General features: G+C 39.6%; 3 protein-coding genes, 1 long non-coding RNA gene and 1 pseudogene across 5 annotated transcripts; 4 read left to right on the top strand and 1 right to left on the bottom strand.

The window, feature by feature from the left end:
• Positions 1-2,451: 2,451 nt before the first annotated feature.
• Positions 2,452-15,068, top strand: LOC127969273 (uncharacterized; annotated as a pseudogene).
• A 6,294-nt stretch (positions 15,069-21,362) lies between these two features.
• On the top strand, positions 21,363-28,135 carry LOC127968831 (uncharacterized). The gene is made up of 15 exons (XM_052570193.1): positions 21,363-21,764; positions 22,047-22,436; positions 22,529-22,600; positions 22,808-23,200; positions 23,360-23,758; positions 23,850-23,939; positions 24,363-24,743; positions 24,813-24,893; positions 25,213-25,338; positions 25,419-25,603; positions 26,011-26,168; positions 26,726-26,971; positions 27,179-27,341; positions 27,504-27,606; positions 27,707-28,135. Exons 1-15 carry the CDS (start codon positions 21,368-21,370, stop codon positions 27,808-27,810), a joined length of 3,288 nt encoding a protein of 1,095 aa, XP_052426153.1. The 5' UTR covers positions 21,363-21,367; the 3' UTR covers positions 27,811-28,135.
• Positions 28,136-30,843: 2,708 nt separating this feature from the next.
• LOC127968834 (uncharacterized) lies at positions 30,844-32,486 on the bottom strand. 2 transcript variants are annotated; one of them, XR_008156142.1, is made up of 4 exons: positions 32,364-32,486; positions 31,960-32,072; positions 31,659-31,745; positions 30,844-31,538 (listed from the first exon to the last, which is right to left on the bottom strand). It is a non-coding gene; the product is annotated as an uncharacterized LOC127968834 (long non-coding RNA). The 2 variants fall into 2 exon arrangements; XR_008156141.1 differs by having other exon boundaries at positions 31,960-32,098; positions 32,364-32,439.
• A 10,840-nt stretch (positions 32,487-43,326) lies between these two features.
• LOC127969274 (alpha-tectorin-like) lies at positions 43,327-75,410 on the top strand. The gene is made up of 33 exons (XM_052571121.1): positions 43,327-43,375; positions 43,460-43,486; positions 50,720-51,133; positions 60,531-60,920; positions 61,012-61,083; positions 61,450-61,842; positions 61,979-62,371; positions 62,465-62,554; positions 64,824-65,208; positions 65,761-65,884; positions 66,044-66,322; positions 66,400-66,495; positions 66,574-66,727; positions 66,807-67,060; positions 67,152-67,298; positions 67,538-67,708; positions 67,817-67,958; positions 68,042-68,625; positions 68,733-69,297; positions 69,401-70,005; positions 70,115-70,679; positions 70,841-71,046; positions 71,165-71,374; positions 71,678-71,866; positions 71,954-72,243; positions 72,444-72,715; positions 73,222-73,341; positions 73,452-73,636; positions 73,733-73,890; positions 74,002-74,247; positions 74,450-74,612; positions 74,823-74,925; positions 75,026-75,410. The coding sequence occupies exons 1-33, from the start codon at positions 43,327-43,329 to the stop codon at positions 75,127-75,129; spliced, it is 8,145 nt and encodes a 2,714-aa protein (XP_052427081.1). The 3' UTR covers positions 75,130-75,410.
• A 12,088-nt stretch (positions 75,411-87,498) lies between these two features.
• Positions 87,499-120,096, top strand: LOC127968798 (alpha-tectorin-like). Its single transcript, XM_052570137.1, has 32 exons — positions 87,499-87,547; positions 87,632-87,658; positions 94,893-95,306; positions 105,025-105,414; positions 105,506-105,577; positions 105,944-106,336; positions 106,473-106,868; positions 106,962-107,051; positions 109,346-109,730; positions 110,274-110,397; positions 110,557-110,835; positions 110,930-111,025; positions 111,104-111,257; positions 111,337-111,590; positions 111,682-111,828; positions 111,908-112,487; positions 112,571-113,154; positions 113,261-113,825; positions 113,929-114,533; positions 114,643-115,207; positions 115,302-115,507; positions 115,620-115,829; positions 116,132-116,320; positions 116,408-116,697; positions 116,898-117,169; positions 117,621-117,740; positions 117,844-118,028; positions 118,115-118,272; positions 118,381-118,626; positions 118,904-119,066; positions 119,308-119,410; positions 119,514-120,096. The coding sequence occupies exons 1-32, from the start codon at positions 87,499-87,501 to the stop codon at positions 119,615-119,617; spliced, it is 8,415 nt and encodes a 2,804-aa protein (XP_052426097.1). The 3' UTR covers positions 119,618-120,096.
• The last annotated feature ends 24,083 nt before the right edge of the window (positions 120,097-144,179 follow it).

Below are 144,179 nucleotides of genomic sequence, written 5' to 3' on the forward strand. Positions count from 1 at the left end.
TCTTGATCAGCTTGTTCCAAACTGTTGACTATAAACTGGTTTCAGTTATTGACAATTGCACTTCTTTTGTAAAGCTGTTTTGCAACATCTTTGTCTGAAATATGATCTTATGGTTCTACAAATTACATATTTATAATTTTTCCTCTGTTGCTCTGCAGTTTTTAAAAACCTAAACGTAAACCTGACTATTGAGTTTGACTAAACATTACTTCTCATGAGATGGAGACATGCTATGCTTCAGAATACAGAGGTGCTTTATTGGTTTTCTTTATATGCTGCTTGCTGATGAGGAAAAACTTAGCTCTGTTTACTGCACACGCCGATAATAATTTAAATTCAGTTTACATAATTTAGGTTAATACTCTATTGTTTATTTTTATTTCATGGTTGTTCATAAGACACTGATTGACAAATGAATAAGCATATGCTAAAATTAATTGTAACCTGTAAATGTTTTAATATTGTTGATTGTTCGTTCATATTACTAAATGCTTCAACTCATTTACATTCTGTTTATTTATTTATTTTTGAATGCTGATGTATGCAAAGGAAACAATCTGTATCTTATGTAACATGAAAATTAAAAACTGCTAAAACTATTGTTAAGCAATTTCCTATTGTTTGAGTAAAAGTAAGCGTGTCACATTTTGTTTCATATTGCGTTTCTGAAAGAGCTTCATGGCACTCTGTAAGGTTGCTAATGTCTCTTTTCACTGATACTGCTTTCACATGCTACTAGAATGATAGTAAATAGGAATGTGGTTGTTAGTGATTTTACCTTTGTGAACGAATCGTTCTTTTTAAACAAATCTTTTAGGTGAACGAATCATTTTCGTCTCAATAAAGAATCAGTCTGTCTGCTCCACATTTGTTTTTTTAACCAACCAATCAACCGCCCTTTATTAACTTATGCTGGTTTCTCTTAGTTGTTATGTAGCCTCTAATGGCACAGTTGCTTAACAAGTGGAAGAGAGAATTGTCTTCACTCTATTCTCACTTAACCTACAAATTCAAGATCTGATCCATGTTATAATTATAATATTGTTGATGATAGCTGGAGAGACATACGGCGATATCAGTACTTTCTATGGACATGATGACACCCTTGTTGAACAACAAATCCTAAATCAAAAAAAAAAAAAAAAAAAAAAAAAAAATTCAATTGAGATCTCGAAATTTAAAAATGCATGATAATGGAGAATGAAATAAAAACATGTAATGCAGTGGTGACAGTCATGCACTCTGTAGTTCTTTGTGAATCTCAATCAACTGGAAAAATCCACTTTAGGTGATAGACAGCTGTAGAATGATAATTTAATTTAGAAACTTAGCAGCATTTGTCTGGAATCCAATCCGGTGGTTTTCTGATGTATAAAAATGACATGAAACCTGGTTGTCCACTTTGAAATATCACATTCAGTATTTATCAGTAAATGTCTTGCTATCATTCAATTCATGATACCTTATGTATTAACTAATTAACCTTTTGTTACAGTATTTGATTTATTTCTGTTAATGTATACAACTTGTTAAAAAGTAATAATATGTAGGATGAGCCATTTGGTCACAATGAGGTTTCCAATCTCTCTGTGTGTGTCACTTCTGCTGCTGATTCGTCGTGTGCATTAGAATGATATTGTAATGATAGTTTCTTCCATGTTAATTCATTATTTTATTATTGTGTATTTAACAAGTGAAAAAAATCAATGGGCAAACTTTTTTTTAATGATAATAATAATAATATTTTCTATTTATCTACATTTTGAGGAAAAAACAGTTTTCAATTTTTTTTCATTATCTTACTGGAAAAAGACAAACCTGTTTATATTTTTCTAAAAGTGTTTTAGATAAATATGACTTATGAAATATGATATGTTTTTTTCCACAAATTAAATATATATTGTGTAAATAATGGTATGGATACAGCTGCACAAATTACAGATTAACCCAGACATTCCCCAATGCTATCCTGTATACCTTAATATTTAAATATGTATAGCCTGTTGTGTCACATAGCTAAATAAGCATACACCATATGTCCAAAGTCCAAAGGAATTTACAATTATCCATTTGATAGTTCTGGGAAACTGCTTTGTTTATTCACAATACCTTCAGGATAGCTCTGCCTTTCCGCTATTCAGTTTAAGGCGGTATATAATTTTTTGTGATGATTGTGAAAAAAGTCACCATTTTCCTCTTATATAACGCACATGCTTAATGCATCGAAACAGTGATATTAAAATACCACATTCTGTACACATCTTACTGAAGCGTAATATGTGCAGAAAAACATGTGAACTTTAAATATCACTGTCTTAATCCATTAGCGCTTTCAAGTAATAAGTACTAGTACTCAGTGGCATAGATACTGGTAGCTAAAAAATACTAGCTGTGTAAAAATAGATACTAGTGCATTTAAGGATTGCATGTTAAACCAGCTTGCCATAGCATATGGACCCTTTTCTCAGTTGGTGATGCTTTTCAATGTTCATTAGCTTCGTAAATTCAGCAGTTGTTTTTTTTTAAGTACAATTATAACACTGTACTTTGTATTATATTACCTTTGCATCAGGTAAAAAAAAAAAAAAGGATGCCGCGAGGATGTTTTTAAAACAACTGTTCTTGGCAAATATGGAAAATTTGGAAAATGTACTTTTCTCACTGACATTACCATTCTCTTTTTGGAAGTTATGAAAAACACCTCCTGAAAACACATAGCGGGGTATTTATTTAGCTATCTGATCAAATGGGACACAGAAAGTATATTGATGTAGTCTCCTATTTACCACTATTTAATTTTATCTAATTATAAAGATTCTAGCTTCTGAGAAAATTTTAAATGTGAAAAGGAATCATTGGATGGTGTTTGGTTTCTGTGAAAGTTCCTGAGGCCATGTTTTTCAGGAAATCAAGCCAGTCTTACATTGCCATTGTCATTCAAACTTGAAATCTAATAGTGATATAATTGCTAGAAAATGGGATCTAGGTGGCATGTATTTTTTAAATACTATCCATCTTATTATCCAAATAATTATAAAGATGCAACTGTATCTCTAATGTACCAATTTTTGACATTAATCAGTGACTATGTGTCATCACAGGACTGTTTTTTTTTTTGTTCTCACAGAATCTACAACTTCCAGCTCTGATCCATGCTATGATTACACCACTCTTGATGAATACTGGAGAGACATGCATCAAAGCCCATATGAATATATAGAAAATGATGACACCCTTGTTGAATGGTGCACTGTTAAAAATCGCTGTAAAAAAACGGCCAAATTTCAACAGTAACATACTGTTTTTCATTAAAACAGTGCATTCTGGGTAATATTCATCATTTCGAGAAGGTAGCCTGCTGCTATATATCGTAAATTAACAACGTTCAAAGTCGACACTCAGCGGCTGTGTTTCAAATCACACCCTACACCCTCATTCACTATTCCACATGAGTTTACTAATATAGTCCACCTAACAGAGAGAATGAAAACTAATGAGTGAATTCAGACAATGATCAACAGCTGCTGTTAACGAGTAGAATCACTGAAGAAAAAAGAAACAAGACAAACACAAGAAATACAACTGACTTCAGCCACAGCTTTAGATGAAATCAACTGAAGATTTAAACAATCAACAAACAGCTTTATCAACTTCACTCATTACTAACCAGACTGACTTTATTTCTATCAGATCAGAGATCAGAGATCAAAAAATCTTATTGAGAATTACAGAGATTTAGATGATAATGTTACTGTTTCGTCTGACGTCACCATTGTGGAGATCAGTGTTTGCTTTAGTTGGGCTCCTGACCCTTGACTTTTGTACTTCAACTTTTGTTTCATTGTTATATTTGTATCTTTATGATACATCTGTTACAGCAATATTAGTCTTCATGGTCAAGTGACTATGTCGGTTTCTGTCAAGCATGATCTACTAGACTGACTTGTTGCTATAATAGTCAATTCATAATTTGGTGTTGAAATATATGAGTGAATAACACTTTTCTTTTGTTTGTTTCTTCAATTTTATAAGATTGAACGGTGATGTGATTATCTGGATATGGATTTAATGAAATTTTGAGCTTTAAATATTTTGGGCAGCAGTCCTCACAACACTGAAAGAGAGACATCAACAATCAGCATATTAATCTCAACAATGGTGACAATCAAAAGGTTTATGATGCAATGCATGCTGGGTACCAGCACAGGATAAAACTCATCCATGACTCCCAGCATGCATTGGGGCATGAATAAATTATGCCCCTGAATTGTTCACTTATTTTCTTGAATTCTTATGTGCTTATAATTTTGCATTTGTTTTAAGTTTTAGTAGCATGTGTTGTGATGTTCAGAGCTGATCTGTTCATTTATTTTGTGGATTGTCACCATTGTTGTGATTCATACGCTGATTCTTGATGTTTCTGTCTAAATTTCAGCAAAGGTTTTTTTTTTTTTATTATGAGTGAAATTTTCTTAACAGTCTTTTATAACTCAGAAGTGTTCATTCTTATGCTGTAATATCAATATTCAATAAGAGAAGAGACACGGGATTAGATCAGAAATAATAGTGTTTGTTCTTGTCAATATATAAACAACAATATCAGATTTTTTTTCTTCTGTGTACTTTTGTTTTGCTATAACAAGTTCCAAAGACGCATTGTTACAGCATGTTAAAAAAAACCTTAGTTGTTGAAAAGTCATGTTCAAGAGCCCAACTAAAGTAAACACTGATCTCCATCATGGTAGTGAAAAAAACACCTAAACCTATTTAACTCTCCATAAGTTCTTCTGTAGACATCTGACAGAAATAAAGTCAGTCTGGTTAGTAATGTGAATCTGGTGAAGCTGTTTTAATAGTTGTTTAATCAGATCTTGAGAGATTTGATGTATTCTTTTATTCAGTTGATTTCATCTAAGGCTGTGGCTGAAGTCATTTGTAGATCTTGTGTTTCTCTTTCCTTCAGTGATTCTGCAGGTGTTTATACTAATGCTCAATCATCAATTAATCACCGAATTATCTCATTAACTTCACTGATTCAGTGTTACTCTAACACTCTGTAGTGTGCACACATTATAAGTGTTCATTTAAAACTGAGGATTTTCTTGTGGGGTTTAAAGTGTTAAAGATTTAAGATGAAGAAAAAACAGCATGAAACATAATTTAACAGTAATAAACTGTAATTAATTTACAGGAAACAAACTGTAGAAAAACAGTTATTTACTGGCGCCCCTGCTGCCAGTAAAAAACTGTTTTTCAACTGTTTCTTGCCGTAAATTAATGGTTGCCAGCAAAAAAAGTGTTTTTCTACAGTTTGTTTCCGTTAAGTCAAGGAAAAACAGTAATATACTGTAAAATGTAAACGTCAGATTTACCAAATGAAAAAAAAGTTAATTTAACTAAAATATTTGTGAACATCCATAGAAAAAAAACTAGGCAAAGTCATACACTGATAATGAGAGTAAATACTGAACTTGACTGTATTAATGTGTGTTTGCACAAGAGAAATCGTTTAGTTTAATGTAGTTTTGTTGTTCACCATTGTTCTGGAGAGTAGAGCCGGTGCTTCAGTCAATGATGAGCCACAATTTCTGATTTTCTGCTGCTTTATATAAAGGCAGTAAATGTGGAGTCGCTGATACAGTGATGATCTCTGCGTTAAGTACTTCAGCATATACATGTGTGGTATAGCTGACAATGAGCTGCAGTGATTTGAGTAAAAGTCATGTATTTAGTTACTTTATTACTGCACATTAAGTGTTTGCATCGTTATATTAAGAAATATTCCTTCTCAGTGGACTCAAATGAAATAAGTTCATAGTGCTAACATCGTAGGAATGCTAGTTTTAAAAACTCGAACTGTTTGAAGCAGTGGGAGTGGAGTTAATTTCCATGGCAGAATTTACGGTAAAATACTGTTAAAAAATAAGAGTGGTAAATTAATGGTTAAGAGCTGTAAATTAACAGTACTTTACTGGCGCCCCTGCTGCCAGAAAATTACTGTTATTTAACGGCAATTTTTTTTACAGTGTGGTTACACTGGACTGCATCTCAACGGCTCTCATCCAACACTTGAGGATGGAGTGGTGACCCGTGAAGTCTTGGGAAGTAATTCATTGTGGTGGTGGGACTTTTCAAAGCTTGCCCAGGAGATTATTACTTCTATGAATATGTCAATCCCAACATATCAGCCCCTGGGCCGTCATATTGTGCAAGTGCATTTTTAATGGGGTTTTTTTCTGTGTAAAATGTTGCCAAAATTTGTTTAAAAGTCAATATCAAGAGTAAATGATCAAGGTTAATTATTAGTTAACTTATTTTAATGGATTGTTTAATGAAATTAATATGTTTTAATCCGTTAAAATCAATGGTGTGCCATCCTTTGATCTTTAAATCAATACAGTACACTGTGCCCTATTTTTTACAGATTTTTTTTAAGTGAATGGTGATAATACAGAATCAGTAAATTGTTTAGTTTATAATGTATTTGTTAACATATTTCATCTGGCTAAATATTTAATTTAAAATTTTAAGGCTGTTTTATGTGTTAGCCTAAACACCAGCTCACATTAGTTTCAACATCAAGTTAGCATACATAGTAAAATAATGAAGGCGTTGATCAATTGCCATGATTTCATTGTCAGCAAAACAGTTTCACAGTAGCCAGCAAAATTAAGAGTTTCTTGTCCTAAACTTTTCAGACATAAAGGTAACACACAATTAAATTTGAACGTCTTGTTTAAATGCTTGCCCAGTTTTCTAACATTTCATCAAAGGGTGTAGATCGTTGAACTGCGTGCTGTATTGATATGACTGCCAGATGCACTAAACGATCTTGGTCCATTGTAGATCGCAGATAATTTTAATTTACAGTTTACTGAATGATCTCTCTGCAGAGGCCACTGTGACAGGAATGGTAAGGAGCACCCTTAATGCAACCACAACATTCGGGAATAATTATTCAAGGTTTCTCTGAAGAATGAGTAAGTTTTTTAATTTTGGTTTTGCATGCATATAGAAAGCCACTTACATGACAGACTTCTTAAATTAGGTCTTTCGAGACATACTCAAGGTGCCATACATTGCTGCATGGAACCTTGTGGATCCTTCGAAATCCTCCTTTGACATTTTACTCATTTGCAGAGTGATATTAAATTTCTCTAAAATCTGCCCCAACTTCTTATGTTGTCAATGATTACATAAAACACAAAGTTGGGCGGCCTGGTGCCCTGGTATACCAGCGCTCACTTCATCCTAAAATGTTTTGCACTTTCTGTTGCACTTCTGTGCAAACTCTGTAGAGGCATTACAATAATTCGCTAAAAGACGAGCATCTGTCACAGCCTTTTCAAACTCATCCTCTCTGTACTGGGAAAATTACTTTTTCAGGTTGTCAATCAACAAAGATGCTGTATCCAGTGAAATGTCAGCAGATTGCATGGTTTTATTGGCACGTGTGATAGGGCATGTGCCTCTGAAGAAATTTTGCCATCTTTAGACGTTTTAGAAAATTAGTCTGATTCAAAGGGGAATCAGAAGTCTGAATCCTGACTGGACAATTCGGAGGACCATTCTCGGTCAGCATCATACGAAATGAATCAGTGACTTTATATAGGCAATGCCAGTTTGATTGGTCATGATCAAGCAGCACATTGACATTTACACTGTCTGTTTTACTCAGTTGGTCCACGCTATCATCAGTGACACTGGCTATGCTGGTGGACTGTCCTACTTCACTCACACTGACAGTTGCTTGATTATTAGCACCAACACTGGCAAAATCACGGCAACTGCATGTATAGTTAAATATAAGTACAATGTAAATATCATGTGTCTGCACACAGTAGGTTAAATTATAAATTTAAACTTAAGAATATTGTAATTGATGGCACTAAATAAAAAGTGGGTCCCAATATTTTAACATTACTTTTCCAACTCCATGACAGTTGCTTTCAGCAACATCAGCAGTGATCCCTGCTACAACTATGAGTCTCTGGATCGTCCCTGGAGAGCCAACAATGAAAGTGGAGATTACATTTGTGATGAATCTTTCTCCTGGAATGGCTGGTACCGGCTTTTCTACTATCGAATGAACATCCAGATGCCAGAGACCTGTGTTAGTTCTTACCGCTGTAACACATACTATAGTCTGTGGCTCAATGGTCCTCATCCTCAGATAGAGGATGGAGTGGTGACTAGAGAGGTCTGTGCAGGGTCTTATTGGGGCAGCTGCTGTTATTACAAGACAAACCCCATCAGAGTTAAAGCGTGTCCAGGCAATTACTATGTCTATGAACTTGAAAATCCACAATTCTGGTGTTCATGATACTGCATAGGTACAGTGTTTTTTCCCCATTTCATTTTTTAAACAAAGTGTTAATTTTTTTTAAATTACTTCAGATGTGTCTTGAATGTCCTTTGCAGATGTCGACACCATTTCATGGTCAGTTTCCACTGTAAGTCCAAGTATAATCACTGGATCCAGCATTACCTTGAGTAAGTTACATTTAAATTGATTCATATACACCCCACCCCTTAGTCTCTCTCTCTATATATTTTTTATTTATTATTTTATGAAGTGAAACTAAAATCTCATGTTTGTTAATGTTAATATGTTTAATTAGTTCAGATCTGCAATTGTAAAATTGCTCATTGAAATACTATATGACTGTTCTGTTTTGGTCTTCCACTAACTCAGATTATGACCCCTGCAATAATTACAACATACTTGACAACTACTGGAGAAGCACACTCAATTACTGGTATTGGTACGGCTATATAAATGGACTTGATGATGCTCGTGTTGAATGGGATGGCTGGTATCGGCTCTTCATTAATGGATCAAATGCTCAGATGCCTGAATGGTGTATATCCTCCATGTCATGTGGAGGTTTTAGTTCTCTGTGGCTTGGTGGCTCTCATCCTCAGCTAGAAGATGGAGTTGTTACTCGTGAAGTTTTTGGTTCTCACTATGATCAGTGCAGTTACTACAAATCTGAACCAATTAAAGTCAAAGCTTGTCCTGGAGATTATTATGTCTACAAATTTACCAGATCAGCAATTTCAATACCAGCTCCTGCGTATTGTGCAGGTACATTCATTCAGCTTTTCATTTGCCATGTTTAACACAAATTGGATTGGTTTGTATTCATATTATTATATGAATACATATAATATGAGTCTGTTCTCTTTTTACTTTTTTGTCCCATAGTACCTTTCAGTATTCCAAGCGTTGATCCCTGCTACAGTCACACCAGTCTGGACGAGCCTTGGAGAGCCACTGACAACTATTACGCCTATGGCATGTGTGATTTTAATGTGGAGTGGAATGGCTGGTACAGAATGTTCTACAATGGTTAAAACACTCAGATGCCAGAATCATGTGTTAATCAAGGCATGTGTGGCAGTTATGAGCCACTGTGGCTCAACGGCCCTCATCCACAGCTGGAAGATGGAGTGGTCACTCGTCATGTCTGTGCTTCCACATGGAGTGCCAACTGTGAATACACATCCCACGCTATAAGAGTCAAAGCCTGTCCTGGAAATTACTATGTTTATGGGTTTGTCAAGCCAATGTTTTGTGGAGATTACTGTGTAGGTGAGTATTTGCTCATATGTTATTAAGTCATTTAGTCTTTTCTGGTCTTTGCTTAATAATAACTGATGTTGATATATATATAAAAAAAAACGTTCTTAATACCAGAAGCCTCAAGGCAGGCCATTACATCAGTGTCAACAGCAACAGAGACAATTCTACCCACAGAATCCATTGCTCCACCAAGTACAACCACTGGTAAAGTATTATCTTGTTCCCTTTTAAACCCTGCACATGAGTGCAGTAAATACATAGCTAAATTAACTTAAGAAATGAGTAAATGATGTTCAGTGAATTAGATGTTCAAACTCTTTTCAGCTTTGAATAACTTAAAGCACAAGTGTAATAGGTAGCCTAAGTTATAGTGTTCTAGAGAATACTTACTAATTATTAATGTTACATTCATTCAGTAAGTGATTTTTCTAATGTGTCCACCACAACAGCTCCTGTTGACCCCTGCTACAACTACTATGTCCTGGACGATCCATGGAGAGCCACCAGCAATCAACATTCCTCTCAAATAATGTGTGATGTTTGGGTCAGCTGGAACGGCTGGTACCGTCTCTACATCCAGGGTCAGAGCGTTCAGATGCCAGACACATGTGTTGAGGAGTATAGTTGTGGCACTCATGCTCCACTCTGGCTGAACGGAGGTCACCCAACAGTTGAGGATGGAGTGGTCACTCGAGATGTCTGCGGTCACTGGAACAATGACTGCTGTGCTTTCCAATCCAATCCCATTAAAGTCAAAGCCTGTCCAGGAGATTATTATGTCTATGAGTTTGTGAGTCCAACAACCTGCCAGTTGGCATACTGTGCAGGTAAATATATTTACTTGTCTCTTTTGTTTATGTAAGAGATAATTGTTTTTTATGATTTTTTTTTTCAGATGCGTGGAACATAAGCAATACGTACATTATGACAGAGACAAACACAACCCCGAAAACTGTAGCCGAAACCACAATGACTGGTAATATAATGTACAGTCTGTAGAATTATTTGTTTATATTAATAAATCAGATCCATGTTATGCATTATGACACATGTGAGAAATTTAACACAATAAATAATATTTTAATTATTTTAATTTTAGCAGAACTAGTTCCTTCGCAGATAACTGTGTGTACTCAATTTTTGCTAATTCAAATGATGTGTTGAAGATTGTTACTAATTTGAAATCAAGGCAGCACTTTGTGTGTGTGTGTGTGTGTGTTTAATAAAACCCTTTAACATACAGTGGTGGCAAAAATTGTTACACCCAACAGATATGTCTCCCTCATTTAACACAACATTTAACTGATTCAACTCATCAGCTCATTAGTCTGCAAGATTGAGTTGGGTTTGACAGCAAGGGGGGACATATAAAACACTGTTTTTGCTAATCATTTCATATCCAAGGAGCTTAGAATGCTTTTATATAAAAGTAGCAAAGGTATCATTAAAAAAAGAATAATAATAATAATTTCTAATGGTCAGGTGCATGGAAGACTTCTCAGGAGTCCTCAGGAAGGAAATGATTATACTGTATATAAAAAAAAAAACATGGACATTTTCTTTATTTTTGTAGGGTAACATATAAAGCTGAGAATTGTATAATTATGACTGTGGGTAGCTAAGCAGTGCTGTAGATTTGTGTCTGGAAGAACAGAAGAGAAATATAGGAAATGCATTTATTTAGTGGTTTGTTAAATCATATGCACATAAACTGACAGTCACCACTATTAAGCTACTACTAAATATTATAGAAACGCAATTTTCTTCAAAGTTGCTAAGCAATGATTTATATCGTAAAAAGCGTTATAAAAATACATTTGAATTGAATAGAATTGAATTAAGTTTAGATTTTGGTATTAGCAGACACTGTTTTACAAAACAACTTCTCCTAGTTAATAGAAATCCCTGTTCTGAACTCAGCTGCTCTGAGGATGAAAGGTGCGGGATGAATAATGGTGTTTATGGCTGTTTATTTGAAAATCACAGACAACGACAGCATCATGACTCTTTCGGGTTGGTATCATTCCACAACCAAATTTGAAAAAAAAAAAAAAAATTATATTGGCTTTTTTCTCTCTCTCAGATTTCTCAGAAAGCTGTGAAAGCAGCTCTGGCTCCATGTCTGTGTCTCGCTGTCAGCTCTTTGAGGCTGGTTTCCCGGCTGATGTCTTGCACCTCAGTGATCCCAGCTGCAGAGGAACGGTCCGGAATGGCAGAGTGGAATTCCATTTTGATAACGATGAACACATCTGTGGCACAAATCATGTGGTAGGACTAACTATTGAATCTATTGAAATACACCATCCAAACATGTGTATTACCTGATAGAACCAGCAGAGGTTAATTTGGCCAAAAAGGGAATCTCTTTGAGACTTAGAGAAGTCTCTAGGGAGGATTGTTTGGGCCCATCGTTTTGATACAGATTGATTCTTTGGAGAGCCTAAACAGAGTACCCTAAAAACTACTTAAAGTCTCAAACAGATTCAGTGGAATTGTGCACAAGAGGTAAGGGTTACACTATCCATAAAAAAGACTGGGACTTTTGCCCGAGATCTCCACCATAAATATTTAACCCATTCGTTTTTCACTTGACATTTCTTATTAAATTTTTATACATGTTGTTCACAGGCCAATGGCACCCACTTTATCTACAGTAACTTTATTCTGGGGGCACCGAGGTCAGAGGGTCTCATCAGCAGAGAGAAAATCCTCAAGCTTTCTTTCAGCTGTGTTTCTCCTCAAACCCAAACACTTTCCATGAACGTGGAAATCAACCCACTGGAGAGGTGCGAGTCAAATGATTTCTGATTAGTTCACGAAATTAAAAAACCATCACCATCATATTGTTAAAATTCTCATGCCTTTATTTGTTCTGTGGATTTTTACTGGTTGTTTATTATTAATTCTCTTGAGGATTCCCAAGCTCCAAAAAAAAAAAAAAAAAAAAAAGAAATCCATGATGGCCTTTATGATCCATATAATTATTCAACAAGATGAGACTCAAACAAACAAATTGCTTAAAATTCAGACATCACTACTTCAGCAATGAGCACTCATGAACACACCACCAGAAACAGCTAAGACAACATTTTCTGTGAATAATGAAGAACAGGTTTTTCAATGAACTAATCTCTTAAGCAGAAAATTAAATGTCTTAAAAAGTAATTATATAATATAAAAATATATATTTTACTTTTAAAACTAAGTAATTGTAAAATGGATATGTCCATTATTTCAACAGTGTCCATATGAGGATGATGAGTTTACTCGGCCCTTCACTGGTAGAGTGGATGCAGAGCTGGACCAGAAGATGAATGTGGAAGTTCGTGTCGAGGGGGTGGACAGCCGTCAGTTTGCTCTGGTGATGGACACGTGTTGGGCTACACCTGTGAATGATCCTGATTACAGTCTCCGCTGGGATCTCATCGTTAGAGAGTAAAGCTGTTTAGAATCCTTACAGCACAGATTAAATTTTTTTGTGCATGAAATGAAAATATGATGATTTTCTTGAAATCCCTTTCGGGTTGAATGTCTCTATTGAAATAAAATTTTGGTTTGTTGATTTTCATTTTCATTTTGTCTGCTATTCTCAGGTGTCCCAATCCAAATGACGACACAGTGGAGCTGCTGCAGAACGGCGTCTCGACATACAGCCGTTTCTCCTTCAGGATGTTCATCTTCACTGCAAACTCCACTAAGCTTTACCTGCACTGTGCTGTTCACCTGTGCCTTATGTCGAGCAATCGCTGCTCAACGGTGAGTTTTGAATATGTGAAGGTTTACGAATCTGCCATTTATAAAATCTTTGATATTTGATCAAACACATAATATAAGCCCTTAATGTGTCCCTAGTGGTTAGGTTTGCTGTCCTCTGCTGGAGATTTTGTGCAATTCTTTATCATTCATTTTTTTTCAATGATTTTTACACAGATATATTTAGCCTTTTTCTCTTTTAGGATTGTTACTCTGGACACTAGTGGAGAGAGCGCAGGTCTCTGGACTTCCATTACAGTGCTTCCATATCCATGGGTCCTCTGACGATGTCTGAAGAGATTACAGGTGAACATTTCATTTATTTTAATCATTTGTAAATAAAGGTGTATAAAGATTTCCACTGTCAAAACATTACAGTTAACTTCATTGCATTATATTCTCTGTTCACAGATAAGTGGCTTCCAGATCAAGTGAAGGTGTCTGAGGCTTCTTCTCTGTGTGCTTCTCTGATGCTGTCACTCAAGTGGCCACCCCCTTAATTATGCAGAACTTTAAGGCTAAATATAATTGAAACGGAAGAGTAATACAAATATTTACCCCCCTCACAGTTGTCATGAAGGGCGAAATGAGCTATATGGTTACCAAAATGATTTGTTGAACCAGGCTGTAGACGTTTTTTTCTGCTGTAAAGTTGGACATTTTAACATGGGAAGTCTATGGGATTGACTCACTTTTGCAGACAGCCTCAAGCGGCCAGTTGACGAATTACAGTTTAAGTCACTTCTTTGTTGGCTTCACCAGAGAGAGCAGGAGGTTGATGCTTGGTTACAGTAAGTAAGACAATCAGATTCATGTTTATTCAAACAATGTGAAGAAAACATTAAAATGCTATCTTGTTGTATTCTTTCTTTCAGTATTGTAACTTGTAAGAAATCCATACACTTACAACTTACAATGTTACAACTCTGGAAGGTACTTCTATAGCAGACTTTCTAACAATTATCTGGCAAGTGTACACGATGGAAAGTAAGAGGTAAAATTAGTCACTTACATCTCAGTGAGACAATGACAGTTTACACGAAGACATCAACTGTACATCAAAGTAATTTTTTGACTATAGTTTAATTAGATTTTATAGTACTGCTTTAGAATGAAACAAACTGGTTAAGGTTAAACACAGTTAAATTAATTTACAATTAAACAGTTGTTCCCAAGAAAACATGTTTAGGTATTAACATTTTAATAAAAAAATATGTATGACATAAACTGTCTGTTTTCTTTTTGTTAGTGCAGTAACATCTCTCATAGAATGGGTTTTTAATATATTATATATATATATATATATATATATATATATATATATATATATATATATATATATATATATATATATATATATATAATTTCTAGTATATTAATAGCACAGTGTTACACAAAGGGGAAATAAATGTGATGTAAATTGAAGCAAGGTGGCTTCTCATTCTGTATTTGAAATCAAACACTTTCAGTAATAGTATGAATAAAAGATAATTGAAATCGTATTTTTTAATATAATCTTTGCAATTGTTTTCCATGATGTTGGCACTTCAGTGTTACTCCAGTGTGAGAAGTGTTTTTTAAATTTAATTTCTAAAGGTTTTGAAGAATGTTGCAGCACTGGTTGAATTGTTCTTTGTAAGACGAGGTGAGGTTCAGACAGTGCTCAAATTGACAAATTGTTCTTGTATTATTCTATAGTTCTCAGTTCAAGAAGGTGAAGAGAAACTGAAACTTAAGACCTGGGTAGGACAGAGTGACACAAATGTTTGAATAAGATAATGTTCTAACAGTCCTTTACTCATTTATTTATTTACAAGTTGGGGCTTAGCGTCAGGGGCAGACAAGGCCAAAATAACAAACAAAAATCCTCTTTGTTAACCCTCTACACTTACGAAAATAAATAAAATACAGTTTCAACTTACCTGACTCCCTAAACCCAAAACAATGTGAAAAGTGATATCTAAATAAAATGGCGTCTAACCCCCTACGTCCCTCAACTTAACAAAAACTAAGATTAACAAAATGTTTACAAGATATATATATATACACACGAGTTAACAGCAAACAATTTACAATCAGAAACCAAAATCGTAGTTAATCAGGCTTAGGTCAAGTTAACCGGGAATATCACAGAATTTAGGCAAAAAAAGAACAATACAATATAATTATCACAGAACACAATCGCAATCTTATACACCAACACACTATCTCTCTGGTAAGACACTCAAAAATTCAAACAAACAACAATAACGAGGCAAACAGCAAACTATGGAGTCACACGCGATGGCACAATCATGGCCCCGATTGAGTGTTTGGGGCAGTCCTTATATCTGGATCAGGTGAAGAGGAGAACCAATCGCAGCCTCCAATAAATTATCTCCAGGAACCGCCCATCTGAAACAAACATACACAGAGAACACAGAATGGAAACAACCAACAAATGACTTTGGCTCATAACACATACAGACTTTTGCAAGTTTATATATCTTGATGTTCTTTATAATTATGGACATTAACTTCATTGGCTACATTTAATCAACAGTCAGTGGACAGTCAGTATGTGATGTTAGTGGACAGTGACCTTGTTGTGTGATATTGCCATGCTGAAAGATTTGTTTAATCCAAATTTGTCCTTGTCCATGTTGATCCTGGATCAACATTCCATTCAACCAATCAGAATTGAGATATAACTTACAATCAGGGTTAGGTACTTCTATGCTCTTGTTAATCATTTCCCACTGATTTTAGGAATAAAGCATGGGAAGGGTTAGTTTAGGGTTGGGATTGGGCTAAATCTATATTTTTGGACAATATTGTTGATCCAGCAACATAAAAATATGTCGATCCAGGAACATGTCTTGGCAAAATTATGGCAACCATAAATTGTTGTATTAGAGATAGGGTTCATACCCATTTCACAAATAATAATAATAATACATTTAATTTATAATGCCGGCTGATTACATGACCGAGGGGGAGAATGTAAAGGCTAAACAGAAAGAGGCCGAGCACTGAGCCTTGAGGGACACCACAGGTGACATTGTGTGCCAAGGATTTAGCCTCTCCAAAGGCAAGATGCTCAGTTTTCCTAGTGAGGTAAGATGAGAACCAGTTGTACACAGATTCAGAGAGACCAATGGTGAAGTGCAGATGATGAAGGAGAATGTTGTGGTTCACAGTGTCAAATGCTGAGCTCAAATCCAGTAGGATAAGGAGAGATGGGGTGCCAGCGTCTGCCGTCACCAGTACGTAATTTGTATATCTATGTTCTAAACTATATTGTTCAGCACAATGGTCAATCATTGTTGTTTTATTGTGCTGTATATAAAAACAAAAAACAAAAAAAAAATTGAAATGAAAAATGTCAGGACAGAGGAAGTCCAGTCAGGGCGACAAAAAATATTTAATTTGATCTTTTGGGCATTCATTTGGAATTATTGCATTATTGAATTATCATAGTAGCAATTTATCACTCCATTAGTGATTCTAAATCTATATGATCTTTGCTTTATATAATGCTGCTCCCACACCACCCTTGACCTGAGCGGCATAAATACTGTACATGCAAAACTCCCTCATGTATGTTCATAAATGTCATCAAAATGAATAAAACTATCTGGACATGAGTGACTTTTGCTGTTGGTGATATCTGAAGAGTTTTAAAGTCTTACAGAAAATTCTGAAAGATAAAGAAAGCAGGGGAGACACATGTGGACCAAGTGTAAGCTAGTGTGATCTATTAAATACGTAAATCCATTATTGGTAGTATATCTTTTTAATATCTTTAGTCATTTCTTTTCAGTGATGTTGGTACCATATAATAAAGTTTGAGAAGTGTGTTTCAAATGTAATTTCTAAGGTTTTGAAGAATGTTGCAGCACTGGTTGAATTGTTCTTTTGTAATACGAGGCGAGGTTCAGACAGTTCTTAAATAAACAAAATTTATCTCGTATTGTTCTTAGTTCAAGAAGATAAAGTGAAACTGAAATGAAAGAGCTGAGTAGAACAGAGTGACACAAATGTTTGCATAAGATCATGTCAGAAAAAGTCATCTGATACTGATATGATAAAGTATTCCTACTTCTCACCAAATTCGCAGTAAAGTTCCTGAAAATGCATGCTCAGAGACCAGCAGTAATGCTGCATTGACTTTTCCAGTGAGACAGAGGCTAAAGCATCAGTTGATGTCAGACCAGTTTCTGTCAGTGGACAGTGACTATGTTGTGTGCTGCTGGGTTGCTGAAAGATTTAAATGTAGATTGTGAATATGTTCCTACCAAATTTGTTACTATATGATCAATTTAAGAATGTAAATTGTTCTAGGGCTGGGGTTCATCTATGGATTAAAAATATTGATTTGCCCTAAACACACAAAAGCTTTTGTGCCATTCTGCAGAATCTTTTGATTAAATTTGACCTGATCATTTTGAATGATGTCGTGCAATGTATAAAAAAACCAGACTATCGAGTTTGACTAAACAAAAAACAAAACACACACGGTACTTCTCATGTGATGAAGTCACACTATGCTGTACTTTAGATAATGCATGTGTTGTTGTATTTTCTGCATATGTGAAAAGCACATTGAAAAAAGAACAGTATTAGTAAATACAATGTAATTAGAAAGCTACATCAACAATGACACATCCACATCAAGGATAGAGCAACGTGCACATTTTAGAGTTTCTTTCTCTATTTACAACACATGTCTTAAAGGTTCCTAAAAAAGGTTAGGAACCTTAAGGTTCCTTCTACATGTATATAATTATGTACAGTTCCATATGAGAATTTTCTTCTAGGACACATAAACATAAATATTTTTGATAAATAATGAGCTCCTGCTAATCTCTAATAAATATAAAGTGTTCACACTCCTAAAGAACAGGCATTTCTTTACTTTAGTTTAAATGATCAAACCATGGAACATTAGCCTTATTCTATACAATCGCTGTAAATCAAGTTTAATGAATATTATTTGCTGATGTTTCTCTGTTGTTTCCCTTTATTGTTGCAAATTATTAGAAACCAATTCATTTTGTGTTAACCCGCTGAGTATTGTGCTGTCCCAGCTGCTTCAAAGGGCATAACAATTTATTTAAGGGTACATTTGTTACCTTATAAAAATCAATTCATACAGATTTCTGCATTGCTGTTATGACCTTGTTGGTTTGACATATAATCTACTCCATATTACTGACCATTGTTTGCATTTAAAATAGATGCAAATGATGTATTCGTATGATGGAGTGAAAAGGGTGAAAGTTTTTAAATTTTATGAAAGTTTTAAATTGTTATGTTGTTCAGTTAATAAGCATATTTCTTTAAATTCACCTTTGGCTTACCCAGGAGTTTTTAAGGAGGTATTTTTGAAAACTGACTCGCCATCATTCCAGCTTACATTCACATCTATTTGTGCATGGAGTAAAAAGAATGTCTTTCTGAATGAAAGGTCCATACAAAGAAACAGAAAGGACAAATATATTCACCACAATTAAAAAAGAAAATAAAAACTGGTTTGGAATCCTTGGAATGTTTTTTTTGTTGTTGTTGTTTTTTCTGGTTCCAGTAATGGTACACCCACAGCTATTACCCAAGGTATTAATATGAGTTTGAGACCTACAGTTCAGCATCACTGTGTTCGGCTGCTGAAGAGAGAATCTCCCTGAGTTTGCTCTGCAGCAGCATTTGACTTCAGGTAAAGTTCATTTCTCTTCATTTTGCCTTGTTGAGCTCAAAATACTGTTTATATCATTGGCTTTTTATGGATAAAAATTATTTATTCTATATAAGGTTTGTTTAATATGTATTATATCTGTAGTGGTTTATATATACTTTCATACATACTTCAAATTTGAACAATACATGAAAAAAAAAAAAAAACTAAAATACTGAACACAGGAAACCGTGTATATTTGTATATGTGTGTGCAGGTGCAGGAGTTGCCGTTTATCACAATGAGGTTTCTGAACTTACTGTGTGTGTCACTTCTGCTGATTAATGGTGAGTGATTTACAGTCTGTTTTAAAATGACAAAATCATTTGCCATTATCAAATCCTAATGTTTATTTTGTTTATTTAACAGGTGAAATAACCAGTGGACAAACATTAGGTACAGTACGATCATTCTTTCACTTCTTTACTTCTTCTTCTTTCCATCCTTTGTTTTTCATTACAAATGTCGAAATGAAAGATGTGTAGTCTTATATTGAAAGCAGACTCCAAAAGAAACTGGGTTGAAATTCTGTAATTCTAAATTCTATTTATTCAGAATTATACACAATTTAGATGGGTTGGGTCTGTGCAGTGCATAAAGTAGCCTAGTATTTAATTAGTTTCAACATGAATGAGGAACTATTAGAATGACATGATGGGGCTTAAACTGACAGAAGCAGATGACAACATCAGGTTTAGTGTCTGTCAGACTCATCATCAACAGCAGTAAGTGTCAGTCAGTCAATGTAGCAAAATAAACCAATTAATAACGTCAAACTGCCGTTTTCCATAATAAATAAAAATACAAATAAAATAAATAACTCTTACGGCTGTGATCTTATTTTTTGTTATTTACATTAAATCTCAAAACTGTCCCAAAAAGAGGCAGAAACAGACTGAACAGGCTTAAATGGGTTGCACTTTATTTTACAATACGTGTACTAACGTGTACTTATAGTGTACTTACAGTGTACTTATCTAAGAAAGTTCTGGTAATACAGGGTAACTACATGGGGTAGGGTTAGGTTTAGGGGTAGGTTCAGGGTTAGTATCTAGTTATTACACAGTTATTGTAATTACTATAATAAGTACATAGTATGTACATGGGGAACAGGACTGTAAAATAAAGAGCTACCCTTAAATCTCAATACAGACGCTTTTTAAAAATCAGGCAGATCTCAGTGGAATTGAGAACAGAAATGCATTGTCGTTAATGTCGGGGACCCACAACCTAAGAAGACTAGAAGGATCTGGTTAAGAGTGACTGAAGCAAGCTGGTTATGCATGCAGATAATGAGCTGGTAATGATGAACAGGTGAAGTGGGTGGAGTAACAGGTGGGGTGATCTATGATTGACAGCAGAACAATCATATGCTTGCTCCATAACTATTTGGGTTTTTGTATATGGTTTATTTTTTTAAGATTAACTTTTTTTTCACCAAGGCATTGTTAGATGCCAGTGTTTCCTGTCATTACTATGCAAATATGTGATTTCAAAAAACAGTATCATAGCTACTAAAATATTTCTTGTTATGGTTTTAAATCTGTATTTAACCTCAGAAAGATCTCAAAGTAAAAAGAAGTGCTAAGGTCTGATTTTGAGGTGGCTGTGCTTTAAACTTAAATTATTATAATCTTAATTCAAGCGATGAGCTATTTCAGAAGTCTGACAGTAATCAGTGTTCAGTTCTAGTGTTTTAATCTCGTGTAGCATTAACCAAAAAGAGACAAAAATGTTTAAGGAAATGCATACCTTCTTTGTCCAAGTATGAAATTACATTCCTTACATGTTTTAGAGGTTTACTCAGAAGTTTATATCATGCAAACAATATTCATATAAATAACTGAGACCTAACCTATGCCCAAATTATTCAAATCTGATTAGGAACAAATATATTGTAACAAATATATGTTGTAAATCTTTATTTGTTATTTATGATATCCTGCATTGTTATTCAGTCTCATCCATCTATAGTTAACTGTCCAACTTTCATCTCTTTCAGACAGTTGTAAGATAACTTACTGTAATGTTTTGTTATTGTTTTTCTAAAACAAATACATATACAATACAATAATTTAGGTACTGGATGAGTTTAAGGATGTAGAATATGGCCATGCTAAATATGTGCTTTATAAGTACTAATAAAAACAGCCAATATGATAAATATACAGTATGCATCCCAATAAGCAACTACTATAGTTCATAGTGAGAACTGGTTCCTAAACTAAAGTGTTATCAGTGAATACAGAGTATATCATATATTGTTCTCACCATATAACAATTCTGTTTTTGTCTTTATTCTTTTAGAAACTACAATGTCCATCTCTGATCCATGCTATAACTATAGTACTCTTGATGAATACTGGAGAGACATACGGCAAAGCTCATATCAGTACTATGGCCATGATGACACCCAGGTTGAATGGAGTGGCTGGTATCGGCTGTATCTGAATGGAGAAAGTGCCCAGATGTCTGAGTGGTGTGTGACTAATGCAGGATGTGGTGGTTACACTGGACTGTATCTCAACGACTCTCATCCATCTCTTGAGGATGGAGAGGTGACCCGTGAAGTTTTAGGAAGTTATATGTGGTCTAGCCAGTGTGAGGACTACAGATCTACATCCATCCAAGTCAAAGCCTGTCCAGGAGCGTATTACGTCTATAAACTTGTCAAGCCAGATATGTCCATCTACATGCCTTCATATTGTGCAGGTGCAATTTTTTCTTTGATTTTTTCCCCCCATTTATATCAGTTTTCAGAGTTAATGCTCTGTTTAATAGACAATATAGATTAGATCTAAATTACCTGATTAATGTAATTATGTTTTAACCAGTGGTGTGCAGTGCACTAACCGTTTTGGCTCTGACTGTGCTCCACTAGTTCAAATATAATTGCTTAAAATCCCTAAATTACATATCATTGTGTTAAGGTTGTAATAATCTAAACTGTCTTCCATGTACATACAATATCTTAATTGTACTTTTATAACTCAGTTGTTTTCAGCAACATCAGCAGTGATCCCTGCTACAACTATCAGTATCTGGATCGTCCCTGGAGAGCCACCAATGAAAGTGGAGATTACATTTGTGATGAATCTTTCTCCTGGAATGGCTGGTATCGGCTTTTCTACTATGGAATGAACATCCAGATGCCAGAGACCTGTATTAGTTCATTCAGCTGTAACACATACAATAATCTGTGGCTCAATGGTCCTCATCCTCAGATAGAGGATGGAGTGGTGACTAGAGAGGTCTGTGCAGGGTCTTATTGGGGCAGCTGCTGTTTTTACAAATCAAACCCCATCAGAGTGAAAGCATGTCCAGGCAATTACTATGTCTATGAGCTTGTGAAACCACAAATCTGGTGTTCAGGATACTGTACAGGTACCATGATTTTTTCCCCCACAATTATTTTAAACATTAAAAACATATTTCAGTATGCACTAATTTGTTTTATTAATTTTTTTATATATAAGATGTCAGCACTATTTCACAGGTGGTTTCCACTTTGAGTCCAAATATAATCACTGGATCCAGCATCACGTTTAGTAAGTTGTATACAGTATATAATAAAGTAGTAGTAGTAGTAATAATAATAATAATAGTAACTAGTTCTTTTTTTCCTCCCAGTGATTCTAAGCTTTAAAATCACTTGTTACATCACTTTGCCTTGTCATGGACAGTACAAATGTTTGTGGTATCTCATAATTATTATTATGTTCCTTGTTTGATCTCATCATCTCTCACTAACACAGATTATGACCCGTGCAATAACTACAACACACTCGACAACTACTGGAGAAGCACACGCAATTACTGGTATTGGTACGGCTATATAAATGGACATGATGACACTCGTGTTGAATGGGACGGCTGGTATCGACTCTTCATCAATGAGTCCAATGCCCAGATGCCTGAGTGGTGTTTTTATTACATGTCATGTGGAGGTTATAGTTCTCTGTGGCTTAGTGGATCTCATCCTCGGCTAGAAGATGGAGTTGTTTCACGTGAAATTTACGGCTCTCGCTATGATCAGGGCAGTCGCTACAGATCTGAACCAATCCAAGTCAAAGCTTGTCCTGGAGATTATTATGTCTACAAATTTACCAGACCAACACTCTCAATCCCAGCTCCTGTGTATTGTGCAGGTACTGTATGTTAATCTATTCTTTATACCTGACCTGCTTACCTTGAATTGTAGATTTTCAAATGACAACTGCATATTCAGGCCTATTAAAATATTATTTTAGACTTGGCCATATTTAAGCTTCAGTGTACAATAAATAATTTTTATTATTTTATAACAGTTCCTTCCCCCACCCCAAGCGTTGATCCCTGCTACAACTACACCAGTCTGAATGATACTTGGAGAGCCACTGACAACTATTACTATAATAACTATTACTACTATGGCATGTGCGATTTTAATGTGGAGTGGAATGGCTGGTATAGGATGTTCTACAATGGTGAAAATGGTCAGATGCCAGAATCATTTGTAAATCAAGGCATGTGTGGCACTTATGATCCACTGTGGCTCAACGGATCTCATCCACAGCTGGAAGATGGAGTGGTCACTCGTCAGGTCTGTTTGTCATGGACTGGCAACTGTGAATACACATCCCACCCTATAAGAGTCAAAGCCTGTCCTGGAAATTACTATGTGTATGAGTTTGTCAAGCCAATATTTTGCTCAGCTTACTGCCTAGGTGAGTATATACACATACGTAATTTAGCCTTTTATGTTTCTAGGTTATTAAAAAAAATACTGAAATTTATTTTATATGTTGCTAATGCCAGAAGCCTCAAATCAGTCCATCCCATCAGTGTCTACACCATCAGAGACAATCCCATCCGTAGAATACATTACTCCACCAATCACAACCACTGGTAAAGTACTTGACTTACACCCTTAAAAACATCTAAACTTTTTCTCTGTATAACTGATTACATAAGTGTAGAACAATTCATAATATTCAAATTAATTTCCCAGTAAAAGTAAAATTTGAGTTGGACAAAGATAATACAGCTCACAGAGTATGTAATACAAATGTGAAGGAAGGGTCAAAGATAAAAACGTAAAAGAGTTGATTTGATAAACTTTCAAATGTTTTCTAACTTTTATAGTGTACTTTCATTGATCATTTGTCTCAAAAAAAAAAAAATGTTGCACTTAAGACACAAATGTACCTGGGATTTTAAACAAAGAGTGTTCTAGTGGTAACAATTCCATACCATAACTACTACAAGTACAGTACAGTATGTAGCATGAGTCGACATAATGATTTTTTAAAAATGTGTCCATATCAACAGCTGTCCCTGTTGACCCCTGCTACAACTACTATGTCCTGGACGATCCATGGAGAGCCACCAACAATCAACATTCCTCTCAAATAATGTGTGACACTGGGGTCAGCTGGAACGGCTGGTACCGTCTCTACATCCAGGGTCAGAGTGTTCAGATGCCAGACACATGTGTTGAGGAGTATAGTTGTGGCACTCATGCTCCACTCTGGCTGAACGGAGGTCATCCAACAGTTGAGGATGGAGTGGTCACTCGAGACGTCTGCGGTCACTGGAACAATGACTGCTGTGCTTTTCTGTCCAATCCCATTAAAGTCAAAGCCTGTCCAGGAGATTATTATGTCTATGAGTTTGTGAGTCCAGTTGCCTGCAGTTTGGCATACTGTGCAGGTAAATATATTTACATGTGCTTTGTTTATGTAACAAATCATTGTTTTAATGTAATATTGTTTTTTTCAGATGCAAGGAACATAAACACTACCTCTACTACTGTAACGCCAGAGACAACCACAGAAACTACATCTGAAACCACAATGATTGGTAACGTGTTTGTATGACAATCTGGAGGATTATTGTTTAATGTGAGCAAATCAGATCCATGTTACATTTTATTACGTATGTAAAGAATTGAACACAGATCACCATGCCAAACACCTTGACTAATATTATCAATGCACCTTAAGGGGGAATTGATTCTAAATACTTTTTAATGCATTCAATTCACAATAAAAAAAAAAAAAAAACTTAATGCATTAACTTGAGAGCCTGAGCAATAATCAGTCAAGGGTCCAGAATATTTAGTATAAGGATATAATATAATATAGCAGGCACTGTCTTACAAAACAACTTCTCCTTCTAGTTAATAGGAACCCGTGTTCTGAACTCAGCTGCTCTGAGGATGAAAGGTGTGGAATGAAAAATGGTGTTTACGGCTGTTTATGTGAAAATGACCATCAGAGACAAGAGCATCATTTTGGCTCTTTTGGTTGGTAACAATCTACATCGAAATACACACACACACAAAAAAAATATATATTTATTATATTATTATTCTTTTTCTCCCAGATTTCTTAGAAAGCTGTGAAAGCAGCTCTGGCTCCATGTCTGTGTCTCGCTGTCAGCTCTTTGAGGCAGGTTTTCCAGCTGATGTCTTGCACCTCAATGATCCCAGCTGCAGAGGAACGGTCCGGAATGGCAGAGTGGAATTCTATTTTGATAACGATGAACACCTCTGTGGCACAAATCTTGTGGTATGATTAACTATATACAATCTATTCAAATACACCATCCAAATATTTGTAGTGCCCGATTAAACCAGCAGTTGGAGTTGGGTTTAAACAATTGAAGGATCTTTCTGAGATTTTGAGGATATCTAGGGAGGACACCCTTTTTTTGGGCCCTTACTTTTGTTACAGATTGATTCTTTGGAGGGCCCAAACAGGCCACCCTAAAGATCACTTAAAGTCTCAAAAAGATTCAGTGGACTTGTGCCCGCATTCTCCACCAATAATATAATTTACCATTATTTCACTTGACTGTTTTTTGTGGGTTTTTCTAAGGTTGCTTTTATAAAATTCTTTGAAACACGAATTCTATTTGAGCTAAATTAAAAAAAAAAAAAAAGTATATTTTATATATATATATATGTTGTTCACAGGCCAACGGCACCCACTTCATCTACAGTAACTTTATTCTGGGGGCACCGAGGTCAGAGGGTCTCATCAGCAGAAAGAAAATCCTCAAGCTTTCTTTCAGCTGTGTTTATCCTCAAACCCAAACACTTTCCATGAACGTGGAAATCAACCCACTGGAGAGGTACGAGTCAAATACAAATTCTGATTTCAACTGTACTGATTTATTAAAGGAGAATTTCACCAAATTGCATTTTTCCCATCATGTTGTTTAAACTATGTTTTCAGAGATGCATGAAGACCTTAGCACAATGAACCATTATGTTTTTATTAACTTAAAATAAGCCATTTATATCTACATACACCGTGGGTCCCCTTAGACGAAAGTCGCCACCATGTTTGTACGTCACTATGATGTTCTTGCGAATAAAACACTGACACAATGATGAACAAGTAACAATAATATTTGCAATAACAAATCGTTATATTGAACAATTATAAATATTATTCCTTGATTTACCAGTGTAAAAACCTCATTGCTGGCTACTCTCTGTTGTCTCAGACGATGACATCTTTGTCCTGTGTCAGCCACTGTAGCTTCTCTAAAGGGAGGGGTGAGAGGGGGACTGAAACTTTGGTTGCAATTTGCAACCTGAGCGCTAGATGCTGCTAAAATTGACACGCTGCACCAGTAATTGTAAAACAGTAATTTTAAAAACAATCTGTCAATTATTTCAACAGTATTTTGCACAAGACCCTCCCGGCTGGTGAAGGCAGATATCAGGTGCGGATGATTCCATATGAGGATGATGAGTTTACTCGGCCCTTCACTGGTAGAGTGGATGCAGAGCTGGACCAGAAGATGAATGTGGAAGTTCGTGTCGAGGGGGTGGACAGCCGTCAGTTTGCTCTGGTGATGGACACGTGTTGGGCTACACCTGTGAATGATCCTGATTACAGTCTCCGCTGGGATCTCATCGTTAGAGAGTAAAGCTGTTTAGAATCCTTAAAGCTCAGGCTTAACTGTAACTGTAACTTTTAGCATTGCCTCAGAATTTTATCTTTCAGTATTTTGAAACTAAAGTACAATATCCCATGTTTTATACCTGAAATATTTGTGTAAAGATTTACAGAATCACTTTTGAACTAAATGAAAGAATTTGATTTGTTGATTGTCATAATTGCTATTCTCAGGTGTCCCAATCCAAATGACGACACAGTGGAGCTGCTGCAGAACGGCGTCTCGACATCCAGCCGTTTCTCCTTCAGGATGTTCATCTTCACTGCAAACTCCACTAAGCTTTACCTGCACTGTGCTGTTCACCTGTGCCTTATGTCGAGCAATCGCTGTTCACTGGTGAGTTTAGAAGTTATAATGGTTTACAAATGTGCCATTGATACATTATTTTTTATCAAACTTTAAATATCAGCAGGTAAATATTAACCCTTGATGTCCATGGTGGTAAACTACTTATTAATCCTGTTTCATTTTTCTTCTTCTTCTGATTTTCTCTTTTAGGACTGTAACTCTGGACAGCAGTGGAGAGAGCGCAGGTCTCTGGACTTCCATGACAGTGCTTCTATATCCTTGGGTCCTCTGACGTTGTCTGAAGGGAACACAGGTGAACATTTCATTAATTTTAATCATTTGTAAATAAAGGTTTGTAATGATTTCTTCCTTTAATACATTTCACTTCATTGCATTATATTCCTTGTTCACAGATAAGTGGGTCCCAGAGCAAGTGAAGGTGTCTGAGGCTTCTTCTCTGTGTGCTTCTCTGATGCTGTTACTTGTTCCTCTGATGAGTGTTCTGACCCTCTTTTAGTTTACTTCAACAAAAAAAAGTATTTTGTCTATTGATATGGAACTGATATTACATTTGTGGTGGGTTTCTTAATTTCTTTATTTTCTTTCATTTATTTGGTGTCATAAATGATTATTTAACCCTTTACATTAGTTATTATACACTACATTCATTCTGTTTTACTTGAGAGGATGTTCTGCAATAGCAAACAATCAGATTTGCATTAATTCAAATCATGCAAAATTATTAATAGGGTAACTTCTGTTTTTGCGTTTCCTTTTCAAAATGTAACCTTTTAGTAATCGATGGAAATGATTCTATAAAAGGCTTATTGTCAAATTAGCTGAACTGAAATATGTGATGTTGTGTTAGTAGAATATTATGATTTCTTTCTTTAAGAATTATAAGTTTAATATTATTCATATTCTTGAATATTGTTTTATTCTGGCATTTATTATTTGGCATAAATTATAGGGTTATTAAAATTCAGTTTGAATGCCCCACAAGATAAATAAAGTTAAATAAAATAAATACCAATAATTAGTAAAAATTATTAAGCAAAGGGAGTTTTCTTGTTTCATTTTATACTAATTTCCTTTCAGTAAAACTAAGAAAAAGGTTAATGATGATAGCATTTTCTTTCTCTGCAGTCATTTTGCTCATTGTTCATAGTGATGCTATATGATAAAATACATGAGAAAAGTCTTGCAATTCTATTTAACATTCTGAAGGTTTTTAAGAATTTTTCTGCACTGGTTAAATTCTGTTTTCTTTGAAGATAAGATAGGGTGAGTCTCAGTCACTGGTTAGATTAACAAACATAAGTTTTGTTCTTGTTCTAAAAGAGAGTGAAGAGAAACTGAAAATTAGGAGATGGTAGGGCAAAGTGCATTTAGTGTGAAACAAATATTCAGAAAAGTTCATCTGAGCAGTTCTCTGATTCTCTTATTGAATATTCCTACATCTTACTAAAGCCCCTGTAAATCCATCCCAGAAAGTTTCATTAGAATGCTGCAAAAGCATTTGTAATGTATATATATATATATATATATATATATATATATATATATATATATATATATATATATATTCCAACTTCTTACCTAGAAAAGAGATCCTCTGCGTCGTTGAGAGTTTGCTCTTTTCCCAATTGACCCAAAGGCCCAACAGGCTGAGATGCCAGAGCACCAGGTCCTGTGCTCGCACAACTGATCCCGAGAGATGCTAGTATCAGCCAATCGTCTAGATAGTTGCGAACACCCTATTCTCCGAGGGGAACAAGAGCTGCCTCCGTGACTTTCGTGAAGACACGAGGAGGCAGGGACAGCCAGAAGGGCAGGACCTTGTACTGATATGCCCGTCCTTTGAATGCAAACCACAGAAAAAGTCTCTGGCGCGGAAGGATCAATACATGAAAGTACATTTCCTTCGTTCAGGTCGATCGCTGCAAACCAATCTCAGGGACGGATGCACCCAAAGATGCATTTTTGCATCAACCTCTTGAACGTTAGCCGATGAAGGGCCGGTTCAAAACTTGTGGATCCAAGATCTGTCCTAACACACCTCCTTTTTACCTGCAAAACAGGGTCATCGCATACTAACGTTCGGCTCTGAAGCCAAAAGCTGGTATGCATTGCACCTGCTGTCTTATTATACTCACGTTGTGATCACTGACAGCTGGATGCAATAGTTGCATGCCAATGTGCATTGGCTTGTTTAGTTTAAAATCGAAGTAGATTGATCTATCTAAGAGATATGCCAATTAGTCGGTCACCGATGTGACATAGAGAGTGACTGACTGAAAGGAAAGGATAATTGCAGAACATTCCTAAGGAGTGTAATTCCGCATCTTCAATAAGTCTGTGAGTATAATATTCACTATCTTGAATTCTCCAAGAACAGACTTGATTCTTTACTTGAAAATAAATGATACAATGATCAATCTGTTTTGTTTGTTTGTTTGTTTGTTTGGAACATTCCCACCTTAGGAATGTACAGTACCAATATTTTTGTTATATTTTGCACATCTAAAAATCTGAATCATTGCTTTCATCCCCACAGTGGTCTATAATTAATTAAATGTGAACAATATTGAGAATCATTATGATTAACATTATTTACAAACAGAATTAATTAGGACATTATTAAATTAATTAGCAATATTCTTTTCTGTCACTTTTAGCTCACTCAATGGAGTTTTTATTATGGTCACCTTTATTTATATAGCGCTTTAAAGAAACTACATTGCGTCAAAGCAACTGGACAACATTAATTAGGAAAACAGTGTGTCAATTATGCAAAATGACAGTTAAAAAGGCAGTTAATCATTGAATTCAGTGATGTCATCTTAGTTCAGTTTAAATAGTGTCTGTGCAATCATCTGCAATCAAAGTCAATGATATCGCTGTAGATGAAGTGACCCCAACTAAGCAAGCCAGAGGCAACTGTGTAATGGAGAAAAATCCTCGGGAGAAACCAGGCTCAGTTGGGGGGCCAATTCTCCTCTGACCCGATCAATCAATCAATCAATCAATCACCTTTATTTATCTAGTGCTTTAATCAAAATACATTGCGTCAAAGCACGGAACATCATTCATTTGGAAAACAGTGTATGAAGGTATTTTTGATTCAAATTAACTGAGCACCTGTGACAGTGCGATTTGTAGTTGTAGAGAAAAGCCACACATGTGTATCAGTAAATTTGAAGTCACAGAGTGAAATGTTTTAAGAGTTGCAAACCTGTAGCCTTTTTTTCTCTCCCACAAACACAACACAACAGTTACACCTTCACAAATTCTTCATTGCAGGTGCACAAATCCTATTCTACAAATCACACATTTAGAAACTCGTACGCTCACATTTTTGAAACAATTGCTGCAGTGAATGTGGTGCAAAACGCATTTACACACCCGCATCAAGAAATGTGCAGTCGTGGAGAAATGTTGAACATCCGCAAATCAGTACGTGAATTCATCAAATGAGAGTTGCACACTTGTAGAATATTTTCTCAGAAATGTCTTGTATATTTTTCTAACACAAACACAAAGTACATAACTACAGCTGCTTGAATCTGCTGCGATGAATCTCAAACACTGTTTTTCGCTTTCAAGCGACAAGTTTCGCGCTCTCCCTTTTGCACCGAGATATTTGGTTCAAAAGTGATTTGTGCATCTGTAGAGGTAGTGGGCGGGACTGTTTAGAGATTACAGAATTTCAGCCAATCAGAAGAGCTACTGAGCCAGTAGATATACGCCCCAAGCAGTTTAACGCCCCTGTTGTTCCTCATGCGTCCAGTAGGGGGAGGCTGCAGACCTATGACCTACTGTAAAATGTATTATTTATATATATTTATAAACTGTTTTTATATACAGAGACTGACTGATATATGATGTTGTGAATTTATATTAAGTTATATTTAGATATTAACCATATTCAGGCCATTAGACATACAGTACTGTGTAATCATATGGATCCTAAATGAAATATTTGCTTTATAATTCACAATTGCTCGTTATACAGCAACAGAACATGTTCTACATAGCATTTTATGAAGACCAACAAAATTTAACCATTTTCTAAAGTTCCAAGGGTCATTTAAAAGAAAGACAATATTGTTTGAATTGAAAAAAATTATTTAACACCATGACTTGGTTATTTCTTAACAGCATGACTCCTGTAGATGACTCTCCAATGGCTTGCCACTCTTCTTTAATTGTTTCTTTATCCTGCGGTCAAAGTGATCCCATTCACTGATAAAAATAAATAAAAAAGCAAAAGTTGCATAGTGGTAGAAAACAATGGTTATTTATAAATAATGGCAGGATGTCATGTTTCAATTTTTTTTGTCCTTTATAGGATCCTTACAGTACCTTGCGTCAATGACAGGTCCTCGAAGGAATTTCTCCTCAGCCTCCAAGATAGACACGTTTCAAAACAGCAAGAGCACAGATGATGGACTACCAGAGAAAGATTTATCACAGCCCAAATAAGCCAAGCATCATTTTGCATTTTTATTTTTATTTTTACAACAAAATCAAAAGTGCCTTTTCTATATTAAGCACAAAACTATTATTTTATAGCAATGATCTAACATTATGGATAAACTATTTGACATTAAAAACAATGTGAATATGACACCATGCAGAGCACAACTAACACACAAGACCATACCTCTGGAAAAGGGACATCCATAATGAATCGGATCTGGTCACTGTGGGTGTGTGTAGGTGTGCCATCCAAAATTGAAGTCATCTGAGTGTAGATAACATCAATTCTCTCCTGATCTTCAATGAACAATATTGATGGAACACTTGGAAAAAGTGTCAAGTCACTTTGACTGTTTTTTTTTGTTTTTTTTTTGTCCATTGATGATAGACTGTGGTTAGTTAAGTTTGAGTCAGACAGAACATCTGACTCAATCAAGTACTTTTGCCTCTCGAAATAAACTGATCCATCTTTTGAATTGATATCGCTATTCTTTCTTATTTAATTGATCAATCTTTTATAAATAATAAATGTTGCATCATTACACAATACAATCAACAACAATTACTTTAGCAGATTATTTAACATACCTCATCCATATCGCTTCAAGAAGGTCTGCTGCTATCATACATATAGATATGGTCTGCTGTTCTTATAAATGACTGGGCTCATATACTAATATACTGCCTCCCCCTACTGGACGCATGAGGAACAACAGGGGCGTTAAACTGCTTGGGGCGTATATCTACTGGCTCAGTAGCTCTTCTGATTGGCTGAAATTCTGTAATCTCTAAACAGTCCCGCCCACTACCTCTACAGATGCACAAATCACTTTTGAACCAAATATCTCGGTGCAAAAGGGAGAGCGCGAAACTTGTCGCTTGAAAGCGAAAAACAGTGTTTGAGATTCATCGCAGCAGATTCAAGCAGCTGTAGTTATGTACTTTGTGTTTGTGTTAGAAAAATATACAAGACATTTCTGAGAAAATATTCTACAAGTGTGCAACTCTCATTTGATGAATTCACGTACTGATTTGCGGATGTTCAACATTTCTCCACGACTGCACATTTCTTGATGCGGGTGTGTAAATGCGTTTTGCACCACATTCACTGCAGCAATTGTTTCAAAAATGTGAGCGTACGAGTTTCTAAATGTGTGATTTGTAGAATAGGATTTGTGCACCTGCAATGAAGAATTTGTGAAGGTGTAACTGTTGTGTTGTGTTTGTGGGAGAGAAAAAAAGGCTACAGGTTTGCAACTCTTAAAACATTTCACTCTGTGACTTCAAATTTACTGATACACATGTGTGGCTTTTCTCTACAACTACAAATCGCACTGCCACAGGTTTTCAGTTAATTTGAATCAAAAATACCTTCATAACAGTGTCTCAATAATGCAAAATGATAGTTAATGCAGTTCATCACTGAATTCAGTGATGTCATTTCTGTTCAGTTAATGGTGTCTGTGCATTTATTTGCAATCAAGTCAATGATATCGCTGTAGATGAAGTGACCCCAACTAAGCAAGCCAGAGGCGACAGCGGCAAGGAACCGAAACTCCATCGGTGACATAATGGAGAAAAAAACCTTGGGAGAAACCAGGCTCAGTTGGGGGCCAGTTCTCCTCTGACCAGATGAAACCAGTAGTTCAATTCCAGGCTGCAGCAAAGTCAGATTGTGCAGAAGAATCATCTGTTTCCTGTGGTCTTGTCCTGGTTGTCCTCTGAGACAAGGTCTTTACAGGGGATCTGTATCTGGGGCTCTAGTTGTCCTGGTCTCCGCTGTCTTTCTGGGCAGTAGAGGTCCTTTCTAGGTGCTGATCCACCATCTGATCTGAATACAGACTGGATCTGGTGGCCACGGTGACCTCGGAACAAGAGAGAAACAGACAAATATTAGCGTAGATGCCATTCTTCTAATGATGTAGGAGGTACATATGGTGTTATGTGAAGTGTTTCCGGTTCCGGTTTACCTAATTAATGCAGCCTAAAAATCCTTTAACGGATTTGGATATTAAAAGCATATTAGTATGTTATGTGTATGCCAGGTTTAAGAGATGGGTCTTTAATCTAGATTTAAACTGCAAGAGTGTGTCTGCCTCCCGAGCAGTGTTGGTTATTCCAGAGTTTAGGCGCCAAATAGGAAAAGGATCTGCTGCCCGCAGTTGATTTTGATATTCTAGGTATTATCAAATTGCCTGAGTTTTGAGAACATAGCGGACGTAGAGGAGTATAATGTAAAAGGAGCTCATTCAAATACTGAGGTGCTAAACCATTCAGGGCTTTATAAGTAATAAGCAATATTTTAAAATCTATACGATGTTTGATAGGGAGCCAGTGCAGCGTGACAGGACCGGGCTAATATGGTCATACTTCCTGGTTCTAGTAAGAACTCTTGCTGCTGCATTTTGGACTAGCTGTAGTTTGTTTACTAAGCGTGCAGAACAACCACCCAATAAAGCATTACAATAGTCTAACCTTGAAGTCGTAAATGCATGGATTAACATTTCTGCATTTGACACTGAGAGCATAGGCCGTAATTTAGATATATTTTTGAGATGGAAAAATGCAGTTTTACAAATTCTAGAAATGTGGCTTTCTAAGGAAAGATTGCGATCAAGTAGCACACCTAGGTTCGTAACTGATGACGAAGAATTTACAGAGCAACCATCAAGTCTTATACAGTGTTCTAGGTTATTACAAGCAGAGTTTTTAGGCCCTATAATTAACACCTCTGTCTTTTCTGAATTTAGCAGTAAGAAATTACTCGTCATCCAATTTTTTATATCGACTATGCATTCCATTAGTTTTTCAAATTGGTGTGTTTCACCGGGCTGCGAGGAAATATAGAGCTGAGTATCAACAGTGAAAGCTAACACCACGTTTCCTGATGATATCTCCCAAGGGTAACATATAAAGCGTGAAGAGTAGCGGCCCTAGTACAGAGCCTTGAGGTACTCCATACTGCACTTGTGATCGATATGATACATCTTCATTCACTGCTACAAACTGATGGCGGTCATATAAGTACGATTTAAACCATGCTAATGCACTTCCACTGATGCCAACAAAGTGTTCAAGTCTAGGGACAGTGTTTTCTCTACTTCCTGTTGGCCTTCTGTAGCTAATCGTAGCTCTGTGTAGCTGTTTTTAGGTTATTTTTTCTCTAGAATCTTTATCTTACTATCACTGTCTGTTTGTTTTTTCTGAAGTGGTAAAATATAACTTAATTCACACCATATTTACACCACACCTTTCATTTCTCCCTGTTAAAACCCCATCACTTACCTGTCTCTTTTTCAACTGCAGACCCGGTCCTCGACCCCAATCTGATCACCAAGTTTTATGCTCAGCATCTGGAGAGACTGGCTCAATGGCCCCACGGCAGACCCCCACGACGTCGGGGGGCAAGGTCTGCTGGTGCGGACCCTGGAGGGGGGATTCCAAGACATAACGTATATGTACCTCTGAAACACTAACCTCTGTTTCATTGTTCTGCTGCCCCCAGGATTCCTGAGCTTTCACCTGTTACCTGAAATCCAACGATCTCCCAAGATCTTGCACTTTTGATTCTGTAAATAAACTCTGTGTTGCTGCCCTTTACAAAATCAATAGCACTCACCTTGTTCTAGTATTATTTATGACTCAGTTCCTTAAATCACACTTTTGGCCTTTTGTTTTGTGATTAATGTGCTTAATGTATACTCCACAGTCCTGTTGTATCTCTCTGCATGCAGTTTTTTCCCAGACAAGTTTTTAGCCCCACCCCAGCTGTTGCTCTGTCCTGCAGTCTTCTATAGACTTGCCTTATGAATACATGATCCTATAACAAACACAGTTTTGTGTTTATTAACATTATGCATGCTATAAACCTTAATAGGGGTTTTCTATTCAGTGGTTCCTTTTCAATCTGTAACTATATTATATATATATATATATATATATATATATATATATATATATATATATATATATATATATATATATATATATATATATATATATACAGTATTGTTCAAAATAATAGCAGTACAATGTGACTAACCAGAATAATCAAGGTTTTTCGTATATTTTTTTATTGTTACGTGGCAAACAAGTTACCAGTAGGTTCAGTAGATTCTCAGAAAACAAATGAGACCCAGCATTCATGATATGCATGCTCTTAAGGCTGTGCAATTGGGCAATTAGTTGAATTAGTTGAAAGGGGTGTGTTCAAAAAAATAGCAGTGTGGCATTCAATCACTGAGGTCATCAATTTTGTGAAGAAACAGGTGTGAATCAGGTGGCCCCTATTTAAGGATGAAGCCAACACTTGTTGAACATGCATTTGAAAGCTGAGGAAAATGGGTCGTTCAAGACATTGTTCAGAAGAACAGCGTACTTTGATTAAAAAGTTGATTAGAGAGGGGAAAACCTATAAAGAGGTGCAAAAAATGATAGGCTGTTCAGCTAAAATGATCTCCAATGCCTTAAAATGGAGAGCAAAACCAGAGAGACGTGGAAGAAAACGGAAGACAACCATCAAAATGGATAGAAGAATAACCAGAATGGCAAAGGCTCAGCCAATGATCACCTCCAGGATGATCAAAGACAGTCTGGAGTTACCTGTAAGTACTGTGACAGTTAGAAGACGTCTGTGTGAAGCTAATCTATTTTCAAGAATGCCCCGCAAAGTCCCTCTGTTAAAAAAAAGGCATGTGCAGAAGAGGTTACAATTTGCCAAAGAACACATCAACTGGCCTAAAGAGAAATGGAGGAATATTTTGTGGACTGATGAGAGTAAAATTGTTCTTTTTGGGTCCAAGGGCCACAGGCAGTTTGTGAGACGACCCCCAAACTCTAAATTCAAGCCACAGTACACAGTGAAGACAGTGAAGCATGGAGGTGCAAGCATCATGATATGGGCATGTTTCTCCTACTATGGTGTTGGGCCTATTTATCGCATACCAGGGATCATGGATCAGTTTGCATATGTTAAAATACTTGAAGAGGTCATGTTGCCCTATGCTGAAGAGGACATGCCCTTGAAATGGTTGTTTCAACAAGACAATGACCCAAAACACACTTGTAAACGGGCAAAGTCTTGGTTCCAAACCAACAAAATTAATGTTATGGAGTGGCCAGCCCAATCTCCAGACCTTAATCCAATTGAGAACTTGTGGGGTGATATCAAAAATGCTGTTTCTGAAGCAAAACCAAGAAATGTGAATGAATTGTGGAATGTTGTTAAAGAATCATGGAGTGGAATAACAGCTGAGAGGTGCCACAAGTTGGTTGACTCCATGCCACACAGATGTCAAGCAGTTTTAAAAAACTGTGGTCATACAACTAAATATTAGTTTAGTGATTCACAGGATTGCTAAATCCCAGAAAAAAAAAATGTTTGTACAAAATAGTTTTGAGTTTGTACAGTCAAAGGAAGACACTGCTATTTTTTTGAACACACCCCTTTCAACTAATTGCCCAATTGCACAGCCTTAAGAGCGTGCATATCATGAATGCTGGGTCTTGTTTGTTTTCTGACAATCTACTGAACCTACTGGTAACTTGTTTGCCACGTAACAATAAAAAAATATACGAAAAACCTTGATTATTCTGGTTAGTCACATTGTACTGCTATTATTTTGAACAATACTGTATATATATATATATATATATATATATATATATATATATATATATATATATATATATATATATATATATACACACTCACCTAAAGGATTATTATGAACACCATACTAATACTGTGTTTGACCACCTTCAGAACTGCCTTAATTCTACGTGGCATTGATTCAACAAGGTGCTGAAATCATTCTTTAGAAATATTGGCCCATATTGATAGGATAGCATCTTGCAGTTGATGGAGATTTGCGGGATGCACATCCAGGGCACGAAGCTCTCGTTCCACCACATCCCAAAGATGCTCTATTGGGTTGAGATCTGGTGGTGACTGTGGGGGCCATTTCAGTACAGTGAACTCATTGTCATATTCAAGAAACCAATTTGAAATGATTCGAGCTTTGTGACATGGTGCATTATCCTGCTGGACGTAGCCATCAGAGGATGGGTACATGGTTGTCATAAAGGGATGGACATGGTCAGAAACAATGCTCAGGTAGGCTGTGGCATTTAAACAATGCCCAATTGGCACTAAGGGGCCTAAAGTGTGCCAAGAAAACATCCCCCACACCATTACACCACCACCAGCCTTCACAGTGGTTACAAGACATGATGGATCCATGTTCTCATTCTGTTTACGCCAAATTCTGACTCTACCATCTGAATGTCTTAACAGAAACCGAGACTCATCAGACCAGGCAACATTTTTCCAGTCTTCAACGGTCCAATTTTGGTAAGCTCGTGCAAATTGTAGCCTCTTTTTCCTATTTGTAGTGGAGATGAGTGGTACCCGGTAGGGTCTTCTGCTGTTGTAGCCCATCCGCCTCAAGGTTGTGCGTGTTGTGTCTTCACAAATGTTTTTCTGCATACCTCGGTTGTAACTAGTGGTTATTTCAGTCAAAGTTGCTCTTCTATCAGCTTGAATCAGTTGGCCCATTCTCCTCTGACCTCTAGCATCAACAAGGCATTTTCGCCCACAGGACTGCCGCATACTGGATGTTTGAAAATCCCAGTAACTGAGCAGATTGTGAAATAATCAGACCGGCCCGTCTGACACCAATAACCATGCCATGCTCGAAATTGCTTAAATCACCTTTCTTTCCCATTCTGACATTCAGTTTGGAGTTCAGGAGATTGTCTTGACCAGGACCACACCCTTAAATGCATTGAAGCAACTGCCATGTGATTGGTTGATTAGATAATTGCATTAATGAGAAATTGAACAGGTGTTCCTAATAATCCTTTAGGTGAGTGTATATAGGCATCCTTCCGTCTTGTAATACAGCTACAATTGTCAGAAATAGCAAAAGCTGAAATATGTGTTATTGTGATAATTGAATTATGACTTATTTTTATAATAATAATTATAATAATAAAAATAAAGGTTAAGCAAAATCTTTTTACTTTTTTTTCTTTTGTAGTAATTTCCTTTCAGTAAAAGTAAAAGAAAAAGGAAGATGAAGGCTGATAGTGCTATCTTTCTCTGTAATTGTTTTGCATATTTTTCATGGTTATGCTATCTGTGCATGAGAAGTGTCTTGCTATTTTGCTTTCTGGTCTAAAGATTTTGAAGAATATATGCACTCTGGCTGAATTGTTCTTTCTTTGAGGGAAAGATAGACTGATTTTAAGTCACTGGTTAGATTAACAAAAATATGTATTGTTGTTTTTAAAGAAGGTGAAGAGAAACTGAAATTGAAGAGTTGGTAGGGCAGAGTGCAGTCACATGAGTTGATGTCTGAACAGTCCTTTGATACTCTTCTTGAATTTTCCAACATTTCACTAAAGACTCTGTAAATCCCTTCTTAATAGTTTCATTAGAATGCTGCAAAATTTATTTGGAATATTTTCTATAAAATTTTTGACTGCATTTCTGCTTAAATTTAAAATTTTAACAGCATCTTTATTTTTTATTTATTTATTTTTTTATTGTTTATTTAAAAGGGACAATGCACATTAATTAACATTTTTTGTTTTACACTTAAAATGTAAATGCGCCAGAGTTAGCTAGAGAGCTGATTTTCATCTGTAGTCCCTTGGCAGGTAGACAGCATCATAATACAAAATAAAAAAAATGCATGTAAAACATGTATATGTAATACATTAATGAATGTTGATGTGTATCTTTCAATAGAAATCTTTGAAACTGATGACAAAAAAATTATGAATCAAGTCTATATTTATAAGATTACAAAATTTTATCATTAGCAATCAGCAGTGGTGCCAGCCGTCAGTGACAAGGTTGTGTGACTTAAATTGTGGCACTGCACTGAAACATCTTCACAATTATATGAGCTAAAGCATAAAGCTGCTGTTGAAGAATTTGAAAAAGGAGGTCAAGGTAATATGATTCACCAAATAATGTGTCAGGTAATGTGACAGGTATAGCTTAAATTCTTTCATTTTGCATTTACCATTACTATGCGTAAAATGAACATTTGGATAAAGCTGTCTTAATTTCAGTTTAGTAAGAAAGTATTTGTTTAGTGGAAATGCATCCTTTGCAGCATGTCTCTATATCATCTTTGTGCTTCAATGTGAGCCAATAGCTACGATCATCTTCTAATAATGTTCAGCATTTTTATGCAAATATTTTGTTTTTCATGTTTTTTATTTGATTATTTGGCTCATTGGCAACTTTTAATAATATGCAGAGACTGCAATAACCAGAATTTGTCATAGCAAGATAATGGAGAAGAATAATAATAATAAATTATGTGAAGGGGACAGTCATGTACTGTACTGCATGAAGTTCTTGGTGAATCTTGTTCAACTGGTTGCAACTGGAAAAATCAACTTTCAGTGATTGACAGCTTCAGATTAGTGACTTGATCAAGAGACTTTCAATCATCATTGTCTGGTGGTTTTCTAAAAGTCCTACAATGTATAAAAATGACAATAAACCTGACTATCCAGTTTGACTAAACAAATGGGAAAACATTTTCTTCTTCTTCTTTATCTCTTTTTATATGGGTGCCAAGTTTGTTGCTGGAGCAGATTTAGTAGCTGTCATTTTTTTTTTCCAATACTGCACACTTGCGCCTGTTTCATTTAGTTAATAATGGTAATTTATGATACCTAATGCAATAGCTAATTAACCTCTTTTTTGTCTATATAGCACCTTGGTCCTTGAGAAATGCAGTCTCATTTTACTCTATACTAACTCTATAAAAGCTAGAACGACAAAGCTACTCTGACATTTCACCCATCCAATACACACAGCAGTGAGTAGTGAACACACACACACACACACACACACACACCGTGAGCAGTGGGCAGATGTTTCTTCCACATATTGCTGGTTATTCACTCCCCCACATACAATCCCTGACTCAAACTCACAACCTTTGGGTTACAAGTCAAACTTTCTAGGCCATGACTTACATAATCACAAACAAACTGAAGCATGCAGCTACTAGAAACGCCTGACAAACATGCACAAAAAAAAAAAAAAAAAAGATTTGAAAGTTAAATATACAGTAGAACAATGTTAACTTAAAAAAATATAATAATAATAATAATAATAATAATAATAATAATAATAATAATAATAATAGTAAAGAAAAAGACCTCTATATTTTAATTAGTCTGTACATTTCCTGGGGAATAATTACCTTTAGGACACATTAATGTGCATCACAAGGTTTCTGGGAAGTGGGTTTTTTAATGATGAGCTAAAATATGCAGCAGAGGAATGGACATTCCTAAAAAGTCTAATTCTGCACCTCCAATTGAACTGTGACTAGAGTTCACTTCCTTAAATTGTCCAAGAAAATACTTTATTCTTCAGACTTGATTTTATTTTGATTATCATTGATTTACCTTTTTTTTCAGTAAATGTGACATTGCTTTAGGGAAGTACCAATTGTTCTATCTCATTCTGTTTATTTTATGCTGTCTTTATGAATCAGCTTCAATAATATTTGTTGCTTCTTTTAATTTTCACCTTTTATTTATTTAAATATTAAATACATATTTATTTTCCTAATGTTAACCTGCTTTATAACTAGTGTTTCTCCACAGCTGCTTTTAAAGACATTAATTTACTTTAGGATTTAGGTTTGAGTTGTTAGTTGCAATACAAATATGTATGTATTTCTGTTTGTGTTATAATTTTGTTAATGTGACGAGTGGGGCGGGGCCGAGAGCCGTGGAAATGGAGTGAGGCCGGTGGAGTGGTTGGAAATGAGCGACACCTGCTCCACTCACCAGTCTCGAGTCCCACGGAGGAGATCGGAAGGATACAAAAGAGGAGCGACGACAGTGAAGGATGACAGAGGACCAGGCCTGGGCTTTATTTTGAGTTTTGGTTTTGTTTGTGCGCAGCAGTCGTCTGCGAGGGGCTGTCGCGCTGTTTTGTCTTTATTTGATTATTAAAAGCTTCAATGGATTGTCTGACGGTTCCCGCCTCCTTCTTCCCACAAAAGAACTCTGTTTCAGTTAGTTTGCAAAACTCCTTGTCCAAAGCTCTTGTTCTCTCCTGACTGGACTATTGTAATGCTCTCTTGGTGGACCTTTCTGCTTGTACTTTCACGCCTCTGCAACTGATCCAGAATGCAGCAGTCAGAGTGGTCTTTAATGAGCCTAAAAAAGCTCACGTTACACTTCTCTTCATCAGTTTACACTGGCTAGCTGCTCACATCAAATTCAAGGTACTGAAGTTTGCATACAAGACAACCACTGGCACTGCACTGATAGACCTAAACTTGACCCATTGCTCTCAAGAAGCTTGCGTTCTGCAAGTGAATGATGCTTCGCAGTGTGCCATCCCAAAGAGGAACAAAATTATTCTCGATGATCTTTTCCTGGACTCTCCCCAGCTGGTGGAATAATCTCCCTATCTCAGGTTGAACAACCTGGCCATTTTCAAAAAAATCTAAAGACACATATTTTTCACCAGCACCTGATATTCTATTCTATTCTATGCTATGCTATGCTATGCTATGCTATTCTATTCTATTCTATTCTATTCTATTCTATTCTATTCTATTCTATTCTATTCTGTTCTATTCTATTCTATTCTATTCTATAAAAAAAACTGTAGCTATGTGCACTGTGCTAGACTAACTGAAACTTACAGTACTGTACTGTTGCTCTCTCATTCGTCTGATTGCTTCTATTGTTCTCCTCATTTGTAAGTCGCTTTAGATAAAAGCGTCTGACAAATGTTTAAATTTAAATGTCTAAAAATCTCCACTGCCTGCATCTCTCCACTGGTTTTTAAGTAATTAAATGTAAACACCATCAAACACCATTAACATGGTGAAAGATTATTTACATAGAGAATTATATTTTCTGAACCATTTAGTTTACTCTTTGGGCATTTTATAATACTATTTTTGCAAAGCTGCTTTGAAAAAGTAAAAGGAAAAAAAAAACATAACAAATTAAACTAACTCGCGTGTCATTCCATCAACATTCACATCAAATCAAACACAAAGTGAAAGAATGTGTTGCACACAATGTAGTCGCAAAAGGAAACAACCAGTTCAAATGACAAATATGTCACATGAAAAACTGGTTCAAGACATTGTTGAGAATGTACTTCTGGTTCCAGTAATGATCCACCTACATGTATTAATAAAGGCACTGATAAGTGTGAGATCAGCAGTTCATCATCACTGTGTTCAGCTGCTGAAGAGAGAATCTGCCTGAGATTGCTCTGCAACAGCATTTGACTTCAGGTAAAGTTATTTCTCTCCATCTCTCCATCACATTAGGCTCCAATGATGTTGGTTTAGTTATAATAGTTTTTTTTTTAAATATATTTTTGTTTTAAATTAAATATTAAATAATTAAAATAATATTATTATACTAAATAATTAAAATATAAATTATTTAATGAATTAGAAACATTTAATGTATAATGCAAAATTAATAGATGTAATTGTTGTATATGTGTGTGCAGGTGCAGGAGGAGCTGTTTATCACAATGAGGTTTCTGATCTCACTGTGTGTGTCTCTTCTGCTGCTGATTAATGGTGACTGATTTACAATCTGATGTGCATTAGAGAACCGACTGAATTTCTCCTTAAAAAATCATGTTTATATTGTGTATTCAACAGGTGATATAATCAATGGACAAACTTCAGGTAAAATAATTTTTTACATAATCACATATTCACTTCTTCCTCCATCTTTTGCTTTCCTTCAAAATTGTAAAAAAGGAATAGAAGGGAATAATTAAGAGAACCAGATTACCTATTGATGTGAAATCTCATACTGTAGAATTTCTGTTATTTGTATCAGCCTCCTAAAGAAATTTGTTTTTGATTTTCATTTCACTTAGAAAAATGTCTTGGTTACGTATGTAACCCTCGTTCCCTGAAGGAGGGAACGGTGACGTTACGAATGGGGATCTCACCCGAGAGCCCAATCACCTTCGAGTGGTACAAAACGAGCCAATGGTACACAAAGTACTTTGGTCTGCGGAATTTGCATAGCGAGCTCCGCCCCGCAGAGCGGGTATATAAGGAGCAACGCGAGCAACTCGCATTCAAGTCTTCGCTGAGGAGCCAAGCCAGTGACCTGGCCGTTCAGCGGAACAGCGATGTGGCAAGGGGACGTAATGTCTCAGTTCCCTCCTTCAAGGAACGAGGGCTACATATGTAACCAAGATGTTCCCTTACAGTCGGTCACGTTCGACGTTACGAATGGGGTCCCTTACAAAACGCCACATGGCTGTCTTCCAGCGACCCGTGTGAGTGATAGCACCCTGTCGTGAGGCCAGCACGAGTGAGGGCCTGTAGCTCGCACAGAATACACTGGGTAGCATATTCCAGCTGGACATATTCTAGCAGGCTGCCTGCCCGTGGGAGGACTTACAGAAGGCAGGTATGTACCAAGGTGGTGATACATAAGAACTCTGAGGTACCCAGCCCGCAGGGTGGAAGTTTCAACGACAGAGCTGGCAAGGGGCTTGCCAAGGGAAAGACACATGCTGCAGAGAGACTTACTGTGGACATACACACGTGGGATTAACCAGAAGGGGAATCACGACACATGGAGGCACCTAGTCTCCACATGGCTGACCAAGGGGCATGTACGCAAGTGTTGGGCATCAACAGTGCTGGAGGAACCCAGGGTTCTGACTGAGGAACTCACCTGAGGGGAATAGCGCACTCATCCAGTCCGCGGAGTGGAAAGGCGCAGCAAGCGGATTGACACCGAACAGGTCCTTACTGGCCCGAAGGGGCGAGTGCCCGGGAGGACACGGGCTATACACGGAGATTATAAAATCTCGGGAATGTGTTAGGTGTCACCCAGCCCGCAGATCTACAGATGTCTGCTAGCGAGGTGCCATGCGCCAGCGCCCATGAGGAAGCTACGCTCCTAGTTGAGTGAGCTCTCACCCCTAGGGGGCATGGCAGGTCTCGAGCCTGATAAGCCAGGACAATAGCATCCACTATCCAGTGGGATAACCTCTGCTTGGAGACAGCCTTTCCCTTATGCTGGCCTCCGTAACAGACAAAGAGCTGGTCTGAGGTCCTAAGGCACCGAGTTCTGTCCACATAGGTGCGGACCGCACGTGCTGTACAGAGCAGCGCCAGGGCTGGGTCTGCCTCCTCCACGGGCAGCGCTTGCAAGTTCACCACCTGATCCCTAAAAGGAGTGGTGGGAACTTTGGGCACGTACCCAGGCCAGGGTCTCAAGATAACGTGAGAGTTAGCCGGCCTGAATTCCAGGCACGTTTCGTCAACTGAAAATACCTGCAGGTCCCCGACCCTCTTCACCGAAGCCAAAGCCGTCAGGAGCGCAGTTTTTAAAGATAAAAACTTTAGCTCTACTGAGAGCAAGGGTTCGAAGGGAGCTCTCTGCAGTGCTGATAGAACCACTGCGAGGTCCCAAGAGGGGACTTGCTGAGGGCGAGGCGGATTGAGCCTCCTTGCTCCTCTCAGGAACCTTATGATCAGATTGTGTCTTCCAAGAGACTTACCTTCAACAGGGTCATGGTGAGCCGAAATGGCAGCCACATAGACCTTGAGGGTGGAAGGAGACAGCCTTCGTTCCAACCTCTCCTGAAGAAAGGAAAGCACTGACCCAATCAGGTATTTTCAGGGGTCCTCACGCAATGAAGAACACCAAGTGACGAAGAGGTTCCACTTCAAAGCATAGGCATGTCTGGTGGACATGGCTCTAGCTGAAGTGATGGTAGCTACCACCTGTGGTGGCAAGGTACCTAAACCTTCCGTGACCCGTCCAGAACCCACACATGTAGGTTCCACAGATCGGTGCCAGAGAGTGCCCCGTCTTTGAGAAAGAAGGTCCCTCCTCAGAGGAATTGGCCAGGGAGGGGCTGTCACGAGGAGTACAAGTTCGGGGAACCAGGTCCGGCCGGGCCAAAAAGGTGCAACCATGAGGACCTGCTCCTCGTCCTCCCTGATCTTGCACAACGTCTGTGCAAGAAGGCTCACTGGGGGAAACGCATACTTGTACAGGCCTGTACCTGAGCGTCTCCGAAGTGTTCCCAAATCAGCTGAACCAACTGGGGGTGGAGTCTCCATTCCCCGGGGCGAGACTGCTGTCGTGAGAGCTCGTCGGCTGCACGATTGAGACTGCCCGGAATGTGAATGGCACGAAGCGACCTCAGATGCTTGTGACTCCACAGGAGGAGATGGCGAGCGAGTTGCGTCATGCGGCGGGAGCGTAGACCACCCTGACGGTTGATGTACGCTATGGTCACAGTGTTGTCCGTGCGGACCTGAACGTGCTTGTCCTTCAGCAGGGCCCTGAAGCGGTGCAGAGCAAGACGTACTGCTAGCAACTCGAGGCAATTGACATGCCACTGAAGTCGGGGTCCTGTCCAGGAGCCTGATGCAGCATGCCCGTTGCACATGGCACCCCAGCCCGTGGCAGAGGCATCTGTTGATACAAGAACATGTCTGGACACCGGTTCTAGGGGCACGCCGGTCCGTAGAAACGAGGGGTCCAACCACGGGGTGAAGTATCGGCGGCAGGCCGGAGTGATGGTCACTCAAAGCGTGCCCTGTTGCCATGCCCATCTCGGGACTCGGCCGTGAAGCCAGTGCTGAAGCGGTCTCATATGGAGTAGCCCGAGCAGTATGACTGCCGCCGCGGATGCCATATGCCCCAAGAGCCTCTGAAACAGTTTCAGTGGAACCGCTCTCTTGCCCTCGAATTGTCTCAGGCAATTCAGCAGTGACTGCGCGCACTCGTTTGTAAGCTGCACGAACATGGCGACCGAGTCTATTTCCATACCGAGAAAAGAGATCCTCTGCACAGGGGAGAGTTCTTTTCCCAGTTGACCTGAAGACCCAGTCGGGCGAGTTGTCTGAGCACCAGATCCCTGTGCTCGCACAACCGCTCTCGAGAGTGAGCTAGGATCAGCCAGTCGTCGAGGTAGTTTAGGATACGGACACCTTGTTCCCTGAGAGGAGCCAGGGCTCCCTCCGCGACCTTCGTAAAGACGCGGATGAGACAGGGCCAACCTGAATGGGAGAACCTTATTCTGATATGCCTGCCCCTCGAAAGCAAACCGAAGAAACGGTCTGTGTCGAGGAAGAATGGAGACATAAAAGTACGCGTCCTTCAGGTCAATCGCTGCAAACCAATCCATCGGACGAATGCATTCGAAAATGCGCTTGGGCGTTAGCATCTTGAACAGGAGTCTGTGCAGAGCTCGGTTCAAGGCACGCAGGTCCAGGTTTGGCCGTAACCCACCTGCCTTCTTGGGTACTATGAAGTAAGGGCTGTAAAAGCCGGACTTCATGTCGGCTGGAGGGACCGGCTGTATCGCGCCCTTTGCCAGCAGGGTCGTGGCCTCCGCGCGCATGACAGGGGCATCTTTGCCCACCATCGTTGCGTGGACACCCCAAAACCTGGGGGGATGCGGGGCGAACTGAATCGCATAGCCGAGCCTGAGTGTCCGGATGAGCCAGCGGGAAGGCCTGGGGAGCTCTAGCCAGGCTCCCAGGAAACAAACCAGTGGGGTCAAGGGAACTACAGGCATATCCACAGTGGGGCAGCATGGTGGAGCAGACAGCCCCGGCATGGGAGGCATAGCGTCCCTTAGCGGGAGTGGAGTGCAGCACTCGTCTGACTCCAAGTGGCAAAGAGGGCATGAGAAGGTGAAGCGTTCTTGAGCCGTCTTTGCATGGAAACTGGCAAGGGGAGAGGAGAACGAGAGCGGCGAGGAAGCACGTCGCCAGCTGTCGTTCGTGGCCTCTTGGGACCCGGAGGTAGAGGAAACAGATCTTTTAGTGAAGAAAAAGAAAACGAGAACAAAGGATTCTCCCCCAGCCCTCCTCCGGGGGAAGGAGTGGTCCTGCTACCACCTCCTGATGAGTTGATGTCTCCAACTCCAGGTCGCCCGTCTCAGGAACGCCGCTTGGCCTGGCGTTTGGCAGGTTTAGGGGCAGAGACGGGTTGCGCCGCCCTTCTGCGGCCATCTCCTCGCTGCGGCCAGGGTGAAGGCTGCTGCTGTGGCCAAGCGGGAGTGGAGGAGACCGCAGGGAGGTGCCCTCGGCGACAAGCAGGCTGAGGTTGCGCCGGCAGTGGGGTGGAAGCAGCAGTGGGCCGCCAGGGCAGGATATGTCTAATGGCCTCAGACTGCTTCTGGGCGGCAGAGAACTGCTGGGCAAAGCTCTCTACAGCGTCGCTGAAGAGGCCATCCTGGGAGGCCGGGGAGTTGAGGAGCTGAGCCCGATCAGACTCCCTCATGTAAGGCCAGGTTTCAGCCATAGGTGGCGCTCCTGGACCACCAAAGTGGACATCACCTGACCCAAGGAGCGCGCAGTGACCTTCGTCGCCCGGAGAGCGAGGTCGGTAGCAATGCGCGCCCTCTGCAAAACCCCTGGGTCAGCACCGCTCTCATGCAGCTGCCGGAGCGGCTTGGCCTGTTAGACCTGAAGTGAGGCCATGGCATGCAGGGCAGAAGCGGCCTGGCCCGCAGCTCTGTAAGCCTTGGCCACAAGCGTGGATGAGAACTTACAGGCCTTGGAGGGCAGCTTGGGACACAGTTGCATCACAACAGAACGCTCCACCGGGGGAATCCCAGCATACCCCTTGGTCGCCCCGCCATCGAGGGCAGTGAAGGCGGAGGATGAACCAGAACGGTTTCGGGAAGTTAAAGGTGCGTTCCATGAACTAGTTACTTCCTGGTGCACTTCCGGGAAGAAAGGAACCAGAGGGGTGTGCTGGCAATCCGCATGAGCAGCCCCCAGGAACCAATCATCAAGCCTCGAGCGCTCGGGACAGGGTGGAGGATTCCACTCAAGCCCGATGCTCTCTGCTGCCCGGGAAAGCACGGCCGTCAGCTCGGGATTGGACTCGGACAACACTGGAACTCCCGAGGGAGGCAACGCAGCCGAACCCTCATCTCCCGAGGACTCAAGCCCGCCTTGTGATGCGGCGATCGACATATGGTCCTCTTCGCGAGCCCCGAATGAGATGTCAGGAGCCTGAGAAGGTCCAGCAAACTCATCCGGGAACTCGACCGGCTGCGGCGTATGTGAGGGGTGTGTGGCCGAGGAGGTTCGCTCATCGGGGAAGCCCACACGGTAACCCTCATATCACCCTGGCCACCAGCCGAAGTAGCCCTCGTACGAGAAGAAGAGCTAGAACGGGATGTGGCAGAGGGGACTCTATACCTTTTAAGGTAATCGAGTCTCGATCTCAACGCTGAGATGGTCATGTCCCCGCAATGAGAACATGAGCCATCCACGAATGCAGTCTCAGCGTGATGGAAGCCCAGACACGTGACACAACGATCGTGACCGTCACGAGGAGTGATATATCAACCGCACCCAGAAACCCACAGGCGAAATGACATCTTTAAAAAGACGCAAATCGGCCCATATCTCTTTTGTGAGAGAAATTGTCTCTTTTAGAGGTGTTGAAGCGCTCAGGGGAACGCGGGAGCTGTCGCAGGAAACCCAGACGAACCGCTGAATCGCGCCGTCACACCAACACCAGCTCTTGCTTGTAAACACTCCGGTGATTGCAGCAAGCGATGTGCTCGGCTCCGAAGCGAAAGCTTGAATGCGAGTTGCTCGCGTTGCTCCTTATATACCCCCTCTGCGGGGCGGAGCAAGGGCCAAGGTTCCGCAGAACAAGGTACTGTGTGTACCATTGGCTCGTTTTGTACCACTCGAAGGTGATTGGGCTCTCGGGCGAGATCCCCATTCGTAACGTCGAACGTGACCGACTGAAAGGGAACTATCATTATTCTCATAAAAAAAAAAAAAAAAAACAGACCAAAAGCAATGGGTTGGAAACTTTGACAATTATGACGTGTATTCCGAACTTGCTAATTCTGTGTTCAGTTAATTTTATGATGCATGTATATTCAGCAGGCTATCAATAATTAACTTTTGTAATAATTATAATATTCATATATTTACATATACACACCCACATTGTCAGGCTCTTTGGGACAAAAAAGGCTATATTTAAAAAAACTAGATAATGACTAGACAATGTTTTAGACAACAGGAAAAAAAAAGATCTTGACTTTTAAAAGTCAGGTTTATAGGCTCATTGGGTAATTTTATATCTTACAGTTGTGACCTTATTTCTTGTAATTCCAACTTCCAACCCTCTCTTCCTGACACAATGTGTGTGTGTGTGTGTGTGTGTGTTTGTCTGTGTTACAATTTAGACATGGAATGGTTTTCCATTCAAATGTATTTTATAATACTGAAAATAATTTTTTACTAAGGGAGTAAAGATTCGCCTAAATTGTTGATTTAATTCTGTATGTCACTGTATTAAACTACTATACTATATCAAAAGGCTCAGGGTTGACTGGTATACAAACTCAAATATCAGGTTTGTTAAATAGATTTATAGAAAAGCCTTGAAGTCAAAATCAGACAATAAATTACATTAAAGAAGGAACAAACTAATAGAGTTGGAAAGATCGTGTGATACTGAAGAAAGCAGATATATACCGTATATATGCATGGAGATAATGAGCTGGTAATGATGAACAGGTGAAGTGGGTGGAGTAACAGATGAGATGATCTATGATAGACAGCAGAACAGTGACACCAGACTTCACCTGCTGGACAGAGCAGGAAAAACCAATGAGAGAGTGATCGTAATCATGACAACTATTATCACATTTTTGATGAAATTGTATATAACTGATAGAAGCGAGCATAGCTCCTATAAATCTAGGTAGATCTAGGTAGTAAATCTTTTTCAAGTAGAGAACAAATGGCTTAAACTGCAGATACACTTGTTGTAGGTGAAGTCAGTTTACATAATCCATCTTTAGTGTGCCATCCCGATATCTTGCTACATAAAAAGTGAGTATGTGTATCATCACTGGATTGTCCTTTTCTGTGTCATTATTCTCTCAGATCCTACAACTTCCAGCTCTGATCCATGCTATAATTATAACATTATTGATGAAAACTGGAGAGAAATACAACAATATAATAACTATGGCTATGATGACACCCTTGTTGAATGGAGTGGTTGGTATCGTCTGTATCTGAATGGAGAAAGTGCCCAGATGTCTGAGTGGTGTGTGAGTAATATGAGATGTGGTGGTTCCACTGGACTGTATCTCAATGGCTCTCATCCAAGAGTTGAGGATGGAGTGGTGACCTGTGAAGTCTTGGGAACTACTTCATGGTGGGGATATGAAGATGCCAATCAGTGTGGCACCTACACATCCACATCTATCCAAGTCAAAACCTGTCCAGGAGACTATTATGTCTATGAATTTGTCAAACCCAACATATCAGGCCCCAGTCCTACATATTGTGCAGGTGAAGTTTTATCTCTGTTTCTCTCCAAATTAATGTGATTTTTTTGTCAATATCAGGCCATCCATAAAACTATTCTTGTTTGCCTATACCTGACTGACCCTGTTAATTTAGGACCGACTCAAATGTTTTTTTTTTTTTTTTTAATCTCGACCAACTTGACGGTTGTACATTTGCGTTAAGCATTTTTTTTACTCTTCAAACAAATAATACAAAAGCAATAACATAATATTAATTATATTTTAGTAAGTATTGTAAATATATAAATTGCCTAGGCCTACATACAAACGAAGGCTACGTTCTTTCATAAAAAAAAAAACCTGTGACGTCATCTATGTTTACACAGATGTCACACTATGGCCTGTTCGTTCGCTTCGTCTCCTCCTATGGTCTCCTTTCATTCACTGTGAGAGTCAACGGTTCACGCTTGGTAATTATGGCTGTGGCTACAGTAAACAAAATGTTTGCGGTCACTGTTCAAAGTCATATGGGTTCGGGCACCATAATATATCTAAAAAAAATCATTAAAACAGCTCAACAGCACTTTAACTTGGCACGAAGTTCTGGAAAAACTGTTCTTTACCAGTATATTAAATCTCTTGTTGTCCGTGTATTTACCTATATTTGGTGTTATTTGCTGTAAAAAATGCATTTAGACATGCAAAATCGATTTTACAATTGATTCAATGAACACGTCTCAAATCAAACAGGATTTTTTTCACAAAAGTGACAACCCAAGAAAGCAAAGTAAACGGTCTCTCATTTGTAGGTTGCATTGACACCTAGCGGTGGATGCCAAGAGGGTCTGGCTGCAGACTTGCACTTGCACTCTCAGATTTGCACTCTCAGACACTTGCACTTCCGCTAGCGAAGTCACTTGCAGTCTTTATTTTTTTATTTTGCTCTATTTATTGATATATTTTAGTTTGAATCTCTCAACATTTTACAACAGTAGCCAGGTTGTGAAGACAAGAAAAAAGAAACCAAATTACAATGTCACTTGCAATCGCCACTTGCACTCTCCTGGCATACACATAACATACTAATATGCTTTTAATATCGAAATCCGTTAAAGGATTTTTAGGCTGCATTAATTAGTTAAACCGGAGCCGGAAACACTTCACATAACACCATACTTTTTACATCATTAGAAGAATGGCATCTACGCTAATATTTGTCTGTTTCTCTCTTGTTCCGAGGTCACCGTGGCCACCAGATCCAGTCTGTATCCAGATCAGAGGGTCACTGCAGTCACCCGGATCCAGTACGTATCCAGACCAGATGGTGGATCAGCACCTAGAAAGGACCTCTACTGCCCTGAATGACAGCGGAGACCAGGACAACTAGATCCCCAGATACAGATCCCCTGTAAAGACCTTGTCTCACTAGAACCACCAGGACAAGACCAAAGGAAACAGATGATTCTTCTGCACAATCTGACTTTGCTGCAGCCTGGAATTGAACTACTGGTTTCATCTGGTCAGAGGAGAACTGGCCCCCCAACTGAGCCTGGTTTCTCCCAAGGTTTTTTTCTCCATTATGTCACCGATGGAGATTCGGTTCCTTGCCGCTGTCGCCTCTGGCTTGCTTAGTTGGGGTCACTTCATCTACAGCGATATCATTGACTTGATTGCAAATAAATGCACAGACACTATTTAAACTGAACAGAGATGACATCACTGAATTCAGTGATGAACTGCCTTTAACTATCATTTTGCATTATTGAGACACTGTTTTCCAAATGAATGTTGTTCAGTGCTTTGACGCAATGTATTTTGTTTAAAGCACTATATAAATAAAGGTGATTGATTGATTGATCTCCACTACCTGTGACGTCACTTGCAATCAACACAAATTGTGCGTGTTGCCAATGGAGACAAGAAGCTGTGGTGGTGATTAAACAATTAAGACTAATTTAGGACTGTAACGTACAGGGTCCTGCAAGAAAAAGACAAGACCAGCAAATTCGTGGCCAGAACACCAGAATATGAACGCTTACGCAAAGTCTCTCGCTAAGTGTAGAGAAACATAAACACTAAACATGGCTGTGGCGAGTGGGGCGGGGCCGAGAGGCGTGGGAACGAGGAGTGAGGCCAGGTGTAGTGATTGGAGATGAGCTACACCTGAGCCCCACCGCCAGTATCGAGTCCCACGTAGGAGATGGAAGGATATAAAACTGGAGCGACGACCGTGAAGGACGAGAGAGGACCAGGCCTGGGACATTATTTTATGTGTTTGGCTTTTATTTGCACGCACCAGTCGTCCGCGAGGGGCTGGTGCACCGTTTTGTATCCTTCCATCTCCTACGTGGGACTCGATACTGGCGGTGGGGCTCAGGTGTAGCTCATCTCCAATCACTACACCTGGCCTCACTCCTCGTTCCCACGCCTCTCGGCCCCGCCCCACTCGCCACATACCCCCATCGCCCCTCGCAGGCCGGGGGGTACTCCCGAGATTGCGCTCTACTCCCCCCCCCCCCCCTTCCCCTCGGAGGCAGGCTCCGGCCCCCTGGCGAACGGCGCCGACTCCTCCGCTCCCTCACGGACGGCAGCCGCCCCTCCTTGTCGTGGGCGGTCGGCAGCGAGCTCGCCCGTCCCCGGCAACTCGCTCCAGCCCACCGCCTCGAGCGTCCATGGCGGCACACACCTCGCCAGCTCGAGGGCACCGCGGATTCACCACAGTGGCGAGGGATCTTCAGCAGCGCGTCCCTCCTTCTCCCGGGCTTCGGCACCACTGTAACGATAAAATCTCCATATACATCGGGACGAAGGAGGCGGGAACCGGCGCACAATCAAAATACATTTTAATAATTCATAAATAAATACAAAACGGTGCACCAGCCCCTCGCGGACGACTGGTGCGCGCAAATAAAAGCCAAACACATAAAATAATGTCCCAGGCCTGGTCCTCTCTCGTCCTTCACGGTCGTCGCTCCAGTTTTATATCCTTCCATCTCCTACGTGGGACTCGATACTGGCGGTGGGGCTCAGGTGTAGCTCATCTCCAATCACTACACCTGGCCTCACTCCTCGTTCCCACGCCTCTCGGCCCCGCCCCACTCGCCACAATGGCTTAATGTATTAAGATGCTATTAAAATATCAAATTAAATATACAGTTCATTTTTTTAATGAATATGTATATAGTATTTGCCTCACATACCGCAAAATGGACTAAGATGATAAAGGCAAACTCAATATGCTTCTCTGCATTATTAAAATACATAACTATATGTACAGGTAAGCATGTGAGCCCAGAATAAAAGCAATACGCAAAGTTTCCCGCTAAGCATTCTTCCATATAGAACAAACTGTCTACAACTTGTTTATATTGCTGTCTTTGTCGAAGCTACATTATGTGTTTTATTTCTAATGATTTTCTATAGGAGGAAAACGTTTAATGTACAATTTATGGCACTGTGTTCTGTTCTCGACTGCTTGCCTGTACGGAGTTAATCCTTTTAAAATCACTTAATGCATTTCATAATGCACGTTCATATTTGCTGCTCTATATATATGTTGAGTCAACAACAAGACATATAGGCTATAGGCCTACTGAATTGTCTTTATCATCTTTGTCTGTTATTAGGCCACATTAAGCGTTTTTCGCTGTATGGGAGGACAAAGTTTGCTCATTGTGTTCATAGTCATCTGCTTGCCTTGTAGTACACTATATAATAACTATATATCAAATTTGGTATTTTGATTTAACTTAAACGTATCTTTATACATTATGCCATATTAAGTGTTTGTTTTTTCTACAGGAGGAAAACGTTTAACGAAAGACTTTGTTCATTGCGATCATATTCTGCTTATCTGTGGCCACGGATTTGGCGATCTTGACTTTTTCTTGCAGGACGCTGTACGTTATAGTAGTAGGCCTACTAAATGAGTTTTAATCGTTTAATCACCACCACAGCTTCTTGTCTCCATTGGCAACATGCACAATTTGTGTAGAATGCAAATGACGTCACAGGTAGCGGAGAGTGCAAGTGGCGATTGCAAGTGACATTGTAATTTAGTTCTAGTTTAGTTAAGTTCTAGTCTACACCACCTGGCTACTGTTGTAAAATGTTGAGAGATTCAAACAAAAAGTTATCAATAAATAGAACAAAATAAAAAAATAAAAACGGCAAGTGACGTAGCTAGCGGAAGCACAAGTGTCTGAGAGTGCAAGTCTGAGAATGCAAATCTGAGAGTGCAAGTGCAAGTCTGCAGCCAGACCCTTCTCATGGATGCAAGTAAAACAGTATAACAGTACCTAATTTTTTTTTCTTCTCACCTGAAATTCATGCAATAAACATGTTTTTGTCAAAGATTTACATTTGTTTGTGTTCTATATAGCCTGCATCAAAATGAGGTTTGCAATTATGCGCCCAAAGGCACTGGTTGAAGACCCAGTCAGTGACGTCACGATATGCTAATTTGTTTAAATTCATACCTACGTAATCACCATCACCAACATTTACTTTTATTTTTTATATTGAAACTTGAAAAAAATAACAATAATATAGACCTACCTACCGACCCTTTTTAAAAAAAAAAAAATGTTTTTACTGTTACTGCAAACCAAAATATTTTTAAGGATGGCCTCAGTATCAAGAGTAAATAGTCTGATTATTTGATAACCTAACATGCATTTAATGCACCAGTTAGAATTAGAGCAGTCCATTAACCATTCTGTAGTCTACTGTTACATAGGTCTACTGAAGCGAGTTGAACTAAACCCAAGTACAGTTTACTAATAGACAAACAGAACAAACCAAAATGTGATACAAAACTGAAAAACAAACATTAACTAAACTAGATCTTGACATGACCAGACTTGACTAGAAACCATGGGATTCACCAACTGAAAAAGTTACAATGAACAAAGCTAAACAAGAGATAATGGTAAATGAGGGCTATATATACAAAGACCCTAATCACTAACTAAAGATACCTTCGAACAATAAAGCCAATGAGCCAATAAGAGAACAGAACAAAACATCACACAAAAAGTGCCCTCAACTTAAAGATTGTTCATACAGTACTTAGATGCCATACTCACTGATCTGGGGTGCGTTTCCCAAAAGCATAGTTTCTAACCTGTTATTTGGCAATGGGAAATTATTTTGCAACCAACGAAGTTGCTAACTTAGTTAGCAATTATGGTTTTGGGAAATGCTCCCCTGTGGCAGTTGTAACACAGTTCCTCAAATCTCACAACTTTAGACAAACTAAATTTCTACTAAATTAGTCTTATTAATTGCCATATTATTAATATTAAAACGATAATACAAAGTCAATAAATTACTTTATTTATTTTATTACTTAATTAATAATGAATATATCTTCATAATTTACCTGTCATCCAGCTAAAAATGAACTTATAAGTTTTTTAATATTAGGATATTTTAAATTTGTGGGCTTTGTGAAATTACACTGCTTTTGCAGTTTAAATATATAAAAATTAATCATATCAACACTATTATATATCATGCAATATTCTACAGTATATTATCATGAATGCAGTGCTGGTACATAGTAATGGTGTTGTTCTGTACCGTTCTGCAGGCTGAACACCAATAATTAGATTTGCTATACGTGGTTGGTTGAAAATCATAAAATGAACAATCATTGTGTTTTACAATGTATTTTTTATTGCCTTCAGTGTACAGTAAGTAGTACATTAAAAATGTCCCTAGGTTACGTATGTAACCCTAGTTCCTCGAGGGAACGAGACGCTGCGTCGAGCGCTTTTGGGGAACGCCTTTGGCAAGAACAACTCTGAATATCGTGTGCAATCAGTTCAATGGAAGAGCGTCACGACCAGAAAGCTATAAAGGCACGTGACACGCAGCACGAGAGCCTAGCTTGTAAAAACTCCAGAACTGTATCAACTGGGCAGTTAACAGGGTCAAGGTGGCGATCTCTGCACCATGAAGTGAAGAGTTTCCACTTCAGGGCGTACAGTTTCCTCGTGGAGGGAGCTCTGGATTGGAGTAGGGTCTCAACAACCTCGGTTGAGAGACCAGCTGCTAACAGATGTGCCCCCTCAGGGGCCACACCCACAGCTTCCACAACTCCGGGCGAGGGTGAATTATTTTGCCCTGCGCCTGAGAGAGTAGATCTGTCCTGATCGGAAACTGCCATGGAGAGCCGTCGAGGAGAGAAATCAGATCTGCGAACCATACTCGGCCCGGCCAGAACGGGGCTACTAACAACAGACGGACCCCGACCCGGCGTACTCTCACCAGAACTCCCGGGAGCAGAGCGATTGGGGGAAAGGCATACAGACGAAGCCTCAGCCAAGTCTGTGCCATGGCATCTAGTCCCAGTGGAGCTGGGTAAACTAGAGAGAATCAGAGGGGACATTGCGATGTCTCTCGAGTCGCGAAGAGGTCCACCTGAGCTTTGCCAAATATTTGCCATATCTGCTTCACCACCTCGGGATGAAGCATCCGTTCCCCGGGCCTTGGCCCCTGTCTCGACAGCATGTCTGCTCCCACATTCAATCGCCCAGGAATATTCACTGCTCTTAGCGAGAGGAGTTTGCCCTGGGACCACAGGAGGATCTGGTACACCAGCTTGTACAAGGGGCGTGAACGCAGACCCCCCTGGTGATTGATATTAGAGACTACCGCTGTGTTGTCGGTGTGCACTAACACATGACAGCCTCTCAGGTCTGGGAGGAAATATTTTAAAGCTCGATATACTGCTAGAATTTCTAGACAATTGATGTGCCATGTCAGATGGCGACCGCTCCACAGACCGCGGGCAGGGTGGCCACTCATGACCGCACCCCAACCGGTGAGGGACGCATCTGTCGCTAGCGTTACACAGCGACCAAGAGCTCCCAACACCGGGCCCTGATTCAAGAACCAAGGTTTCTTCCATACGTCTAAGGCACTAAGGCATCGCCGCATGACCTGAATAGTTCGGAAAGGATTTCCCCTCGGGGAAAACCCCTTGGTCTTGAGCCACCACTGAAGGGGCCTCATGTGCAGGAGACCAAAAGGTATCACGTTGGACACAGCTGCCATGAGCCCTAACAGTCTCTGAAACTGCTTCACAGTGAGTGACTGGCCTTCTCTGACTCTCTTGACTGATGTGAGGATCGACTCGATCCGAGCAGGAGACATACTTGCCTGCATCGTGGTCGAATCCCATACTACGCCTAGATAGGTGGCTCTCTGAACTGGAGAAAGTACACTCTTCTTGGCATTCAGTCTCAAACCCAGCTCCCCCATATGGGCGAGAACGACACCTCGATGTCGAACCGCCATCTGCTCTGATTGAGCTAGAATCAACCAATCGTCGATATAATTTAGAATGCGGATGCCCTGCATACGGAGGGGTACCAGAGCCGCATCTACACATTTCGTGAACGTGCGGGGTGAGAGTGCAAGGCCGAATGGAAGTACTCGATATTGATAAGCTTTGCCCCCGAAAGCAAACCTCAGAAACTTCCTGTGTTGTGGAAGGATGGATATGTGGAAGTATGCATCTTTGAGATCTATCGTGACAAACCAGTCCTCGGATCTGATTTGCGCTACAACCTGTTTGACAGTAAGCATTTTGAACTTCAGTGACATAACTGAGAGGTTTAACTGACGTAGGTCTAAGATCGGTCGCAACCCCTCCATCCTTCTTTGGAACTATGAAATACCGGCTGTAAAATCCGGATTCCCTGTCTAGAGGAGGGTCCACCTCGATGGCCTCCTTCCTTAATAGGGTATTCACTTCTTGTTCCATAACCAGAGCCTGCTGGGGGCCGACAACTGTCGGTGTAACCCCCTTGAATCTCGGCGGTGGACGGCCGAATTGAATAGCATAGCCTCTTTCTACTGTGTGCAGGACCCATTGAGATACATCTGGCAGAAGTTTCCACGCTGCTCGAAAATGTACTAAGGGAATCAGTCTCTCGAGACTGATCTCTGGTGTAAGAGGCCCCCGAAGGGGAGGCGAGCTTCCCAGCTCCGCTATGCTCACGGGCGGAAATAACTGGGAGGGACGCTCGCGGGAGACCGCTGCGCCATGAAACACTTGCAGGGTTGGCAGACCGGCCTCCAGAGGGTACCGGGGAGAGGCGGGCACTGTATAATGAGGTGGATACCGCTCTGACCCCGTAGGGGCTACCGTCGGGGTCACTGGAATGCTGGCGTCAGGACCTCTTTGTCGAGGACTTCCTAGCTTCGATAACTGTACGAACGTCAGATTTTATTCTAGGAGCCCCCGACTCAGAGCGTGCGTCCCGGCGTGGGGGAGCATGAGTAGCGACGCTCTGCTTTTGAGCCTCGCGGTATGAGGAGCCTGCTAGTGGTGCGAGTATCTCCCGTCCAGATAACCCACAAGAGCGACGAGGGAGGAAACTCTGGAACGCCGCCACCTGCTTACGGGCCTCCTGGAACCTGTCGACGACAGTATTGACTGTGTCGCCGAACAGGCCCGAGGCTTGGAGCGGGGCGTCCAGGAGGCAGAAACTGTCACGGCCTTTAATTTGGGACAGGTTCAGCCATAAATGCCTCTCCGCGGCCACCAAGGCTGCCATAGACCACCCAATCGCGCGATCGGTCTCTTTGGTGGCGCGGAGGGAGAGATCAGCGGTCCGTCTAAGCTCTGCAATATTGTCGGACTTGATCCCCTCTCCCTCGTCTACGTCTCTCAGCAGGTCGGCCTGATATGCTTGAAGGACGGCCATGGTGTGAAGGCACACCCCTGCCTGACCTGCTGCCACATAGCCCTTGCCCACTAACGCTGATGTCATTCTAGAGACGGGTGGAATATGGGTGTTTCCACGACCTCGCTATTTCGTCATGGAGGTTGGGAAAAAAGGGAAGGCTCTGGGCTGGAGGTGGTTGTCTGGGCTTGAGATACCGCTCATCGAGTTTACTTCTCTGCGGTTCATGTTTTTTCTCTGGGGGCCAGTCTATCTTTAACTTCTCGACTGCAATCGTTCACTCGAGAGCCGACTCGGCGTGCTTCAACCCCAGGCAAACCACGCATAAATCATGTGTGTCTCCAGCCGTGATGTAGCGCTGGCATGGAGGAACACACAGTTTATAGCGCGATTTGGTTTCGCCCTTCAAATGTCTGGTCTTTGCTTTAGACTTAGGCATCTTAGTCTAATAATACTGGACAGACAACAGTAAATAAGACTTACAAGACAGACTTATGAACATGCACACACAGAGCGCTTGCTGAAAGACGCGAAAGCTGAGGCCAGCTGCGTGGCACGTGCCTTTATAGCTTCCTGGTCGCTACGTCACCCCGTCCGTGACGTCACACTCTTCCATTGAACTGATTGCACATGATATTCAGAGTTGTTCTTGCCAAAGGCGTTCCCCAAAAGCGCTCGACGCAGCTCGAGTTCCCGAAGAGGAACAGTATTTTAACAGTACTTTTTCAAACTCTTTGACAGTTGCCTTCCAAAGCATCAGCAGTGATCCCTGCTACAACTATGAGTCTCTGGATCGTCCCTGGAGAGCCAACAATGAAAGTGGAGATTACATTTGGGATGAATCTTTCTCCTGGAATGGCTGGTACCGGCTTTTCTACTATGGAATGAACATCCAGATGCCAGAGACCTGTGTGGATTCATACAGCTGTAATGCAGAATATAGTCTGTGGCTCAATGGTCCTCATCCTCAGATAGAGGATGGAGTGGTGACTAGAGAGGTCTGTGCAGGGTCTTATTGGGGCAGCTGCTGTAATTACAAATCAAAACCCATCAGAGTGAAAGCGTGTGCAGGCAATTACTATGTCTATGAACTTGTGAAAACACAACTCTGGTGTTCAGGATACTGTACAGGTAACATTCTTTTTTATTTATTTATTACTTAAAAAGTCTTTCCTTACTATTAAAATGATCTCAGTCATGTCTTGAATGTTCTTCTTTGCAGATGTCAGCACCATTTCACAGGTGGCTCCCACTGTAAGTCCAGATATAATCACTGGATCCAGCATCACCTTCAGTTAGTTATACATTTTAATCTTTAAAAGTATGGTAACACTTGAGATTACTATCTGTTAAGTAGTTGCTTATTAGAATGCAAATCACTAGCATCGCCATATTCTAGACCCCTTAACACACCTAAACATAACTATTACAATAACTATATTTATTTACTAATGATCAGCAGAAAGTTTAATGAGGGAAATCTCTTAATACTAACCGTGAATGTATTCTCTAATCTTAATCTTATTTTGCAAGGAAAATGTCACTTCAATACTTCACAGACATGATGTGAATGATTGTTGTGTTTTACTGGTTGAGATTTGCACTTGTGAAGCTCCTCATTAAAATGTAACTTGTTTGTTTTGATTTCTTTATAACACAGATTATGACCCGTGTGAAAACTACAATGTAATCAACAACTACTGGAGAAGCACACGCAATTACTGGTATTGGTACGGCTATATAAATGGACATGATGACACTCTTGTAGAATGGGACGGCTGGTATCGACTCTTCATCGATGGATCAAATGCTCAGATGCCCGAGTGGTGTTTTTATTACATGTCATGTGGAAGTTTTAGTTCTCTGTATCTTGGTGGCTCTCATCCTCGGCTAGAAGATGGAGTTGTTACTCGTGAAGTTTTTGGTTCTCACTATGAAGAGTGCAGTCGTTACAGATCTGAACCAATCCAAGTCAAAGCTTGTCCTGGAGATTATTATGTCTACAAATTTACCAGACCAACAGTCTCAATCCCAGCTCCTGTGTATTGTGCAGGTATTGTGTTCTTTCATTAATCATTATATCTGACATGCTTATCATCACTTCTACTGTTGGTCTTCTTATGATTGTCTTGAATTGATTTACTCTTCAGTATTTACAGTAATGCTCTCATTCTAATTTTTCATAATAGTTCCTTCCTCCATCCCAAGCGTTGATCCCTGCTACAACTACACCAGTCTGGATGAACCATGGAGAGCCACTGACAACTATTACTATAATAACTATTACTCCAATGGCATGTGTGATTATAATGTGGAGTGGAATGGCTGGTACAGAATGTTCTACAATGGTCAAAATGCTCAGGTGCCAGAATCATTTGTAAATCAAGGCATGTGTGGCACTAATTACCCAATGTGGCTCAACGGCCCTAATCCACAGCTGGAAGATGGAGTGGTCACTCGTCAGGTCTGTTTAAGTGCCAACTGTGAATTCAATTCCCACCCTATAAGTGTCAAAGCCTGTCCTGGAAATTACTATGTTTATGAGTTTGTCAAGCCAATGTTTTGCTCAGCTTACTGTGTAGGTAAGTATTTACTCATATATTATTTATTAATTTACTTTATTGGTTTTATACAAAAATATATATTTATTGATATAAAACTGTTCTTAATGCCAGAAGCCTCAAGTCAGTCCATCCCATCAGTGTCTACAACATCTGAGACAATCCCATCCATAGAATCCATTACTCCACCAATCACAACCACTGGTAAAGTACTGTCTTCATTTTGATGTAAATAAGACGCAAAGTGTGTTTTCAAAGCATTCTTCTCAAAGTCATATTGCTCAGTTAAAAGGGCTGTTGCTTGACTGTAATAGAGAGATGAGGCAGAGAGAGAATCCACATGCATACACAATTAACAATTTTTTTGGAAGCTTTGATTATGTTTACAGTGTGCAATATAATATGTGTTCATGTTTAGCGTGTAAAAACACACCGTATTTTTCACAAAATTTACTTATCTGTATACCGCTGTTTTCACTGTCATAAAAACGGTCTGATGACTTCCTTGTTCTATGAAGTCCCTCCCTCAGAAATACGTAACGAGTTCTGATTGTGCCAGCGATTCCTGTGTTGTGATTCGACAGCAGCTTAGCTCTCCTGGAAATGCGATTGGGCTAGTTTTGAGCTATGGTTTTGAGAAGCAAGTGGGTAGGGTTTGTTTTGAAAACCTGGCAATCCTGATCTGAATGCACGTGCTGGAGATGTACTTCTAATCACAGGAGCACATTTACTGACGAGATGCACATGAAAATTGCGTTCGATTTTTTTGCACAGCCCTACCATCTAGTTAACAAAGCTAAACAGCATTGTCCTTTGTGTAATAAGTTACAGAAACTGATAAACGCACCAACTTAAATAATAAAATACACTTACCGGTTGTGGTCTATAAACAACACCTTCTCCAGACAAAGAGGGAACTGCTCCATCTTTCAAGAATACTCTTTGTGCGAATACGGCATTAAACTGCTTGAGATTGAGGAAGCTGTCCTCAGCAAAATGAACTGCACATAGTTTTACATGTGGATTATAGTTTTCGGGAACCGAGTTGAACATAAATTGTAACCATTGATCTCTAAGTACAGCATCCCTGTGAAGCCCAAACAAAGATGATTGGACTCTGACATGAAAATAACAGCGTTTCGACGACATGGCAGCAAACACAAACGCAACTCTTCCTCTTCTCCATCGGAGCGCACCAAGACCATGCCCCCTTTTTTGTGTATTCATGTGGGCGGAGGTTAGTCAAAAACTGTTCTAGTGATGTCATTAAATAGGGAAGTAGAGCGATGTAGTCCAAACTGCCCATTCGATGTAGGCGATTTCTGTTAAATAAAATATCTCGCTTGGCATTGAACTTTGAGCTTTATAATTTTACAGATATTATTTATACCCTAACAACAACATTACACACTAACTAAAGTTTGAAACATGGGATCACAGAGAACGGACCTTTAAGAAAAGGCCAAACTCAGATAGTCCACACATGATAATCAAGGAACAGGAAATGATACAGGAAACATTTCAAACAACGACCAGCAAGCACAAATGACAAAGTACATTCACTAGAGTATTGTACTTTAAGTACACTTTTTTGAGTATAAGTACTTAACTTGAGTATTATTCTTTTCTGGAAATGTATGACTGTAACTTCACTACATTTGAAAGACAAATATCATACTTTTCACTCCACTAGATTTCTATCAAAGTCCTTGAATCAGAAAGTCGTTACTATATAGCAGCTTTGAAAGTCAGTGGGTGATTTTTTTTTTGGTTTTTAGGGCTATAGGAAGTGATTTCCCAGCATTTATTTTTCAACACTCACCGGGTGCAAATGTAATATTATTTACAACAATTCAATAATGATATGCGTAATGTATTTTAGGTTGCTTCAAAGGCATACGGTATTGCAAGTATTACATTGACATACAAACTTTAAGTACTTTTGGTACTTAAGTACTTTTAAAATAAATTAAGTACTTCTGTACCTTTGCTTAAGTGAAAATATGTTTTGAAAATTCGACTTGTAATTGAGAAATATATTGGACCAGCAGTATCTGTACTTTCACTCAAGTAATGGAATTGTGTACTTTGTATTATACAGTATATAAATACAGACAGACAATCAAGGGGTGTGGTCAGTTGTCATGGGAACGCATTAAGGTAACTATGTGCATAAACAAGCAAGCTTGGGAGACAGGCCAAACATAGGGAACATAGACATTAGTAGCTGGGTAAACACATCAAAATAAGAGTTCACAGTGAAACGGGGAAATACAGGAAGGAATATAACACTGACATTTTAAATCCTTTATTTTTTCACACACAGCTGAATAAAATGAGATGTTCAAGCTTAGGACAAAATAAAAAAGTGTGTCAGGGAACTTAATTACAGAGTTTTCTAGAGATTTTATACCAGTTAACATTCATTCAATCATTCATTTTTGTGTTAATGTTTCCATATCATACCATATAGCTCTCCCTGTTGACCCCTGCTACAACTACAACATCCTGGACGATCCATGGAGAGCCACCAGCAATCAACATTCCTCTCAAATAATGTGTGATGTTTGGGTCAGCTGGAGCGGTTGGTACCGTCTCTACATCCAGGGTCAGAGTGTTCAGATGCCAGACACATGTGTTGAGCAGTATAGTTGTGGCACTCATGCTCCACTCTGGCTGAACGGAGGTCACCCAACAGTTGAGGATGGAGTGGTCACTCGAGACGTCTGCGGTCACTGGAACAATGACTGCTGTGCTTTTCTGTCCAATCCAATTAAAGTCAAAGCCTGTCCAGGAGATTATTATGTCTATGAGTTTGTGAGTCCAACAACCTGCAATTTGGCTTACTGTGCAGGTAAATATATTTTTATGTGCCCTCTGTTTATGAAAGAAATAGTTCAGATTTTTTAAAATACATATTTATGTTTCTTTCAGATACAAGCAACATAAACACTACCTCTACTACTGTCACGCCAGAGACAACCACAGCTGTAACTACAACCACAACCACAAAAACTACAACCATAGAAACTACAAGTATGAACATTACAATTGGTGATATATTGTAATAAATAGTGGTGTGTTAAAATGTGGAGGATTATTGTTTTGCATGAGAAAATCGGATCCATGTTATGTGTTTGTGATGAATGTAAATAACTGTAAATAATTTATACTAATACATTATAAGCTGTATTAAAGTAGGCAAAAAACCACAGTTCAAAATCATTCTAACATATAGTCATATTGCTGTATCATATTTGTTATATTATGCAAAGAATACAAATGTTACAGCAAGGTGATGGAAAATGTAAATAACAGGAATCAGAAACTGACATTTATATTGTTACTAATAATTGATCAATATTGTTGTTGTTTTTTCTCTCTCCCTCAGACAATGAAAGCATTATTACAGGGCCATTTTATCCATTTGGAACTGGAGACACAGTGAATGGACGCATTGATGACGGGAGTTCATCAGTTATATACCTTCAGCAGACATTTATATTTTTTGGGCAAACATACAACCAAATTTATGTGAGTCATTTTGGAATTGGTGAAATTTAGATTCTGAGTGTCAATAACAGCATATTGTAAAGAGCAAATTGGTTAAATGTGACATTTCACTGCAGTTTCAATTTCTATTACAAACTGTTTGGCAGAATCTTGCAGGTAATAATCCTTCTTCTATTTCAGGTTAACAACAATGGACACTTGACTTTTGACGGGGCATGGTACAGCTACACTCCATACCAGTTTCCAGCCTATGGAGGGAAAGACCTCATTGCTCCATTCTGGACAGATATTGACAATCGTTGGACTGGTGTAATCTCATATGAACAGTACACCTCTGGCAGTGTCCTTACACAAGCAACCCAAGACATAAACCAATACTTCCCTGACTTGAGTTTCTCTGCTTCATGGGTCTTTGTTGCAACATGGGATAGAGTTGCATATTACTACAATTCAGGAACAGTAAGTAGTTCAGTTTTTACCATAAAATCTTCCTGAAAAGAAAAAGAAATACATACTGACTTGTCTGTCTTTTTAAGGAAACATCTTTCCAAGTGGTTTTGATTTCAAATGGCCATCTCTCATTTGTTTTAATGAACTATGGTGCAATCGCTCCAACACAACGATATGTACAGGTATGCAGTAGATGACAAACTGACATAAAAGGTATTGCATTTTCTATGAATAACATCTGAATGTCTTCCTTATCTTAGGCTGGTTATGACACTATTGATTCAAGTCACCATTTTTCAATTACTGGATCGCTCCAGAATGACATCACAAGCCTACCATACAGCAGCAATGTCAATGTGCCAGGCAGATGGGCCTTCAGAACAGATCATGGATCACGGGGCTGTCAATTTAATGGTAATGTTGCTTCCCTAACTGCATGCTATATTTGCAGCCAGACTATGAATTACATATTCTAATTGATTCTTTCTCATAGGTTTTCCAGTGCAGCTGGGAGACTCTTTCTGGAGTGATGCTGCCTGCCAGGAAAGATGCACCTGTACCACAAGAGGCCTCCAATGCAGCGTTGAGCCGTGTACTTATTCCCAAACTTGTCGTCCTGCTGCTTTCCAATACTCTTGCCAGAACATTCAGCGACAAACATGCACCATCTCTGGTGATCCTCACTACTACACTTTTGACAATCAGATTTTTCACTTTCAGGGAACCTGCACATATGTTCTCTCTGAGGTTAGTAATGTTGACATGGATTTCTAATTAATGTACAGATTTGAAAAAATCGGGAATCCTTTATTGATACTGATGTTTTGTTATTGTGTAGGCTTGTGGAAATGGTTTGCCGTACTATCGAATTGAGGGAAAAAATGAGCATCGGGGTAGCACACATGTGTCATGGACTCGAATGGTCAGAGTATTTGTCTATGATGAAGAAATTGAATTGGTTAAAGATCACTATTATGAGGCAAAGGCAAGTATAACTGTATTGCTGTAATATTGAGGTCAGGCATCCTTCCATTTTCCTAATTTCTTTTTGTCAACATTATCAAGGTTAATGGGACCTTTATAGCCACACCATTCACCCTCCACAATGGCTCCATCCAAGTCTATCAGTCTGGTTTTTCCTTGGCCATCAGCACTGATTTTGGTCTCCTAGTTACATATGACGCATATAGCTACGTCACCATCTCTGTACCTTATGACTACCAGAATGCCACATGTGGTCTGTGTGGAAACTATAACCTGCATCCTGAAGATGACTTCCGTTCAATCTCTGGAGAGATCTTGAGCTCAGATGTTGATTTTGCCAACTCTTGGAAGGTACAGGGAGACACAGACCCCGAATGCCATGATGTCAGGTGCACAGGTCTAGGTTGTGCGGTTTGTACTGCCAATGAAATTAGCCTTTACAGTGACACAAACCACTGTGGGATACTAGGAGATGTCTCAGGGCCTTTTGCATCTTGCCACTCTGTGTTTTCGCCACAGACCTACATAGAGAACTGCGTCTATGATCTTTGCTTAGGAGGAGGGTACCAGCCCATTTTGTGCCAGGCACTTAATGTGTATTCTGCTCAATGCCAACAGCAGGGTGTACAACTAGGGCACTGGAGACAACCAGGCTTTTGTGGTAAGTGCCTTGTTAAAATATTTGTACTAGGTGAAACATTACTGAGTTTGAGGCATATACTTATATCTGCTCTGCATTTCCAGAGATTCAATGTCCAGAGCACAGTCATTTCGAGTCCCATGGAACAGGCTGCCCTGCAACTTGCAGCAACCCCTCCGCCCCAACAAACTGTCCCTTGCCCAATCAGGAGAGCTGCTTTTGTGATGATGGGCACATCCTCAGTGCTGGGCAATGTGTGCCTGAAGCGAACTGTGGCTGTGTCTTTGAGGGCTTCTATTATCCTGAGGGACAGTCAGTAGTGTTGGGCGAGGACTGTGGGAGGCAATGTGTTTGCAGTAGGGGGTCAATGGTGTGCAGTCAGCACCAGTGTGGTCCAGCAGAAGTGTGTGGACTCCATAATGGTGTAAGGGGTTGTAGACCCATCAGTTATGCTACCTGTTCAGTTGAAAGCCTGGGTTCATACCACACCTTTGATGGACAAACTTTCAGATATCCAGGAGCTTGTGGACTGACCCTTGCAAGAGTGATGGGGCCATCCCAGCTGCCATACTTTGTATTGACAGTGGAGAAAGTACCTAGAGGCATTCAAGAGTTTTCCAGGTTCCTGAGGTTTGAGACAGGAGGAACTCATGTTTCCATTGAATTGGGAGAAGGTAGCAATGTGCAGGTTAGCCAAAAAATAATAATAATTTCAGCTCAACCTTGTATTAAGAACAGTTTAACCATTGTATAAAACTCAAATGCTAGATAAAAGTCCGATTTTTTTCTCCCTAGGTGGATGGACAGATGGTCGGTCTACCCATCAGTGTTGGGTCCAGTCAGATCCATATCTATCACAGCAGTTCAAGAGGATTTGTTTTGGAAACAAACTTTGGAGTGACTATTAGAGCTGACTGGCCACACATTGTCCGAATCAAAGCTCCAACCACTTACAATGGTACACTTGGAGGTCTCTGTGGGAACTTGAATGGAAATATTGATGATGAATTCTACAGCCCAAATGGTGTCCTGCTGGATGACTCCCAGCTTTTTGCAGACAGCTGGCGTGATGGATCCCTGTCAGCCCACTGTGTGGATTCAACAGACATGTGGGAACCAGGTATTTATCAGAACAGAAGTGAGTTCAGAGAGCACTGCAACATTATGGCCATGAATGAGGGACCATTTGCTGAGTGCAGTAGAACACTAGACCCTTGGCAACGGATTGAAGATTGTATTCAGATGCTGGAGCAGACAGACGGTGCTAGGGAGGCTCTATGTGAAGCCCTACGAGGTTACACACTGTACTGCCAACAGAATGGCATCACAGTTGGAGAGTGGAGGAGTATCACCCACTGTGGTTAGTATTTTACAAATGTGACAAGATTTTCAAAATTGAAACTATATATATATCATTCAAAGTGCTGATCATTCATTGTCTTTTCAATGTTTTGTCTTCCTAGATCCCAACTGTCCAGCTAATACCCATTACGAACTGTGTGGCACATCCTGTCCTGCATCCTGTCCTAGCCTCTCATTTCCCTTCCAGTGCACGCTGCCATGCCAGGGGGGATGCCAGTGCAATGATGGACTGGTGCTGGATGGAGACCGCTGTGTTTCCCCAACTGGTTGTGGCTGCCACTATGATGGCCGCTATCGGCAACCTGGGGAGCAGTTCTGGCATGGTGAAGAATGCCAGTTCCAGTGCGTCTGTGATGGAATCACTGGAAATGTCCGTTGCACACCATCATCTTGCAGTGAACAGGAAATCTGTCGTGTGGTGGAAGGAGAGTATGGCTGCCATCCCCGTCCACATGGTAGCTGTTATGCTTCTGGAGACCCGCATTATATCTCTTTTGATGGAACCTATTTTGACTTTCAAGGCCCGTGCCGATATGTGCTGGCCAAAGTTTGTGACGAGGCTCGTGGTCTACCGTCCTTCCAGGTGGATGCAAGAAATCAAAGATTGGATGGATGGCCAGTGTCAATAACTGTTGAAGTTTTGGTCAATGTGTCTGGGCATCTTGTGCACATTTCACAGGACATGAACAGTTATTCTGCTGTTAAGGTAAACAAGTCCCACGAGCTTTAATTTGGCATGGAATATTTCAGATTTTACAGTTGTTATTATTGATAAGAATTTTTGTATAAACTAGATTTTGTGTTTCTTCAAACAGGTTGATGAAGAGATCAGAAACCTCCCTGTCTACCTTGACTCTGGTCGAGTATCTGTCTATTCCACAGGAGGGTTTACATATGTCTCAACTGACTTTGGTTTCACTGTCACTTTTGGTTTCTGGGCAGTAAACATTGTTGTGCCGGCAGACTACAGTGGAGTTGTGTGTGGCATTTGTGGCAACTTTAATGGCAATCCCGGAGATGACTTCCTCACTCCTTCAGGCACTCCAGCACCTTCAATAGACCAGTTTGGGGCAGAATGGATGGTTGAGGATGGCATGCCATGTAATGATGGATCTGAAAACACTTGTCCTGACTGTTGCAGAGATGAGAGCACAACTCTTATCTCACAAGCCTTGTGTGGAATCATCAGGGACAGTCAGGGTCCCTTTAGCTTCTGCCATGGTTCTGTAGATCCACAAGCCTACTTTGATAGCTGTGTGTTTGATGTGTGCACGTCGGAGAACAACAATGATGTTTTGTGTCACTCAGTTCAAGCCTATGCAAGTTCTTGTCAATCTGCTAATGCCATTGTCTATCCCTGGAGAGAAAATGCATCCTGTGGTAAGTAGCTGGAGTGTACGTGAAATGTAAAAAGACAGACTACTGATGAATTTGTTTTCTTCTTTCAAGGTGTTTTCCCCTTTTCTATAAAAAAAGAAATAATAATATTCTGCATATTATTAAATACATTGTACAAATACATTGTGTTGTTGCATTTCCAGTCATGGACTGCTCAGCAAACATCCCAAATAGCCATTATGAGGTGTGTGGCACAGACTGTGGCCATACATGCGCCAGCAGCATTGATGCTAGTTGTGAACACACATGCTCAGAAGGTTGTTTCTGTGATGAGGGATATGTGAGGAGTGGAGGACTCTGTGTGCCAGTGGAGCAATGTGGCTGCTTGTATGATGGATTCTACTATAATGTAAGGACTAAACATAATGTTTTTACCTTGATGCTTTTTTTGTAGATGAATATTACATTATGCATATACATTATGTTCTGAAAATGTAACATTAATTATTATCATTATGGTTTTATAGATTGGTGAACAGTTCTGGGATTCAACATGTTCCCAACGCTGTCAGTGTTTTGCTCCAAATGATTTACGCTGCTCTGCATCTGTCTGCCCACAAGCCTTGGAGTGTGCAGTCAGAAATGGACAACGTGACTGCTACAGTCCAATGTCCACCTGCACAGTCTGGGGCGATCCACACTACATCACCTTTGATGGAGCTCTGGCTCACTTTCAGGTATGAATTGGTCAATTCATTGGTAACTGCTGTTTTTTTTTTCTCCAGTCAACTACATTAACTGTTCTTTTGAATCCAAATGGTCAGAGACAACTTATGTAACAGTCAGGTTTTTTTTTTTTTTAAGGAGGTTTAGGAGGGTTATTGATGTGGAAATGTATTCCCAAAAATGTTACATAGCTCTGAAGATTCTTCAATTTATGAATGTTTACAATGTCTTGCATGGCATTTCTGGATTTGAAGTTGCATCTTTTAGGGAGAAAGTTGTAATGGACACTATGTGTATTATATTAATCCTACCAGGGAACTTGTTCATATGAGGTTGCCCAGACCTGTGGTAACGTTACAGACAGTGATCTGGAGTTTCGTGTGGTGGCCACCAACAGGCACCGTGGAAACATGGTGGTATCATTTGTGTCTGCAGTGGATGTTTGGTTGTCTCAGCATGGACAACATATGCACATCACAATTGGCCAAAACAGGATAGTTAAAGTAAGCTGGACTTCAAATGGTGTCAACATCCCTTTCACTCTCTTTCTTTTATTATCGTTATATTGGAATTCTCTAATTTCCCTCCAGGTTGAAGGGAATGCCATCGACACACCAGCATATCAAAACAATGATCTTGTAGAGATACGTGAAGAGCAGGGATTCGTGATTCTGAATGCTTTTAATGAATTCATTGTCCATTTTGATGGACATAGCAGCCTTCTAGTCAGAGTTAGTGAACGATTCTATGGATCTCTATGTGGAATGTGTGGAAATTTCAATGGAAATCCTGCAGATGACAAAGTGCTGCCCAGTGGAGACCCCGCTCCTGATGATGATTCCTTTGGCCACAGCTGGCAATCAGACACCAGCATTCCAGGGTAAGAACCATGAGACTTTAGGACAGTGGGTCATCTGATAAAAAAGCAATGTTTCTCAGGATTGTTTTAATAGAGCAGTGGAAAGGGAAATAGGTTCAAAGGTTTGCATTCCAAGAATAGCAAATCATGTTAGTTGTTTGATGGTAAACTCTTTCTGTGTCCAAGTCCTTTATGTTTTCATATATTCATGTGTTCTTCAGCTGTGGTGCCAGAGACCAGACAGGTAATGCTGATGAGTGTCCATCCAGACAGAGATATTCTGATCTCTGTAGTATTATCACCAACACCACTGGCCCCTTCCAGAACTGCCATCTTCATGTTGACCCTGCACCTTACTACTACTCTTGTGTGTATGATCTGTGTCTGTACACACGTGCAAATGACATGTTGTGTTCAGCTGTTGAGGCCTATGAGACAGCTTGTGCCATCTTGGAGATACAGATCCCAGAATGGCGTTCGGGTATGCGGTGTGGTAAGTCATAATAATATTTCAGCATAGATTATTTTGTGGTCTTGTCACCTGTATTGCAAAACAAAAACAACAACAACAACAAAAAAAATTGTAGGTAGCTCAACTATCAACTCCCATGACAAAGTGCTTTCAAATGATTCAGTGCATGAAAAAGCTATGATTTGAACATTTTGTTAACCTAACCTGTCACAAATCAGTCACAGCTAACATAGACTTAGACATATAGAGGGTGATTATACAAATACTTTAACGGTGAGGAAATCCCCCAGCAATATGATTCTTATGCTAATTAATTCTAATACTAATTCTACTGGTAAAAAAACCTTTACAACTGTTATTTGTGGATATCAGTGGAAAAATATTGATAATAGAAAAATTCACTTTAATTCACTCAAAAACATGCATTTCATTTCTTTGAAGACTGTAGAGCGATGATCATTCAGGGGGCTCAATTACTATGACTCAATGTCTTTGTGTTGTATTTCATCAATCTGTGCGTCTCTTAGATGTGAGAGATCGCTGTTCTGAGCTCAGCTGCTCTGAGGATGAATGGTGTGGGAAGAAAAATGGTGTTTATGGCTGTATGTGTAACGATGACCTACCCAGACCACAAGCTGACTCTTTTGGTTGGTAACATATCACAACAGAATGTGAAATATGATTGTTCTTTTTGGTTGTTATTACATTTTATTTTTAATACTTCTGACAATGTTTTGGATGTTTTTAAATCTCTCAGATTTCTCAGAAAGCTGTGAAAGCAGCTCTGGCTCCATGTCTGTGTCTCGCTGTCAGCTCTTTGAGGCTGGTTTTCCGGCTGATGTCTTGCACCTCAGTGATCCCAGCTGCAGAGGAACGGTCCGGAATGGCAGAGTGGAATTCTATTTTGATAACGATGAACACATCTGTGGCACAAATCTTGTGGTAGGACAAATTATGTATAATCCAAACATTTGTAGTGTCTCATAGTCTCATAGTCTTTTTTAACACCTTGACTTAAATTTAGCATGTTGTTCACAGGCCAACGGCACCCACTTTATCTATGATAACTTTATTCTGGGGGCACCGAGGTCAGAGGGTCTCATCAGCAGAGAGAAAATCCTCAAGCTTTCTTTCAGCTGTGTTTATCCTCAAACCCAAACACTTTCCATGAATGTGGAAATCAACCCACTGGAGAGGTGCGAGTCAAATACAAATTCTGATTCCGGCTGTGCTGCTTTATTAAAGGAGTAAAATTTTAGCTGTAAAGTGTTGTAGTTTTAACACAGATCTCTCCATTATTTCAACAGTGTTGTGCACAAGACCCTCCCGGCTGGTGAAGGCAGATATCAGGTGCGGATGATTCCATATGAGGATGATGAGTTTACTCGGCCCTTCACTGGTAGAGTGGATGCAGAGCTGGACCAGAAGATGAATGTGGAAGTTCGTGTCGAGGGGGTGGACAGCCGTCAGTTTGCTCTGGTGATGGACACGTGTTGGGCTACACCTGTGAATGATCCTGATTACAGTCTCCGCTGGGATCTCATCGTTAGAGAGTAAAGCTGTTTAGAATCCGTAAAGCTCAGGCCTAACTGTAACTTTTAGCATTGCCCCAGAATTGTATCTTTCAATATTTTAGAACTAAAGTCCAATATCCCATGTTTTATACCTGATATACAAATGAGTAAAGATTTATAGAATCACTCTGAACTAAATGAAAGAATTTGATTTGTTGATTGTCATAATTGCTATTCTCAGGTGTCCCAATCCAAATGACGACACAGTGGAGCTGCTGCAGAACGGCGTCTCGACATCCAGCCGTTTTTCCTTCAGGATGTTCATCTTCACTGCAAACTCCACTAAGCTTTACCTGCACTGTGCTGTTCACCTTTGCCTTATGTCAAGCAATCGCTGTTCACTGGTGAGTTTAGAATTTATAATGGTTTACAAATGTGCCATTGATACATTATTTTTAATCAAACACTAAATATCAGCAGGTAAATATCACCCTTGATGTCTATGGTGGTGAGGTTTAGTGACCAAAGTTGCTAAACTGCTTATTTTGGCTGCCGTCTGCTGGAGACTTTGTGCACTCCTATTTCATTTTTTTTTTTCTGATTTTCTCTTTTAGGACTGTAACTCTGGACAGCAGTGGAGAGAGCGCAGGTCTCTGGACTTTCATGACAGTGCTTCTATATCCTTGGGTCCTCTGATGTTGTCTGAAGGGAACACAGGTGAACATTTAGTTAATTTTAATCATTTGGAAATAAAAGTTTGTGATTATTTCTTCCTTTAGTACATTTCACTTCATTGCATTATATTCCCTGTTCACAGATAAGTGGGTCCCAGAGCAAGTGAAGGTGTCTGAGGCTTCTTCTCTGTGTGCTTCTCTGATGCTGTTACTTGTTCCTCTGATGAGTGTTCTGACCCTCTTTTAGTTTACTTCAACAAAAAATGTATATTGTCTATTAATATGGAACTGGTGTTACATTTGTGGTGGGTTTCTAAATATTTTTTTTTATTTCATTTATGTGGTGTCATAAATGATGATTTAACCCTTTACATTAGTTATTATACACTACATTCATTCTGTTTTACTTGAGAGGATGTTCTGCAATAGCAAACAATCAGATTTGCATTAATTCAAATCATGCAAAATTATTAATAGGGTAACTTCTGTTTTTGCGTTTCCTTTTCAAAATGTAACCTTTTAGTAATCGATGGAAATGATTCTATAAAAGGCTTATAGTCAAATTAGCTGAACTGAAATATGTGATGTTGTGTTAGTAGAATATTATGATTTCTTTCTTTAAGAATTATAAGTTTAATATTATTCATATTCTTGAATAATGTTTTATTCTGGCATTTATTATTTGGCATAAATTATAGGGTTATTAAAATTCAGTTTGAATGCCCCACAAGATAAATAAAGTTAAATAAAATAAATACCAATAATTAGTAAAAATTATTAAGCAAAGGGAGTTTTCTTGTTTCATTTTATACTAATTTCCTTTCAGTAAAACTAAGAAAAAGGTTAATGATGATAGCATTTTCTTTCTCTGCAGTCATTTTGCTCATTGTTCATAGTGATGCTATATGATAAAATGCATGAGAAGAGTCTTGCAATTCTATTTAACATTCTGAAGGTTTTTAAGAATTTTTCTGCACTGGTTAAATTCTGTTTTCTTTGAAGATAAGATAGGGTGAGTCTCAGTCACTGGTTAGATTAACAAACATAAGTTTTGTTCTTGTTCTAAAAGAGAGTGAAGAGAAACTGAAAATTAGGAGATGGTAGGGCAAAGTGCATTTAGTGTGAAACAAATATTCAGAAAAGTTCATCTGAGCAGTTCTCTGATTCTCTTCTTGAATATTCCTACATCTTACTAAAGCCCCTGTAAATCCATCCCAGAAAGTTTCATTAGAATGCTGCAAAAGCATTTGTAATGTATATATATATATATATATATATATATATATATATATATATATATATATATATATATATACACACACATATATATATATATATATATATATATATATATATATATATATATATATATATATATATATATATATATATATATATATTCCAACTTCTTACCTAGAAAAGAGATCCTCTGCGTCGTTGAGAGTTTGCTCTTTTCCCAATTGACCCAAAGGCCCAACAGGCTGAGATGCCAGAGCACCAGGTCCTGTGCTCGCACAACTGATCCCGAGAGATGCTAGTATCAGCCAATTGTCTAGATAGTTGCGAACACCCTATTCTCCGAGGGGTACAAGAGCTGCCTCCGTGACTTTCGTGAAGACACGAGGAGGCAGGGACAGCCAGAAGGGCAGGACCTTGTACTGATATGCCCGTCCTTTGAATGCAAACCACAGAAAAAGTCTGTGGCGCGGAAGGATCAATACATGAAAGTACATTTCCTTCGTTCAGGTCGATCGCTGCAAACCAATCTCAGGGACGGATGCACCCAAAGATGCGTTTTTGCATCAACCTCTTGAACGTTAGCCGATGAAGGGCCGGTTCAAAACTTGTGGATCCAAGATCTGTCCTAACACACCTCCTTTTTACCTGCAAAACAGGGTCATCGCATACTAACGTTCGGCTCTGAAGCCAAAAGCTGGTATGCATTGCACCTGCTGTCTTATTATACTCACGTTGTGATCACTGACAGCTGGATGCAATAGTTGCATGCCAATGTGCATTGGCTTGTTTAGTTTAAAATCGAAGTAGATTGATCTATCTAAGAGATATGCCAATTAGTCGGTCACCGATGTGACATAGAGAGTGACTGACTGAAAGGAAAGGATAATTGCAGAACATTCCTAAGGAGTGTAATTCCGCATCTTCAATAAGTCTGTGAGTATAATATTCACTATCTTGAATTCTCCAAGAACAGACTTGTTTCTTTACTTGAAAATAAATGATATAATGATCAATCTGTTTTGTTTGTTTGTTTGGAACATTCCCACCTTAGGAATGTACAGTACCAATATTTTTGTTATATTTTGCACATCTAAGAATCTGAATCATTGCTTTCATCCCCACAGTGGTCTTTAATTAATTAAATGTAAACAATATTGAGACTCATTATGATTAACATTATTTACAAACAGAATTAATTAGGACATTATTAAATTAATTAGTATTATTCTTTTCTGTCACTTTTAGCTCACTCAATGGAGTTTTTATTATGGTCACCTTTATTTATATAGCGCTTTAAAGAAACTACATTGCGTCAAAGCAACTGGACAACATTAATTAGGAAAACAGTGTGTCAATTATGCAAAATGACAGTTAAAAAGGCAGTTAATCATTGAATTCAGTGATGTCATCTTAGTTCAGTTTAAATAGTGTGTGTGCAATCCTCTGCTATCAAAGTCAATGATATCGCTGTAGATGAAGTGACCCCAACTAAGCAAGCCAGAGGCAACTGTGGAATGGAGAAAAATCCTCGGGAGAAACCAGGCTCAGTTGGGGGGCCAATTCTCCTCTGACCAGATCAATCAATCAATCAATCAATCACCTTTATTTATATAGTGCTTTAAACAAAATACATTGTGTCAAAGCACTGAACAACATTCATTTGGAAAACAGTGTCTCAATAATGCAAAATGATAGTTAAGGCAGTTCATCACTGAATTCAGTGATGTCATCTCTGTTCAGTTAATAGTGTCTGTGCATTTATTTGCAATCAAGTCAATGATATCGCTGTAGATGAAGTGACCCCAACTAAGCAAGCCAGAGGCGACAGCGGCAAGGAACCGAAACTCCATCGGTGACATAATGGAGAAAAAAACCTTGGGAGAAACCAGGCTCAGTTGGGGGGTCAGTTCTCCTCTGACCAGACGAAACCAGTAGTTCAATTCCAGGCTGCAGCAAAGTCAGATTGTGCAGAAGAATCATCTGTTTCCTGTGGTCTTGTCCTGGTTGTCCTCTGAGACAAAGTCTTTACAGGGGATCTTTATCTGGGGCTCTAGTTGTCCTGGTCTCTGCTGTCTTTCTGGGCAGTAGAGGTCCTTTCTAGGTGCTGTTCCACCATCTGATCTGGATACAGACTGGATCTGGTGGCCACGGTGACCTCGGAACAAGAGAGAAACAGACAAATATTAGCGTAGATGCCATTCTTCTAATGATGTAGGAAGTACATAGGGTGTTATGTGAAGTGTTTCCGGTTCCGGTTTACCTAATTAATGCAGCCTAAAAATCCTTTAACGGATTATGATATTAAAAGCATATTAGTATGTTATGTGTATGCCAGGTTAAAGAGATGGGTCTTTAATCTAGATTTAAACTGCAATAGTGTGTCTGCCTCCCGAACAATGTTAGGTAGGTTATTCCAGAGTTTAGGTCGCCAAATAGGAAAAGGATCTGCCGCCCGCATTTGATTTTGATATTCTAGGTATTATCAAATTGCCTGAGTTTTGAGAACGTAGCGGACGTAGAGGAGTATAATGTAAAAGGAGCTCATTCAAATACTGAGGTGCTAAACCATTCAGGGCTTTATAAGTAATAAGCAATATTTTAAAATCTATACAATGTTTGATAGAGAGCCAGTGCAGTGTGGACAGGACCGGGCTAATATGGTCATACTTCCTGGTTCTAGTAAGAACTCTTGCTGCTGCATTTTGGACTAACTGTAGTTTGTTTACTAAGCGTGCAGATCAACCACCCAATAAAGCATTACAATAGTCTAACCTTGAGGTCATAAATGCATGGATTAACATTTCTGCATTTGACACTGAGAGCATAGGCCGTAATTTAGATATATTTTTGAGATGGAAAAATGCAGTTTTACAAATTCTAGAAATGTGGCTTTCTAAGGAAAGATTGCGATCAAGTAGCACACCTAGGTTCCTAACTGATGACGAAGAATTTACAGAGCAACCATCAAGTCTTATACAGTGTTCTAGGTTATTACAAGCAGAGTTTTTAGGCCCTATAATTAACACCTCTGTCTTTTCTGAATTTAGCAGTAAGAAATTACTCGTCATCCAATTTTTTATATCGACTATGCATTCCATTAGTTTTTCAAATTGGTGTGTTTCACCGGGCTGCGAGGAAATATAGAGCTGAGTATCATCAGCATAACAGTGAAAGCTAACACCATGTTTCCTGATGATATCTCCCAAGGGTAACATATAAAGCGTGAAGAGTAGCAGCCCTAGTACTGAGCCTTGAGGTACTCCATACTGCACTTGTGATTGATATGATACATCTTCATTCACTGCTACGAACTGATGGCTGTCATATAAGTACGATTTAAACCATGCTAATGCACTTCCACTGATTCCAACAAAGTGTTCAAGTCTAGGGACAGTGTTTTCTCTACTTCCTGTTGGCCTTCTGTAGCTAATCGTAGCTCTGTGTAGCTGTTTTTAGGTTATTTTTTCTCTAGAATCTTTATCTTACTATCACTGTCTGTTTGTTTTTTCTGAAGTGGTAAAATATAACTTAATTCACACCATATTTACACCACACCTTTCATTTCTCCCTGTTAAAACCCCATCACTTACCTGTCTCTTTTTCAACTGCAGACCCGGTCCTCGACCCCAATCTGATCACCAAGTTTCATGCTCAGATTCTGGAGAGACTGGCTCAATGGTCCCACGGCAGACCCCCACGACGTCGGGGGGCAAGGTCTGCTGGTGCGGACCCTGGAGGGGGGAATCCAAGACGTAACGTATATGTACCTCTGAAACACTAACCTCTGTTTCATTGTTCTGCTGCCCCCAGGATTCCTGATCTTTCACCTGTTACCTGAAATCCAACAATCTCCCAAGATCTTGCACTTTTGATTCTGTAAATAAACTCTGTGTTGCTGCCCTTTACAAAATCAATAGCACTCACCTTGTTCTAGTATTATTTATGACTCAGTTCCTTAAATCACACTTTTGGCCTTTTGTTTTGTGATTAATCGGCTTAATGTATACTCCACAGTCCTGTTGTATCTCTCTGCATGCAGTTTTTTCCCAGTCAAGTTTTTAGCTCCACCCCAGCTGTTGCTCTGTCCTGCAGTCTTCTATAGACTTGCCTTATGAATACATGATCCTATAACAAACACAGTTTTGTGTTTATTAACATTATGCATGCTATAAACCTTAATAGGGGTTTTCTATTCAGTGGTTCCTTTTCAATCTGTAACTATATATATATATATATATATATATATATATATATATATATATATATATACACTCACCTAAAGGATTATTATGAACACCATACTAATACTGTGTTTGACCACCTTCAGAACTGCCTTAATTCTACGTGGCATTGATTCAACAAGGTGCTGAAATCATTCTTTAGAAATATTGGCACATATTGATAGGATAGCATCTTGCAGTTGATGGAGATTTGCGGGATGCACATCCAGGGCACGAAGCTCTCGTTCCACCACATCCCAAAGATGCTCTATTGGGTTGAGATCTGGTGACTAGGGGTGTCAAAATTAATCGTTTCTACGGTGCATCGCGATGCAGACGAGGACGATTCGGTTTCGGTTCAGTAATAGACCATAACCGGTTATAATGTAGGCTACTGACGCATTTCTGACGTCAGCATCGCGTGCTTAGTCGCAGCATACGATGGCAGAGGGAGGCGAAACGCCTGAGCGTGCAATAAAAAATGTTCCAACCACTTTAAAAGCCGACATTTGGGCACATTTCGACTTTTATCAACAACACGGTAAACCCGACCTTGACAAGACACACGCTGTGTGCAAATCATGTCACGCAAAACAATGTCAGTGCCATTGTGGATCCAGGCGTTTGCAGCTCCCTTTTCTGTAGTGGAAAACCCCGGGTTTCGCCACCTGTTAACAACACTGGAGCCGTGATATTAGCTCCCCTCTCGCAGCCACTTTTCAGAAAAAGTTATCCCGGAACTCTACCTCGAAACCAAAGCCCAGGTAATGGCGTCAATGAGCCAAGCTCATCGAGTTGCAATAACATGTGATCCCTGGACTTCGGTCGCGACAGAGTCGTATGTGACAATAACTGCACATTACATTGTCGATAACTGGAATATTTTGTCTCATGTGCTGCAAACGAGAGCCGTTTATGAGTCTTACACGGGTGCTCATCTGGCAGAGCTACTGTCTCATGTCGTGGATTAATAATCCCCCTAGTAACATGCTTCGCGCATACGCTGAATCTGGCATCCCAGCGCGCGCTTAAAGTGGGCGCGCTCTCCAGGCTTTTGGACAGAATCCGAAACACTGCTGAAGTGCAGATTTAGGTTTTTTGTATATTGATTATATTCAAGTAGGTTTGGCCTCTTGTTTATTTTGGTTTGTAATTTAATTTCATGTTTATACATTTGTCAATATTTAAATGTTTTACAAAAAAGTACACTGCACTATATAAGTATTTAAGTACACTCCTTGAATTATGCACTTTTAGTACTTACATTTGTGTGTTCTAATCTAATGCTGCTGTTGCCTCTGTGCCCAGACTTGAGTTTTATTTCATGTTTGATACATTCAAGAAGCGTGTATCAGGTAAAATTAAAGGTTCAGTTTACATATCTAACTGCTTGTATTTATTGACAAAATTGTATACATGTGAAGCAAAATTGAAAAATAAGGTTGCAGTGCATCATATATGCATTGTGATGCATCGAGATAATCGAATCGAACTGAATCGATGACTTGATAATCGTAATCGAACCGAACCGTGAGACCAGTGTAGGTTCACACCTCTACTGGTGACTGTGGGGGCCATTTTAGTACAGTGAACTCATTGTCATATTCAAGAAACCAATTTGAAATGATTCGAGCTTTGTGACATGGTGCATTATCCTGCTGGACGTAGCCATCAGAGGATGGGTACATGGTTGTCATAAAGGGATGGACATGGTCAGAAACAATGCTCAGGTAGGCTGTGGCATTTAAACAATGCCCAATTGGCACTAAGGGGCCTAAAGTGTGCCAAGAAAACATCCCCCACACCATTACACCACCACCAGCCTTCACAGTGGTTACAAGACATGATGGATCCATGTTCTCATTCTGTTTACGCCAAATTCTGACTCTACCATCTGAATGTCTTAACAGAAACTGAGACTCATCAGACAAGGCAACATTTTTCCAGTCTTCAACGGTCCAATTTTGGTAAGCTCGTGCAAATTGTAGCCTCTTTTTTTCCTATTTGTAGTGGAGATGAGTGGTACCCGGTAGGGTCTTCTGCTGTTGTAGCCCATCCGCCTCAAGGTTGTGAGTGTTGTGTCTTCACAAATGTTTTTCTGCATACGGTTGTAACTAGTGGTTATTTCAGTCAAAGTTGCTCTTCTATCAGCTTGAATCAGTTGGCCCATTCTCCTCTGACCTCTAGCATCAACAAGGCATTTTCGCCCACAGGACTGCCGCATACTGGATGTTTGAAAATCCCAGTAACTGAGCAGATTGTGAAATAATCAGACCGGCCCGTCTGACACCAATAACCATGCCATGCTCGAAATTGCTTAAATCACCTTTCTTTCCCATTCTGACATTCAGTTTGGAATTCAGGAGATTGTCTTGACCAGGACCACACCCTTAAATGCATTGAAGCAACTGCCATGTGATTGGTTGATTAGATAATTGCATTAATGAGAAATTGAACAGGTGTTCCTAATAATCCTTTAGGTGAGTGTATATAGGCATCCTTCCGTCTTGTAATACAGCTACAATTGTCAGAAATATCAAAAGCTGAAATATGTGTTATTGTGATAATTGAATTATGACTTCTTTTTATAATAATAATTAAAATAATAAAAATAAAGGTTAAGCAAAATCTTTTTACTTTTTTTTTTCTTTTGTAGTAATTTCCATTCAGTAAAAGTAAAAGAAAAAGAAAGATGAAGGCTGATAGTGCTATCTTTCTCTGTAATTGTTTTGCATATTTTTCATGGTTATGCTATCTGTGCATGAGAAGTGTCTTGCTATTTTGCTTTCTGGTCTAAAGATTTTGAAGAATATATGCACTCTGGCTGAATTGTTCTTTCTTTGAGGGAAAGATAGACTGATTTTAAGTCACTGGTTAGATTAACAAAAATATGTATTGTTGTTTTTAAAGAAGGTGAAGAGAAACTGAAATTGAAGAGTTGGTAGGGCAGAGTTCAATCACATGAGTTGATGTCTGAACAGTCCTTTGATACTCTTCTTGAATTTTCCAACAATTCACTAAAGACTCTGTAAATCCCTTCTTAATAGTTTCATTAGAATGCTGCAAAATTTATTTGGAATATTTTCTATAAAATTTTTGACAGCATTTCTGCTTAAATGTAAAATTTTAACAGCATCTTTATTTTATTTTTTATTTTTTTTATTGTTTATTTAAAAGGGACAATGCACATTAATTAACATTTTTTGTTTTACACTTAAAATGTAAATGCGCCAGAGTTAGCTAGAGAGCTGATTTTCATCTGTAGTCCCTTGGCAGGTAGACAGCATCATAATACAAAATAAAAAAAATGCATGTAAAACATGTATATGTAATACATTCATGAATGTTGATGTGTATCTTTCAATAGAAATCTTTGAAACTGATGACAAAAAAATTATGAATCAAGTCTATATTTATAAGATTACAAAATTTTATCATTAGCAATCAGCAGTGGTGCCAGCCGTCAGTGACAAGGTTGTGTGACTTAAATTGTGGCACTGCACTGAAACATCTTCACAATTATATGAGCTAAAGCATAAAGCTGCTGTTGAAGAATTTGAAAAAGGAGGTCAAGGTAATATGATTCACCAATTAATGTGTCAGGTAATGTGACAGGTATAGCTTAAATTCTTTCATTTTGCATTTACCATTACTATGCGTAAAATGAACATTTGGATAAAGCTGTCTTAATTTCAGTTTAGTAAGAAAGTATTTGTTTAGTGGAAATGCATCCTTTGCAGCATGTCTCTATATCATCTTTGTGCTTCAATGTGAGCCAATAGCTACGATCATCTTCTAATAATGTTCAGCATTTTTATGCAAATATTTTGTTTTTCATTTTTATTTGATTATTTGGCTCATTGGCAACTTTTAATAATATGCAGAGACTGCAATAACCAGAATTTGTCATAGCAAGATAATGGAGAAGAATAATAATAATAAATTATGTGAAGGGGACAGTCATGTACTGTACTGCATGAAGTTCTTGGTGAATCTTGTTCAACTGGTTGCAACTGGAAAAATCAACTTTCAGTGATTGACAGCTTCAGATTAGTGACTTGATCAAGAGACTTTCAATCATCATTGTCTGGTGGTTTTCTAAAAGTCCTACAATGTATAAAAATGACAATAAACCTGACTATCCAGTTTGACTAAACAAATGGGAAAACATTTTCTTCTTCTTCTTTATCTCTTTTTATATGGGTGCCAAGTTTGTTGCTGGAGCAGATTTAGTAGCTGTCATTTTTTTTTCCCCAATACTGCACACTTGCGCCTGTTTCATTTAGTTAATAATGGTAATTTATGATACCTAATGCAATAGCTAATTAACCTCTTTTTTGTCTATATAGCACCTTGGTCCTTGAGAAATGCAGTCTCATTTTACTCTATACTAACTCTATAAAAGCTAGAACGACAAAGCTACTCTGACATTTCACCCATCCAATACACACAGCAGTGAGTAGTGAACACACACACACACACACACACACACACACACACACACACACACACACCGTGAGCAGTGGGCAGATGTTTCTTCCACATATTGCTGGTTATTCACTCCCCCACATACAATCCCTGACTCAAACTCACAACCTTTGGGTTACAAGTCAAACTTTCTAGGCCATGACTTACATAATCACAAACAAACTGAAGCATGCAGGTACTAGAAACGCCTGACAAACATGCACAAAAAAAAAAAAAAAGATTTGAAAGTTAAATATACAGTGGAACAATGTTAACTTAAAAAAATATAATAATAATAATAATAATAATAATAATAATAATAGTAAAGAAAAAGACCTCTATATTTTAATTAGTCTGTACATTTCCTGGGGAATAATTACCTTTAGGACACATTAATGTGTATCACAAGGTTTCTGGGAAGTGGGTTTTTTAATGATGAGCTAAAATATGCAGCAGAGGAATGGACATTCCTAAAAAGTCTAATTCTGCACCTCCAATTGAACTGTGACTAGAGTTCACTTCCTTAAATTGTCCAAGAAAATAATTTATTCTTCAGACTTGATTTTATTTTGATTATCATTGATTTACCTTTTTTTTCAGTAAATGTGACATTGCTTTAGGGAAGTACCAATTGTTCTATCTCATTCTGTTTATTTTATGCTGTCTTTATGAATCAGCTTCAATAATATTTGTTGTTTATTTTAATTTTCCCCTTTTATTTATTTAAATATTAAATACATATTTATTTTCCTAATGTTAACCTGCTTTATAACTAGTGTTTCTCCACAGCTGCTTTTAAAGACATTAATTTACTTTAGGATTTAGGTTTGAGTTGTTAGTTGCAATACAAATATGTATGTATTTCTGTTTGTGTTATAATTTTGTTAATGTGACGAGTGGGGCGGGGCCGAGAGCCGTGGAAATGGAGTGAGGCTGGTGGAGTGGTTGGAAATGAGCGACACCTGCTCCACTCACCAGTCTCGAGTCCCACGGAGGAGATCGGAAGGATACAAAAGAGGAGCGACGACAGTGAAGGATGACAGAGGACCAGGCCTGGGCTTTATTTTGAGTTTTGGTTTTGTTTGTGCGCAGCAGTCGTCTGCGAGGGGCTGTCGCGCTGTTTTGTCTTTATTTGATTATTAAAAGCTTCAATGGATTGTCTGACGGTTCCCGCCTCCTTCTTCCCACAAAAGAACTCTGTTTCAGTTAGTTTGCAAAACTCCTTGTCCAAAGCTCTTGTTCTCTCCTGACTGGACTATTGTAATGCTCTCTTGGTGGACCTTTCTGCTTGTACTTTCACGCCTCTGCAACTGATCCAGAATGCAGCAGTCAGAGTGGTCTTTAATGAGCCTAAAAAAGCTCACGTTACACTTCTCTTCATCAGTTTACACTGGCTAGCTGCTCACATCAAATTCAAGGTACTGAAGTTTGGATACAAGACAACCACTGGCACTGCACTGATAGACCTAAACTTGACCCATTGCTCTCAAGAAGCTTGCGTTCTGCAAGTGAATGATGCTTCGCAGTGTGCCATCCCAAAGAGGAACAAAATTATTCTCGATGATCTTTTCCTGGACTCTCCCCAGCTGGTGGAATAATCTCCCTATCTCAGGTTGAACAACCTGGCCATTTTCAAAAAAATCTAAAGACACATATTTTTCACCAGCACCTGATATTCTATTCTATTCTATGCTATGCTATGCTATGCTATTCTATTCTATTCTATTCTATTCTATTCTATTCTATTCTATTCTATTCTATTCTGTTCTGTTCTGTTCTATTCTATTCTATAAAAAAACTGTAGCTATGTGCACTGTGCTAGACTAACTGAAACTTACAGTACTGTGCTGTTGCTCTCTCATTCGTCTGATTGCTTCTATTGTTCTCCTCATTTGTAAGTCGCTTTAGATAAAAGCGTCTGACAAATGTTTAAATTTAAATGTCTAAAAATCTCCACTGCCTGCATCTCTCCACTGGTTTTTAAGTAATTAAATGTAAACACCATCAAACACCATTAACATGGTGAAAGATTATTTACATAGAGAATTATATTTTCTGAACCATTTAGTTTACTCTTTGGGCATTTTATAATACTATTTTTGCAAAGCTGCTTTGAAAAAGTAAAAGGAAAAAAAAACATAACAAATTAAACTAACTCGCGTGTCATTCCATCAACATTCACATCAAATCAAGCACAAAGTGAAAGAATGTGTTGCACACAATGTAGTCGCAAAAGGAAACAACCAGTTCAAATGACAAATATGTCACATGAAAAACTGGTTCAAGACATTGTTGAGAATGTACTTCTGGTTCCAGTAATGATCCACCTACATGTATTAATAAAGGCACTGATAAGTGTGAGATCAGCAGTTCATCATCACTGTGTTCAGCTGCTGAAGAGAGAATCTGCCTGAGATTGCTCTGCAACAGCATTTGACTTCAGGTAAAGTTATTTCTCTCCATCTCTCCATCACACTAGGCTCCAATGATGTTGGTTTAGTTATAATAGTTTTTTTTTTAATATATTTTTGTTTTAAATTAAATATTAAATAATTAAAATAATATTATTATACTAAATAATTAAAATATAAATTATTTAATGAATTAGAAACATTTAATGTATAATGCAAAATTAATAGATGTAATTGTTGTATATGTGTGTGCAGGTGCAGGAGGAGCTGTTTATCACAATGAGGTTTCTGATCTCACTGTGTGTGTCTCTTCTGCTGCTGATTAATGGTGACTGATTTACAATCTGATGTGCATTAGAGAACCGACTGAATTTCTCCTTAAAAAATCATGTTTATATTGTGTATTCAACAGGTGATATAATCAATGGACAAACTTCAGGTAAAATAATTTTTTACATAATCACATATTCACTTCTTCCTCCATCTTTTGCTTTCCTTCAAAATTGTAAAAAAGGAATAGAAGGGAATAATTAAGAGAACCAGATTACCTATTGATGTGAAATCTCATACTGTAGAATTTCTGTTATTTGTATCAGCCTCCTAAAGAAATTTGTTTTTGATTTTCATTTCACTTAGAAAAATGTCTTGGTTACGTATGTAACCCTCGTTCCCTGAAGGAGGGAACGGTGACGTTACGAATGGGGATCTCGCCCGAGAGCCCAATCACCTTCGAGTGGTACAAAACGAGCCAATGGTACACAAAGTACTTTGGTCTGCGGAATTTGCATAGCGAGCTCCGCCCCGCAGAGCGGGTATATAAGGAGCAACGCGAGCAACTCGCATTCAAGTCTTCGCTGAGGAGCCAAGCCAGTGACCTGGCCGTTCAGCGGAACAGCGATGTGGCAAGGGGACGTAATGTCTCAGTTCCCTCCTTCAAGGAACGAGGGTTACATATGTAACCAAGATGTTCCCTTACAGTCGGTCACGTTCGACGTTACGAATGGGGTCCCTTACAAAACGCCACATGGCTGTCTTCCAGCGACCCGTGTGAGTGATAGCACCCTGTCGTGAGGCCAGCACGAGTGAGGGCCTGTAGCTCGCACAGAATACACTGGGTAGCATATTCCAGCTGGACATATTCTAGCAGGCTGCCTGCCCGTGGGAGGACTTACAGAAGGCAGGTATGTACCAAGGTGGTGATACATAAGAACTCTGAGGTACCCAGCCCGCAGGGTGGAAGTTTCAACGACAGAGCTGGCAAGGGGCTTGCCAAGGGAAAGACACATGCTGCAGAGAGACTTACTGTGGACATACACACGTGGGATTAACCAGAAGGGGAATCACGACACATGGAGGCACCTAGTCCCCACATGGCTGACCAAGGGGCATGTACGCAAGTGTTGGGCATCAACAGTGCTGGAGGAACCCAGGGTTCTGACTGAGGAACTCACCTGAGGGGAATAGCGCACTCATCCAGTCCGCGGAGTGGAAAGGCGCAGCAAGCGGATTGACACCGAACAGGTCCTTACTGGCCCGAAGGGGCGAGTGCCCGGGAGGACACGGGCTATACACGGAGATTATAAAATCTCGGGAATGTGTTAGGTGTCACCCAGCCCGCAGATCTACAGATGTCTGCTAGCGAGGTGCCATGCGCCAGCGCCCATGAGGAAGCTACGCTCCTAGTTGAGTGAGCTCTCACCCCTAGGGGGCATGGCAGGTCTCGAGCCTGATAAGCCAGGACAATAGCATCCACTATCCAGTGGGATAACCTCTGCTTGGAGACAGCCTTTCCCTTATGCTGGCCTCCGTAACAGACAAAGAGCTGGTCTGAGGTCCTAAGGCACCGAGTTCTGTCCACATAGGTGCGGAGCGCACGTGCTGGACAGAGCAGCGCCAGGGCTGGGTCTGCCTCCTCCACGGGCAGCGCTTGCAAGTTCACCACCTGATCCCTAAAAGGAGTGGTGGGAACTTTGGGCACGTACCCAGGCCAGGGTCTCAAGATAACGTGAGAGTTAGCCGGCCTGAATTCCAGGCACGTTTCGTCAACTGAAAATACCTGCAGGTCCCCGACCCTCTTCACCGAAGCCAAAGCCGTCAGGAGCGCAGTTTTTAAAGATAAAAACTTTAGCTCTACTGAGAGCAAGGGTTCGAAGGGAGCTCTCTGCAGTGCTGATAGAACCACTGCGAGGTCCCAAGAGGGGACTTGCTGAGGGCGAGGCGGATTGAGCCTCCTTGCTCCTCTCAGGAACCTTATGATCAGATTGTGTCTTCCAAGAGACTTACCTTCAACAGGGTCATGGTGAGCCGAAATGGCAGCCACATAGACCTTGAGGGTGGAAGGAGACAGCCTTCGTTCCAACCTCTCCTGAAGAAAGGAAAGCACTGACCCAATCAGGTATTTTCAGGGGTCCTCACGCAATGAAGAACACCAAGTGACGAAGAGGTTCCACTTCAAAGCATAGGCATGTCTGGTGGACATGGCTCTAGCTGAAGTGATGGTAGCTACCACCTGTGGTGGCAAGGTACCTAAACCTTCCGTGACCCGTCCAGAACCCACACATGTAGGTTCCACAGATCGGTGCCAGAGAGTGCCCCGTCTTTGAGAAAGAAGGTCCCTCCTCAGAGGAATTGGCCAGGGAGGGGCTGTCACGAGGAGTACAAGTTCGGGGAACCAGGTCCGGCCGGGCCAAAAAGGTGCAACCATGAGGACCTGCTCCTCGTCCTCCCTGATCTTGCACAACGTCTGTGCAAGAAGGCTCACTGGGGGAAACGCATACTTGTACAGGCCTGTACCTGAGCGTCTCCGAAGTGTTCCCAAATCAGCTGAACCAACTGGGGGTGGAGTGTCCATTCCCCGGGGCGAGACTGCTGTCGTGAGAGCTCGTCGGCTGCACGATTGAGACTGCCCGGAATGTGAATGGCACGAAGCGACCTCAGATGCTTGTGACTCCACAGGAGGAGATGGCGAGCGAGTTGCGTCATGCGGCAGGAGCGTAGACCACCCTGACGGTTGATGTACGCTATGGTCACAGTGTTGTCCGTGCGGACCTGAACGTGCTTGTCCTTCAGCAGGGCCCTGAAGCGGTGCAGAGCAAGACGTACTGCTAGCAACTCGAGGCAATTGACATGCCACTGAAGTCGGGGTCCTGTCCAGGAGCCTGATGCAGCATGCCTGTTGCACATGGCACCCCAGCCCGTGGCAGAGGCATCTGTTGATACAAGAACATGTCTGGACACCGGTTCTAGGGGCACGCCGGCCCGTAGAAACGAGGGGTCCAACCACGGGGTGAAGTATCGGCGGCAGGCCGGAGTGATGGTCACTCAAAGCGTGCCCTGTTGCCATGCCCATCTCGGGACTCGGCCGTGAAGCCAGTGCTGAAGCGGTCTCATATGGAGTAGCCCGAGCAGTATGACTGCCGCCGCGGATGCCATATGCCCCAAGAGCCTCTGAAACAGTTTCAGTGGAACCGCTCTCTTGCCCTCGAATTGTCTCAGGCAATTCAGCAGTGACTGCGCGCACTCGTTTGTAAGCTGCGCGAACATGGCGACCGAGTCTATTTCCATACCGAGAAAAGAGATCCTCTGCACAGGGGAGAGTTCTTTTCCCAGTTGACCTGAAGACCCAGTCGGGCGAGTTGTCTGAGCACCAGATCCCTGTGCTCGCACAACCGCTCTCGAGAGTGAGCTAGGATCAGCCAGTCGTCGAGGTAGTTTAGGATACGGACACCTTGTTCCCTGAGAGGAGCCAGGGCTCCCTCCGCGACCTTCGTAAAGACGCGGATGAGACAGGGCCAACCTGAATGGGAGAACCTTATTCTGATATGCCTGCCCCTCGAAAGCAAACCGAAGAAACGGTCTGTGTCGAGGAAGAATGGAGACATAAAAGTACGCGTCCTTCAGGTCAATCGCTGCAAACCAATCCATCGGACGAATGCATTCGAAAATGCGCTTGGGCGTTAGCATCTTGAACAGGAGTCTGTGCAGAGCTCGGTTCAAGGCACGCAGGTCCAGGTTTGGCCGTAACCCACCTGCCTTCTTGGGTACTATGAAGTAAGGGCTGTAAAAGCCGGACTTCATGTCGGCTGGAGGGACCGGCTGTATCGCGCCCTTTGCCAGCAGGGTCGTGGCCTCCGCGCGCATGACAGGGGCATCTTTGCCCACCATCGTTGCGTGGACACCCCAAAACCTGGGGGGATGCGGGGCTAACTGAATCGCATAGCCGAGCATGAGTGTCCGGATGAGCCAGCGGGAAGGCCTGGGGAGCTCTAGCCAGGCTCCCAGGAAACAAACCAGTGGGGTCAAGGGAACTACAGGCATATCCACAGTGGGGCAGCATGGTGGAGCAGACAGCCCCGGCATGGGAGGCATAGCGTCCCTTAGCGGGAGTGGAGTGCAGCACTCGTCTGACTCGAAGTGGCAAAGAGGGCATGAGAAGGTGAAGCGTTCTTGAGCCGTCTTTGCATGGAAACTGGCAAGGGGAGAGGAGAACGAGAGCGGCGAGGAAGCACGTCGCCAGCTGTCGTTCGTGGCCTCTTGGGACCCGGAGGTAGAGGAAACAGATCTTTTAGTGAAGAAAAAGAAAACGAGAACAAAGGATTCTCCCCCGGCCCTCCTCCGGGGGAAGGAGTGGTCCTGCTACCACCTCCTGATGAGTTGATGTCTCCAACTCCGGGTCGCCCGTCCCAGGAACGCCGCTTGGCCTGGCGTTTGGCAGGTTTAGGGGCAGAGACGGGTTGCGCCGCCCTTCTGCGGCCATCTCCTCGCTGCGGCCAGGGTGAAGGCTGCTGCTGTGGCCAAGCGGGAGTGGAGGAGGCCGCAGGGAGGTGCCCTCGGCGACAAGCAGGCTGAGGTTGCGCCGGCAGTGGGGTGGAAGCAGCAGTGGGCCGCCAGGGCAGGATATGTCTAATGGCCTCAGACTGCTTCTGGGCGGCAGAGAACTGCTGGGCAAAGCTCTCTACAGCGTCGCTGAAGAGGCCATCCTGGGAGGCCGGGGAGTTGAGGAGCTGAGCCCGATCAGACTCCCTCATGTAAGGCCAGGTTTCAGCCATAGGTGGCGCTCCTGGACCACCAAAGTGGACATCACCTGACCCAAGGAGCGCGCAGTGACCTTCGTCGCCCGGAGAGCGAGGTCGGTAGCAATGCGCGCCCTCTGCAAAACCCCTGGGTCAGCACCGCCCTCATGCAGCTGCCGGAGCAGCTTGGCCTGATAGACCTGAAGTGAGGCCATGGCATGCAGGGCAGAAGCGGCCTGGCCCGCAGCTCTGTAAGCCTTGGCCACAAGCGTGGATGAGAACTTACAGGCCTTGGAGGGCAGCTTGGGACACAGTTGCATCACAACAGAACGCTCCACCGGGGGAATCCCAGCATACCCCTTGGTCGCCCCGCCATCGAGGGCAGTGAAGGCGGAGGAAGAACCAGAACGGTTTCGGGAAGTTAAAGGTGCGTTCCATGAACTAGTTACTTCCTGGTGCACTTCCGGGAAGAAAGGAACCAGAGGGGTGTGCTGGCAATCCGCATGAGCAGCCCCCAGGAACCAATCATCAAGCCTCGAGCGCTCGGGACAGGGTGGAGGATTCCACTCAAGCCCGATGCTCTCTGCTGCCCGGGAAAGCACGGCCGTCAGCTCGGGATTGGACTCGGACAACACTGGAACTCCCGAGGGAGGCAACGCAGCCGAACCCTCATCTCCCGAGGACTCAAGCCCGCCTTGTGATGCGGCGATCGACATATGGTCCTCTTCGCGAGCCCCGAATGAGATGTTAGGAGCCTGAGAAGGTCCAGCAAACTCATCCGGGAACTCGACCGGCTGCGGCGTATGTGAGGGGTGTGTGGCCGAGGAGGTTCGCTCATCGGGGAAGCCCACACGGTAACCCTCATATCACCCTGGCCACCAGCCGAAGTAGCCCTCGTACGAGAAGAAGAGCTAGAACGGGATGTGGCAGAGGGGACTCTATACCTTTTAAGGTAATCGAGTCTCGATCTCAACGCTGAGATGGTCATGTCCCCGCAATGAGAACATGAGCCATCCACGAATGCAGTCTCAGCGTGATGGAAGCCCAGACACGTGACACAACGATCGTGACCGTCACGAGGAGTGATATATCAACCGCACCCAGAAACCCACAGGCGAAATGACATCTTTAAAAAGACGCAAATCGGCCCATATCTCTTTTGTGAGAGAAATTGTCTCTTTTAGAGGTGTTGAAGCGCTCAGGGGAACGCGGGAGCTGTCGCAGGAAACCCAGACGAACCGCTGAATCGCGCCGTCACACCAACACCAGCTCTTGCTTGTAAACACTCCGGTGATTGCAGCAAGCGATGTGCTCGGCTCCGAAGCGAAAGCTTGAATGCGAGTTGCTCGCGTTGCTCCTTATATACCCCCTCTGCGGGGCGGAGCAAGGGCCAAGGTTCCGCAGAACAAGGTACTGTGTGTACCATTGGGTCGTTTTGTACCACTCGAAGGTGATTGGGCTCTCGGGCGAGATCCCCATTCGTAACGTCGAACGTGACCGACTGAAAGGGAACTATCATTATTCTCATAAAAAAAAAAAAAAAAAAACAGACCAAAAGCAATGGGTTGGAAACTTTGACAATTATGACGTGTATTCCGAACTTGCTAATTCTGTGTTCAGTTAATTTTATGATGCATGTATATTCAGCAGGCTATCAATAATTAACTTTTGTAATAATTATAATATTCATATATTTACATATACACACCCACATTGTCAGGCTCTTTGGGACAAAAAAGGCTATATTTAAAAAAACTAGATAATGACTAGACAATGTTTTAGACAACAGGAAAAAAAAAGATCTTGACTTTTAAAAGTCAGGTTTATAGGCTCATTGGGTAATTTTATATCTTACAGTTGTGACCTTATTTCTTGTAATTCCAACTTCCAACCCTCTCTTCCTGACACAATGTGTGTGTGTGTGTGTGTGTGTATTTGTCTGTGTTACAATTTAGACATGGAATGGTTTTCCATTCAAATGTATTTTATAATACTGAAAATAATTTTTTACTAAGGGAGTAAAGATTCGCCTAAATTGTTGATTTAATTCTGTATGTCACTGTATTAAACTACTATACTATATCAAAAGGCTCAGGGTTGACTGGTATACAAACTCAAATATCAGGTTTGTTAAATAGATTTATAGAAAAGCCTTGAAGTCAAAATCAGACAATAAATTACATTAAAGAAGGAACAAACTAATAGAGTTGGAAAGATCGTGTGATACTGAAGAAAGCAGATATATACCGTATATATGCATGGAGATAATGAGCTGGTAATGATGAACAGGTGAAGTGGGTGGAGTAACAGATGAGATGATCTATGATAGACAGCAGAACAGTGACACCAGACTTCACCTGCTGGACAGAGCAGGAAAAACCAATGAGAGAGTGATCGTAATCATGACAACTATTATCACATTTTTGATGAAATTGTATATAACTGATAGAAGCGAGCATAGCTCCTATAAATCTAGGTAGATCTAGGTAGTAAATCTTTTTCAAGTAGAGAACAAATGGCTTAAACTGCAGATACACTTGTTGTAGGTGAAGTCAGTTTACATAATCCATCTTTAGTGTGCCATCCCGATATCTTGCTACATAAAAAGTGAGTATGTGTATCATCACTGGATTGTCCTTTTCTGTGTCATTATTCTCTCAGATCCTACAACTTCCAGCTCTGATCCATGCTATAATTATAACATTATTGATGAAAACTGGAGAGAAATACAACAATATAATAACTATGGCTATGATGACACCCTTGTTGAATGGAGTGGTTGGTATCGTCTGTATCTGAATGGAGAAAGTGCCCAGATGTCTGAGTGGTGTGTGAGTAATATGAGATGTGGTGGTTCCACTGGACTGTATCTCAATGGCTCTCATCCAAGAGTTGAGGATGGAGTGGTGACCTGTGAAGTCTTGGGAACTACTTCATGGTGGGGATATGAAGATGCCAATCAGTGTGGCACCTACACATCCACATCTATCCAAGTCAAAACCTGTCCAGGAGACTATTATGTCTATGAATTTGTCAAACCCAACATATCAGGCCCCAGTCCTACATATTGTGCAGGTGAAGTTTTATCTCTGTTTCTCTCCAAATTAATGTGATTTTTTTGTCAATATCAGGCCATCCATAAAACTATTCTTGTTTGCCTATACCTGACTGACCCTGTTAATTTAGGACCGACTCAAATGTTTTTTTTTTTTTTTTTAATCTCGACCAACTTGACGGTTGTACATTTGCGTTAAGCATTTTTTTTACCCTTCAAACAAATAATACAAAAGCAATAACATAATATTAATTATATTTTAGTAAGTATTGTAAATATATAAATTGCCTAGGCCTACATACAAACGAAGGCTACGTTCTTTCATAAAAAAAAACCTGTGACGTCATCTATGTTTACACAGATGTCACACTATGGCCTGTTCGTTCGCTTCGTCTCCTCCTATGGTCTCCTTTCATTCACTGTGAGAGTCAACGGTTCACGCTTGGTAATTATGGCTGTGGCTACAGTAAACAAAATGTTTGCGGTCACTGTTCAAAGTCATATGGGTTCGGGCACCATAATATATCTAAAAAAAATCATTAAAACAGCTCAACAGCACTTTAACTTGGCACGAAGTTCTGGAAAAACTGTTCTTTACCAGTATATTAAATCTCTTGTTGTCCGTGTATTTACCTATATTTGGTGTTATTTGCTGTAAAAAATGCATTTAGACATGCAAAATCGATTTTACAATTGATTCAATGAACACGTCTCAAATCAAACAGGATTTTTTTCACAAAAGTGACAACCCAAGAAAGCAAAGTAAACGGTCTCTCATTTGTAGGTTGCATTGACACCTAGCGGTGGATGCCAAGAGGGTCTGGCTGCAGACTTGCACTTGCACTCTCAGATTTGCACTCTCAGACACTTGCACTTCCGCTAGCAAAGTCACTTGCAGTCTTTATTTTTTTATTTTGCTCTATTTATTGATATATTTTAGTTTGAATCTCTCAACATTTTACAACAGTAGCCAGGTTGTGAAGACAAGAAAAAAGAAACCAAATTACAATGTCACTTGCAATCGCCACTTGCACTCTCCTGGCATACACATAACATACTAATATGCTTTTAATATCGAAATCCGTTAAAGGATTTTTAGGCTGCATTAATTAGGTAAACCGGAGCCGGAAACACTTCACATAACACCATACTTTTTACATCATTAGAAGAATGGCATCTACGCTAATATTTGTCTGTTTCTCTCTTGTTCCGAGGTCACCGTGGCCACCAGATCCAGTCTGTATCCAGATCAGAGGGTCACTGCAGTCACCCGGATCCAGTACGTATCCAGACCAGATGGTGGATCAGCACCTAGAAAGGACCTCTACTGCCCTGAATGACAGCGGAGACCAGGACAACTAGATCCCCAGATACAGATCCCCTGTAAAGACCTTGTCTCAGAGGACCACCAGGACAAGACCAAAGGAAACAGATGATTCTTCTGCACAATCTGACTTTGCTGCAGCCTGGAATTGAACTACTGGTTTCATCTGGTCAGAGGAGAACTGGCCCCCCAACTGAGCCTGGTTTCTCCCAAGGTTTTTTTCTCCATTATGTCACCGATGGAGATTCGGTTCCTTGCCGCTGTCGCCTCTGGCTTGCTTAGTTGGGGTCACTTCATCTACAGCGATATCATTGACTTGATTGCAAATAAATGCACAGACACTATTTAAACTGAACAGAGATGACATCACTGAATTCAGTGATGAACTGCCTTTAACTATCATTTTGCATTATTGAGACACTGTTTTCCAAATGAATGTTGTTCAGTGCTTTGACGCAATGTATTTTGTTTAAAGCACTATATAAATAAAGGTGATTGATTGATTGATCTCCACTACCTGTGACGTCACTTGCAATCAACACAAATTGTGCGTGTTGCCAATGGAGACAAGAAGCTGTGGTGGTGATTAAACAATTAAGACTAATTTAGGACTGTAACGTACAGGGTCCTGCAAGAAAAAGACAAGACCAGCAAATTCGTGGCCAGAACACCAGAATATGAACGCTTACGCAAAGTCTCTCGCTAAGTGTAGAGAAACATAAACACTAAACATGGCTGTGGCGAGTGGGGCGGGGCCGAGAAGCGTGGGAACGAGGAGTGAGGCCAGGTGTAGTGATTGGAGATGAGCTACACCTGAGCCCCACCGCCAGTATCGAGTCCCACGTAGGAGATGGAAGGATATAAAACTGGAGCGACGACCGTGAAGGACGAGAGAGGACCAGGCCTGGGACATTATTTTATGTGTTTGGCTTTTATTTGCGCGCACCAGTCGTCCGCGAGGGGCTGGTGCACCGTTTTGTATCCTTCCATCTCCTACGTGGGACTCGATACTGGCGGTGGGGCTCAGGTGTAGCTCATCTCCAATCACTACACCTGGCCCCACTCCTCGTTCCCACGCCTCTCGGCCCCGCCCCACTCGCCACATACCCCCATCGCCCCTCGCAGGCCGGGGGGTACTCCCGAGACTGCGCTCTACTCCCCCCCCCCCCCTTCCCTCCGGGGGAGACCGCTCACGGGGACCTGCGGGAACCCGGGGGTAGGACAGACGAGGCGAGAGAAAAGGAGATGGAAGGAGGAGCGACAGGGACGAGAGAGGGGAGAGAGGAAAAAAAAAAAAAAAAAAAAAAATCCGGTTCCCAGACGCACTGCTGCTCGGCCCTCCACCAGCTGGGTGATCTCCTCCGCGGTGCCCGGCGGTGGCACTGGACGGCCCTCGGCGGACGGCACGACACTCCTCCGCCGCCCGGTGGACGGCGACGGTTCCTCCGATTTTGGGCAGCGGCAGGAGTCCCCCGTTCCCTGCCCCTCCGGATTCCGTCACGGAGGCGGCAGGCTCCGGCCCCCTGGCGAACGGCGCCGACTCCTCCGCTCCCTCACGGACGGCAGCCGCCCCTCCTTGTCGTGGGCGGTCGGCAGCGAGCTCGCCCGTCCCCGGCAACTCGCTCCAGCCCACCGCCTCGAGCGTCCATGGCGGCACACACCTCGCCAGCTCGAGGGCACCGCGGATTCACCACAGCGGCGAGGGATCTTCAGCAGCGTGTCCCTCCTTCTCCCGGGCTTCGGCACCACTGTAACGATAAAATCTCCATATACATCGGGACGAAGGAGGCGGGAACCGGCACACAATCAAAATACATTTTAATAATTCATAAATAAATACAAAACGGTGCACCAGCCCCTCGCGGACGACTGGTGCGCGCAAATAAAAGCCAAACACATAAAATAATGTCCCAGGCCTGGTCCTCTCTCGTCCTTCACGGTCGTCGCTCCAGTTTTATATCCTTCCATCTCCTACGTGGGACTCGATACTGGCGGTGGGGCTCAGGTGTAGCTCATCTCCAATCACTACACCTGGCCTCACTCCTCGTTCCCACGCCTCTCGGCCCCGCCCCACTCGCCACAATGGCTTAATGTATTAAGATGCTATTAAAATATCAAATTAAATATACAGTTCATTTTTTTAATGAATATGTATATAGTATTTGCCTCACATACCGCAAAATGGACTAAGATGATAAAGGCAAACTCAATATGCTTCTCTGCATTATTAAAATACATAACTATATGTACAGGTAAGCACGTGAGCCCAGAATAAAAGCAATACGCAAAGTTTCCCGCTAAGCATTCTTCCATATAGAACAAACTGTCTACAACTTGTTTATATTGCTGTCTTTGTCGAAGCTACATTATGTGTTTTATTTCTAATGATTTTCTATAGGAGGAAAACGTTTAATGTACAATTTATGGCACTGTGTTCTGTTCTCGACTGCTTGCCTGTACAGAGTTAATCCTTTTAAAATCACTTAATGCATTTCATAATGCACGTTCATATTTGCTGCTCTATATATATGTTGAGTCAACAACAAGACATATAGGCTATAGGCCTACTGAATTGTCTTTATCATCTTTGTCTGTTATTAGGCCACATTAAGCGTTTTTCGCTGTATGGGAGGACAAAGTTTGCTCATTGTGTTCATAGTCATCTGCTTGCCTTGTAGTACACTATATAATAACTATATATCAAATTTGGTATTTTAATTTAACTTAAACGTATCTTTATACATTATGCCATATTAAGTGTTTGTTTTTTCTACAGGAGGAAAACGTTTAACGAAAGACTTTGTTCATTGCGATCATATTCTGCTTATCTGTGGCCACGGATTTGGCGGTCTTGACTTTTTCTTGCAGGACGCTGTACGTTATAGTAGTAGGCCTACTAAATGAGTTTTAATCGTTTAATCACCACCACAGCTTCTTGTCTCCATTGGCAACATGCACAATTTGTGTAGAATGCAAATGACGTCACAGGTAGCGGAGAGTGCAAGTGGCGATTGCAAGTGACATTGTAATTTAGTTCTAGTTTAGTTAAGTTCTAGTCTACACCACCTGGCTACTGTTGTAAAATGTTGAGAGATTCAAACAAAAAGTTATCAATAAATAGAACAAAATAAAAAAATAAAAACGGAAAGTGACGTAGCTAGCGGAAGCACAAGTGTCTGAGAGTGCAAGTCTGAGAATGCAAATCTGAGAGTGCAAGTGCAAGTCTGCAGCCAGACCATTCTCATGGATGCAAGTAAAACAGTATAACAGTACCTAATTTTTTTTTCTTCTCACCTGAAATTCATGCAATAAACATGTTTTTGTCAAAGATTTACATTTGTTTGTGTTCTATATAGCCTGCATCAAAATGAGGTTTGCAAATATGCGCCCAAAGGCACTGGTTGAAGACCCAGTCAGTGACGTCACGATATGCTAATTTGTTTAAATTCATACCTACGTAATCACCATCACCAACATTTACTTTTATTTTTTATATTGAAACTTGAAAAAAATAACAATAATATAGACCTACCTACCGACCCTTTTTTTAAAAAAAAAAATGTTTTTACTGTTACTGCAAACCAAAATATTTTTAAGGATGGCCTCAGTATCAAGAGTAAATAGTCTGATTATTTGATAACCTAACATGCATTTAATGCACCAGTTAGAATTAGAGCAGTCCATTAACCATTCTGTAGTCTACTGTTACATAGGTCTACTGAAGCGAGTTGAACTAAACCCAAGTACAGTTTACTAATAGACAAACAGAACAAACCAAAATGTGATACAAAACTGAAAAACAAACATTAACTAAACTAGATCTTGACATGACCAGACTTGACTAGAAACCATGGGATTCACCAACTGAAAAAGTTACAATGAACAAAGCTAAACAAGAGATAATGGTAAATGAGGGCTATATATACAAAGACCCTAATCACTAACTAAAGATACCTTCGAACAATAAAGCCAATGAGCCAATAAGAGAACAGAACAAAACATCACACAAAAAGTGCCCTCAACTTGAAGATTGTTCTTACAGTACTTAGATGCCATACTCACTGATCTGGGGTGCGTTTCCCAAAAGCATAGTTTCTAACCTGTTATTTGGCAATGGGAAATTATTTTGCAACCAACGAAGTTGCTAACTTAGTTAGCAATTATGGTTTTGGGAAACGCTCCCCTGTGCAGTTGTAACACAGTTCCTCAAATCTCACAACTTTAGACAAACTAAATTTCTACTAAATTAGTCTTATTAATTGCCATATTATTAATATTAAAACGATAATACAAAGTCAATAAATTACTTTATTTATTTTATTACTTAATTAATAATGAATATATCTTCATAATTTACCTGTCATCCAGCTAAAAATGAACTTATAAGTTTTTTAATATTAGGATATTTTAAATTTGTGGGCTTTGTGAAATTACACTGCTTTTGCAGTTTAAATATATAAAAATTAATCATATCAACACTATTATATATCATGCAATATTCTACAGTATATTATCATGAATGCAGTGCTGGTACATAGTAATGGTGTTGTTCTGTACCGTTCTGCAGGCTGAACACCAATAATTAGATTTGCTATACGTGGTTGGTTGAAAATCATAAAATGAACAATCATTGTGTTTTACAATGTATTTTTTATTGCCTTCAGTGTACAGTAAGTAGTACATTAAAAACGTCCCTAGGTTACGTATGTAACCCTAGTTCCTCGAGGGAACGAGACGCTGCGTCGAGCGCTTTTGGGGAACGCCTTTGGCAAGAACAACTCTGAATATCGTGTGCAATCAGTTCAATGGAAGAGCGTCACGACCAGAAAGCTATAAAGGCACGTGACACGCAGCACGAGAGCCTAGCTTGTAAAAACTCCAGAACTGTATCAACTGGGCAGTTAACAGGGTCAAGGTGGCGATCTCTGCACCATGAAGTGAAGAGTTTCCACTTCAGGGCGTACAGTTTCCTCGTGGAGGGAGCTCTGGATTGGAGTAGGGTCTCAACAACCTCGGTTGAGAGACCAGCTGCTAACAGATGTGCCCCCTCAGGGGCCACACCCACAGCTTCCACAACTCCGGGCGAGGGTGAATTATTTTGCCCTGCGCCTGAGAGAGTAGATCTGTCCTGATCGGAAACTGCCATGGAGAGCCGTCGAGGAGAGAAATCAGATCTGCGAACCATACTCGGCCCGGCCAGAACGGGGCTACTAACAACAGACGGACCCCGACCCGGCGTACTCTCACCAGAACTCCGGGGAGCAGAGCGATTGGGGGAAAGGCATACAGACGAAGCCTCAGCCAAGTCTGTGCCATGGCATCTAGTCCCAGTGGAGCTGGGTAAACTAGAGAGAATCAGAGGGGACATTGCGATGTCTCTCGAGTCGCGAAGAGGTCCACCTGAGCTTTGCCAAATATTTGCCATATCTGCTTCACCACCTCGGGATGAAGCATCCGTTCCCCGGGCCTTGGCCCCTGTCTCGACAGCATGTCTGCTCCCACATTCAATCGCCCAGGAATATTCACTGCTCTTAGCGAGAGGAGTTTGCCCTGGGACCACAGGAGGATCTGGTACACCAGCTTGTACAAGGGGCGTGAACGCAGACCCCCCTGGTGATTGATATTAGAGACTACCGCTGTGTTGTCGGTGTGCACTAACACATGACAGCCTCTCAGGTCTGGGAGGAAATATTTTAAAGCTCGATATACTGCTAGCATTTCTAGACAATTGATGTGCCATGTCAGATGGCGACCGCTCCACAGACCGCGGGCAGGGTGGCCACTCATGACCGCACCCCAACCGGTGAGGGACGCATCTGTCGCTAGCGTTACACAGCGACCAAGAGCTCCCAACACCGGGCCCTGATTCAAGAACCAAGGTTTCTTCCATACGTCTAAGGCACTAAGGCATCGCCGCGTGACCTGAATAGTTCGGAAAGGATTTCCCCTCGGGGAAAACCCCTTGGTCTTGAGCCACCACTGAAGGGGCCTCATGTGCAGGAGACCAAAAGGTATCACGTTGGACACAGCTGCCATGAGCCCTAACAGTCTCTGAAACTGCTTCACAGTGAGTGACTGGCCTTCTCTGACTCTCTTGACTGATGTGAGGATCGACTCGATCCGAGCAGGAGACATACTTGCCTGCATCGTGGTCGAATCCCATACTACGCCTAGATAGGTGGCTCTCTGAACTGGAGAAAGTACACTCTTCTTGGCATTCAGTCTCAAACCCAGCTCCCCCATATGGGCGAGAACGACACCTCGATGTCGAACCGCCATCTGCTCTGATTGAGCTAGAATCAACCAATCGTCGATATAATTTAGAATGCAGATGCCCTGCATACGGAGGGGTACCAGAGCCGCATCTACACATTTCGTGAACGTGCGGGGTGAGAGTGCAAGGCCGAATGGAAGTACTCGATATTGATAAGCTTTGCCCCCGAAAGCAAACCTCAGAAACTTCCTGTGTTGTGGAAGGATGGATATGTGGAAGTATGCATCTTTGAGATCTATCATGACAAACCAGTCCTCGGATCTGATTTGCGCTACAACCTGTTTGACAGTAAGCATTTTGAACTTCAGTGACATAACTGAGAGGTTTAACTGACGTAGGTCTAAGATCGGTCGCAACCCCTCCATCCTTCTTTGGAACTATGAAATACCGGCTGTAAAATCCGGATTCCCTGTCTAGAGGAGGGACCACCTCGATGGCCTCCTTCCTTAATAGGGTATTCACTTCTTGTTCCATAACCAGAGCCTGCTGGGGGCCGACAACTGTCGGTGTAACCCCCTTGAATCTCGGCGGTGGACGGCCGAATTGAATAGCATAGCCTCTTTCTACTGTGTGCAGGACCCATTGAGATACATCTGGCAGAAGTTTCCACGCTGCTCGAAAATGTACTAAGGGAATCAGTCTCTCGAGACTGATCTCTGGTGTAAGAGGCCCCCGAAGGGGAGGCGAGCTTCCCAGCTCCGCTATGCTCACGGGCGGAAATAACTGGGAGGGACGCTCGCGGGAGACCGCTGCGCCATGAAACACTGGCAGGGTTGGCAGACCGGCCTCCAGAGGGTACCGGGGAGAGGCGGGCACTGTATAATGAGGTGGATACCGCTCTGACCCCGTAGGGGCTACCGTCGGGGTCACTGGAATGCTGGCGTCAGGACCTCTTTGTCGAGGACTTCCTAGCTTCGATAACTGTACGAACGTCAGATTTTATTCTAGGAGCCCCCGACTCAGAGCGTGCGTCCCGGCGTGGGGGAGCATGAGTAGCGACGCTCTGCTTTTGAGCCTCGCGGTATGAGGAGCCTGCTAGTGGTGCGAGTATCTCCCGTCCAGATAACCCACAAGAGCGACGAGGGAGGAAACTCTGGAACGCCGCCACCTGCTTACGGGCCTCCTGGAACCTGTCGACGACAGTATTGACTGTGTCGCCGAACAGGCCCGAGGCTTGGAGCGGGGCGTCCAGGAGGCAGAAACTGTCACGGCCTTTAATTTGGGACAGGTTCAGCCATAAATGCCTCTCCGCGGCCACCAAGGCTGCCATAGACCACCCAATCGCGCGATCGGTCTCTTTGGTGGCGCGGAGGGAGAGATCAGCGGTCCGTCTAAGCTCTGCAATATTGTCGGACTTGATCCCCTCTCCCTCGTCTACGTCTCTCAGCAGGTCGGCCTGATATGCTTGAAGGACGGCCATGGTGTGAAGGCACACCCCTGCCTGACCTGCTGCCACATAGCCCTTGCCCACTAACGCTGATGTCATTCTAGAGACGGGTGGAATATGGGTGTTTCCACGACCTCGCTATTTCGTCATGGAGGTTGGGAAAAAAGGGAAGGCTCTGGGCTGGAGGTGGTTGTCTGGGCCTGAGATACCGCTCATCGAGTTTACTTCTCTGCGGTTCATGTTTTTTCTCTGGGGGCCAGTCTATCTTTAACTTCTCGACTGCAATCGTTCACTCGAGAGCCGACTCGGCGTGCTTCAACCCCAGGCAAACCATGCATAAATCATGTGTGTCTCCAGCCGTGATGTAGCGCTGGCATGGAGGAACACACAGTTTATAGCGCGATTTGGTTTCGCCCTTCAAATGTCTGGTCTTTGCATTAGACTTAGGCATCTTAGTCTAATAATACTGGACAGACAACAGTAAATAAGACTTACAAGACAGACTTATGAACATGCACACACAGAGCGCTTGCTGAAAGACGCGAAAGCTGAGGCCAGCTGCGTGGCACGTGCCTTTATAGCTTCCTGGTCGCTACGTCACCCCGTCCGTGACGTCACACTCTTCCATTGAACTGATTGCACATGATATTCAGAGTTGTTCTTGCCAAAGGCGTTCCCCAAAAGCGCTCGACGCAGCTCGAGTTCCCGAAGAGGAACAGTATTTTAACAGTACTTTTTCAAACTCTTTGACAGTTGCCTTCCAAAGCATCAGCAGTGATCCCTGCTACAACTATGAGTCTCTGGATCGTCCCTGGAGAGCCAACAATGAAAGTGGAGATTACATTTGGGATGAATCTTTCTCCTGGAATGGCTGGTACCGGCTTTTCTACTATGGAATGAACATCCAGATGCCAGAGACCTGTGTGGATTCATACAGCTGTAATGCAGAATATAGTCTGTGGCTCAATGGTCCTCATCCTCAGATAGAGGATGGAGTGGTGACTAGAGAGGTCTGTGCAGGGTCTTATTGGGGCAGCTGCTGTAATTACAAATCAAAACCCATCAGAGTGAAAGCGTGTGCAGGCAATTACTATGTCTATGAACTTGTGAAAACACAACTCTGGTGTTCAGGATACTGTACAGGTAACATTCTTTTTTATTTATTTATTACTTAAAAAGTCTTTCCTTACTATTAAAATGATCTCAGTCATGTCTTGAATGTTCTTCTTTGCAGATGTCAGCACCATTTCACAGGTGGCTCCCACTGTAAGTCCAGATATAATCACTGGATCCAGCATCACCTTCAGTTAGTTATACATTTTAATCTTTAAAAGTATGGTAACACTTGAGATTACTATCTGTTAAGTAGTTGCTTATTAGAATGCAAATCACTAGCATCGCCATATTCTAGACCCCTTAACACACCTAAACATAACTATTACAATAACTATATTTATTTACTAATGATCAGCAGAAAGTTTAATGAGGGAAATCTCTTAATACTAACCGTGAATGTATTCTCTAATCTTAATCTTATTTTGCAAGGAAAATGTCACTTCAATACTTCACAGACATGATGTGAATGATTGTTGTGTTTTACTGGTTGAGATTTGCACTTGTGAAGCTCCTCATTAAAATGTAACTTGTTTGTTTTGATTTCTTTATAACACAGATTATGACCCGTGTGAAAACTACAATGTAATCAACAACTACTGGAGAAGCACACGCAATTACTGGTATTGGTACGGCTATATAAATGGACATGATGACACTCTTGTAGAATGGGACGGCTGGTATCGACTCTTCATCGATGGATCAAATGCTCAGATGCCCGAGTGGTGTTTTTATTACATGTCATGTGGAAGTTTTAGTTCTCTGTATCTTGGTGGCTCTCATCCTCGGCTAGAAGATGGAGTTGTTACTCGTGAAGTTTTTGGTTCTCACTATGAAGAGTGCAGTCGTTACAGATCTGAACCAATCCAAGTCAAAGCTTGTCCTGGAGATTATTATGTCTACAAATTTACCAGACCAACAGTCTCAATCCCAGCTCCTGTGTATTGTGCAGGTATTGTGTTCTTTCATTAATCATTATATCTGACATGCTTATCATCACTTCTACTGTTGGTCTTCTTATGATTGTCTTGAATTGACTTACTCTTCAGTATTTACAGTAATGCTCTCATTCTAATTTTTCATAATAGTTCCTTCCTCCATCCCAAGCGTTGATCCCTGCTACAACTACACCAGTCTGGATGAACCATGGAGAGCCACTGACAACTATTACTATAATAACTATTACTCCAATGGCATGTGTGATTATAATGTGGAGTGGAATGGCTGGTACAGAATGTTCTACAATGGTCAAAATGCTCAGGTGCCAGAATCATTTGTAAATCAAGGCATGTGTGGCACTAATTACCCAATGTGGCTCAACGGCCCTAATCCACAGCTGGAAGATGGAGTGGTCACTCGTCAGGTCTGTTTGTGGAGTGCCAACTGTGAATTCAATTCCCACCCTATAAGTGTCAAAGCCTGTCCTGGAAATTACTATGTTTATGAGTTTGTCAAGCCAATGTTTTGCTCAACTTACTGCGTAGGTAAGTATTTACTCATATATTATTTATTAATTTACTTTATTGGTTTTATACAAAAATATATATTTATTGATATAAAACTGTTCTTAATGCCAGAAGCCTCAAGTCAGTCCATCCCATCAGTGTCTACAACATCTGAGACAATCCCATCCATAGAATCCATTACTCCACCAATCACAACCACTGGTAAAGTACTGTCTTCATTTTGATGTAAATAAGACGCAAAGTGTGTTTTCAAAGCATTCTTCTCAAAGTCATATTGCTCAGTTAAAAGGGCTGTTGCTTGACTGTAATAGAGAGATGAGGCAGAGAGAGAATCCACATGCATACACAATTAACAATTTTTTTGGAAGCTTTGATTATGTTTACAGTGTGCAATATAATATGTGTTCATGTTTAGCGTGTAAAAACACACCGTATTTTTCACAAAATTTACTTATCTGTATACCGCTGTTTTCACTGTCATAAAAACGGTCTGATGACTTCCTTGTTCTATGAAGTCCCTCCCTCAGAAATACGTAACGAGTTCTGATTGTGCCAGCGATTCCTGTGTTGTGATTCGACAGCAGCTTAGCTCTCCTGGAAATGCGATTGGGCTAGTTTTGAGCTATGGTTTTGAGAAGCAAGTGGGTAGGGTTTGTTTTGAAAACCTGGCAATCCTCATCTGAATGCACGTGCTGGAGATGTACTTCTAATCACAGGAGCACATTTACTGACGAGATGCACATGAAAATTGCGTTCGATTTTTTTGCACAGCCCTACCATCTAGTTAACAAAGCTAAACAGCATTGTCCTTTGTGTAATAAGTTACAGAAACTGATAAACGCACCAACTTAAATAATAAAATACACTTACCGGTTGTGGTCTATAAACAACACCTTCTCCAGACAAAGAGGGAACTGCTCCATCTTTCAAGAATACTCTTTGTGCGAATACGGCATTAAACTGCTTGAGATTGAGGAAGCTGTCCTCAGCAAAATGAACTGCACATAGTTTTACATGTGGATTATAGTTTTCGGGAACCGAGTTGAACATAAATTGTAACCATTGATCTCTAAGTACAGCATCCCTGTGAAGCCCAAACAAAGATGATTGGACTCTGACATGAAAATAACAGCGTTTCGACGACATGGCAGCAAACACAAACGCAACTCTTCCTCTTCTCCATCGGAGTGCACCAAGACCATGCCCCCTTTTTTGTGTATTCATGTGGGCGGAGGTTAGTCAAAAACTGTTCTAGTGATGTCATTAAATAGGGAAGTAGAGCGATGTAGTCCAAACTGCCCATTCGATGTAGGCGATTTCTGTTAAATAAAATATCTCGCTTGGCATTGAACTTTGAGCTTTATAATTTTACAGATATTATTTATACCCTAACAACAACATTACACACTAACTAAAGTTTGAAACATGGGATCACAGAGAACGGACCTTTAAGAAAAGGCCAAACTCAGATAGTCCACACATGATAATCAAGGAACAGGAAATGATACAGGAAACATTTCAAACAACGACCAGCAAGCACAAATGACAAAGTACATTCACTAGAGTATTGTACTTTAAGTACACTTTTTTGAGTATAAGTACTTAACTTGAGTATTATTCTTTTCTGGAAATGTATGACTGTAACTTCACTACATTTGAAAGACAAATATCATACTTTTCACTCCACTAGATTTCTATCAAAGTCCTTGAATCAGAAAGTCGTTACTATATAGCAGCTTTGAAAGTCAGTGGGTGATTTTTTTTGTGGTTTTTAGGGCTATAGGAAGTGATTTCCCAGCATTTATTTTTCAACACTCACCGGGTGCAAATGTAATATTATTTACAACAATTCAATAATGATAGGCGTAATGTATTTTAGGTTGCTTCAAAGGCATACGGTATTGCAAGTATTACATTAAAAAAATAATAAAACAGTGCATTGACATAAAAACTTTAAGTACTTTTGGTGCTTAAGTACTTTTAAAATAAATTAAGTACTTCTGTACCTTTGCTTAAGTGAAAATATGTTTTGAAAATTCGACTTGTAATTGAGAAATATTTGACCAGCAGTATCTGTACTTTCACTCAAGTAATGGAATTGTGTACTGTGTATTATACAGTATATAAATACAGACAGACAATCAAGGGGTGTGGTCAGTTGTCGTGGGAACGCATTAAGGTAACTATGTGCATAAACAAGCAAGCTTGGGAGACAGGCCAAACATAGGGAACATAGACATTAGTAGCTGGGTAAACACTTCAAAATAAGAGTTCACAGTGAAACGGGGAAATACAGGAAGGAATATAACACTGACATTTTCAAATCCTTTATTTGTTTACACACAGCTGAATAAAATGAGATGTTCAAGCTTAGGACAAAATAAAAAAGTGTGTCAGGGAACTTAATTACAGAGTGTTCTAGAGATTTCATACCAGTTAACATTCATTCAGTCAGGAGCATTTTTGTATTAATGTTTCCATATCATACCATATAGCTCTCCCTGTTGACCCCTGCTACAACTACAACATCCTGGACAATCCATGGAGAGCCACCAACAATCAACATTCCTCTATAATAATGTGTGATGTTTGGGTCAGCTGGAACGGCTGGTACCGTCTCTACATCCAGGGTCAGAGCGTTCAGATGCCAGACACATGTGTTGAGAAGTATAGTTGTGGAACTTATGCTCCACTCTGGCTGAACGGAAGTCATCCAACAGTTGAGGATGGAGTGGTCACTCGAGATGTCTGCGGTCACTGGAACAATGACTGCTGTGCTTTCCAATCCAATCCCATTAAAGTCAAAGCCTGTCCAGGAGATTATTATGTCTATGAGTTTGTGAGTCCAACAACCTGCCATTTGGCATACTGTGCAGGTAAATATATGTTCATGTGCCCTCTATTTATGAAAGAAATAGTTCTGACTTTTTAAAAAATATATTTATGTTTCTTTCAGATACAAGCAATATAAACACTACCTCTACTACTGTCACGCCAGAGACAACCACATCTGAAACTACAACCACAACCACAGAAACTACAACCATAGAAACTATTACAATTGGTAATATATTGTAATAAATAGTGGTGTGTTACAATGTGGAGGTTTATTGTTTTGCATGAGCAAATCATATCCATGTTATGTGTTTGTGATGAATGTAAATAATTGTAAATAATATATACTAATACATTATAAGCTGTATTAAAGTAGGCAAAAAACCACAGTTCAAAATCATTCTAACATATAGTCATATTGCTGTATCATATTTGTTATATTATCCAAAGAATACATATGTTACAGCAAGGTGATGGAAAATGTAAATAGCAGGAATCAGAAACTGACATTTATATTTATATTGTTACTAATAATTGGTCAATATTGTTGTTTTTTCTCTCTCCCTCAGACAATGTAAGCATTATTACAGGGCCATTTTATCCATTTGGAACTGGAGACACAGTGAATGGACGCATTGATGACGGGAGTACATCAGTTATATACCTTCAGCAGACATTTATATTTTTTGGGCAAATATACAACCAAATTCATGTGAGTCATTTTTGAATTGGGGAAATTTATATTCTGTGTGTCAATAACAGCATATTGTAAAGAGTAAATGGGTTAAATGTGACATTTCACTGCAGTTTCAATTTCTATTACAAACTGTTTTGCAGAATCTTGCAGGTAATAATCCTTCTTCTATTTCAGGTTAACAACAATGGACACTTGACTTTTGACGGGGCATGGTACAGCTACACTCCATACCAGTTTCCAGCCTATGGAGGGAAAGACCTCATTGCTCCATTCTGGACAGATATTGACAATCGTTGGAATGGTGTAATCTCATATCAACAGTACACCTCTGGCAGTGTCCTTACACAAGCAACCCAAGACATAAACCAATACTTCCCTGACTTGAGTTTCTCTGCTTCATGGGTCTTTGTTGCAACATGGGATAGAGTTGCATATTACTACAATTCAGGAACAGTAAGTAGTTCAGTTTTTACCATAAAATCTTCCTGAAAAGAAAAATTAATTAAAAAATTATCATAACACATAACGACTTGTCTGTCTTTTTAAGGAAACATCTTTCCAAGTGGTTTTGATTTCAAATGGCCATCTGTCATTTGTTGTAATGAACTATGGTGCAATCGCTCCAACACAACGATATGTACAGGTATGCAGTAGATGACAAACTGACATAAAACGTATTGCATTTTCTATGAATAACATCTGAATGTCTTCCTTATCTTAGGCTGGTTATGACACTATCGATTCAAGTCACCATTTTTCAATTACTGGATCGCTCCAGAATGACATCACAAGCCTACCATACAGCAGCAATGTCAATGTGCCAGGCAGATGGGCCTTCAGAACAGATCATGGATCACGGGGTTGTCAATTTAATGGTAATGTTGTTTCCCTAACTGCATGCTATATTTGCAGCCAGACTATGAATTACATATTCTAATTGATTCTTTCTCATAGGTTTTCCAGTGCAGCTGGGAGACTCTTTCTGGAGTGATGCTGTCTGCCAGGAAAGATGCACCTGTACCACAAGAGGCCTCCAATGTAACGTTGAGCCCTGTACTTATTCCCAAACTTGTCGTCCTGCTGCTTTCCAATACTCTTGCCAGAACATTCAGCGGCAAACATGCACCATCTCTGGTGATCCTCACTACTACACTTTTGACAATCAGATTTTTCACTTTCAGGGAACCTGCACATATGTTCTCTCTGAGGTTAGTAATGTTAACATGGATTTCTAATTAATGTACAGATTTGAAAAAATCGGGAATCCTTTATTGATACTGATGTTTTGTTATTGTGTAGGCTTGTGGAAATGGTTTGCCGTACTATCGAATTGAGGGAAAAAATGAGCATCGGGGTAGCACACATGTGTCATGGACTCGAATGGTCAGAGTATTTGTCTATGATGAAGAAATTGAATTGGTTAAAGATCACTATTATGAGGCAAAGGTAAGTATAACTGTATTGCTGTAATATTGAGGTCAGGCATCCTTCCATTTTCCTAATTTTTTTTGTCAACATTATCAAGGTTAATGGGACCTTTATAGCCACACCATTCACCCTCCACAATGGCTCCATCCAAGTCTATCAGTCTGGTTTTTCCTTGGCCATCAGCACTGATTTTGGTCTCCTAGTTACATATGACGCATATAGCTACGTCACCATCTCTGTACCTTATGACTACCAGAATGCCACATGTGGTCTGTGTGGAAACTATAACCTGCATCCTGAAGATGACTTCCGTTCAATCTCTGGAGAGATCTTGAGCTCAGATGTTGATTTTGCCAACTCTTGGAAGGTACAGGGAGACACAGACCCCGAATGCCATGATGTCAGGTGCACAGGTCTAGGTTGTGCAGTTTGTACTGCCAATGAAATAAGCCTTTACAGTGACACAAACCACTGTGGGATACTAGGAGATGTCTCAGGGCCTTTTGCATCTTGCCACTCAGTGTTTTCCCCTCAGACCTACATAGAGAACTGCGTCTATGATCTTTGCTTAGGAGGAGGGTACCAGCCCATTTTGTGCCAGGCACTTAATGTGTATTCTGCTCAATGCCAACAGCAGGGTGTACAACTAGGGCACTGGAGACAACCAGGCTTTTGTGGTAAGTGCCTTGTTAAAATATTTGTACTAGGTGAAATATTACTGAGTTTGAGGCATATACTTATATCTGCTCTGCATTTCCAGAGATTCAATGTCCAGAGCACAGTCATTTCGAGTCCCATGGAACAGGCTGCCCTGCAACTTGCAGCAACCCCTTCGCCCCAATGAACTGTCCCTTGCCCAATCAGGAGAGCTGCTTTTGTGATGATGGGCACATCCTCAGTGCTGGGCAATGTGTGCCTGAAGCGAACTGTGGCTGTGTCTTTGAGGGCTTCTATTATCCTGAGGGACAGTTAGTAGTGTTGGGCGAAGACTGTGGGAGGCAATGTGTTTGCAGTAGGGGGTCAATGGTGTGCAGTCAGCACCAGTGTGGTCCAGCAGAAGTGTGTGGACTCCATAATGGTGTAAGGGGTTGTAGACCCATCAGTTATGCTACCTGTTCCGTTGAAAGCCTGGGTTCATACCACACCTTTGATGGACAAACTTTCAGATATCCAGGAGCTTGTGGACTGACCCTTGCAAGAGTGATGGGGCCATCCCAACTGCCATACTTTGTATTGACAGTGGAGAAAGTACCTAGAGGCATTCAAGAGTTTTCCAGGTTCCTGAGGTTTGAGACAGGAGGAACTCATGTTTCCATTGAATTGGGAGAAGGTAGCAATGTGCAGGTTAGCCAAAAAATAATAATAATTTCAGCTCAACCTGTATTAAGAACAGTTTAACCATTGTATAAAACTCAAATGCTAGATAAAAGTCCGATTTTTTTCTCCCTAGGTGGATGGACAGATGGTTGGTCTACCCATCAGTGTTGGCTCCAGTCAGATCCATATCTATCACAGCAGTTCAAGAGGATTTGTTTTGGAAACAAACTTTGGAGTGACTGTTAGAGCTGACTGGCCACACATTGTCCGAATCATAGCTCCAACCACTTACAATGGTACACTTGGAGGTCTCTGTGGGAACTTGAATGGAAATATTGATGATGAATTCTACAGCCCAAATGGTGTCCTGCTGGATGACTCCCAGCTTTTTGCAGACAGCTGGCGTGATGGATCCCTGTCAGCCCACTGTGTGGATTCAGCAGACTTGTGGGAACCAGGTATTTATCAGAATAGAAGTGAGTTCAGAGAGCACTGCAACATTATGGCCATGAATGAGGGACCATTTGCTGAGTGCAGTAGAACACTAGACCCTTGGCAACGGATTGAAGATTGTATTCAGATGCTGGAGCAGACAGACGGTGCTAGGGAGGCTCTATGTGAAGCCCTACGAGGTTACACACTGTACTGCCAACAGAATGGCATCACAGTTGGAGAGTGGAGGAGTATCACCCACTGTGGTTAGTATTTTACAAATGTGACAAGATTTTCAAAATTGAAACTATATATATATCATTCAAAGTGCTGATCATTCATTGTCTTTTCAATGTTTTGTCTTCCTAGATCCCAACTGTCCAGCTAATACCCATTACGAACTGTGTGGCACATCCTGTCCTGCATCCTGTCCTAGCCTCTCATTTCCCTTCCAGTGCACGCTGCCATGCCAGGGGGGATGCCAGTGCAATGATGGACTGGTGCTGGATGGAGACCGCTGTGTTTCCCCAACCGGTTGTGGCTGCCACTATGATGGGCGCTATCGGCAACCTGGAGAGCAGTTCTGGCATGGTGAAGAATGCCAGTTCCAGTGCATCTGTGATGGAATCACTGGAAATGTCCGTTGCACACCATCATCTTGCAGTGAACAGGAAATCTGTCGTGTGGTGGAAGGAGAGTATGGCTGCCATCCCCGTCCACATGGTAGCTGTTATGCTTCTGGAGACCCTCATTATATCTCTTTTGATGGAACCTATTTTGACTTTCAAGGCCCGTGCCGATATGTGCTGGCCAAAGTTTGTGACGAGGCTCGTGGTCTACCGCCCTTCCAGGTGGATGCAAGAAATCAAAGATTGGATGGATGGCCAGTGTCAATAACTGTTGAAGTTTTGGTCAATGTGTCTGGGCATCTTGTGCACATTTCACAGGACATGAACAGTTATTCTGCTGTTAAGGTAAACAAGTCCCACGAGCTTTAATTTGGCATGGAATATTTCAGATTTTACAGTTGTTATTATTGATAAGAATTTTTGTATAAACGAGATTTTGTGTTTCTTCAAACAGGTTGATGAAGAGATCAGAAACCTCCCTGTCTACCTTGACTCTGGTCGAGTATCTGTTTATTCCACAGGAGGGTTTACATATGTCTCAACTGACTTTGGTTTCACTGTCACTTTTGGTTTCTGGGCAGTAAACATTGTTGTGCCGGCAGACTACAGTGGAGTTGTGTGTGGCATTTGTGGCAACTTTAATGGCAATCCTGGAGATGACTTCCTCACTCCTTCAGGCACTCCAGCACCTTCAATAGACCAGTTTGGGGCAGAATGGATGGTTGAGGATGGCATGCCATGTAATGATGGATCTGAAAACACTTGTCCTGACTGTTGCAGAGATGAGAGCACAACTCTTATCTCACAAGCCTTGTGTGGAATCATCAGGAACACTCAGGGCCCCTTTAGCTTCTGCCATGGTTCTGTAGATCCACAAGCCTACTTTGATAGCTGTGTGTTTGATGTGTGCACTTCGGAGAACAACAATGATGTTTTGTGTCACTCAGTTCAAGCCTATGCAAGTTCTTGTCAATCTGCTAATGCCGTTGTCTATCCCTGGAGAGAAAATGCATCCTGTGGTAAGCTGGAGTGTACATGAAATGTAAAAAGACAGACTACAGATGAATTTGTTTCCTTTCATTGCACAAATACATTGTGTTGTTGCATTTCCAGTCATGGACTGCTCAGCAAACATCCCAAATAGCCATTATGAGGTGTGTGGCACAGACTGTGGCCATACATGCGCCAGCAGCATTGATGCTAGTTGTGAACACACATGCTCAGAAGGTTGTTTCTGTGATGAGGGATATGTGAGGAGTGGAGGACTCTGTGTGCCAGTGGAGCAATGTGGCTGCTTGTATGATGGATTCTACTATAATGTAAGGATTAAACATAATGTTTTTACCTTGATGCGTTTTTTGTAGATGAATATACTTGCTGACATTATGTTCTGAAAATGTAACATTAATTATTATCATTATGGTTTTCTAGATTGGTGAACAGTTCTGGGATTCAACATGTTCCCAACGCTGTCAGTGTTTTGCTCCAAATGATTTACGCTGCTCTGCATCTGTCTGCCCACCAGCCTTGGAGTGTGCAGTCAGAAATGGACAACGTGACTGCTACAGTCCAATGTCCACCTGCACAGTCTGGGGCGATCCACACTACATCACCTTTGATGGAGCTCTGGCTCACTTTCAGGTATGAATTGGTCAATTCATTGGTAACTGCTGTTTTTTTTTTCTCCAGTCAACTACATTAACTGTTCTTTTGAATCCAAATGGTCAGAGACAACTTATGTAACAGTCAGGTTTTATTTTTTTAAAGGAGGTTTAGGAGGGTTATTGATGTGAAAATGTATTCCCAAAAATGTTACATAGCTCTGAAGATTCTTCAATTTATGAATGTTTACAATGTCTTGGATGGCATTTCTGGATTTGAAGTTGCATCTTTGAGGGAGAGAGGTGTAATGGACACTATGTGTATTATATTAATCCTACCAGGGAACTTGTTCATATGAGGTTGCCCAGACCTGTGGTAATATTACAGACAGTGATCTGGAGTTTCGTGTGGTGGCCACCAACAGGCACCGTGGGAACATGGTGGTATCATTTGTGTCTGCAGTGGATGTTTGGTTGTCTCAGCATGGACAACAGACGCACATCACAATTGGCCAAAACAGGAGAGTTAAAGTAAGCTGGACTTCAAATGGTGTCAACATCGCTTTCACTCTCTTTCTTTTATTATCGTTATATTGGAATTTTCTGATTTCCCTCCAGGTTGAAGGGAATGCCATCGACACACCAGCATATCAAAACAATGATCTTGTAGAGATACATGAAGAGCAGGGATTCGTGATTCTAAATGCTTTTAATGAATTCATTGTCCATTTTGATGGACATAGCAGCCTTCTAGTCAGAGTGAGTGAACGATTCTATGGATCTCTATGTGGAATGTGTGGAAATTTCAATGGAAATCCTGCAGATGACAAAGTGCTGCCCAGTGGAGACCCCGCTCCTGATGATGATTCCTTTGGCCACAGCTGGCAATCAGACACCAGCATTCCAGGGTAAGAACCATGAGACTTTAGGACAGTGGGTCATCTGATAAAAAAGCAATGTTTCTCAGGATTGTTTTAATAGAGCAGTGGAAAGGGAAATAGGTTCAAAGGTTTGCATTCCAAGAATAGCAAATCATGTTAGTTGTTTGACGGTAAACTCTTTCTGTGTCCAAGTCCTTTATGTTTGCATATATTCATGTGTTCTTCAGCTGTGGTGCCAGAGACCAGACAGGTAATGCTGATGAGTGTCCATCCAGACAGAGATATTCTGATCTCTGTAGTATTATCACCAACACCACTGGCCCCTTCCAGAACTGCCATCTTCATGCTGACCCTGCACCTTACTACTACTCCTGTGTGTATGATCTGTGTCTGTACACACGTGCAAATGGCATGTTGTGTTCAGCTGTTGAGGCCTATGAGACAGCTTGTGCCATCTTGGAGATACAGATCCCAGAATGGCGTTCGGGTCTGCGGTGTGGTAAGTCATAATAATATTTCAGCACAGATTATTTTGTGGTCTTGTCACCTCTATCCGCTCGTATGACAAAATGCTTACAAATGATTCAGTGCATGAAAAAGCTATGATTTTAACATTTTGTTAACCTAACCTGTCAGAAATCAATCACAGCTAACATAGACTTAGAAATATAGAGGGTGATTATAGAGATATTTTAAAGGTAAAGTAATGAAATCCCCCAGCAATGTAATTCTAATGCTAATTCATTCTAATACCAATTCTACTGATAAAAAATATTATTTGTCGATATCGGTGGGAAAATTATGGACTATATAAAATTCACTTTAATTCACCCCAAAATATACATTTCATTTCTTTGAAGACTGTAGAGCGATGATTATTCAGGGGGTTCACTCTGTTACTATGACTCAATGTCTTTGTGTTGTATTTCATCAATCTGTGCGTCTCTTAGATGTGAGAGATCGCTGTTCTGAGCTCAGCTGCTCTGAGGATGAATGGTGTGGGAAGAAAAATGGTGTTTACGGCTGTATGTGTAACAATGACCTACCCAGACCACAAGCTGACTCTTTTGGTTGGTAACATTAAACAACAGAATGTGAAATATGATTGTTCTTTTTGGTCGTTATTACATTCTCCTTTTTAATACTTCTAACAATGTTTTTAAATTCTCTCAGATTTCTCAGAAAGCTGTGAAAGCAGCTCTGGCTCCATGTCTGTGTCTCGCTGTCAGCTCTTTGAGGCTGGTTTTCCGGCTGATGTCTTGCACCTCAGTGATCCCAGCTGCAGAGGAACGGTCCGGAATGGCAGAGTGGAATTCCATTTTGATAACGATGAACACATCTGTGGCACAAATCTTGTGGTAGGACAAATTATGTATAATCCAAACATTTGTAGTGTCTCATATTTTTTTAACACCTTGACTTAAATTTAGCATGTTGTTCACAGGCCAACGGCACCCACTTCATCTACAATAACTTTATTCTGGGGGCACCGAGGTCAGAGGGTCTCATCAGCAGAGAGAAAATCCTCAAGCTTTCTTTCAGCTGTGTTTATCCTCAAACCCAAACACTTTCCATGAATGTGGAAATCAATCCACTGGAGAGGTGCGAGTCATATATAAATTCTGATTCCAGCTGTGCTGCTTTATTAGAGTAGAATTTTATCCATACAGTGTTGTAGTTTTAACACAGATTTCTCCATTATTTCAACAGTGTTGTGCACAAGACCCTCCCGGCTGGTGAAGGCAGATATCAGGTGCGGATGATTCCATATGAGGATGATGAGTTTACTCGGCCCTTCACTGGTAGAGTGGATGCAGAGCTGGACCAGAAGATGAATGTGGAAGTTCATGTCGAGGGGGTGGACAACCGTCAGTTTGCTCTGGTGATGGACACGTGTTGGGCTACACCTGTGAATGATCCTGATTACAGTCTCCGCTGGGATCTCATCGTTAGAGAGTAAAGCAATGTTGATTTGTTCTGTTCCTTAAAGCTCAGTCTTAACTCACTGTAACATTTTTAATTGTAACTTTTGATTTGCGCATAGACTGACAAAAATAAATAAATAATACATATCCCTTTTAATATGACCTGATATATTATCTTCCAATACTGCAGTACTAATGCAAAGAATTACATTTATTGAATATAGAATGCAAATGTGTGATGATTTACAGGAAGTTGCTTTTGAGTCGAATGCCTCTCTAGTAAAATTAATTAATTTGGTGATTCTCAGGTGTCCCAATCCAAATGACGACACAGTGGAGCTGCTGCAGAACGGCGTCTCGACATCCAGCCGTTTCTCCTTCAGGATGTTCATCTTCACTGCAAACTCCACTAAGCTTTACCTGCACTGTGCTGTTCACCTGTGCCTTATGTCGAGCAATCGCTGCTCAACGGTGAGTTTAGAAAACCTCTCATCATTAATAAAACTGTGAGGATATGCTTCTGTGTAGCTATAGAACTAATGTATGGAAATGTATTGAATAAATCGCCATAGTTAAATGTAAAGATTAAGTTGTCAAGTTTTAAGATTTACCATTGATTAATGGTGGTATGTGTTTTCCTCTGGTGGAACTTCTGTTTTATGTTTGTTCAGTGATATTTAACAGGGATTCACATTGCTTTTTTCTCTTTTAGGACTGTAACTCTGGACAGCAGTGGAGAGAGCGCAGGTCTCTGGACTTCCATGACAGCGCTTCTATATCCATGGGTCCTCTGACGTTGTCTGAAGGGAACACAGGTGAATATTGTTTTTTTATTTAATCATTTGTAAATTAAGAAAGCCACAGATTTCTGCTGTGAATACATTACAATTCACTGTGCATTATATTCTCTGTTCACAGATAAGTGGGTCCAAAATCAAGTAAAGGCATCTGAGGCTTCTTCTCTGTGTGCTTCTCTAATGCTGTTACTTGTTCCTCTGTTCAGTTTCCTGACCCTATTTTAATGTTTTTCTTCTGACATAATGTAATCTGTAATATGCATGATTTCTAATGCCTTTTTAATGAATATTCTATGGTTTCTAAATTTCTCCTTGTTACAAATGTTATTTTATGCTCCATAATAACATATTTAAGCATTTACATTAATTGTTATATACTACATTAATCGTATTATACTTCAGAGGTTGTTTTACATTACCAAAAACAATCAGATTCTTGTATTATTGCTCAATCATGCAAAAACATTAAAAGTAATTCCTGTTCTGCAATTGCTTTTCAATTCAGTATCATTTTAATCAACAATTGGGTAGCAGATTTTTAGAAATATGTGATACTGTGACCAGGGTAAGGAGAGGGTTACGTAAATATAGATATGCATTTATTGAATTTATTATAAGGAATATATAATGGGGACAAAAAAAATAATTTGAAATGATCTAGAATGTAATAAGAGGAAAATAAATTTTTTGGCTAAGCAAGTCACTTCACAAATTGCCTTTTTTCCCCTTTTACAATAATTTAATATTTCTTACAACGAAGAAAGATATTAATGATGATAGTGTTATTTTTTTATTATATATATATATTTTTTTGCTACCATATCATTCATGAAAGGTGTCCTGCTATTTTACTTTAAAGGATTTGAAGAATTTCGCCGCACTGGCTCGATTATTCTTTCAAAGAAAGTCATCTAATGGCAGATTAACAGAAATGTTCTTGTATTGTTTTCATCTTTACTTGAGAAACTGAAATTGAAGAGCTGGGTAGGTCAGAGAGTACATTCAGTGTGAGTGCAGTAGTTCTGGTTGTATACTTTAAGAAAAATAAAGAAGAAAAAAAACTTTATTTCTTCATAACACAGTGCTGGGAATTTTGAGTGCATAGGCAGACAATTTTACACTGTATATACATGCTGCATTCTGCAGAAATAGTCCGGATGGGTTTCAGGGAGGCTTTTGTGAATACAGTCTCTGTGTGTCGCTTCATGTTGCCCTCAGTTCTCTCTGAAGCAGCAAAGATAAACCAGCTACAGCAGTGTGCAGTTATTCTGTTTGACACTAGAGGGCGCTGTGACTTTTTTTTTTATTTTTTTCAAACAAACCTGATTCAAGTGAAATACCATAATGTTTGGGATAATTGTTAGTAAAATATTAGAAAAATTTGTCAGCGATATTAGTTTACTGCACTAATACAGTTTCTCAAAACTTCACTGAAAAATTAAAGATGGAACATTTGAAACAAAACACACTGTTACACATTTTTCAACCCAACAGTTGAGAACCTTTGGTTTTCATTCAGCTGTAACTTTTTTATCCCTATTTGTAATCCACAACAGGATTTGGGGCAGTCATAGCCTAATAGATGGAGAGCCTGACTTGTAGCTCGCAGGTTGTGGGTTCGAGTCTCAGGTCTGTCAGGGATTGTCATGGGGGAGTGAATAACCAACGCTCTCTCCACCTTCAGTACCACGACTGAGCAGGGTACCGAACCCCCAACTGATCCCTGGGTGCCGTGACAATATGACTGCCCACTAGTGTGTGTGTGTGTGTGTGTGTGTGTGTGTGTGTGTGAGTGTACACACACTTGGATGGGTTTAATGCAAAGAACAAATTCAGAATATGTAAAAATACGTATCCACACGTCACTTCACTTTCAAACTAAACTAAGTGAGCTTAAGGACACTTTGTAAATCTTTAGTAACCATGTCCACAAAAATGTGCAAAACACTAGATTTACAAAGATGCATGACTTTTTTGGTGTTCAACAGGTTTTACTATGAGGACAAATAATCTCTGTACACACACACACATAAAAATAGGCTGATAAGTTTAAAAAGTGTAATATTGACTTGCTTGTGAAAACAGTGCCAAAGCAATTCAAATGAATATTTTATTATCTTTATTACTCATTTGCCTGCATGTAACCACACATCTGACTCCCACAGGTTTTTCAATCTTTGGAGGCATTCAGTTTTAACATAATTGCTTAAAAATCACCAAATCACCAAAGAAACAAACAAACAAACATCAAGACAAACATGTAATGAATGGATCTATGCACCAAAGCTTCTCCTGCTGCTGTATAACAGTTTTACTGCAGTTTATATAATACTGTTGTAATTAATTAATGCTAATAAATTTGGTTGAACTTTTCCTGTATACAATAACTGCAATGACATTTAAATGGTGTATAACACTGTATCTAAAATGTATAAGAAAAAGAAATACTCTGAAACATCTTGAACATCTACTGAACCAAATTACAGTAACCAGTAAAGTGATAATCTCATTAATACTGCTATATGATTAAAGTGATGCTACCAATCGATTGATTTACAATGAAGCAGTGAAAATCAAAGAAACAGATGCTGATCATTTCTTGGCAATAGTCAACTGTAAATAAAACATAAGTGTATTATTTATGTCATTATTTATTAAACTATTATTTACATTTTCAAACTATTCTGGGTTTATTTTAAGTAAGATACATACACTTTTTTAAGCAATAGTTGAGTTAGGCTAAATAAAACTACCCAGATGGTTGGGTTCAACATATAATCTAACTTTGGGGTTTGTTTTTATTTCACCCAGCGCTGGGTTGTTTTTAACCCAGCATTTTTATCAGTCTCACAATTAAATATGTCATTTGCAAATTCAGTTGTTTTTATTTCATTTTTAACTCTAAAATAACGGCTCATCAACTGCTCCTTCTAATTGGTTTCACTCTTTAAAAGCAGGTGCAACAAAATAAAGCATGCGATCTGCTTAATCTTAGAACAAAGAACACAATCAAAGAAAAAATGCACCCACAGCAATATCCAAACACTAATGGCACCAAACTCTTTTATTGGACTTGCCTTTTCAGGAGCTATGTTCTGATCCAACAACAAATCACCTCATCATAGCGCCACCTAGTGTTCGACAGATATCTGTTTCTGTGTACACGAGATGATGTGATGATGTGAGATGTTGTATTCTGAATTCAAGTTCACATACATTTATTGTCAACCAAACAATGATTCAAAAAGATGCAAAGAATATCAGCCAATATTTCCTCCAGCTCATTCTGAAAACGAATAACCATCCAATGTTCACAGTGGTTCTGGTTACATCTGGAAAATGTAGTGGGGTCGATAGAAATTCTGTTTTCGTATTTATGCATGTGCGGTTTTTCAGTTTAACACTAGAGGGTGCTGTGACATTTTGTATTTTTCAACCAACTTTATGTGTTAAATATCGTGAAGTTTAAAGGATATTTGCTGGATTTAGTACAGTCTCATTAGCTGCTTACTGCAGAGCTAGTATTTGAAAACTGAAGTTTCAGAACAGACCTGTGACTAATTTTTTAACCCATCAGTTGAGATCCATTACAGTAGGAGAATTAATTTCAGAGTTTCTTCATTAATACAAAAAGATTAAAAACAAGGCTGCTAACTTGTGTTCAGTTTTGTCTTGGTTGCTCTTATTTCATCTCTTCAGTAACCATGTAAACATATGCACATGCAAAATACTATTTATATAAAATAAATAAATATTAATATTTATTGTATTTTATGTGTTGCTATTACCACAGTGGAATTTTACACATTCTGTGTTTGTGTGTTTTTAATTTTTATTACATTAACAGTGTTGTAATAAATATATATATATATATATATATATATATATATATATATATATATATATATATATATATATATATTTTTAAGCTTAAGTACGCAACTTATCATTCTCTTTAAATGCTAAATAATTTTGTCATTTTAAGATAAAACAACAATTGAATGAAAGTGTAACAGGGGTTTAAACCAGAAAGAGAAAAGAAGCATTTATGATGACTTGCCCTAGTCACGGCTCTCAGGTTTGTTAGAAAAGTAACACTCACTTTTTAGCTGGTGTCATTATTGTCCAACAGACTAGACAACGCTGGAAAACATCACAGCAGGAATTTCCACGGCTAATATACACACACCTTCTCCCATAGAGAGTCACAGGCGGCTGGAGACAGCAGCATGCTTCAGTGCATTTAGATTTATAAACCCTGAGTGTGTGTGACACTGATGAATGGAACTGTGTAGAAGGGAAACGCTTAATGCATTGCTCTACTTTACAAAGTCTCTGCATGTGCTTCTTCTTCTTCTAAAAATTATACCTGAATGCACTAAATAATGGGTGTTTTCTTCTAGAAGTAAAAAGTGTGAGGCTACAATTTATTTCAGATATACGGTATATTATATCTCTCTCTGAATGTTCCAGGTTTGTTCATTCAAAAGCCTGTGTAGAGCAGAAAGTAGGGAATGAGAAAAAATAAACAGTGTTGCTGTCATTCAGGCGCCTGCTTTCACTTGAAAGTGTTGTCTTTGCATCCGCTTTAATATCCTATATCCTTGTTTCTGGAGGGAAACATGATTATTTTGTGCGGAAAGCAAATTGCTCCGTCTCTCTTTGACATTTTGTCATCACCTCACAAGACCAATGGGGCAAAACTGAAATGTGGGCCAAATCAGCCACTGTACATGTTCAGGTACGATGCACCAATTACGTGTGTGTGTGTGTGTGTGTGTGTGTGAGAGAGAGAGAGAGAGAGAGAGAGAGAGAGAGAGAGAGAGAGAGAGAGAGAGAGCTGATGGCATCACAGTAAGCTAAAGCTCAGCACAGCACAGATTGGGGAATTCAAAATCAAATACTTTATTAAATATGTTAAAAAGCATTAAAGGGTAGACTGTGGAGCGCTTCATTATATTTTGTTTAAAAGTCTGTAACTTTGTTTTGTATGCAACAGTATGTGTCTCAATTTTTGTCTCATGTTGTTTTAAAATAAAGTTCTATGTTTCAAATGTGTAAATAAATTGCTGATTATCAATTTTACTTAATAAGAAAAAGTAGCATTATTATTATTATCTGCACTGTGAAAAATAAATAAATAATAATAATCCAAAGTTGATTTAAGTTGTATGTTTTATAAATTTTCAGTTGATCTACTTATCACTTGTTTCATGTTTGACATGTGCAGATGCTATTTTTTTTAAGTTTTTATTTTTATTTTTATTATTATTATTTACTAGCATAATTTAGTTTTCAGTGTTCGATTTTAATTCGATTTTAGTTCGAACTCAAAATTCAAAGCAAATAGGAAAATATTTAATTCATAACATTTTATTTTGCACAGGTCAACATAACTAATAAACTGAGATTTTTATATATTTTACATTATTATCTAAAAAATAATAATAATAATCCAAAACTGCTAGTCCAATTCTGATTCACTTTTAGCAATAAAGATTTTTAATGCATGCATTTCTTTTCTTTTTTTTTAATGAAAGAGTCAGCTGGATGGTAAAATACACTCCTTCTAATGAACTTTTACCGCAGGATTTTACAGAGCTCATTCCTGTAAGAAAGCTGCTGGTTTACTACTAAATGAAGATTGTCCATCAACTGATAAAATCCCAGAAGTGAGTCATTAATCTGAAGTTGTCATTCAGTAGGAAGTTCATGGTAATGAACCAATCAAAAGTCTGAACAATAAAATTTGAAGGATTTCATATGTATTAAAAACTCTTGTAACAAGTCATTTAATACAAGAAACATGTTTGTTTTGCTTCTTTGATTCATAGCTTTATATGATAATAATCTCAGTTTATTAAGATTTGAGAGCATACAAGGAAGCTGATGCCAGAAACTATTAAAATTCCTGATACATGAGTATATACACGATGTATATTGACACATAATGTCTTGGTAATGGTGATTGTGTTGTTTAGTTTCCCATTAGAATAACTATAAAACCTACTTACTCTGCTCTTAAAATCTTGATGCCATCATGTGTTTGTATACCTCTGATACACCACAGAGAACAAATGAGAACTGTTTTATGTCATAAATATCATAACAGATATATACTGTGAGTACAAGAATTGACTGCATGAATTATCTCAAATATTATCGCTTTGAAGAGAAGCAGTCAAAAGTTTAGACACCCCTGATTGAATGTGTTTCTTATAATCCTACAGACCTCTTGGCCTAAAGGCTTACGCTTAAATCCTTGAAATTAGTAAAGCAGACAAATATAATTGAAGAGCAGACGCTGAAGCAGTCATGTGTCCAGGTAGAATAAACTAAAAAAGCATCCCAGAATGCACCTGATGCAGAGAGGGATGTCAAGGATGGTGACTTTAAAGGAGCTTAAATATAACAAAGCTTTGATTTGACTAGACTTTACTGCTATTTTAAAATGTGGAAAATAGCTGTAATATATAAATGAGTGATCTGTCCAAACTTTAGATTCTTATGGTGTTTTATTATTAACAAGCACATATTTATATGTGAATAACCAGCGAGAGTGTCTACAGTATGGCTTTTCTGACACAGTAAGCTTGCTCTGTAGCTCACCTGGTACAGCACTTTTTTTTTTTTTTTTTTTTTTTTACTTTATAAGTTAGGTTTAGTTTAGGTGGTAGAATTAATATTATTATTGTTATTATTTTTTAAATACAATAGAGCATTAACCTTTTAGCACCACAGGATATTTCATTTCCAAACTGCAATGATACATACAATAGCCAATGTACTGTGATAAAACATTGCCAGATTCCCATTCATTAATTTCAGCAGAGGGTTACTTTTGTTAAAAAAAATAAAAATATTAACAAACACATAAATACAATAAACATTGGAATAAAATAAAGATTAACTGAAGAAAATATTAGAATAACCAACTTATTTAAGATATTTTCCAACATCATTTCATTTTCTTTTAAGCCAACCTAATGTACTAAAACTGAAATAAAATCTATTATAAAAAGATATTTTAAAAAAATCACAAAATCATACAACAAAATAAATAAAACTTAAACTGAAATAAAAATAAAAATATAAAAATAAGCACATTCAAATATCAATAAAACTGTCTATCAATGACACTAAAAAACACTGTTTAGGATCAGACTGAATGCACTTTTAGCACAGGACATTTCACTATAAAAGCATCACACAAGAGGACATGCAATATCATTTTGCAGATTTTCCACATATTTCAAGGCTTGGTTGGAGTTATTTAATTTTCACAGAAGAAGCAATGTTTTGCTAATGCTATTTTCTTCAGTAAATTCAAATCTAATTCATGAATACCTTACTTAACATACTTAAATTTTATTTATATTTTATGGGTTCACTGCTAACAAATAGAAACAATTCTCTATATATGGTGGATAAAGACAAACACATGCAAAAACAAAAACAATTTCAAAGCACTATGCTGTGTGTGTGTGTGTGTGTGTGTGTGTGTGTGTGTGTGTGTGTGTGTCATATCCGGACACAACTCTGTATAATGACATGGGTATGACACAGGTATTACAAGGAGAGGGTGACTTATGAGACATAACCCATGTCCCCATTTTTCAAAACACTTATAAATCATACAGAATGAGTTTTTTTGAGAAAGTAAAAATGCACAAAGTTTGCTGTGAGGGTTAGGGTTAGGTGTAGGGTTGGTGAAGGACCATAGAATATACAGTTTGTACAGAATAAACACCATTACACCTATGGGATGAACACACTAAAACAAAAACAAATGTGTGTGTGTGTGTGTGTGTGTGTGTGTGTGTGTGTGTGTGTGTGTGTGTGTGTGTGTGTGTGTAGCAGAACGGTCGTGCTGCGGTGGGTTTGGAGCATATGTGCAGGCATCAGTGTGTGGCTGTGTGCTGCGGAATGAGGCTAATTAAAGGTTCCATGTGGCCGATCAGTGTTTTAATGTCCCTCCCCACCAAACATCCGTCTCAGGTAATGGGGTGTGGCTATAAAGCAGATTAACACCACACACACACACACAGACACACACACACACACACACACACTGCTCAAAGGTTTGGTTCTGACTGGAGAAGCACCATTCCTGCATTAAACATCACAAGTGCATTGTGGGATAGCTGTGTCATCATTGACTCTTAATAGATGGTGCATCAGGAGCTGATGACAGCATGTGATGTATCGAAGGCCCGTTATAACAGACTGACCTTTTAAAGGAAAGACAAAGAAGAATAACCATCAATGAAATATGAATCATTCGTTATAAGTTATTGCAGGCTTGTATAAATAATTTGCATTAGAAATCATTTGTTATAAACATCTTCTGTGATCTACAGGAGGACAGAGGAGGAAGTCTTAAAGGTTGTCATGATAGATGAGGGACATGTAGATCCATCTGTTCAATCTCAGTAATGTTTAATAAGTATTTTAATATGTTATAAACAGGGTTATTATAGTCAACTAAACACTGTAACTGTTACTTGAAACATGTTAACTGAAATAACAATTTAATAAAACTTACAATTTTACATTTTTTGCTTAGTTTAACTTGAATTACTTAAATAACGAAATTGAATTAAAGTAATACAAGTAAATAAAAATTAATAAAAATAATAATAAAATAATCCACTATTGTTTTTAAAATAATACAAATTCAAAAAACAACAAAATCACTAAAATTAACTAAATAATAATTTATTAATATATTTTAATAAAAACAAAAATAAAAAAACAAATCTAGTTCAAAATATTAACAAAATCTATAATAGTACATCTATGATACTAAAATAGCACTGATTCTCTCTCTCTCTCTCTCTCTCTCTCTCTCTATATATATATATATATATATATATATATATATACATATATGATAATATTTAAAGATATAGTTTAAATACTCAACTCAAAAGTTAAAACACTGTCATTATTTATGCACACTCTTTTTGCTTCTATTGTGTATAAACCTGAATGTTTTGCACAGACACTAAAGCTGGTTAGATGTGGTAACTACCTGATCCTGAGCCACAATAAAGCATCTTTCTCCATTGTGAAGCATTAAAATGTCTGATGAGCCGTTTGTGTATTTCCAGGAGCCGAATCTTCCATTGAGATGAATGAGAACGCTAAAGCGAATAGCTGTCTGCGTGTATTGCAGATCTCCTTGATAAGCACAATGCTATACTCCTGCTCTGCTGTAAAATCACACATGACAGGTGAATTCTGACAGTACAGCAAACCGTGCCTGGGTCGTTAGTGCTAATATCACATTTCTTTGCCAATCCCTCATCGTTTTTGTGCTTCATTGACTATTTCTCTTCAAAAGATATTAAGTATTCAAACCTCATTTGCGTCCTTATTTTTCAATTTGCTGCCGCAGTAGTTTAATTTATTCCATATAATTTCTTTTTTTCCGAGAGGGACATTAATCATTGCCTGTTCCTTTTATTGCCTGTGGGATTCTTCTTCCTTCTGTTTTTAATCAATAACACGAGAGCCCCTCCTTCGCTGAGTAAGATAAAACAGTTAGCTAAAGGATATCTGCTCTTTTACTGGAACTGCTTTGCACCGAAGGCAGCCGGATCTTACCTGCCCATGGCATACATATATATACTGTATATATATATAGTATCTTAAGACTTGAATAAACCTGATCAAGAACACAGTTCCCTTGAATTCAATCTGTTCATTAAGATAATATGTTAATTTGTGGGAAGTGCTATTAAGATGTTCTCCAAAAAGAGTGCCGGTCAGCATTTTTCCAAACTTGGCCTCCTTAATTACATCATCCTTTTGCTGTCATTAAGGATATTAAAAATGCATTAACGGGACAAGTACTGCTGAGCTGCAACAAATCAGACGAGAAGTCCCTTGATGTGCTTCTAAAGGCCATAATTGTCATGAAGTCCACTGTCACGCCAGCCAAACTTTAAGTCTACACTGGATTAATTGACATAATATGTCATTTATTCTCGGATAATATAGTATTTGCTAAAGAAAAGCTCTCAAATGAAGTTCATTAAGAAATATTACCATGCTACCACGTTATTTTTTCCAACCCATTCCTGTTGTATGCATTTTAGACGACTACAACAGGCTGCTTTTGGAAAAACTGACCAAATAAGAGTCAGATGGGCTTTAGGAGCTGAGAGAAATGCTGTCGGCTCGTGTTTGTTGGTCGAAAAGCTCCTCTAATGCACTCGTGCCTAATATCTGACTGTATTTAACATTTACACCCCATTTTGTCGGTCATGGCTCAGTGATTTTGCACAACAGTTGCATTGGAGCTGAGGGCTGGAGCGCTGTCTTGTGGCTGTGTACACAGCTCAGTGGGTGAATACTGTAGAGTTTTATTGATATTGCTCTAAGATAGCTTTGCTCTGGGCTTCTCTGTTTGCCCCGCCATCGAAGAGTCAGCGCCGCAGGTGACCCGACAGATCAATTTATCTGAGCGAGAGCAGCAATCCGTGAGAGGCATCTTTACTGAAGAATGAACTAAAGACACGTGGTGGGGACGGACGAGTGTCTGTGACGGCCTGGAGCCCAATACAGCTGATCGTCCAAAAATCTCATACTATTCGCATTTTAGAAGTACTGTACAAAAATGTAACAACTGTTTCTTAGAGCATTAAAAAAAAGAAAGAAGTCTTCAAATGTACTACGTTTATAAAATGGCATCAACAGCAATATGAGAAAAGACTAATAAAAGTTAAAGAGCACAGAAACACTGATTCAAGCAATCCACTTCCATGAAAGAGGACCAAAGATCGAAAAATAGACATAAATCACAATTAAAACTGCATTACATCTGATTATTTCTTTTTTGCACAATGCAACATTTTTTAATAGTATGCCTAAAATGTGTTTTAATGTCACTATTGATAATGATTGCAACACATTTCAAGTATCTGGAGTATGCTTAAATAAATGTATTTTCAATGCATTTTAGTTTGTGTGTGTAAGGGACCTTTCTTTATTCTGTTATTTTCTTGTGCACCATCAAAACTATTTACTGTACAATTGGGCTAAAAATGTATGTAATTTCCACCAAGGAGCATCCTGTATAACAGGAATGAGCCCATTTGGTTTGGTAAAACTCACTTTTATAGACAATTTGCAACTTCATCTTCATTCTGTAAATTCTTCACTGCTTGAATTTTAAATCACTGATGAAAAATTGGACAAGCTGAAACAATCATGCTATGTCAGGGCAATGATTCGACGCTCATTCATGGGGTGTCTTAACCTCTTTGGGGGTCCGTGACTCCTTCTAATACCCCTCATTTTGAAAACCGTTTTGCAGTAATCATATTTCCCAAACTGCTAAACTTTAACAAACAGCCATATCAATAATCTTTCGGTGCTAATCTTCTTTCTTTAAAACTAAAAGCATCTCATGCACCCCTCGCCCCAAATCGTGCATCGACATTAAGACGCGTCTTCAACTGAACGTAAGATAATGGCGAGTTAAAACATCTACAGCCCCACGCATGCAGCCACGGGAAGCTAGCGGACAGTGGTATAAACGTAGGGTAAACGCGGGGGTAATAACGCTGATGAGATCTTAGCGGGGGTGATTTCATTCAGATGTGAATTAGAGCCAAAAACCGGCCTCACGCTGGGGTTGTACTTAGGCCAATCTCTGTCACTTACACTCACTTACTGTTAATGTGGCCCCCTCCAGGAAGCACACGATTAACTAGCCCTAACTCCAGGACTTATTTCAGGATTATTATTATTACCGCTATCCCCAAACAGCGAGAGTGTGTGTTGGTTAATGGTTATCTCAATGGGCCTGTGCAAAAGGCGGTGAAGATCCCCATAGCTTTATTTCTGTTGACAGACAGAAAAGTTTCACTCAAATAAGAGGACATTAAAGAGCGAACGAGTCGCAGCAGGAGCCGTGTGGTTGCTGGGGTTCAAATGGAAAAGTTCGTTTTGGTGCGTTCGTGGGGTGTGTTTACTTGAAATGGTTTTACAGATCAGCAGTTTAGCCGTGATTACTATGATGTAAACAACAGCATCAGGGAAACCAACTGACTGTGGAATCAGGTGATATTTCAGATCTGAGCGGTGTGTTACGATACAGCAAGACAATGAGTGCATTATTGCTTTTGTGTAATTATTACAAAAACTCTATTAAACATTCTTGTGTGTGTGTGTGTGTGTGTGTGTGTCATTTTTTGAAGAATAATTAAATGAAATTGCAGTGACATCACACAACAGGAAACTAGATGTGGCATATAAATGTAAAATAAATAAATAAATAAATAAATAAATAAATAAATAACATCCCTGGAAATGTATCTTAATAACTTACACAATAGATATAATAGTACTGCATATTAGTATTAATATTATATTGTATTATAGTAATTGATTTATCAGTTATTAAACTTTTACTCACTACAATCAATCAATCAATCAATTTTTTTAAAAATAAATAAACTGTTTAAATAAACTATTCAAACAAACAAACATAAATAAGTTAGAGTATTTTTTATGTTAAATCCCTTTTTCACATCCAATGGCTTTATGCATATTTAACTATACTGTAAAATATGATTATTATTTGTAAATAAATATTATTGCAGTACATTTCAGTCTTTTCTGCGGCTTGTCATTTCTTTTTAAGTATTTGCACCATTTTCTAGCAATTTCTGAGTGAAAATTGTTTAATCACCTTTATCCACTGTATGTGCACCATATATTGATTTCCTTGAAAGTGTAAAACTATGTGACTTTGTAATTCTTTTTGCACAGTAAAATGTACATCAAAGGACACTGTTTCCCACAATGCAATGCTCATGACTTGACCCTCCATTTCCACACTGAGGAACGGAGAATTTGCACCAACCTGACTAATATGATAAAACCAAATGCATGTATATGAATTTTCCCAGGAGAGCTGCAGGGATTTTTGTGCTTGTTATTTTTGAATGAGTAAAACTGAGGGAAAATGTCCCTGAACACTCAGAGCCTCCAGCTGGGCTTCTGTAAAACTGAGTCATCTGGACTGTGTGCTTAAGCACTAGATCTGATGTGATCTCGCTGCAGACATGCCTGTTAAGAGTGTGTGTGTGTGTGTGTGTGTGTGTGTGTGCACGCGTCTGTCTTCTCATAGCCTGAGGCCCTGCGTTAGAGAAGGTCTGGTTTCAGTATGGGATACACATTGCCCATGTTACAGAAGATAAAAATGATAATAACCTGCGGTGTGTATGTGTACATAATAGTTTAATATGCTAAACATATTTGTGAAATATTACCACATATAGTAGAGTAACTAATAAAAGCATTTCTAATTTATAAAATGCTTTACTGGTGTTATGTTAGTGTTAAATAAAACACATTGCATTTTAATTCAATTTTGTGTGGAGCATTATTTTATGAATCCATTTCAAATCCATTTTTACATATTATCTCACATAAAAATTACATATTTCTGATAAAAGATACAGTCCCCGACATCTAAACGAAATATATAATATATGTAAAAATATATTAACATTACATATTAATTGTTTAAGGTTAAAATGTATTATTATTATTATATTATAAAAGATATGCATATATTATTTTTATATTTAAAGAATATTTGTGCAATATTACCACACAACAGTAATTATTAGAAATATAATTTACAAAATTCTTTTCCAATGTAATATTAGTGTAATATTTTTTTGTACAGGATTGTTCTTAACAACACAATATTAATTTATTGTATTATTAAGGTTTGTGCAAATCCTTGCATTATAAAAGCAAGGTTAAATCATGCACATTGCATTGTGGGAAATAGTATTATGTAAAGTGTGCTTTGCTTCATGGTGCACATTTTACTGTATAAAAACAGAATAGAATCACAATGTTACATTTTCCACATCAATCAACCAAAAATGGTGCTCTTGCATATTAAGCCAATGAGGGAAATCGACACAGAGGAAACGGTGCACTTATAAGCGCATGCTCTGTTCCCTGGCTTTCTGTCCCTTTCAGTCTCTCTGAATACATCAGGGTAATCAAACACCCCCTGTCGAGTATCTTAAAAGACCATATAGATCTGTGGCAACAGACCCGCCGAGAGCAGCACAAAAGCTCCGGAGTATCTCTAGGGCAAACATGATAGCATTACAAAACGAGCAGCTTGTAAAGTGTCTGTGCATTGATGGAATAACATTTAATGACGGTCCAGTGGGAATGAAGGGGCTTTTGAGAGGGTTTAAACCTCACTGAACACCCTTCTCACCATCAAAACTCCCCAGGATACTTTAAATCCCCTCAAAAAATAAATAAATAAATAAATAAATTTAAAAACCTTCCTAAAAAAAGTAATGTTCATGCAGCAATGCAGATGTTTATATGCTAGGTTGTCAGATAAAATTAAATTGCTCAGTGAATACATTTTAATAATACACTTTTTTTTCAGATATTAACTAAAATTTTATTAAATTGTGAAACAAATTTAATTAAATTTTAAAATTAAATTGTGATACTATTTTATAGTTATTAATAATAATAATAATAATAATAATAATAAACTACTAAAATTCTAAAATGGTACTACCCATTGTTATTATATTTAATTGTATATTATCTGTATTATTATTTTTAATATGTCTACAGTTAAAGCTAACAACCTACACATTACTGACTTCTAAAAAGCTGATGATATCTTATTTAGATATTTAAAATGTGTATAAATTAAACATTGAAAGATCCATTTATTTTTGTGAATTTTGGCACAAATAGTCCATTTGTTAAATTAGAATTGTATTCTGTTCTATTTTTGGAGGAATATTTGTATAACAGTGTTCTACACCTCACATAAATCAGTTTATATATTTACCCTATTCCAGGGCTAATTTTGCAGGTTTATTTCCTAAAATGAAACCTCTTCATCAAACTCATTGATCCTTGCAAATCTGGAGCAATATGGCTGTTTGTATAATAAATTAACTTATGATTCATCTGATGTTTGGGGCTGGAGAGAGGGAGGGCTGTGTTTAGCTGGGGCTGCACAAGTTTCTGTGGTTAATTTAAAACATTAAAGCACGGGAACGAGCTTCTCCATCAAATGTCCAACTTCCATTTGCATTTCTTGCATACAAGTCAATTTGTGTCTGGACCAGGCCATAAATCACTGCCAGGCCGGGCCACAGAGCCTGGAGATCCACAAATTAGCTGTGCACGCTTCTTAAACAGAAAAAAGGGCTCCAATTTAAAAAGCCATTTACACACAGAACCAGCACTTAGCGCTTCAGTCTCTGCCCTCTCAGCGAAACTGAACAAACCTGTGCTGCTTCACACGGTTTGACAGAGAGACGCTAATGTTTGCTTCCCGATAACATGAATGTGACCCGTACAAACCAAGAATCACAGACGAGAGCTCTTTAAAATCTCTGTTCTCTATGGCTTCACTTAGAAAGCAATGTGATTCGGATTCTCGAATTTATCTCCTCAGAAAAAGACCCAAGTAATTTCACATTTGTCTTCTAGAGTTCTCAAGCTGCTCAGATTTGATAAAATGACCAAATGTGAGCCTGCAGCACAAAACTAGTCGTAGGGGTCACAAGATTTATAAATCACTTGAAAGTTGAATACATTTCTTTAAATTTTACATTTTTTAACGATGCATGATGGATACTTACAAATTGTAATATTTGAATATCTGGAATCTGAAGGTGCAAAAAATAAATATTGAGAAAATCGCCTTTAAAGTTGTCCAAATTAAGTTCTTAGCAATGCATATCACTAATAAAAAATTAAGTTTTGATATTTTTATGGTAGGACATTTACGAAGTATCTTCATGGAACATGATCTTTACTTAATTATACTAATTATTTTGGGCGTAAAGGAAAAATATACCTGTGCGATTTATGAAAAATATACCTGTGCGATTTATGACGGGTTTTGTGGTCCAGGGTCACAAATGTTGCAATTAAATCAGGGATATTAATATAAAATCAAACCTTTTTTCATCAAATTCAAATTAATACTTAAAAATAATATTTCCTGTAAATAAAACATAACTGAGAGCTCATATAGCTCAAGCCTTCAGGAGAATAAAATTGTCTTATTTAATAAAATTGTATTATTTAATATTTCTAATTTTATATTATTTAATAATATCCTATTTAATTTACTTTTTTTGTACACCAAGATAAATTAAAAATAACTTTAATTAATTTTAATTTTAACTAATTTTAATTCATAACTTTTTTTATTATTATTTTTATAATTGAGACCATTTAAAGTATATTTAATTTCAAGGTACAAAACGTGTTTTATGGTTTTAGTTAATTACAATAATCCTGGTTTGAATTCTAATTGAATACAAATCTGTTATAATAATTATTCAAAATTTTGCATCATAACTTGTTTGCATTGATTTATAACAGCAAACAAATGAAACACATCAAAATCAATGTCAAAGTTTGAGACATTCTGACCCTATATTAATCTTCAAATAAACAGATGTAATGTTTCATCGTTGCATCTTGATGATAAAATTTAGAAGAGTTGGATGAAAAAGATGCAATCTTGGAAAAGATGCAGTGGATGAAAGCATGCACCTGTGAATACATGAACTCAGTCGGCCAAGTTTTCCCTGTTCCTTCAATAAGATCCAGCTCTCAGAGTCACAGAAAACTCTGCGCTACTGCACTCCGACACGTTGCAGGAAATAATTGATGACCCCCCTCACGGGATCCTCAGACGGCACATTGGGAAATCATTTTCAATCTTTGATTTAGCAGATGAAACAAATGCTCCCGGCTTACTTTGTCAATTTTCACTCCTTAGGGTCAAACAAAGTGGTTTTCCAGGGCCGGCCATGAGGCGAGTACGCGAGCAGCCAAGCTGAAAATGTCTCTTGTCCTCCACAAAATGGTGCAATGTAGCATTTCATTTAGCCCCCTTTTGTTATTTGTCTTTGACAGAGTTGTAATAGGAAGCACCTTCATATTCATTGAGCAGGTGACCCCTGAGCGCGGCGGACCCTCGCTGTACAGTGAGCCGGCTCAAAACTATTTATTCTGCACACTGAGCGCAGAACAGTAAAGTCTGGAGAAGTCAGCAAGGAGAGTGAAGTCATATAATAAAAATAAAATAATAAAAAATAAAGGCACAGAAAGAAAGAAAGAAAGAAAGCTGTAGTATAAATTATCAATGACTTTTAAAAAGGAACATCATTTGTATGGAGATGAACATTATGTATGCCAAAATACATAGTTTTTATTAATATTTAAAATTAGTAAAAAAAAAAAAAAAAAGATTAGAAATATGCCTATACCTTTGATTAATTTTAGGTTTAGTATTTAAATAAATCAAGACAAAAAAAGAGAAATGTTCGCTTGGCAGCTATCTGAAATTGTTTGTTTGGTTATTTTATTTCAGCTAACAGTTTGGTATGTGTAATTGTTTTATGAAGCAATGAACACATGAAGAATGGCAAACCATTTAATCAAATCAAAACTCATGGTAAAATCATAGACTGTAAAAAAAAATATGGACGTTGTGTCCGTGACGTCACCCATAGACTCCTCATTAGCGGTTTTGAAGCCTAAAGTGTGTAGAGCGTGCCGTCGCCATCTTGGCAGCGCGTCACCTCGCGACTCTCCCGGATGATCGAAAATGGGCAAAAAGGCGGGAGCTGATTGCTCAAGCCACGCCCACCTAGCGCGACGGCATTGTAAGCAGCGGCAATCCACCTGTCACTCAAGTGGCCATGCCCTTAATTATGCAGAACTTTAAGTCTTAATATAATTTAAACGGATGAGTTTTAAAAAAAATCACCCCCCTCACAGTTGTCTTGAAAGGCAAAATTAGCAATATAGACCAAAATCATTTTTTGAATCAGGCTGTAAACGTTTTTTTCTGCTGTAAAGTTGGGCATTTTAACATGGGGAGTCTATGGGACTGACTCCCTTTTGCAGCCAGCCTCAATCGGCCAGTCGATGAAATGCAGTTTTAGTCACTTCCTTATTGGCCTCACGAGAGAGAGCGTATATAAAATATACAATAAAATGCTTTAAATCTTTAAACATTAACTAGAAATTATCTCATCTGGAAAGTTTACAATAAGTGGAGTAATGATTTCTTGATTTGACAGAACTGTGATTAATGATGTAACACCAAGTTACAGATTGCACTGAAATTGAAAATTCAAAGAAAAGGACTGAACAAACTTTTCAAACAGAAAACATACTAGAATAAATGGATGTAAAACTTTAGAAAGTCATCTTATGCAGTTTATTTCTTCATCAGATCTATGGAAAATTAATTAGACTTCCACAAAGTAAATGCACACAAAGTGTTATGCATTAGTCTGAGGATTGGTGCATTTCCCATGTACTGCTCTCTCTCTCTCTCTCTCTCTCTCTCTGTGTGTGTGTGTGTGTGTGTGTGTGTGTGAATGAAAGCTGCAGTTGATTCTGTAGCTGCGGGCCAGAAGCGTGCAGCATTATAAACACAATACAGCCATATGGAGAACAGACGGCTCTTGCTCTCCGTCAGCACACACACAGAGCCCTGTCCCCGAACACCCCTCCACCACCGCCGCGGTCACTTTAGGGTTAGCGCTTTAGCATAACAACAAATGAAGGGGAAAGGCCATTTTATTCCCATTTGGAGGCATTATTGTGTCGGACGCAGGCATTCATTGTGATTTAGCGCTTGAGCTCGGCCTGGAGAATAACTGGAGATAATGAAAACATAATTTATTTAACTCCCCCGCACATCTCTAGTCTGACACGGATGTTGACATGTAATTTGTCTCAACTAGCTGACAACACGTGGTCTAGATAACAAAGAACATCAACAGATTAGATCAACTAGGAAAACTAGCCAGTCTCTTAAGAGAAATATCACTGAGAGTATCAACTGATACTGCAGTTTAGATGATTCTGGAAGCATTTTTTTGATATTATAATGTTTGCTTGGCACAAAGTATGGAAGTGGCTTCAACCAGGCCCGGATTGGCTAATCGGGAGCGCTGGGAAAACTGAAAAATGAGTCCTAATCTTGCCCTGGCTTTAACTTAAAAATAACATTTAACTTTAAATTTACAGGTATATTTTTATACTTTCAAAAGGACTGTCATAGCCTCACCTTACCACTGAAGCACAAAAGAAAATGTAATGCAAAATAAAAGTCACTACGATAAAGTTTCCTGTCCTTTCCAATGTTTTTGGAAGAAGCCTTTTTATGCTCACCAAAGCTGCATTTATTATAATCGCTCAGTACAATAACATCTGATGCCATCAGTGTGTCCATAATATCACTAAGGAACTAAATAAAAAAAACTGATGCATACATTAATCAATTAATGCATGCATTTATAAAACAAAACAAATCAATCAAGTGCTTCTGTAAACTAAGCCCCGGGTATAAACCAAGGAATTAAATGCAAACCTCTGGCTCTTCTAAGACGGGCTCTAGTTTAATTATCAGTGTGGATGGTGTCGATAATTATCGGTCCATCTGCGTGTAATGAATAGACTGAGTCATAATCTCTCTCTGATGGCTTTAGGACACAGCAGGGTCCTCTAAAAGAGACCAGACTCTATTGATCCTCACTGTAAACGCTCTTTACAATGTTAATAGTCTAATTTGCTTCAATGATTTCTCCCTGTGTTTTGCTAGTCAAGGACAGGCTAATTTATACTTAACTGGAGGTCTCAGTCAACAGCCCACGAACGAGAGACTTCCTGTATGAAAATGTAAGCCATTCCACAGGGAAAGATGATCGCATTGACCATTAGTTCTTCTTTATTTGCCCTTCTACAGGCAATTATCATGAATTAATGCGACCGTGCCAGGTTACCATTAGCCTTGTCAATGAAATGAAATTCTCTGGAACAATAAAAGGTGCAAAACACACAAAGCTCTTAATGAGGATGAGGTGAGACATTAGCATTGTCTCCTCTGGAACATAATAAAAATTACTTGCTGAAATGCTAATTTTCATGTTTGAGCAGTACTGGGTGACAAATTTCATCATTTCATATGAGAACAACTTCATAGCATTAATTTTATACATCGTCATAGTGCAGCTGTTCAGAAGAGATACGGATGAAGCTATATGTTTTACTTAAAGGTGCTGTTTTTGCCATTTTACACATTAAATGTTCTCACATTATAAATAAATAAATAAGAGAGAGAGCGAGCGAGGAAAGGAACTTAAAACCAATCAATACACTGACACACTCTTGCTAGGCCGGTGACAGACACTATTAACCTTAAATCAACCTGTTTGCTAAATCACTGTCACTCAAAGCTAATAACAAGTGTAATCAAATACATTATGGTAATATAATTTGATTTCTTTGTGCATTATGCAAATCAACCCTAAATATAATGAACCATGACAGATGACCAGGATTTAAAGAGTCTAATATCTCTGTTTCATTGTGCTAATGTGAAAGGACCTGCAAAATAAACAGCATGCCAAACAAATAGATGAATGTAAATTCAAAAGCTTGGGATCAGAAGGATTTTAAATGTTTCTGAAATAAGTCATTTCTGTTTACCAAGGTTGTATTTATTTGATCAAACATCCAAAAACAGCAATATTGTGAAATATTCTTACAATTTAAATAACTGCTTTATATGATATAAAAATGTAATTGATACAAAGCTGACCTTTCAGCATCAGTGTCACATGATCTTCAGAAATCTTCTGATATTCTGATTTGCTGCTCGAGAACCATTTCTGATTATTATCAATGTTCAAGATATTAAACTTTGATGCTTTTTCTGGATTCTTCGATGAATAGAAAGTTCAAAACAACAGAATTATTTGAAATAGAAAGCATTATGTTATCTTTGCTGTCATGTTTGATCAGTTTAATGCTAAATAAAAAAAAATAATCTAAATAATAAAAATTGTCAGTAAGATTACTGACCCCAAACTTTTAAATGGAAGCATGCATGAAATATTTATATACCGTATTTTCCAGACTATAAGTCACACTTTTTTTCATAGTTTGGCTGGTCCTGCGACTTATAGTCAGGTGCGACTTATTTATAAAAATTAATTTGACATGAACTGAGAGAAATTAACTAAGAGAAATGAACCAAGAGAAAACATTACCGTCTCCAGCCACGAGAGGGCGCTGTAGTCTACACTGAACACATAGAGCGCCCTCTCGCGGCTGGAGACGCTAATGTTTTCTTTTGGTTTTTGTTTCTAAATAAATGCGACTTATAGTCCAGTGCGACTTTTATATGTTTTTTTCCTCATCATGACGTATTTTTGGACTGATGCGACTTATACTCAGGTACGACTTATAGTCCGAAAAATACGGTATATATTTTTTAATATATTTTGCAATGTACATTTTGCAAGATTATACAATTTCAGTCTTTATGCATATTTATTTATTTGTAATTGTATTTGTATTTATTTATTTATTAATTTTTTTTTTTTTTTGTGGAAAACTGTTGCAACTGATCAGTCACCAAGTTCTTTATACAGAGTTTTAATTTACAAATATGTGCATCACATGATGAGAAAAACATAGTTAAGTTTGATCAGAATCATGCCATAACTATTCTAGCTCACATCCCGATTATTATACATGTCAGGCTAACAGTAAAAGACAAATATAGAGAGAGTGAGAGAAAGGAAAATGAGCTTCGATCTTTCCCTGCGCTCACCCATCAAGAGATTTGGAGGTTAGTGAGTTGCTGCGGCCGATCAAGACCTTGCCCTGAGTGAGTCGGGCTAAATCAATGCTAATTACACTGCCATCTGCACGCTACTGCGTCCTGAGTCACACCTGTTCACTCGGAGAGAGACACGAGTTTCTGTGAGCTCAATCCATGCTGCAGCATTTTAGTAAAACCTACAGAACACTTTAAAACCTCAACCACCAGAAAGATGATCAAACCGATATAACAGCATAGTTTGTACCGAGGCCTTCGCTCACCAATAATCAGTGTCTGTCAATGTTTTGCAGACTGAAAGCAAGCTGCCATTACATCAGACAGAGAAACAAATGAGGGCCATTTCTGCACCGCTGCTCCGTCTGATATGTCAATAAACTCACAGCAGCGAGAGGAACAGCACAGATGGATTTTTCTCTCGCAGCCAGACAAACAGAGGGACACGTCTGAGTTTTCTCTCAGAGTGGAATCAGTCAGACAAAACGAGACGAGATTCGCACAACTAGCACGAATGATGGTGATACAGGTGTGAGATTTCAATGTCAGGTGTGACTGACGGGAGGTTTTAGAATAAAAGCATCCTTAGTTCAATATATGCTTCACTCCGGGGGAAACATAGGACTTTACACATGCAGCTGGAATCCCATGTGTGCTCTGGATTTGGTATATTAATCATTAGAATTATCATGGTCATAATTAATGCATAACATAAGACTGAGAGAAAGTGAAAAGGAAATTAAAGGTGGACCATGGTTTGTAATGTGGCTATAGAGTCTTCCCTGGATGCAATCAACACAACTCTATATTCTTACTGAATGACAATTATATTATTGTTTACTAAGTCAAGACAAGTGATTTACTTTATAATTCCAGTAAGAATTGCAAGCAGGAGATCATTTCTGAGAAATTATTACATTTATTCTTTTTATATATAGAAAGAAAAAGACATGATGAAATACTTGATGAAATAAAACAAATAAATATATTTAAAAAGTTTGACTGTATGTGCTAAAGTAACTGAAATAAAGAAATATTAAAAATAAATAAAACTGTATAGATATAGGTCATTTAAAAACAACAAAACTAAAACCAATACAAATGACAAAAAAAAAAAAAAAAAAATTAAAAGCTACTAAAACATTTACTAAAATTAACACGAAAACAGAATATATATAAATAAAATATAATTCAAAATGCTAAAAAATAAAACAATAGCATTTACATGACTCTAAGATAACACTGGTTTGGGGAACTTTGATTAACATTATAAAAAAATGTCAAAGAAAATGCTAAGCTTAAAAGAAACTTTTACAAAGTGGCCATCCCCGAAATTTCTAATATTCCTTGGCCAGGTCTTTCATAAAACATTTCTCAAAACATCATTTAAGTTTCTATTACGTTTAAATAATGCATGATCTGTCACTTTAAATCTTGACCTGCAAAATTTGCACAGAATGCAAGACAACAAATCCAGTAATAACTAAGTTTAACAGTCTTGTTTTTCCTGAATATCTATTTTTATAGAATACTAGCAATGATAAACCAAACCCCATCCGTTATGAAATATGTTATCTATGGCTTCATTAGTTGTCAAACCTGTTCAACTCACCTTTCCTGTCCATTATAATCAAGTTAAATGCTGACCTTTCCATAGCTCCAATGCCACTTTACAGAAACTCTAATGCTTTGCAAGGATGCGTGATCTTGGATATCTGAAAAGATCTAGGAGACAGTGGCTAACATTTATTTATTCTTGCTGTTCTCTTCTCCAGTACGACACCATTAGAGTCAGTGGAAGTGTCCCATCGGCAGTCATTATCAAGGCTATCAGACCGGCCCAGCTAGACTCCAACACAGATATAAATACTATCCTCCACACACACACACACACACACACACACACACACACACACACACACACACACACACACACACACACACACACACACACACACACACACACACACACACACACAGTTTAATGATGGAGCCACAGCTAATGTCTCTCACCCCCTCCTGATATCTCCTCAAGACTGTTCAAAGCCAGGGAACTAGAAGGACAGATATGTACATGTAGACAGTGCATGTAAATATATATGCCAGAAATACCTCGGAGTGGTATAAATGTGTCAACAATAGAGATTATTCTGTACTGTGGTAGATATAGACAAGTCATGTGTGTGTCATATTTATTTTACAGACATATTACTTGAAATTGAGAGTTATACATCATCTGAAAGCTGAATAAATAATCTTTCCAATGATGTATGGCTTAGGACGACAATATTTGACCAAGATACAACTTTTGTTTTAAATCTGAGGGTGTAAAAAAATCTAAATACTGAGAAAATCATCTTTAAAGTTGTCCAAATTAAGTTCTTAAAAATGCATACTACTAATCAAAAATTAGGTTTTGATATTTTTATGGTAGGAAATTTACAAAATATCTTCATGGAACATGATCTTTACTTAATATCTAATGACTTTTGGCATAAAAGAAAAATCGATAATTTTGACCCAATGTTTTTTTTTTATTTTGGTTATTGCTACAAATATACTCCAGAGTCTCTCTCTCTCTCTCACACACACACACACACACACACACACACACACATAAATAATCCAAGAAATAGTCTTTTTATATAACATATACAATTTTTCTTATAAATAATTTAATGAACTTTATATGAAGAGCTTGCCAACTACAAAAAAAAAAAACCTTAGCCAGCAGATATTCGCTATAGTATATATTGCCTTACAATATATAATATATAACACAACTAACAATAAATGTAATTGTATTGCAATATACACCATCACCATAATATAAAATTACTAAACACGATTTTGCTCAACTCTATGTTGACATTTTAGATCCCGCACTAAACCGTCAAGCTCAATGTTGCAAGTGAAAATAAATGAAAAGATGCAAAATGGTATCGGATGCAAACAATATACGATAAAGAGAAGAAAGCATGATTGATGGGCGGCCCGATACTGTCCTGAGTTTCTGTCCTAATGCTCTGCGCTCACTGCTGATAGGTGCATATATCCATGAAGATGTTTCGACAGCGGTGCTGGGAAAAAAGCGAAGCCATCATG

Source organism: Carassius gibelio, chromosome B12, assembly GCF_023724105.1.
Source record: "Carassius gibelio isolate Cgi1373 ecotype wild population from Czech Republic chromosome B12, carGib1.2-hapl.c, whole genome shotgun sequence".
NCBI lineage: Eukaryota > Metazoa > Chordata > Actinopteri > Cypriniformes > Cyprinidae > Carassius > Carassius gibelio.

Coding starts and splice junctions, on each gene's coding strand:
- LOC127969274 (XM_052571121.1), top strand. CDS start 43,327: ATGAGGTTTCTGATCTCACTGTGTGTGTCTCTTCTGCTGCTGATTAAT. Junction 69,298..69,400: donor GAGGAGTATCACCCACTGTG/GTTAGTATTTTA, acceptor TTGTCTTCCTAG/ATCCCAACTGTCCAGCTAAT. Junction 71,375..71,677: donor GAGCTCTGGCTCACTTTCAG/GTATGAATTGGT, acceptor TAATCCTACCAG/GGAACTTGTTCATATGAGGT.
- LOC127968831 (XM_052570193.1), top strand. CDS start 21,368: ATGTCCATCTCTGATCCATGCTATAACTATAGTACTCTTGATGAATAC. Junction 23,940..24,362: donor TCCACCAATCACAACCACTG/GTAAAGTACTTG, acceptor CCATATCAACAG/CTGTCCCTGTTGACCCCTGC. Junction 27,342..27,503: donor CGAGCAATCGCTGTTCACTG/GTGAGTTTAGAA, acceptor TTTCTCTTTTAG/GACTGTAACTCTGGACAGCA.
- LOC127968798 (XM_052570137.1), top strand. CDS start 87,499: ATGAGGTTTCTGATCTCACTGTGTGTGTCTCTTCTGCTGCTGATTAAT. Junction 106,337..106,472: donor AGCTCCTGTGTATTGTGCAG/GTATTGTGTTCT, acceptor TTTTCATAATAG/TTCCTTCCTCCATCCCAAGC. Junction 113,826..113,928: donor GAGGAGTATCACCCACTGTG/GTTAGTATTTTA, acceptor TTGTCTTCCTAG/ATCCCAACTGTCCAGCTAAT.